We start from the raw sequence: 144179 nt of genomic DNA, 5'->3' as shown, positions 1-144179 counted from the left end.
CCATCTATCCAGAAAGTACCTGTACAAATATATTCATAGATGATTCGTTCATAATAGCCCCAAATCGAAACACATGTCCATCACTGGGTGGAAGAATAAGCGTGCGGTGATGCAGCCCTACAGTGGAACAGTTCTTGGAGATAAAGAGAAACAAATAATGCTGAATACAAAAATATGGAAGAACCTTGAAAAAATCAATGCTGACCAAAAGAAGCCATCCAAGAAAGAACACACTGCGTGTGGCTCCAATTGTGTCAAGTTCTAGAACAGGCAAAAGTAATCTAGAGTGGTAGAAATCAGGTTAGCGGCTCCCTGGGGCCAAAGTGGGTGTGATAGGCTTCAAAGGGGCACAAGGGATAGACGTATTCTCTATCCTGATTTCTCAAGGTTCACCAAATGATACACTTAAAATGTTATGGTACGTAGATTACACACCATAAAACTGACTCTTAGGATGGCCAGGGGTGATGGCACATGCCTGCAATCCCAGTGACTTGGGAGGCTGAAGCAAGAGGATCACAAGTTTGACGCCAGCCTTAGCAACTCAGAAAGACCCTCAACAACTTAGTGAAACCCTGTATCAAGATTAAAAAAAAATTTTTAAAGACAACTAGGATTCTATATTTTACTCACTAGAATAATTAAAATTAAAAAGACCTAAAAGGTCAAATGTTAGTAAGGATTTTGTTGGTATGAGTGTAAATTGGAAAAACCTATTTAGAAAACTATTTGGTTTCATATAAAGATAAATACAGCTACCACATGACTGAGCTTTTCACTCCTAGGTATTTGCCTGAGAGACATAAGAACATATTCCTGTATGAAAAGGCCTGTATAAACATTCACAGCAACTTTAATCATAATTGCCAAAACCTGGAAACAGCCCATGTTTCCAGCCCATGGACAGGAGAAAGTGTAAATAAACTTCAATGCAGTAGAACAGTGTGAGGGAGAAAGAGAAGGAGGAAGGAGAGGAAGAAGGAGGGAGGAAGGAGAGAAAGGAGAAAGCAAAAAAAAAAAAAAAAAGGAAGCAAAAGAGGAAGTTTTAAAGAGCTTTAATGAAGAGACGAAACTAAACAAAAAAAGAATACATGTGGGGCTGGGGATGTGGCTCAAGCAGTAACGCACTCGCCTGGCATGTGCGGGGCGCTGGGTTGGATCCTCAGTACCACATAAAAATAAAATAAAGATGTTGTGTCCACCAAAAACTGAAAAATAAATGTTAAAAAAAGTCCCCCCTCTCTCTCTCTCTCTCTCGCTCTCAATAATAAAAAAAAGAATACATGTAATATGATTTCAATTATTCTGAATTTTAGAAAAGGCAAAACTACTCAATGATGCTAAAATCAGAATAGTCCTCGCCTCAGGCTGAGCAGGGGAAGAACAAGGTTGATAGGGAAAAGCCAGGCAAGCTCCCACTGTCATGGAGATGGCCTCTGTGTTGATAGAGGTGAGTCACACGGGTGTAGGCCTTTGGTGGAATCAACGAGGCAGGATAATCTGTGCACCTCACTGGATGGGAATTAACTCTCATTTGCTTAAAAAGCCATCAAAATAGAAATTCACTTCCCAAACTCACAAATCAAAAAAAAAGTGGAGCACGCCTGTAATGCCAGTGGCTTGGGAGGCTGAGGCAGGAGGATCATGAGTTCAAAACCAACCTCAGCAATTTAGCAAGGTGCTAAGCAACTCAGGGAGACCCTGTCTCTAAATAAAATACAAAAAGGGCTTGAGGTGTGGCTCTGTAGTTAAGTGCCCCTGGGTTCAATCCCCAGGACCAAATAAATAAATAAACAAATAAAAGTAAAGAAATTATAATAGAAGAAGCATGATAGATTTTTAGAAGAAATCATAATAGGCTTATTAAATATAGGAAATATCTTCTAATCCTTTTATAATGAAAAGACCACATTTCAGAAGTTTAGGAGTGTGGCTGAGGCAAGACTTGGAAAGAAAATTAATAGCCTTAAATCTGTGTTAGACAAATAGAAAGGCAAAAATTTAACAAGCTGCGTGCCCAGCGAAGTGCACAGAACCCACAGGAAGAAAACAGAAAGAAGGATATAATAGAAGGTGGAGATTAAGAAAATGGGAAGAAGAAAGTTTGAAACAGGAGGATCCACAAAGTCAAAAGCTGGCTCTTTTGAAAGACTGAGAAAACAATTAACCTCAGGCAGTGTTGATCAGGAAAAGTGCAAGCAGGCCTAAACAGGGACTGTCAGGATGGAAAAGGTGACAGTAAGAGGAAATATTTTGAAAACTTGATGCCAATAACTTTGAAAACTTAGATGGAACAAACAAATTCATAGGAAAATATAACTCACCAAATTAACTCAAGAAATAAAAAACCTGAAGAGTCTGAAACTGTGAAAAGGAATTGAATCAGTGGTTTAAAATACTCCCCCAAGAAAAACAGCCGGCCCACACTGAAGGGACTTAACAGGAAAGTTCTACCAAAACACTCAAAGGCCAAGGTCCAGTCCAGCAGAAAGTCTTCTGAGGGTCAGAAAAAGTAAGGAGCACCCCCAGCTCATTCTCTGATGATTAAAAAAGAAAAGAAAAGAAAAAGAAAGAAAGGAAGGAAGGAAGGAAGGAAGGAAGAAAGAGTGAGTTAACAAAACCAGAAAATAGATAAATAGATGCAAACAGGGAATTTAGCAAATTAAGCATCCATCACAGTTTTTAAAAATTTTTATCAAACCAGGAATAAAAGGGAACTTTTAGACATAATATGTAATCTCTACCCTCAAAAGCCTACCACAAACCTCTCTCCTAAAGGTGAAGATTGAAAGTATTCACTTTAAGAGTACCAGACACTGTGTACCTCCCAAGAGGACCCAAGAGAAAATAAACCCCATGAGATATCGTCCTCAGGAAAGATAAAGAAAATTGACCCAAAATTTAATCAAGTGTCTGGATCTATCTAGATCTACCATCCAGTTCACAGGCAGCAGAGAGTACCCTTAAAAAACATCTTCATGAAGCTGAGATGTTGGCCAGTCGAATCCAGAATGACCTGGTTTCTTCAGCAAATAAAAGGAATGGGGGGAATAAAGTAGAAAGAATGTTGGATTTGCTTTAAAACACTCCATGGAGGAAGAAAGGAAAGATAAGATTGGCAAATTGCTAAACTGGGTGATGGCTACCTGGAGATTCATTGTCTAGTCCATTTATGTTTGGGTATGTTTGGAGTCTTCCATAATAAAACCTCTGAAGACAATAATAATAATAATAATAATAATAATAATAATAATAATAATGACAACAGTAAATGTTGTTTTGAAGAGAAACGAGGAGGAGGCATGGGGCTTCTCTCTCTGCTTGCTGTCATGGGGGCTCCCAGGAGCACCAGGCTGCTGGTCACACCATCTCTGGCCCACAACTTGTGCTTGTCCTGTTCCTTCCTCCCAAACACCACCCATCACAGACAGCGGGGGGGACTGGTTTACCAAGCGTACACTCCCTCTTCTTCAGGTGACTACAGCCCCATTTTCCTTTGGATAAACACCTTTAATCACATCATGTGGTTCAAATGGGGCTGGCCTCACCACCCACATCCCCCCAGAAGTGAGCAAGTGACTCAGGTCTGGCCAGTGACGGCAGGGACGGGCACGCTGCCTGGGGCAGACCCATTAGCCAAAAAACATCAGCTCCTCAACTTGCTGGAAGTATTAGAGAAGAGGCACTTTTTACTCTGAGCTAGTTGCTAATTCAGAAGTCTATGAGCCTGGAGTTCTTGTGGTCTTGTGCTTAAATGTGAGAGAAGATATGGCCCAAGAAAGAAACCACCATGGGAAAGCAAAGACACAAATCCTGGTGACAGTATTACCCTGAATGTAGCCACATGCCCCTTCACCAGCCTCCCTCCTCCATCTTCCAGTGCATTAGTTAATAAAAGAACCTTGTTTTAGGCGGCTTTTCATTACTGTGGCCAAAGTCCCTGGTAAGAATAACTTAGAGAAGGAAAGGTTTATTTGGAGGTCACAGTTTCAGAGGTTCAGTCCATGGTTGTCTGAGTCCACAGCTCTGACCTGAAGTGAGGCAGAAGGTCATGGTGAAGAAAGCTGCTCAGCTCCTAGAAGCCAAGAAGCAGAGAGGGAGCAGAGCCAGGGACAAGATACAGTCCCTAAGAGCACTCCTCAAGTGACCCCCTTCCTCCAGCCACACCGCATTACCTATAGTTACCACCTGGTAGTGCATTCAAATTACTAATCCATCAAATGGACTAAGCCACCCATGAGGTCACAGCTTTCATAACCCAATCTTTTCCCTCTGAACATTGCTGCATCGCTCAACACGTGAGCTCCTGGGAGACATTTTCAAATCCAAATTATACCATCCTTTGCTTAAGAGAAGACGTAGGCATAGGAGAAAAGGCAGAGTAAGAGAGAGAGAAGGAGAGAGAACGGAAAAGAGTGAGAAAGACAAGCAGGATAGAGAGAGAGAAAGAAATCATGATGATGATGATGATAGAGTGAGGAAGAAACAGACAGACAGTAGAAAGAGTCAGACAGAAGGAGGAAAGAAGGCTAAGATGCATTCTCCTTAGGAGCCAGAACAGGACAATAGGAGACCTGCCACCACTGCTGCATTCAGCATTGAACTGGAGGTTCTATGTATTTCAATAAAGACAAAAAAACAAAGAGAGAAGGCACAGAGGGGCCACCTGATGGGTGCTTTATTTTCCATCTCTTATTTCTATAATGATGTGTTAAATCAGTCAATATCCTTTGTCACTTGCCTTTTAAAGAAAAATTGGAACATGATAAGAAACATAATAGTGGGAATCATTGGGTCATATTTGTACATGCACATAAAATTTGATCACTCTCATCCCCTTATCTTCACTTTCCCTCTCCTCCTGCTCCTGGTATTATTATTTATTTATTTATTTATTTATTTAAATTAGGTATATAGGACAGCAGAATGTATGTTGATTCACAATTGCAGCACAACTTTTCATTTCTCTGGTTGTACCTGACATAGTGTCACACCATTTCTCTGGTTGTACATGACACAGTGTTACACCATAGGTGTAGTCATACATGTACTTGGGTAATGATGTCCACCTCATTTCACCATCTTTCCTGCCCCCAAGCCTCCTCTCCACCTGTTCTTCCCCTTTGCCCAGAGTTACTCCATTTTCCCCATGCCCCTCCCCAATATGGATCAGCACCCACTTATCCGAGAGAACATTCGGTCTTTGGTTTTTGGGGATTGGCTTACTTCACTTAGCATGATATTTTCCAACTTTGTCCATTTACCTGCAAATGCCATAATTTTATTCTCTTTTAATGCTGAATAATATTCCAAGGTGTATATATACCACAGTTTCTTTATCCATTCATCTACTGAAGGACATCTAGGTTGCTTCCACAGTTTAGCTATTATGAATTAAGCTGCTATAGAAACATTGATTTGGCTGCATCACTATAGTAGGCTGATTTTAAGTCCTTTGGGTATATAAACCAAAGAGTGGGATAGCTGGGTCAAATGGTGGTTCCATTCCAAGTTTTCTAAGGAATCTCCATACTGCTTTCCAGATTGGTTACACCAATTCGCAGTCCCACCAGCAGTGTATGAATGTGCCTTTTCCCCGACATCTTCACCAATACTTATTGTTGTTTGTGTTCTTGATAACTGCCATTCTGACGGCATGAAATGAAATCTTAGTTTTGATTTGCATTTCTCTAATTACTAGAGATATTGAACATTTTTTCATATATTTGTTGATCGAATGTATATCTTCTTCTGAGAAGTGTCTATTCAGCTCCTTAGCCCATTTATTGATTGGGTTATTTGGTTTTTTAGTGTTAAGTGTTTTAAGTTCTTTATATATCCTGGAGATTAGTGCTCTCTCTGATGTGTGTGTGGCAAAAATTTGCTCCCAAGATGTAGGCTCTCTCTTCACCTCATTGATAGTTTCTTTGGCTGAGAAGAAGCTTTTTAGTTGGAGTCCATCCCACTTATTCTTGATTTTATTTCTTGCACTTTAGGAGTCTTGTTCCCTGGTTCTGTTGTAATTAGTGCATTATAATTATATATAAGAGCTATGTCCATGGTGGTATTTTTGTTCATGGACATAGTATTTGTCAAATTCCATTTCCCAGGACTTCCCCATGCCCCCCTCTTCTCCCTATCTGTCCCCTTTTCTATTTTATTAGTCTCCCTTCTATTTTCATAAGATCCCATTTTTAAATTTTTTTTTCTCATATGACAGAACACATTTGACCCTTGACCTTTTGCCTTTCACTGGGAACTGAACCCACTTGGCCTCCATGTTTCTATGAACCTACTCTCAAGGGATTCTTCTCCCTGCTCTCTCAACCCACCAGCCTCCACCGTAACTCAGAGGAGAGTTCCTCTGCCCCCTTCTCTGCTGGAACCTAGAAGCAGAGCAAGGCAGAGCTGGAAAGGACACAGAGAAGGCACATCCATGGCTGGTGTCTAGATCTGAATCTCAGCCCTGACCGGCTGGACAGCTTTCGAAGTCTGGCTTTCCTCGTCTGGAACGTGAGGTAATGAGAGTCCCCCACAGGGCTGGGAGAGACTGAGTCCAAATGATGTGTGAGCCCACTTCCCAGCACCCTCTGGTCTTTGTGGTGCCTCTTGCTCCTGTTCTCCATCCAGCAGCCAGAATCTTTTGTTGGTTTGAAGCATAAATCCCATCCCTGCTTTTCTGTGCTAAAACCCTTCTGATCCTTTCCCTCATTCTTACACAGAAATCAAACTCTATTTTACAAGGCTCACGGACCCAGCTGCCTTCTCGGCCCTTTGGCCTATCACTTGCTCCCTTAGAGATGTCACCTTCCTAGGCTGGAGAATCTAGCTCAGTTGAGTGCTTGCCTCATATGTACAAGGCCCTGAGTTCAATCCCCAGTACCATCAAAAAGAAAAAAAAAAAAAAAGAAGTGTGGCTTTCCTGATCTCCCTCAAGCAGGCATGGCTGGTTCTGACTTTTCACGGCCTTCCACGGACTTCCCAGCCTTCAGATATATGAGCCATAGGCTGGGGAGGCCACTGTTTCACACTTACCCAGGGCAGCATGGTCGTCTGCATACGCGTGTGCTCTGCCACCAGGCTAAAGTCCCTGAGGGCAGGCACTGGCCTATGTATGTTGATCTCTGCTTTTCAGATGGTGCTGAGCCCATGTGGCCCTGGACAAGTGGTCGCAGGGGAGCCCATCCAGGATCACCCTTCTGAGCATCGGTGCAGTCATCAAGTTGCTGTCTCTCAGCCCCGGATTCTGTCCTCTGCTCCAGGCCTGCTTTATGAGGCAGGGCAGGGATTCCTCTCACCCCCAGGAGACTGCATTCCCAGAGGAGAAAGCTTCCCCCCATCTGCTTGCTGTGGGCTTGGGCTCCTGGGAGCATTCCAGCCGCTCCTCATTGTGTAATTGCAGCAGCAATTCCTTCCTGTGGTAGCAACTGAATCCCACTTAAAGTCTCTCAAATCAGGGTCGCGTTCTTGCACCCCTCCCCTGTTGGAGACTTCAGTACTGACTGGGGCTGGGGGCCCCTTCTCTAAGATCAGACACCAGCAGCTGCTGAACCTCCTCCCCAGGCATCTGAGCTTCAGCTCCATGGCCCACCCTCCGAGTCTCTGAGTTGGAGTATATGGGTCTCTTGCCTTGTGCCTGCGGCTCTGGGGGTGGTGGCTGCTTCCTGCAGTTACTACCTCCGTGACATCAGGTTTGCTTCTCTCCTTGCCTCTTCCCCAGTGGGACAATCCTGGGCCTGCCAACAATCCTTTGCATTAAATTCTCTCACTTGAATAGCTGGTGTGGTTTCTGCTCCTGACTAAACCCTGAATGGGACAGCAACCCAGAGGCAAAGGATGAGCTGTCAGACCACCCTGTCCAGACAGGCCACGCGGGCCAGAGGATCTCGCCTTAGACAGCAAGGAGAAGCATAGGAAAACTAGGAATCTGGTCGGCTTCTCTAGGGTCCAGGAGGATAGGTGTAGGTCCAAGCAGCTTTCATTTATTCAAAAGCACGCATTAAATACCTCCTATGTTTCAGGTATTCTAACAAAAATGATAGAGCTGGATTTCATAAGGGTCTTGGTAGCTGTAACCAGCAGCCTGTGTGACATTTGTACTCTATTCTTACATCATCCACAGGAGGGAATGTGTGGTTGTCAAGACTGACGGTCAGCTTTCAAAAAAAAATCATCTCTCCCTCATCTGCGTGTGTGTGTGTGTGTGTGTGTGTGTGTGCGCACATGTTGTTACCTCATCCTTCTTCCTGACTTGTTGTGTGTTAGGGACAGAAGCCAGAAGACCAGGGAGAGGAAAGTTCCAGAACTTCAGAGACCTGGAGAGAAGATAGGAATCGATATGGTTAGATGCGGTGGAAACAGCTATAGGGGAATTCAGGCAAGAATATACTTAACTCAGAGTTTTTCAGACTTCCCTAGGAAGGGAAATCTTACCTACAAATTCAACATATAACATAGATGAGGAGGCTAAACAAGGCTGCTAGGGACCTGCCATCTTCTATTTCTTGACCTGGGTAAAAGTCACACAGGCAGTGGCTGCTTGATGATGATGATGATGATGATGATGATGATGATGATGATGACAACGACGACAATTATTATTTGAAATCCTGGGGATTGAACCCAAGGGTGCTCTACCACTGAGCTACACCCCCAACCCTTGTTTTTTATTTCGAGACAGGGTCTCACTAAATTGCTGAGGCTTGCTTTGAACTTGCAAACCTCCTGAGTCTCTGGAATTACAGGCATGTGACACCAGGCCCAGTTTATAATTATTTTTTAAGTGTACAAATTTTAAAAATTTCTCCAACTATATACTTGCCAGGTTTTTCTTTTTTTTTTTTTTTTTCTTTAAAAAGAAGGGGTGAGGACCTCTTTGTTTAAAGAGGTTTTCTGTAGCAGACCCAAGCCACCCCCTTAGATGATGGAATTCCATGGAAAATAATCAGAAAAAAACGTGACCAGAAGCCTATAACTCAGAAGCAATCTTAAAGGTGCATGTCCAGACAGGCCCAAAAGTGTCCTGGGAAAAGAGACTGGGTATCAGTTCTGAAAGTGTCCAGGGGAAATGGAGCCACCCCGTGGGTCGTGGGTCTGTAGACCATGAGTTCTAGTCAAAGAGTGGATTTGGAGGGGACACAGTGGCAACCGCTCTAGTTCTCAGAACCTGGCATGCTAAGAGGAAGAGGGCGCTGTGCCAGGCTGGGGGTGGAAGCCCCTGAGGAACAAGGAAGTGAAACAGGAGCTGCTGATCAAAAGCCTGATTATTCTGTGACCCTTCCATGCTAAGCCAGTGACTCAGCGTAATGCTGATGTGATGCACGGAGTTCTGGCACATTTGTCCCTCATAATCTTCCCACACTACGAACAGGATCCATGTGAGAGAACAGGATTCCCAAGGCCCTGTCTTTGGAAACAAAGGTCCTATGTATGGATAGGAGATGGTAGGTGCTGAGAGATCGCCTCATCACAAATGAATCTGGGGAGTCCTGTGTTTGCGGGTTGGTCAGTCTGATCATCTCGGGGTTCCAGGGCCTCACAGAAGCTGGTGAGATGGGAGCTGGCAGACTCAGCAGAGAATCCTGGGCCCATGCCCAAGGCCAATTTGGATCAGAAACCTGGCTTTGGTATTTATCACAAGCAGCATATACTTCTAGAAACCAAATATCTGTACTTTTATCCAGAAAGACATTGAATTTCCTAGCATTAAAGTATCTAAGAGACTCATCCAAATGGCAATTCCTTCTAGAACTTTCTAAGCTTGACCTCTGTATATCACAGCATTGTAGGAAGAGCTGAGACGAACAGCAAATGCTGTCTTTTCCCATCAGTCACAGGTCACAGGCCAGTTCCACAGTCTACACATGAGCAGCCTGAAGCAATTAAAGATGAGAGAGAAATGGTCTTCATATTTTAAAATGCTCACGCCTTTCAACCCAGTACATCCATGCTGGTTATCTCATTCTCTTTCTGTCTCTATCACACACAGGGAATTATGTATGTTTAAGGATGTTTATTGCAATAGCAACTAATAGAAAAAGATTGTAAATTAACTTGAATACTCATTGGTAGGAGACTAGCCCAAATTATGATACACCTATACAATGGAAAATTATGTGGTTGTTGGAAAGTAATAAGGCAGCTCTCTCTGTTACTGGTAAGGAATCATTTCTATGAAAGTAAATAAACATATATATTTAATTTTTAAAAGAAAGCAGGGTACAAAAGGGCCTTACAAGGCTATCATTTGTGTGAAAAGTATGACTATATACATAGAAGCTTTTAAATGCTTAGACTCCCTGTGGAAGGCTCCTGGGAACCTGGGAACAGAAGCAGTAGCTTCTGGAAACGGGGCCAGGGGAGCAGATGTAGGAGGGAGGACGACTTTTCCCTGTATGCTCTTTTGCTCCTTTGGATGATGTCAATGTGTGAAGTAATGGTTTTTATTTTAAGATTATAAAAAAAAAAAAAAGTCAGGAAGGCAGGCTGCTTTTCCGAAACAGGAAGCAGTATTTGCATTTAATCCAGGTGGGGAGAGTTAGAGATCATCCCTCCAGACTCTCTGCCTCCTTCCCTTCTTACGCTTCATGACATCATGCTTCATTTCAGTGCCCTGTCACAGCCTGCTGACCTTCCCACCTGACCCCTTCTTTCACGCTGGTTCTGGCTCACGTGGGCAGCCCCCCTCTGAGACCTGGAAGGCTGGTTCTCTGACTGCATTGCCCTCTCCACAGTGAGCTGCTTCTGGGAAGGCCTTGGGTCTGCTGCACTAATCCTGCCCCGGGGCATTCCCGTAAATTACAGTGCACAAACGACCCTTTCATAACCTGAGGTTTCTGTTCTTCCTCTGACCTCATCCTCAGTCCCTGACCACGGACCCATTTCCTTGTGAGTCCTATGATTCCCTTTCTGTACTTTCAATTATTTAAATCTCTGACTCTTCCCCCGACTGAGCTCCCCATCCTTATCATTCTCCCGTGTCTGATCACAAATCCCCCCAGATCACTCTTTGAGAGGATCAAAGAGTACTCTTTCAGGTAAGAGGCTACAATAAAGGACCCCTAAGATCCTCCCAGTTCCAATAAGGCCATGCTGGACCATAACTTTGCTTCTTCTGTCCTTGGTTCCAACTTCATGGGTCTGGGAACTACATACCCTTTGATCACCTGCTGCAAAGAGTCCACATTAGGGGCACAGAGACATTGGTTTGAATCCTTGCTCCTTTGGTTACCAGCAGTGTGGTCCTGGGCAAGTTCCCTTCACCTCATTGAGCTTTAGCACTCTTTCTGAAAGATGAATGTAAGAATGCTTACTTCATAGGGTAGCAATGAGGATGAATTGAGATTTGTTATGTAAAGGGTATACCCAAGCCTTGCTCAGAGGTGGTGCTGAGTAAATGGTATTATCTCCCCCTGCACATTCTCCAACCTCACTCTACCAACTTCATTCCATGAAGAGTAGGCCACCTACTCTCAACTGGCACATGCAAGAAGACCTGCAGTGAGCTATCTATATACGAATTAGCTACACAGAGATGCACAGAAACACATCCATGAGACCCAGTGTTCCCAGGTGGAGTTTCATTGGTTTTTCTGGAAAGAAAGATTTCAGTTAAGAGACATGGACAGAAAACGCAGGAAGGGCTGGTTTCATGAAACGAAAGTGTGGCAGAAGAGACCCAGCAACAGAGCCCGAGCCAGGAAGCTGTGGAAGACCCTGCACCAGATTCTTGAGTTCTTGCTTAGAGGATTCCAGGCAAAGACATGAAATTTAGTAAAAGAATAGCAAAGTTTACTCAAAGGGATAGGAAAAGGGGACACTCTCAAGGGACCGAGTGAGACCTCTCAGAAAGCAGGACAATGGCCTTTACCAAGTCAGAGGTTTTGAAGAATTTCTGGGACCCATAGTTCTTGCTTCAATTTCTTATACCCCCTTAATCTGCTTATTACCTTTTGTATGGCCCTCGGCAAATTTTTGTCAGGTTCTGGGATGTCCTGGTCACACGGAGTGATTTATGCTTCTACGGTCCACATCTCTTGACTGAAATCTTTCTTTCTAGAAGAACTGAGGAAACTCCACCTGGGAGCATTGGGACACACGAATGTGATTCTGTGCCTCTCTGTGCAGCAAATTTATAAATAGATAGCTCACAGAAGGTGTTCCTGCATATGCTAGTAAAAGTATGTGGCCTAGTCTCCATATGGCATAATTTTAGTGATAAGGGTGGGTCCAGGCCACCTGGTAGGGTGTGACATGATCTTGAAGCAATCTTTTGTCTTAATGGAATATAATTAATCATGGCTGGGGGAGGTTTTGATGTACCAGAGCCCCACCCTCCAGGTGCTTGCCTGTCCAAAAAAGCCCTCTGGTTTTCATTCACTCTTTAGTGTCCTTTCCCTGCTCAGACGTTCACCGCCGACTAGAGAAAGTACATGTTTTCATTAGCTTTGCATTTCTGTGACCAAAATGTCCTACAAGAACAACTTAGAGGAGGGGAAGTGAATTGGGGGCTGACGGTTTCAGAGATCTCAATCCACAGACAGCCAACTCCATTGCTCTGGTCCCAAGGTGAGACAGAACATCATGGCAGAGGGGCCTGGCAGAGGAAATGCTCGGTTTATGACAACAAGGAAGTTGGAGGCACAGAAACGATGCACCCTTCCAGGGCACACCTGCAGCGACCACCTGCTCCAGCCATGCCCCAGCTGCCAATAGTCACAACCCAGTGACTCAAACCAGGATGGACTGATATGGTTTCAGCTATCATAACCTAATGATTATGGTAACCTAACTATGTTACCTCTGACTATATCTGCATTAATACAGGAGATTATGGGGGACACCTCATATCCAAACCATAACAGTACGCTCCTTGGAGAACATGGATTGGACTGTCCTAAGGGAGGAAGTGGCATTGTATGTTCTGTGTTTCACATTTTTATGGCCTCCTTGGGATCCTCCCATACTTTGAATTATTTATTTGGGGTGGTCACCATGGTTTCCTGCCATGGCTTAGTGCCTCAGTGCTCAGGCATATGTTTCAAAGTTAGAAAGTCCTTAGGCTGGTTACCCCCCCACACACACACTTTTTTAGTTTGAAGAAGATAGCATCTGACCTTGAAGAAGACAGTTTATGGGTGGGGTTTTGCATCACCGAAGTGGAGTCATCTTTTGTCACTGAAAGTGGAGCAAGGCCTATTCTCTCTCCCTCATCCCTCTGCTGAGTCTGTCAATCTACTCTAACACCAAGAAATAAGAATTTTTATTTTTTTTTTTACAAAATGGAAAGAAATTAATAAGAGGAAAAGCAAGTACAGAAAAAAGAGAGGAATGAGTAGGTAGTTGAGGAAATGGATAGCTGAGAAGTCAAAGTAGAAGGCAGAGGAGTTTACGGGCACGGTAAGCAATCAGAACTCTGATTGACAAGAAGCTTACTCCATGACAGTTTGGTAAGTACAAGTTATTTACAACCCAATTTGTGAACTTGTCCCATCCAGGATAACAGAAGATGCGGAGGATGAGTAGGAGTAGACCATAGAGAGAGAGGTTTGTGGCCCTGTATGGCCGACTAACCCTGAGCTAAAGGAGTTAAGCACATCCATGTCACCTCAGATTCTAGAAGGACAAATCACCAGAGGTAGAAATATATATGGGAAAAAGAAAAAATGGGGAGAATGTACAGATAAATAATGGAGTATAGTACGTAAGGAAACCCATTCACATCTCAGAATAGCTTAAGGCTTCCTAAATTGTCTCTCTAATGTTTTACCATTTGACAGACTGAAGTGATTTTTGAAATCCAAAATCATTACTTGAAATCCAATAGGTGACTCTCACTTCAAGTATTAACCTCCTTAGTAGGACCAGCCCAGCCTTCTTATCATAAGGAATCATACAACTGATCAAAACATATGACCCAACTCTTTTCAGAAAGTGGGCAACAGGCAGGGCAAGAGTAAAGTTCGAGAGAAAGAATTTTCATAGGTGCACCCTCAGGATCACTCTAGAGACAATTCTAGAATTGTTGGGCAGAAGGTTAAAGTCCACTCAAAATCCAGCAGTTTTTTTTTTTGTTTGTTTTTTTGTTTTTTTTTTTTGGTTTGTTTGTTTTGTTTGTTTTTAGCTGAGGAATCAGATTTTTGAGTTTGGGGCAGCTGAAGTTACTGAAATCTGAAGGGGCATTGGAGAAGAGAAAGATATGTATGGTAGGGACCCAAGAGTTGTGTTTGGGTCATCCTTAGGCTTTAGGCAGGAGCTGAGCTGCACAAACACAGGGAAAGACAGAGAGAGAGAGAGAGAGAGAGAGAGAGAGAGAGAGAGAGAGAGAGATTGATTGATAAGGGTTGAGAAATGAGCAGCATATATCAAGATGTCCTGGGGATATTTGAAATCCAAACCAAGGAGAATGGAGAAAATGTCATTAACACCATGTTAGGATTGTAGGCATCAGGCTGAAATATCAGGGAAACCAAAAACTGCACCCTAGAGTAAGGACTATCATCTACCCAAAACAAACAAACCAAGCTCTGAAAAAAAAAAAAGAAAGAAAGAAAAATCTAAGAGTTAGAATTAAAGTTTGTGGATTGAGTGCCATGAAGTTAGAGGACATGGAAAATTCCCTGACCTTTTCACAGACTTTCCATGGCATAAAATAAAGCCAACATAAATTCTAGAGGATCAGCTAGTTATTGAACACTATTCTAGAACAAAAATTAACATTCTTCAGGGAAAAAGAAGAGATCCCATCGTTTCTAAAATATATTATTGGCTATGTCCAATAGAGAATCAAAAATTACTAAACATGAAAAAACTCAGGAAAATGTGATCTATTGTCAAGAAGTTAAAAAAAAGCATTAAAAACCAATCCAGATGTGATCCAACTGTTAGCAGACTAAAACTATGATAATAAATACTTTCAAAGAACTAAAGGAAAAATTTGTTGATAATGCATGACAAATAGGGAATCTCAGTAGAGAAACAAGTTATAAAAACTCTATAAGAATTCTAAAACTCGGGTTGGGGTTGTGGCTCAGCAACAGAGCGCTCACCTAGCACATGAAAGGCCCTGGGTTTGAACCTCAGCACCTCGTAAAAATAAATAAATAAAATAAAGGCATTATGTTCAACCACAACTAAAAAATTATAAAAAAAAGAATTCTAAAACTCAAATTTACAATAATTGGATATTCACTATTTTCACTGGATGAATTTAACAGCACACTGGAAATGGAAAAAGAAAAATTTAGTAAGATTAAAAACAGATTAATAGAAATTAGCCAAATCAAAGAATTAAAAAAATAGAGCATCAAGATAAGCAGAATTTCAGAGACATATGGGAGAATATCAAATGCCCTTATATATGTGAAATGGAATACTCAGAAAAAAAAGTCTTGAGGATAAACAGAAAGAAAAATCAGACCTATTCACTTACTACGTAAGCTGCTCAAAACTAGGAATAAAAAGAAAATATTTTAAATAACCAGAAAATAAAAGACATATAACATACAGAAGAACAATGATATTAAAAACCACTGGCTTTTATCAGTACCAGTGGAGACCAGAAACAATGGAATGGGATATGTGAAACTTTAGAAGAAAAATGCTGTCAACATAGAATTAAAAAAAAAATTTATATATATGTATTTTAGTTGTTGATGGACTTTTATTTTACTCATTTATTTTTATGTGGGGCTGAGAATTGAACCCAGTGCCTTAGGTGAGCACTCTGCACTGAGCCACAACCACAGCCCTCAACATAAAATTTTATATCCAGTGAAAACCTCCCTCAAAAATGAGGGGGAAACAAAGACATTTCCAGAAAAATGAAAACTCATAAAATTTCTAGCCAGCACTCTGCACTGTAAAAATTGTAAAGGTTATTCTTCATGTTTACAAAAAATGTTAAAAACTTAGATGTACAGGAATGGAGAGCATCAGAAGTGATGAGTAAATATTAAAATGCATAGACTTTAGGACTGGGAATGTAGTTAAGAGGTAGATAGAGTGCACACATGAGGCTCTAGGTTCAACCCCCACCAAATAAATAAATAAAATGTATGGGTTCTTTTTTTTTTTTTTTTTGCGTTTTCTTAAAAGACAGCTGACTACTTAAGGCAAGATAATAAGATTATAGTTGGAGATATAATGTATACAAACGATAAGACAACAAGACTACCATGTGCAAGGGAAAGTCTATAACTAAAATTATGCTGTTCTAAGGTTATTCCACCATCAAGTGGGATATGTGAAGTGTGAAGGAGAAAGTGAGAAGTTGGGGTTCAAAGCTTATTCTAAATAGACTTTTGTGTGTGTGTGTGTGTGTGTGTGTGTGTGTGTGGTGCTGGGGATTGAACCCAAGGCCTTGTGCTTTCAAGACAAACACTCTACCAACTGAGCTATATCCCCAGCCCCTAAGCAGACTTCTATAAGGTACAAATACAGACCCTAAAGCAAGCCCTAAAACACAATAATAACTTGAATAGCTAAGAGGCCAATAGAAAAAAAAAAGTAAAGGGAAATATTTAAAACTACACAAATATTTTAAACTACACAATTAACCCATGAAAGGCAGAAAAGGAACAATAGAAGAAAATAGAAAAGAGAAGGAACAATGGAAAATAAATACAAGATGGTAGACTTAAGCCCTACTATATCAATAGTTGTATTAAATGGTGAAGGACTAAACTCTCTAAAATCCATAGATTATCAGATGCCAACTCTATATTTAAATGCCCAACTCTATACTATGTATAGTAAGTGCACTTCATATAATATAAAGATACCATGCAAATAGTATGCCTAAGAAAGCTGGCATGACTATATTAGTAACAGATAAAATAGATTTCAAATCAAGAAGCTTTTAAAGAGATAAAGGGGGGCTGTGCCAAAACTATGAAAAAAGGCAAATCACCAAAAGACTTAACAATGTTACCCAAGAATAAACTTAGTAACAGAGCTTCATAATTCATGAAGCAAAAATGATGAAACCAAATAAATAACCCCAAAGTCATAGTTGGGTATTTTTACCTGTCTCTCAGTAGTTGATAGAATACATAAATGAATAAGACCAGTAAGTACATGGAAGATCTGGACGAACTTGAACTAGTTGATACAAAAATTATATTGAACTAATATATACTAATTAATTGATTATGATAATTAATTATAATTATAGAACAATACACCAAAAATAGCCTAACAAATATTTGTTGCAAATATTGATCTTCATCAAGACAGAACACATCTTGGTTCATTAAATTGCCGATAAAATCAATAGTTTGGAATCTTATAAGTTTTGTAATTACAATGGAATTAACTTATAATTCCATAAAGGTATATAGAAAAACATATATAGAAAATCTCCAAAATGAAGAATTGAACCCAGTGCCTCACACATACTAGGTGAGCACTGTTAATTTGGTATCATACTACTATCACAACATCTGGGTCAAAGAAGTTATATAGGTTTAACATTCAAAAACCAATCAATGTAATTCACCACACTAATAGAATAATGGAGGAAATTTCTATAAGCATTTCAATAGAAAATCACTTGACAGAATTCAATAGCTTTTCATATCTTTAAAAAGCAACTCTCAAAAAAAAGTAACCCTCAACAAATTATAAACAGAAGGAGGCTTTTACAACTTAGCAAAGTGCAACAATCTACAGCTAATCACATATTTAAAGGTGAAAGATTAAACGTTTTTCCTCCAAAATAAAAAATGAAGAAATGCTGTCATCGCTCACCACCATATTCAATATTTTACTGGAAATTCTTACCAGTAAAATAAATAAATATTGGATAAGAAGATATAAAGCTGTCGTGTGTGTGTGTGTGTGTGTGTGTGTGTGTGTGTGTATGTGTGTGTTTATGTGGTGCTGGGGATTGAAACCAGGGCCTTGTGCATGCAAGTTAAGCACTCTACCAACTGAGCTATATCCCCAGCCCATAAAGCTATCTTTATTCACAGATAACATAGATATTTATATAGAAAATCAAAAAGAGTCTCCCAGAAAATTACTATCAATAAGTGAATTTACTGACATCACAATATAGGATAATATACAAAAATTCTTTGTTTTCTACATAATAAAAGAATAAATTGAAAATTTAAATTTAAATGACCATCTAGCAAACATAAAACATTCAGAAATTAATTTTATGAAGGATATGTATGATTTTTATATTACAAACTATATAAACATTGTTAAGAGAAATTTTTAAAATCTTAATAAATGGATGTATATATCATGTTCATGCATAAGAAGACAATATTTTTGACACATCTATTCTCCCTATATGCATCTATAGAGTTTACACATTCACAATTAAAATACAAGCAGGCAAATTTTTTTCATAGAAATCGACAAACCTGATTCTGAAAACTGAAGGACCTCAGAAAACCAACAGAATTTTGAAGAAAAGTTCAGTTAAAGAAAGATAGTGATATAAAATCAGACAAATACATCAATTGAACCAAACAGAGAATCCAGAAATTGATCTACACATATAAACTGTCAGTTGATTTTCCTCCAAGGTACCAAGAATTTCAATAAGGAAAGAAAAATCTTTTCAACCAGTGATTATTTTTCTATGTGAAAAAATAAACCTTGATATTACTACATGCCATATGTAAGATTTTATCTGATATGGATCACAGACCTAAATATAAGAACTGAATCTATAAAAGTTCTAAAAGGAAACATAGAAAAATCATTTTTATGATTTCATAGTAGGTAACGATTTCTTGTTATATGAAAGTTACAAACCATAAAATAAAAATCTCAATAAATTAGGGTTTACCAAAATTAAAACCCTCTTTTTTTCAAAATATTCCTTTAAGAAATTTTTTTTTTTAAATCATAGACTGGGATAAAAACAATTTATGTACCTCAGACTTGCATTTAGGATCTATAAAGGAATGTTAACTAAATAAAAAAAGACATGTAGTTCAATTCAATTTAGAAATCAGTAAAAGATCTGAAGAGATATTTTGCAGCAAAAGAAAGTATATGAATGATATGTAAACTCATGAAAAACTGTTCAACTTCATTAATCATCAAAGAAATGAAAATTAAAGTACCCTGAGCTAATTCTAGAGTGGCTAAATATTTTTAAACTGACAATATCAAATGTTGGTGAGGATGTGGAGAAACTGGAACTCTCACACATTGAGGGTGAGACTGTAAGATGGTACAACCAGTTTGGAAAATTCAGGCAATTTCCTATAAATTTGAATATATTCTTAACTTCTGATCCAGCAAATCTGCATATAGGTATTGACTTAAGAGAAATGAAAATATACCTACTCCAAGATTTATATTTAATATTCATAACAATATTATTCATAAGAACAAAAATCTGGAAACAAAATCAATGGTGAATGGGTAAACAAATTGTGGAAAATCCATATTCTCAGGGTTTTTTTAAAGGAAGAAATTATTGACACACCTGGGTGAGCCAAACCTCAAAAACATGTTGATCAAAGGAAGTCAGACTCAAGAGTACAGACTGTATGAGTCCATAAGATGAAGTTCTCAAAAAGGTAAAATGAATCTATAGTTTTAGAAACCAGATAAGTAGTTACCTGGGTTGGGAAAGTTAGGATGGGACAGACTATTAAAAAAGAACTAGGGAAGTTTCTGTAGTGATGAAAATATTTTGAATGGTGTATCAGTTGCATGGGTGTATACATATGTCAAAATTTATCAAATTGTAGATTGAAAGATGAACACTGTATTGTATAGAAATTATGCCTCAATACAGTTGTTATAGTGTTCCCAAAAGTTCATGATTAGAAGAGCTGTAACCTGATCAGTGGATTAATCCATTTGACAGATATATAATTTGAAAGAACTGTTATGGATGGTAATTTTGGTTTGATAGGGCATGACTGGAAGAGGTGGGTGACTAGGGGCATCCCCTTGGGGATTATATCTTGTTCCCTTGGCTCCTCCCTCTATGTCATGGCCACCACTATGCCCTTCCACCATGATGCTCTGCCTCATCTTGGGCCCAGAACAGTGGAGTTGGCCTATCATAAACTGAACCTCTGAAACCGTGAGCCAACTTTACCTCCTCTAAGTAGTTCTTGTCAGGTATTTTGGTCACAGTGATGAAAGCTGGCTAACACAACTGATTTTTTTTAAAATCCACGCCCATAGGCCCTCCAACAATTGACAATTGTTGTCACTAAGGTGATCTATTTCCAGGCTCGCCTTCCAAGAGCTGCATCTTATCTCTCCTCAGGTCTTGCCTGTTCACCCTCTCATACATGGCATCACACATCTGTGGTTTCTAGATCAGAAGCTGCTTGGCTCTGGGCCTGAGGTGATCAGCTGTCCAAGTTGGCCCAGAGCTGGGTGGTTTCCAGGGCTTCCTGACACACAGGAGGTGCAGTGCTAAATCTGGGAGAGCCCAGGGCAAACGGGGACCTTGTGCTACGTGTCTCCCAGGCTCAGCACTCTATCAGGCATGTGGTGTGGGCTCAATAAATGTTTGCTGAAAGCCTGGAATAAACATCACATTTCTTCTGTTTGGTGGCCCCATGCAAACCGGGGCCAAAGAGAGACAGCCAAAGGCAGTGGCTGACCGGAGCTCACTCAAGCCTGCCCGGGGCTCCATTCTCCCACTGCTTGGTGCTCTGGAGGGCAGATCAGCTGCTGGCATCAAGCCCTATTTAAGTTTGGGGGAGCAGCCAGTCTTCCAGAGCCCCATCTCCAGGAGGCCCCCTCCCACTGCCTGGCCTGCCACTTCCTGCTCTGGTGAAGTCATAGGACCCAAGTGACCCACAGCTTCCTTTCTCTCCCCACCTCCCAAGCCAGCTGCCCAGTGCCAGCAACGCCTGGGATGGGAGCTGACCTTTCAGGAGCAGTTTGCTCGGAAAGTGCCTTTAAGTAAACAAAAACAGCCTCAGCTCTGCCAGGTCCAGCTTGTTTTCTCCCTCCCTCCCTCCCTCAGGTCCCGGGTAGGAAAATAACCCATGGGAGGGAGGAGAGAGGCACAGAGGAGTGACCGTGCCTCCCTCAACCTTGGGCCTTTGTCCTCTCAGACCTGTCCCTCAGGGCCTCCTTTGTCAGAACTCAGTTTTCAGTGGGGAGAGGGGACAGGACGGGAAAGCGGGAAAGCGGTGGCTTCAAACAATGCCACTGTGTCTGGCAGCAGAGCTGCTTGCTTGACCTGATTAGGCTCAGTGAGGGGGCAGGGAGCCAGGCGGGCTGAGCTCTGTCCTCCGTGGTGCCGCCCAGCTGGCTGCTCCTCCTGGTATCTCTGCCAGCTCCTCCTCTTGGGTGAAAGGCTGTTTGGTCTCATTTCCACAGGGGCACGATGGCCTCTCCTCTCCGCCTGCAGGAGCACTGGGACTGCCCGTCTTCCTCTCCCTCTTGTCTTTTCTTCCCACCAACCGGCTCCCAAACAGAGTGTTTTTCACACTTGCAGCTCTCCCTCCTCAGGCCCTGCCAGGCACTGAGCTGGCCCAGGATCCAGCTGGCATCCACATGAAAGTCCTTCCTGCAGAGAGCCGGCCGCCCGGAGCTGAGAGCCTCAAGGTTGCCCACACCCACAGCCTGGCCCAGGGTCCCTCAACCCTGGGCCATGAAACCTGACCAGGAGGCTCCAAGAGAAAAACAGCCCTAAGCCACGTGGGAGGGGAGCCTCCCATTTCTGCCCCCCATGTCAGGCCCAGGGAGGGTGGAACTCTTCCGACAGGCGCCTGCACCTGTGCCTGGCAGAGGACCAGGGGATGTGGGGAAAATGCTGGGGGCAGCACTTTGGGTTTGTTGGTGCAGGTGGAGGGAGAGCATGCATTGCATTTTCCAAGGCTTTGACAGAAACTGTGAAAGCTGAGAAGCCAGGGGTGAGGCCCATGGGGACCGGAGGGGTGGCTGGGTGGGCCCAGAATCTAATTCTCAAAATGGTGGTGAAAGGCAACAGGCAAGGGCTTCCAGAAGAGAAAAATCTGGTCTCTCAGACCGAAATGGGCATGGTCACATAGTGGCCCAGGCAGGCCCTGCAGTCCTGGGAAACTGAGACCAGAGGGAGGGATTCACCAAGGTCACACGGCTAGGAGTCCTGACTTCCAAAGATGCCCCTAGATCTTGAAGACTCTTAGACAGAAATCTGGGCCACTATATACCAAATGTCAATGATATGATTATGAGTAACTTAAATTCCAAATTTTGTGTTTTGGTTTTTGCTTAACTGTGATTTCTATTTTTTTTTTTTTTTTTTTTTTACAAGGAGCAAGGATGACTTGTGTAAAAATAAATGTAAAAGGAAACAAGAGTTTTGATGAACCGGCACACACTACGGTGTTCAGCAGAGTGAGGGGCTGGACCTAAGTACTAGACAAATAAAGGCTCAGCCTTATTAGCTCAAGGTGAGAAGTAGGAAGAGGAAGCAGAAGAAAGGAAAAGGGAGAAAGGGGAATATCCAAAATGAGGAAGCAATCAAAGCTAAAGGAAAAGAAAGGAAAGAGGGAGGGAGAAAGAACAGAGATGAGAAGTGTGAACCATGATTCCTAGGGCTCAGTGCTGCCTCTCAACACAGAACAATGTGACCCAGCACTCCTCTCGGCACTGGTGGCTCTCCCTGGGGTCACTATTAAGGACCTGGGCTAGGGGACTAGAGGGGAGCTCCCCAACCAGTCGTGGTTCCAGCACCCACCGCTGCTGGGTTGTTTGTAGGCATGGCGTCTAGGTCTCTCCTCCCTCTGTCTCTCTCTCGCTGTCTCATCTCTGAGTTTCTTCCTCTCTGACACACACACACACACACACACACACACACAACCAGAAGACACTGGGCTACTGTGTTCAGAAGGATGTTCACTCCTATTCAGAAGTGTGTGCTTCCATTCACAGTAGCCAAACCACTGTCCATCAGTGGATGAATGGATAAAGAAACTGTGGTATAGGGCTGGGGCTGGGGCTCAGCGGTAGAGCGCTTGCCCAGCACATGGCCTAGCACATGGGAGGCCCTGGGTTTGATCCTCAGGATCACATAACAGTAAATAAATAAAATAAAGGTACTGTGTCCGACTGAAAAATAAATATTAAAAAAAAAAAAAAAGAAAATGTGGGATATACACACGTGGGATTTTATTCATTCATAAAGAAAAATTAAATAGTATCATTTGCAGGAAAATAATGGCTGAAACTTGAGCCACTATGTTAAGTGAAATAAGCCAAACTCAGAAGGTCAAGGGCCCTATCTTTTCTTTCATATGTGGAGAGAAAAAAGGAAAAGAAAGATGGGGCGGGGGTTTCTCATGAAAATCAAAAGGAGATCGGTACTAGAGGAAAGGGAGCAAGAGGTGGGAGGCGAGAGGGAAAGGGGAAATACTGGGGCAGGATACTGCCCAAACGTACGGTTATATTGTGTGCATGCACCAATAGGTAACAACGGAATCTTGCCCGTGTACAGCTATAAGGCACCAATGAAAAAATCATGGGGAAAAAAAGTGAATGCTCTTCTTTCCCCTTTCCTGAGGGAGGGAATCTTGCTGCCAGTGCCCCACAGATCCATCAAACCATCCTCAGGGCATCCTGTTTTCCAGGGGATGTTCACTTCCAAAGCTGCACAATGATCTAAACTTGCGGCTCTGACTTCTCCCCAGAGGGCAGTATCCTATGAATTTGGCCAGAACAGAACTCACTCCCCTGCTCATTAAGGGAGCAGCTAGTTAGGGTGCCAATTAGTGAGGGCTTCCTCACACTTTCCACCCCGCAGCCCCCATAAAACTCCTCACCATCTGGGTGCCAGAGGCAGAGAAAAGGAGAGCTCTGAGGAGGGAGGAGGAGGAGGAGGAGGAGGAGGAGGAGGAGGAGGGGCAGTCTAAGCAGCCTAATCCCTACTGGCCTCCCTCTGGGCTGGTGTCTTTTGTCACAGGGCATCTGGCTGCAAGGGGTGGGGAGGTCAGGGAGGGAGTGGTCCTCTGCAAGACCTTGGCAGACCCAGGTGGGACCAGCTGGATAATTTAAACCTCTCTGGTGAGGGGGCCAAGGTCAACCTCTCTGACTCAGAGGTCAGGGACTAGAAGAGTAAATGCAGCTTTAAAGATGAAGTGCCCATCGCCAAAGAGACCCGCAAACATGGGAGCCAGAGGAACCTTGGTTCAGATCACAGCTAGGTGACCTTGGATTATATGCTTGGCCTCTTCAAATCTCAAATTTTGCATGTGAACATGGGAATGTGTTCATGTATTTATATATACATTTGTTTAACAAACATTTATTGAGTGCTTACCCTGTGTCAGGCACTGTGCTAGGCACTGGGGACACACTAGTGATCAAACTATTGTCCCTGAAGAATAGGGAAAATAAGTCCACGGACATGTCCCCTAAGCTTTTGTCATTTAAAATCCCTCAGCCAGAGGAAGGAACACAGAAGGAACTGGTAACTGACGCCCCCCCTACCATGGGTCACCTGACCCAATACAATAAGCCCCAGGAAATTTCCTATTCACTTTCCTGTCCTACCCTAATGAATCAGTGGGACCCCAATACCATGAACTCCAGAAATTGCCTTCCAGTCCTACCCTAAACGAAGCCTATGTAACCCAGACCCCTTGCTGCAGCCCACCACCATTTTCTGACCCCAAAATAAGCCACACAAGGGTTCCACCAGTTAGCTCCGCTGCTAAATACTGAATAAAGAAAAGCTTGCTGATCCGGGGTTTGCTTCCCATCTCTCACCTTCCTTGTGTGTGTGTCATTTGTCCTAACAGTTGCTGCTGTGAAAGAGCTTGTAGCTCAGGACAAGTTGAAAGGCGATTCTAAAAGAGAATAAGAAGGGCCACCCTTAGAGTGCTCACTGGGCAGCATAGGAGCACCAACTACTCTTGGGGCCAGGAAAATATTTGCAGAAGAAGTGAAATCTACATGGAGATTTGCAGCATAGCCATCAGAAGTTCCTGAGAGGGCCAAGAAAAGGCAATACTGCATAGGGCTGGTGGTCAGCGAGAGCAAGGCTTGAGGGGAGTTCATTAGTTGGAGAAGGACCATGTGCTGTGGGGAGGAGAAGAGGGAAGTGGAGTCCTGAGCATGGAGGGCTCGCCAGCCAGGCAGGAGCTTAGGGTCTCCTCTTGAATGGAGATTTCCTGCAGTGGAATGAGATGGTGAGATTGTGTGGCTGTAGGGAGCACAACTGGTTGAGCAGAGAAGCTCACAGAGGGTGAGACACGGTAGGTTGCTGAAGTGAAGGAATTCAGAAGAGATGGAAGTGCAGAGGGGAAGTGAAGGCAGAGAAGCAGCTAGTGGATAAAATGTGAGAGGAGATGCGAGGCAACCATGGAACTTGGGGACAGCTGCAGGGGAGGAAGAGGAGGCTGAGAGACAGGAGTGGTAGCTTAGCACTGAGCAAGAGATGTAATAGTTGAGTGATACCTTTAGGGAGAGGGCCAGTCTACCCCCACAGAGCTCTGAGAGGCTTGAATGGGAAACACCAGGCCAAGGGGCAGGGGGCGGTGAGGTACGGGGAGAAACAGAGGACCAGGATGGAAGCCTGTCTGCCTTCAGAGTGCTGGCAGGGTGCCTGCTCCCCAGGCAGGAGGCAGAGTTTGTTTTTAGGACTTAGGGCTTCAAGAAACAGTGAGAGTGAGAGTCTGGGCTGGAAAGAAGTCATCCACTGAAAGTCTAGCCCTGGAGCAATCTGGCTTCCATCTCTTCCTCCTGACTATCCACTGGCGGCCTTTCCCCCAGGTGGGCAAACAGGATTCATTAGAGAAACTGAAGAATCTCCAAGTAATAAAACCTCCAGATACAACTGCGCTTTTCTTCATGATGAGGGTACATGCTGAGAAATGCATCGTTACTGAGAATCAGAGAAATGATTTCATTATTGTGCAAATAACATACTTACACAAACCTAGATGATACACCCTGCTATGCAACTAGGCGATACTGTGTGTGTGTGTGTGTGTGTGTGTGTGTGTGTGTGTACTACATACTATTGCTCCTAGGGCCATGATGAAAAGAATAACACCAGATTAAATCCCGCACAAGAAAAAGCAATGACATTGAGCAATGCCATAAGGGCTGGGGTAGAGCTTAGTTTTAGAGCACATTCTTAGCATGCATGAGGTCCTGAGTTCTATTTCCAGAATCAAACAAAAATTTTTTAAAGATATACATGAGCTGTATGAGGCTACTGCCAATGCAATATGCCAGTTTTATGGTCAACTTTTTTAAAAAAAATAATTTACATGGAGTATACTCTTTTTTTTTAACCATACGATTTTTATTTTTTTTAGTCATACATGACAGCAGAATGTGTTTTGACATATAATACATACATGGAATGTACATACAACAATCATGTTGTCTGTTCTATTCTGCTGCCCTTCCTGTCCTCCCTACTCCTCCCGTCCTCTCCCATCCTTTCTCTCTATCCAATCTAATGTGACACACTTTTTTTTTCTTTTTCTCATCACAACATCATATATGTATTCTGTATAACAATGAGGTTCTCCTTCCATCTTCCGTGCAACTCCCCTTCTCCCTCTTTTTCCCTCCCACCTCTCTTCCCTATTTAGTGGTAGTCTTCTTCTCATGCTCTTCCTCCCTATCCCATTTTGAGTCACCCCCCTTATATCAGAGAAGACATTTGGCATTTGTTTTTTAGGGATTGGCTAACTTCACTTAGCATAATCTGCTCTAATGCCATCCATTTGCCTGCAAATGCCATGATCTTGTTATTTTTTAGTGCTGAGTAATATTCCATTATGTATAGATGCCACGTTTTTTTAATCCATTCATCTATTGAAGGGCATCTAGGTTGGTTCCACATTCTAGCTATTGGGAATTGTGCTGCTAGAGTATACTCTTAAATAATGATAAAAGTATTATAAATAAATAAAATAAAGCCATTTATTATCATTATCAAGTATTATGTGTACACATTGTATGTGCTGTATTTTTTAAGCCCACAGCACAGTAGGTTTGTTTACACATATTTGTCACAAACACATGAGTAGTAACATATCACACTATGACGTTACAACAGTTGCAGGACCTCTAGGCAATGAACAGTTTTCAGCTCATTGTAACTTTGTGAGACCACCATTGTATATACAGTCCATTACTGGCTGAAACATTATTATGAGGCACATGACTGTCCTAATAAATCTTCCAAAGAAATGGCAGAGTCTCTCCTAGGTACCCCAAAGTGATAAGCAACACAGAACTTCCAACCAATTTTTGTAGTTTACTATTCTTAAATATAAACAGACAACGAATCTCATGGGATCAGAGAAATACCACAGGCCATAAAATAAGAAGAAGCTGCTATGAGAAAGGAACAATCTTTTCACAAGAGGCATCCTTAGAAATTGATAAACTAGGGGCTGGAGTTGTGGCTCAGAGGTAGAGTACTTGCCTAGCATGTGTGAGGCCCTGGATTCAATCCTCAGCACCACATAAAAATAAATAAAGATATTGGGTCCATCTACAACTAAAAAATAAATTAAAAAAAAAGAAATTTATAAACTAAAATATTCAATGGAAAAATTAAAAGGCATTATCAAGGACATCTTCCTGAAAGTAGAAAACAAATGAAAAATGAAAGAAAAAAGATAATAAAGTTAGGGGATCAACTCAAGCGGTTCAATAATTTATTAGCAGAAAATCCAGAAAGGAGAAAAAATGGAAAAGAAGAAATTACCAAACAAATAATGTGAGAAAAATTTTCCAGGGGCTGGGCTTAAAGCTCAGTGGTAGAGTAATCACTTAGCACGTGCAAGGTGCTGGGTTCGAGCCTCAGCACCATAAATAAATAAATAAATAAATAAATAAATAAATAAAGGTGTTGTATTCAACTACAACTAAAAAAATTAAAAATTAAAAAATAAAGATATTGTGTCCATCTATAGCTAAAAAAAATTTTTTTCTTAAATTTCTTTTCCAGAACTAAAGAATATGTATCACTGGACTAAAAGAATCAGTCAAGATCCTGGCATGAGACATTTTAAAAGGTTTATATGTAGGAGTTTGATCTTGAAATTCCAGAACACCAAGAATTTGACAGCTGCCAAAGACAGAACAAAGACAAAAAACATCTACACAAAGGAATAAGAATGGCATTGGACAGGTCCAGAGAAAATGCATCTTAAGTTTGTGAGAGTAAACTGTTTTCAAACTACATTTCTCTATCCAGTTAATTACCAGTCAAGTGTGAGAGCAGTTTGATGGACATTCAAAGGTTCAGAGAATGCACTTCCCATCTGCACTCCCCTAGGAAACTACGGGAGAATAGGTGCCACCAAAATACAAGAGTAAACTAAGGTTGAAAAAGTCATGTATCCCCAGAAATGAGTTGCACAATGCAGAGGCATGGTAAAGAGGAGTCTCAGAGGATGCTCCACAGCGGACCTAGGGAGTAACCAGTCCAGACTAGAGAATAATGGAGGGCTCTGAAAGGCAGATCTAAAGAGAAAACATAGTGTGATGGCATAAATGGTTCAGTAGAATATGTGATGAACCTTCTAAAAAGAAGTATAGAAAATTACACAGGTTAAAAAAAAAAAACAACAACCAATAACTCAAGGAAAATAAAAAAGCTACATGGGCAAGGAAATGGAGTCATAGCATACTACTTGACTGTGCCCAAACAATATTGACAAAAACCTTACCGGCGAAACCTTTTACTAATTTAAAGCAAAAAAATAGTGAATCAACTATATGGAGAGGCTGGAGAGATGACAGGTGGGAGAAGTGATAAGAAATCTAAACCTATATACTATTATATCAAAAAACCATATGTCTAAAACTTGACATATCAAGAAAAAAGGCAAAAAAAAAAGTTTGTTTTTTGTATTATATAGAGAACTACCAAAAGAAATGAGTGAAAATGGTTGTCTTGGTGGTGGATAGGTGGCAGTTTTGGAACACGAGAAGACAGATGCTTATTGGTTTTCATTAAAAACAACATATAAATGTGGTTTATATAATTTTTTAGTTTAAATGCAAATAAAACAGAAAAAAATTAAAAAAAAAATGAGTTCCATTCCCATTTTAGTGTGAGGAGGCCCTCAGCAGAGTAACCCTTTATTTCAGAGTCAGGAAAGGGAAAGAGAGAAGTCACTGGAATAAATCTATTACTGTCTGCTGGGAAGAGAGATGAAGTTGGCAAATGCCCAGCACAGATTACACCCTCAAAACGTCGACTGTGCCACCCTTGGCACTTCTCATAACTGTTTACTTAACTAAATGAACACTGTCTTCAGAGAAAGACACCAGACCAGACAGCAACAGGCTCCAAAAACCGAAGTTGGAAGGAATTTAGTGAACTTCAGGTTGAGTTCAGAGTTTCTGAAGTGGGATCATTTAATCACCTGAGGACATTTTATAAGAAAAGATCTGTAGACTACAAGCAAGACCGGAGGTCACGTGGGCCCCGAAAGAGGGGTAATAAGCAGGCCAGGAAGTAGCAGTCAGGGCCCTGCCTCTTGCCCACAGTGTCCTGACCTCCATGCACTCACCTGGGCTCCCATACCACTCTAGTTTTCTCTTCCAAAGAGCCCATTGGGTCCTGGAGCTCCAACCAGGCTCCTCCTTGGATAACAGTATTGAAATTCAACACTGGGGCAGGGGGAGAGCTCAAGTTCCAGGAAAGCCAGCTTGGATTCACCACCCACCCTCAAATTTCCCCAAACCCACAGGAGCGGTAGTGTACCCTCGCCAGGCAGTCAGCTGCTTGGCTCCCCAAGATGCCCTTCCATGACTAAACGCATGGGATGCTGGCCACGAGCTGGAGCCAGGAAATCCAGCTGCATCATGAGCCAGGCCCAGCCCACTGCCCGTGCAGGCTTCCAGCCAACTCTGATTCATATACACTTCATCACTCGGCCAAGTCCCACCCTCTCTCCCAAGTCCCACCCTCTCTCCCTTGTTCCATCCCTTCCTCCACAGTGCCCTCCCTGCAGGTGGCTGACAACTGGCTGTTTTGCCCTAGGAACCAGGTGTCAGCATCCCCAGGTCAGCAGATTGGACAGTATTTGATTACATAAAAACAGAGAGTTGTTTTTTTTTTAATGTTTGAACAAATCCCCCATGTTCCCTTTTCCCTATATTCTTCTAGCTTGGAGCCAAGAAAAATCCTCTTCAGGAGAAGGAATTGAAAATAAAAACAATATCGTTTTTATTTGTGTATCATTTTGTATCTACAGACTTTGCTGCTTATATTATTTCAGATCCGTGACCCACACAACCACTCCTTAAATTTGTTATTAAGACTTTAAGTCCCAGACCCTGCACTGCCACCTCATCAGTTCTTCTCTTGCTTCTTCTCCCTTATTGGTGGGGAATGAGGAAGGTTGTCTGCAAAGGACTATTAATGTTGCCGAAAGCTCAGGCCTTGTCCAATGCCAATCTAATAACAAGGACACAGTTTTGAGAAAAAGGAAAAAGAAATTTTATTGCTTTGCTAGCAAAGGAGAAACAGAGGGGACTCCTGTGCCAAAGGCTAATTGGGTCCATCAGCAGGAAGGAGGTGATTCAAAGGCTACATTCTATGTGTTCTCTGTTGCAGTTGTAATTCACTTGTTAATTTGGGAGATGCTCATTTCTGAGATCTTCTGGTACCATCCCCCAAATCTGGATTACTTCCTTCCTATGGTGGGTGTATACTCAGGGACAGATAAATCTGCCTAGTGGGGAAGAAATGTAATCCTGTTTCCCATGAGATTAGGGAAGGGGAGAAATTGGGAAGGAGCAGGGAGAGAAAGAAACGTGTCCAATTTAAAAATAAGGGTTATATTCAAGCAGAAAGTGGGCCACTGTTACATTAGCTCATCAACAAAGAGCTCTAGCTCCTCAGAGATGATGGGAACTAGGAAAGGTACCAGGCCTGGAGCAAGGAGGCAGAAATCAAGAGGCCACAGTGGTATCAGTGACATTTAAAAAGAACAAAAGTAAAGAGCAATGAGCCACTAAGTTCTGATTAGTTGGATAAAAGAAAATTATCAGGCCCTGGCCACACTTCTTTCAGCTACACCATCGCCTTCTCCTCTTCCCATCACCATAAATGGATGGTCTTGAAGAAGATCCACAAACAGTCAGGCTGTGCTAAAAATTTCCCAAATCTACCTATCACATTGAGTTTTCTCTGAAGTCTCTTTGAATATAGAGGTGCTGCTTCCTCTTTTTCTTTGGAAACATTATATGTTGAAAAAACCAACTTTTTTTTTTTTTTCATTTCTTTTCCTCTTTTTTCCTGAGCAGTCTTGCCATGTTGCCCAGGTTTCCCAGGCTGGTATGGAATTCCTGTGCTCAGGTGGTACTCCTGCCTCAGCCCCCTGAGCAGCCAGGGCAACAGCTGCACCACACAGCATCTGGATTCATTTTCCTACAACGTTCCACCTTCTGAATTTTTAAAACATGTTCCACTGTCCCAGCATTTTCCATAAACTGATAGAGCTATAGATCAAACAAAGGAGTGATTTTTTTTTTTTTTTCCTTGAGATACTAGAGATTGAATCCAGGGCCTCAATCAAACTCCACTGACCTACAGCCCCAGTTGTGATGTGATTTTGAGCAAAAATATTTCATCAAGTATATAACAGGTCTATAGGTCTCTCTTTTCATGATGTCAGTGGACATTGATGATCACTAAATCCATTAGCCCACAGGGGCTTTGCAAAATGGTGGCTGCAATGCTGCATCTTCATTCTCCAGGTGGGATTCCTCTAGAGAAGCCTTTCTATTCAGATAATTATTACCTTCAGGTATAGCTCCTATAGGAAAGGCAAATTGGATTATTGATCCTCTTCCCTTTTTTTTTCAGTTTTCACAATACTTTGGTTTCTTACTATATGATACAAAGATAATCTGTCAGCTAATTTTTATTGTTTTAAAAATAAATGCATGGGTTTTAACAATTTTGATGCATTTCAGTATGTTGCACTTGTGACTCGTGTCAAATAGTTCCATCTTGGGCTTTCTTCAGTTAACTCCTGAAATCTTCTAAGCCAAACTCAGTTGTCTTTGACATTTCCCTTACTTTTAAAAATGATTAAGAAAAAAAAATCTTGGATTATCTTGTATTTTTTCATATCCTGGGTCTGGACTCTGACAGTTTGTAAAGAACCCTGAGTGCTTTTGGTGGAGAATGGTGTTTAGGAACCAAGGTCTGAATATTGGCTGGGCTTCTGGTTCTGAAGGTTCTGTGTTCTCATGATCTCTCAGTGGACATAGCTAGGAGAATACACACACATACACATACCTATCTTTCTATTTATTTCTATTTATTTATCTGTATATGGGAAACTATGAGTTCAATTCCAGTCCATACTACAAGGCCCATGCTGTATGTACAATAGCCTTTTCCAGTGGTTAGAAATATGACTCCAATTATCCTGAGGACTAATTTGTTCAGTCCTCCCTAAATCTCTCAAAGCAGATGCCACTTCCTGTCCTTTGTGGACCTTAATGTCAACCTACTGGGGCTCTGACCTCTCATACAGGTGAAGCCCGAATTAGACAGGTAGTCAATATAGAAAGGTAAATCCAGTCAGGTCTGATCAAGGAGGCCAATTTTGAGTCTGGGAAGTTGGAGACTATCCCTGAGGGATTAAAATGTTAATTCCCTCAAGAGCCCTTCCTCCACCCTTATCAAGAACCTGCCCCTGCTCCAACCTGCTTCCAAGGTAACCTGTCCCAGGAATTTCCCCTCCCTACAGGGAGCTATAAGGTTGTTAAAGTGTTCTTGGCTACTCCATCCTGCCCTTCCCTTCAGCCCACCTGTTTCCCACCTTTTGGCCCTTCCACCGAGCATTCCTGGGCCTAGTCACCTACGCAGGAAGGAGAAGGTTAAGGGGGAAAAGGCAGGGGAACAAAGGAAGCCTAGGACATACAAAAAGGGCAGAACCCCCCCTCTTGGGATACCATGTAACCAGCTATGGCCCCCTTCTCCCTTGTGGGAGAAGTCTGTTTTCCCTGTTTAAATAAACCTGCTTCATATGCTTGCCTCGGCGTGCTTCTCTAATGTTTAAACTTCAACATGTGGGGAAGCAGGATTCATCATGGATAACTGGTGGTATCACTGGGTTGTCCCCACTGACACCTGTGGTGACTCCCTGTGGGCACCCTCCTTGTCCCACCCTCACTCCCATACCTAGTGTTAGTCTTGCCCACGCACGCAGGCTCTGAACCATGTGTTGGGCAGCCCAGCCCTCACAGGGACACCTTCTGAGCTCCAAGAACCCCGTGTCCCTGACCCCCAGCATGGGTAGCTCCTGACTCAGCTTCCACCACTGGCTTTAGGACTGAAGGGAAAGGAAAAAAGATGAGGAGGAAGAAGAAAAGCTACATTTTCTTTCTAACAAAGAGAAAATACTTCTTGGGTATTTAAAATATTTCTAATTCAAAGTTAGAAATACATGATTTTGGGGCTGGGGATGTGGCTCAAGCGGTAGCGCGCTCGCCTGGCATGCGTGTGGCCTGGGTTCGATCCTCAGCACCACATACAAACAAAGATGTTGTGTCTGCCAAATACTAAAAAATAAATATTAAAATTCTCTCTCTCTCTCTCTCTTAAAAAAAAAAAAAAGAAATACATGATTTTGCAAATTTTGTAGCAGGTACTGGGGGGAGTTACTGGGATTTGAACTCAGGGGCTCTCCACCACTGAGTTACATTTTCAGCCCATTTTACTTTTTATTTTGAGACAGGGTCCCTCTAAGTTGCTGAAGGTGGTCTTGAATTTGTGATCCTCCTGCCTCATCCTTCCAAGTTGCTGGAATTACAGGCACATGCCACCCAAACTGGCTGTTTATCTTTGATTTGTGTTTTATCTTTTCTCTTAACCTACAAATCTTATCTGCTAACTATAAGGTCCTTGCTTAGCATCTGGAGGGCCATCTTAAGTGACAGCTGCCAGTTTCAGGAAAAAGTTTTGCCTTCTCGCCCAAGGGCCTTTTTGAGAAAGGCTCACCACTCCCTCATACCAACCCAACCCTTCGCCACCCACATTAGGACCCTCCTGGATCTGATTTCCTGAACCTCCCCCATAAAAGTCCCAGAACTCAAGCCTGTTTTGCCTCTCTCTCCTATAGAGAGATGGCCTTTATTTGTCACCACTAACAAATAAACTCTTGTGTGTATCTCTGCCTGGTCTCTGTCTTTCATTTCTCGCTTATCCATCTCTCCTTCCTTACTTTCCCTTCACTACAACATGAAGATTATTACTTATTTGCTTTATTTCACTGTAATATTAGTAGTTTCAGAAAAGCAAAATGAATACTATTACAAACAATATAATTCATGAAAACAGTTCAAGATCTTTTTAAATTTTTTAATCCTTAAAGTATAACCCACTAAAGATGTACAAGTTATTGTATTTTTAGGTCATTTAAAGTAATCACTCTCAGAATGATTAAGCCACCAATTCAAATTGTATTATGTTTGTTAGCTTCATTTTGATTTTGAATGTTAGGATGATTGGTAAAAGGAATAGGAGATGAGTATAGTATAGTGGAAACAGTATTCCAGAGGCTAGTTCAGGGTGCATGGTATGAAAGTTCCTGAAGGATAGAGGGGGGCTCCAGGAAGTTAGAAGAGGGCCATTGAAGAGGACTCAAACCGTAAAACCCACAGAGCCCCTTTAGAAACAAACTTGGTCACACCTAACAGTGCACATATAGACTTATCCTTTGACCCAGCAAGCCAGCTTCTAGGAATCTATTCCAAAACCCAGTATAAATATGAAAAGATAGCTGTTCAAGGCAGTTTGATGTAGTACTATCTGTAATAGCAAAAGATTAGGGAAAATCCAAGTCCATCATGATGCAGGGAGAATCAAGAGGACCAAGGGGTCAGTATAAACCAAAGCTTGAGGAAGCAGAAACTAGGGGAAAACACACACACACACACACACACACACACACACACACAGAAAGGTGTGGGGGGGAGAGAGAGAGGGAGAGAGAGAGAGAGAGAGAGAGAGAGAGAGAGAGAGAGATAAATCCAATGGAGTCACGAGGCTAGATAGGAGGCCAGGCAGAAACCTTTGTCCATTTTAGTCACTAAAGTATCACAAACACCCAAAGTGGAGCTTATCAAGAGCAGGTTCTTGATAAGTACTTACCTAAAATAAATAAATTGACTAGGTGAGAATGAAAAGATGGCGCTGATAGACACAGCAACAAGCATTAACAACAGAAACCCCATGTCACTGAAAGGGAACAAAGAAAAGACCAGGCCTTGCTTTCCTAAGATGCTTAGTTGCAAGTCCCCTGAGACCCACAGATTTAAGCCAGGTGGACTTTTGTAAACTCTCCCTTGTCTTCCTGCCTCCTGGAATTATCAAAATCAGAGTATGTGGCCCAACTTCTAGCTTTTCTCTGTCCAATAGGTGAGAAATGATATGTGGGTGTAGGTTAAATTTGCATATCCTTATCCTGAGCAAAGTCGGTCATCTTTTTATACATTTAATGGTATAGAAGTTCATCGTTGCCAAGTACTGTAAGGTAAATGGTAAATCAGTTTCCCCCAGAGTCCCATCCAGGGTTCTATTACACCCTCTTCTGCCCTCAAGTTTAGCTCAAACCTTGGGAAACGATGGGAGAACCTTTAGAAAGGAACTTGGTCACACCTACCAGTGCACATATGGACTTATCCTTTGGCCCAGCAAGCCAACTTCTAGGAATCTATTCCAAAACCCAGTCTGGCCTAAAGTCTCAGTTATTCTCACCTCCTCCCTCCCCCACCCCCCAACTTGTCACCAAACAGGTGACAATTATACCCTTCTTCTCTCCATTCCCAGCAACGTCCTACTTGGTCTCCCTGCCTCCAGTATGGCCTTGCTCTGGTCCATTCCCACACGTGGGGAAGCTTTCTAATAGTTACAACTTAGAGGCCATGAAAGGAAAGAATATTCAACTATATAAAAATTTAAATTTTCTGCACAGAAAATACACTATATGCAAAGTTCAAAGACAAACAGCAAACTGGGAAATACTTGTAACTTAAATCACAAAGAAGTTAATCTCCTCACACAGAGTTCCTACAAAGCAAGAAGGCGAGAAGGGTATGAACAAAGAGAAAATGAAATACAAATGGCCAATAAGGCGATGATCATCTTAACTCTTAATAAAGAGGGGTGTTCAAAAGAGGACAATTTAACAAGTTTACGAAATATACAGTTAACACCCACCCCTTTAAGCCAGCCATCCCTCTTCTAAGACTCTATCCTATTGATTTATCTGTACATGTACAAAATGACTCTTATACATCTCAGCATTTCAACAGATTGGAGTCAATCCAGATGGGACTATTAAACTGTGGCACAACTATAAAATGTAATACTCTACAGATGTTTTGTTTTGTTTTTTAAGGAATAAGGAAGCTCTTTATGTACTTCTAAGAAAGATCTCCAGGGCACATTACTCACATTAATGAGTAATTGCAGCATTTAACAGTGTCTATGAATAGCAGACCCTGGCTAGCTATTTTTCACAATGTTTCTTGTTTTCTCCTGGGAACAGCTGAGCAACAATCCTCAGTTCCCCTTGTAAAAGTTCTCAAAACTCCCTTGGGTTGAGTTTTGGCCCAGAGATGGTAAATAAATGGAATATTACTCAGCAATAAAAGAGAATAAAATCAAGGCATTTGCAAGTAAGTAAATGGTGTTGGAGAAGATACTGCTAAGTGAAGTTAGGCAATCCCCCCAAAACAAATGCCAAATGTTTTCTCTGATATAAGGAGGCTGATTCATAGTGGGGTAGGGATGGGGAGCATGGGAGGAATAGACAAACTCTAGATAGGGCAGAGGGGTGGGAGGGGAGGGGAGGGGGCAGGAGGTTAGCAAGGATGGTGGAATGTGATGAACATCATTATCCAAAGTACATGTATGAAGACACAAATTGGTGTGAACATACTTTATATACAACCAGAGATATGAAAAATTGTGCTGTATACATGTAATAGGAATTGTAATGCATTCCGCTATCATTTATTTTTATAAAATTAACTTAAAATTTTTTTTTTAAAAAAAGTGGTTAAATGGCACTGGTCAGAGATGGCCAGATATGGTAAGTGATACAAAACTGGCAACAGAGGGCCGGGGTTGTGGCTCACTAATCAAAGATGCCCGTTAATGGTAAGTAGTACAAAAATGGCACCAGAGGCCTGGGGTTGTGGCTTAGTGGTAGAGCACTTGCCTAGCATGTGTGAGGCACTGGGTTCGTTCCCTGGCACCATATATAAATTAAAAAATAAAATAAAGGTATTGTGTCCATCTACCAAAAAAATGGCACCAGAGCAAGTGACAGAAAAAGTGACTGGTTATGTGCCTAAGATTGAGTAAGTAAATGCACTGAAGATAACAGCAATAGGTTTCTTGCTGACAGAGAAAACGGGTGTAATATGAAAAGAGAAAGAAAAAGTGAACCCTATAGTATGAAAGACCCTATGTTTTAAGAGACAGACAGCAGAAGATAGAAGAATAAATAGAGATGCAAAGATGATACTAGGTGCATATCTCCACTGAGAAGGCCTGAGGGCAGCAATGCTCCAGTGGAAATCAGCATACCTGATCCTGATGGGCAGTAGGTAAATATCACTCTCTACTAAAAGGAACCAAGAGTCTATGGAGAAATAATTGATACCAGGGCTGGAGCAGAGGACATAAAAATAAGCCTGAAACTTTTTTTTTTTTTTACCATAAAGTAAAGAAATGTTCAAAGAATAATGGGGATATGTCAAATGGACATAGAAGCTAGATTGAAAGGACTCCTACTGGTCAAATATGTAACAATTTGAACATCAAAAAAAGGACATTAGTAGACTTTATAATCCATTGATTAAAATAAGAAGTCCCCATCGATAACATAAAAATAGCTACCTCTGAAGAAAATGCCCAACTAATAAATATAGAAGGAATGATAAAATTAGAAAAATCAATTTATAGCCATGATAATAAAAATAAATTCAATGGATGCTAAAACTAGTGGATGAAAGTAAGAAATAGAATAATTACATAATTTCAAAGTATCATTATGTCAAATACATTTTCAAAACAAAGTGAGAATCAAGTAAACATACAGTGGGGAACCTGAGGACACCGTCTTAGTTAAGTGATTAAAACTAACACCACCAGAAATGTGACAAATCCGTATCAGGTGCAGGAGCCATCACTGCTGTGACATTCTTGCCAAAGAAATGCACAATCAGGGTCTGATAACAAGGAAATAGTACAGGACCTTCCACAAAGATTGGCCTGTATATCCTAACAACAACAAAATATCAAAGGCCTGAAATTCAAGGAAATGCTGAGGACCTGTTTTAGATTATAAAAGCTGGATATGACATTAACATGGAATCCTGGACAGACTCTCATTAGGGCAACTGGTGAAATGTAAATAGGGTGTTTGTGGAAGTTCTTTGTAGGGTTGAAATTGCTCCAAAATAAAACTGTATATATAGCCAGACATGCAGATATAGATGCAGGTCTAGATGGAGATGTGGATAAAGGTATAAATAAATGCAAGAATGATTTCAGAGGAAAAACCTAAACAAACCCTCTAGTTTCACTTGATATTAATTGACTTACAAAATCACTAAGTTTGGAGGTCACACAGCCAGGTATTACATTACTAGTCCCCCATTAGCGTGGCTGTACATCACACCTCTGCTGTGCAGGTTATGATAATGATTACTATGTTACTTTTCAGGTATGTGAAGGCTGCTTTTGCTGAAAACTCTAGCTCTTCATTTGGGCCTGCTAATGTCTGATGGGTGACAAGAATAAGATGAAAAAGCTTGACACTTCGGCCTTCAGGTTGTCTCTCTCTCCTTCGTAACCTTGGGGCTTATAACCCAGCTGCCAGGAAGGGAAATACCAGACCGTAAAAGGAATGAAAAGAGGTGGTACCCGGGGTTCTGGAAGATCACTATCATTCCCAGAAAGGACATGAATATTTCTCCCCTTTATTAGCCCCTCCCCTCTCATTATTCCAATCCTTTTTCTGCACCCCTCAATTCCAGAGAGTTGAGAAGCTGTTTTAAACAAAGTTCCTGCTTTTTCCATCCTTTGGCCCATGTGGCAGCAGAATCAGACCTTTCCTCTGTTACAATGAGAGCCAAAAGATAACCTAATAGAACAGACATATGTAGGATAGAGTCAGGGCTGGGAACCAGACTTCTCGATGTACACCTTTTAACATAATTTTTATTTTGAACTGTATAATTGTATTAACTATTCAAGAAAACAGTTGTGACATGTAAAACACATCTCTGGCTACGTCCCTCCTCTGCCTCCTGTGGCATTCAGTCCTGTTTCAAACCTTCCTTGCTGTTCTCACCCTCACACACATATGCCCTTGTACCTAGGTCTCACACTTTCAGGTGCTGTCACTTCTACAAACACTCAGGGGTACTGACTACACACTTGAGGGTGTGCTAAGCATCCACCACATGCAGCATTATCTCATCTCATATTCTGCCTCCCTGTGGCCTCAGTCCCCTGCCAGACCCTGTTCAAAAAGCTATTCCATCACCTGGTAAGCTCTGAGCCACCCCTTCAAGATCCAGATCACAAACTGCCTTCCCCATGGAAACCTCCCTGAAACAGACCTGGGAATTGCCCCTCCCCTGTGTTTTCAGGGCCCTCTGTCATCTAGTCACTGGGCAGCTGTGATGCATCATCCTGTAGCAGCCTCAGGAGTCTCTCAGGAAAAGTTCTCTGCCTCACCAGATGCTTAGGCCAGGCTTGCCGCAGTCTGGCTGGGCACAAAAATCACGAGCCACTCAAGCAGGAACAAACTTTATTTCCAAAACTCCCGCGAACGCCGCACATGGCCTTCTCCCGGGACATACCACACCAACCGCAAATCCCTCCTCCGGAAATCCCTCCTATCCCACTTCCCCAACCAATGGGAACTTTCCGGGAATCCCTGAGAGAGCTCCAAAGTAGCAGGCCTCTCGCTCCAAAGTAGCTGGCCGAGGCGGACAGCAGGGGTCTAATATCTAATTGAATACACATCTTAACATAACCATTATCTTCTCAATGGCTTGCTGGCATCACCTTTCAACCAAAAATGCCATGCTTCATTCCTACTATGGCTCTCAGCACAGGCCCAATAGGCAGATGCCTCAGGAATGTTTGCCTAATTCATTTGGATTGAGAAAATGCTCCCAAAACATTAGACCTCCATTGAAGGCCAGTTCCTGAGCACATGAGGGACTCGAAAATAAATTTGAGAGTCCTGGGCCACAATCTTTATAGCACCCTACAGCTCAGAAGCATGTGGATTTCTCCCTCCCAGATCCACTGCTTTCAAAACAAGCTGCCCCCAGACACAGCCCTCTGCCCTTGGGGAACAGGGAAGTGTTTCTTGGGAAAAGCATGCAGTAGAGTGGAATCAAGTCGGGCCATACAAGATGATATTCCAGGTGGGTAAAAGTAGCTCTTCACCTGCTGAAGACACAACAGATACATGATCTGCCTCTCCAGAATCAGAATACCAAAAGCCCAGATGACTGCATAAAAGCAAAAGTTTATGCTTTATCTGTCCCCTTCTTTGAGGCCAGGGCTCTGTATTCTTGTAACTAACTTCAGAAACACAAAAAATTATTCCTCTGTGATTCTTCTGAAAGTGAACGACAATCTCTTCCCTCCCTCTACATCACCTAAGCTCAGGGATACTGGGCAATCTCAGGAGGGAAGGTGGGGGGGATCATCATGTTTGGAGTGTTAGATGGTACAGCAGTATCCTGTGTCCATGATTTTGCTTTTCATGGTTTCAATTACTCATGGTCAACCACAGTCCAAAAATACTAATGTAAAATCCAGAAATAAACAATTCAGAAATTTTAAATAACATTTATCACAGGATATTTTAAAAACTATTCTATTTTATTAGTTATTGATATTAATATTTTACTGTGAATGCTAAATCTAAACCTTGGATTCTGAATTGCACTATTACTGCTAATTTACAAATTAAACTTCACTATAGGTATGGATTTATAGGAAAAAGCACAGTATATCACATACAAAGTATGAGGTTCCTGCCAGCCAAACTGAGGACTCCAGAGCTCACCCTGACTCCAGAATTCTGGTGTTGTCTTCGACTCATTCAATTGCTAAAAAGATGATTGATTTCTCGCTGTACACTAATAACCTCAGTTTGAAATGGAATGAAATATTTATGAATGCTAAATCTAAACCTACAGGTAACATGCTAGCATTCCATTTGTAGATAGCTATTAAATATATACAAGATTGTGATTTCTATTTTAATTTGGAAGTCAGGGCCTGCTTTCAAAGGTCTCACACATCTGTTCTCTGCCCTTGAAAAGGCACATGTTGTGCAGAATGGATAAGCTCCCAGGAATGAGCTCCCATGACCAGGGCCCCTGGATATGAAGATGAATAAAGAGAAAGAGAGTTCCTGGCTTATGTTCCTGGATAGCTACTCTGGGCTTCTGCATCTATCATCAAGGGGTCTTATTTACACCACAGAGGGGTCCTGAGCCTTCAGCAGGAACCCTAGCTCATCCAAACCTCCCAATCCTTGGCCCTTCATCCAGAGTGCCTTCAGCCTCTCTTCCTGAACCCCTTGGCCCATCCTTAGGATCCCTACTATTCACCCCACTTGCCAGGTGGCCTCAGCTCCATTCCTAAAAGTGGGGCTTCCGGAGCTGCTATGGCAAAGCCCACCATTCCCACATTTCTCCCTGTGGATTTCCATTCATCCTCATCCCTTCTCTCCTTAGCCAAATGGCCTTCCCTTGGCCATCTCCTGCTGCCCTCACATTCTATGGCCAGACAGTGCCTTCCTTTTGTAGTGTCCTGGGCCTTGTTTCCTACTGGTGCCACAGACCACTGTCCACCACTAAGGGCTGGGCCATCTGCTTCTCTTTTTCCAGTAGGCCTTCCTGTTTATATCTTGTGACTGGGCAGTTGGGACATGTGGCCCCACCTGCAGGGATACCTCACTGGGTCTGCTCACTCTCCTGTTTTCTGGGCTCCCTCTCAGGCATGCTATGCCACTTCACCAGACCACATGGACGCCCTACTCTGCGTGTCTATTTGCTCAGCCTCATACCTGGTGTTCTCTTTCCTACCACAACCCACTTACCTTCATCAGACCCTCAATCATGTAACCTTTCCCACTTGTCACTGTCTGCACCCCTTCCTTTCATCTGATTTCCTTCCTGTGGGGACTGCAGCCCTGCAGCCCCGTGACACTGCCTTCAACAGTGGCCTAACCTCATTTAGGTTTCCCCCTCAGCTGGTGCATCTGCAGCCCTGGACTATCCTGTCTTCTTTCTTCTCTTCTGTTTCAGGTGGGGAAAGTTATCACTCCATGCTAAATGGACCGAGTACAAAATTGTTCTAACTCCACCACCTCCTTTTGGTGATTGTCTGATTCATTTCTCCTAAGAGCATGCTTTTTACCACACCACAACTATCTCAACTTTTCCACTTCATCCTCAGATTCTTAATTGCACTATTACTGCTGATTTCTAACAAACGACTTCATCTACCATTTTTTGCAAGTCAATTATTAAGAGCTTTGTCCCAATCCCTTCCTCATTAAAAATGGCTCTTGTCCTTGCTGAGTCCTACTTTGCTGACCCACGTGGGGAACACCTCAGGTACTAAACACTTCTGAATTTAAGATCTCTCAAGTGCTTATTTATGCACTTTGAGAAATCATGGAAAGCAAGACTAGAATTGGAAAATGTGGTTTTGCTTCTCCAAAGGCCTAAGTAAATTCTCCTAAGCCTAGGCTTGGATAGTTAACTGTCAATCTTAGGCAACATCATGGAGACCAAAGGCTTGCCACATGTTGAGTAGTGTCCATACACATTCTCTAAGCCTCATTTCCTTTCTTTGACAAGGTTGCTGGACTGGTAGATCACAAAGATGTCATAAATACATTTTATCTGGATTTCAAGTGAAGCATATTTTGATAACCGTGTGAGCAAGTAGGAAAACTCTGCCCAGATTAAGATGAAATCAGGAGGGTTCATAACTGGTTGAGTGACTCTCAAAAGTGTGAAATAACACGCTGAGCTCAGTCAAAAGGATGTTTGCTGAAGGCACCTATCCCATTCAATGTTTCCCCAAATTTCCATGGTGACAATATAGGAGGAATGTTTATAAATATGGACATAATATTTATACCAGGGGTTATGTCAGAGGAACATTTACAATGCCAAATAATCCAAAGGGCAGATTCTAATTGGGTTATCTTTAATAGGGAAATTCATCAAAACAAAATATTGAGTGAAAAAGTCAAAGAAAAACCATGATAGTAAGATTCCATATAGATAAAGTTCAAATTAGGTAGACCCAAATAGCATGTTTGGGAGGCTATGAAAAAGCAAGGAAATGATTATCACAAAAGTCAGCAGAGGTGAGGGAAGAAGGTTGTGATAAGCCTCAGGTGAAAAAGGGGCTTTGAGGAGGTGGCTACTGTTCTATTTCTTGACCTGGACAATAGAAAACAGGAATTTATATCATTATAATTCTTACATAATTATAATTTATATAGTTATAATTATTATCCTTTAAATGAACATATATTTTCATACACTCTTTTATGTGTTGGCTACAAAAAAAAAATTAAAGGAACAAATTTGAAGTCCTATAGTCCAGGAAACACCAAGATAACCCAATCAATGTGATGTGTGGAAAAGACACGACATTTAATCAGCAATGTTAAATCAAGGAGTCAGGTGTTCTAGGCTACATTTGGAGAAAAGCACTCTTTACCCTGCTCCTGTGCTGTTGCTGTGGTCCTGGCTAGAGACTGGAAGCTCTGGGGGCTGCTTTCTCCCTGGAAGGGAGACAAATAGGAGGGTTTGGGGGCCTCACTCCACATGACATGAGGAGCCTGCTCATCCTGTTGGGTCACAATGGATGGATCATAGTGAATGGGGTGTTCAGAAGCAGCCACAGGGAGCAGCTGCTACTATCTTCACACCTTGCAAGCTGTTAACTGAGAGGCTCTAGTGGACAGAACAAAGAACAGAAGCTACTATGAGGCTGATTTTAGCTCAATAAAGTAACTTCCTCATAAGCAAAAAGTTTCTGTCTCTGGACAGGTTCATGACAAGCTAAAGCCTCATGGTTAGGGTGTTATAAAGGGTATAGGAGAGTAAGATGAGTTCTAAGGTCCCTTCCAACCTCCATCCAAGAACTATTGAGTCTACAAAACCTGTGCATTATGTATGTGAAGGAAAGACAGAAGCTGATTCCAAAACAAGATTCATTTTTAAATATGCACAGTCTTGATAGCAATTTTTAAAATTCAATACATGTTATTGGTTCAGACACCTTCCATCCCACATATCTATAATTTCAACAGCAGAGAACTTTGAGACACCACGCCCCATTCCCAAGAGCACAGCTTTTCCAATAGGTGGCAAGGTCCTGTGTCCTAGTCTTAGCCCTCAGCAGAAGCACAATTGGGATGCATGAGACCTGGGCTTACTCTCTTGTGCCACCTGCTGGCCCTTTCCTCCATCTCTAGTTTCTCCAGGACTCCAGTGGTTTCTGAAAACCTGTATTCAGTAGCTTTTACTAGGTCCCAGAAAATCATAAATCATAAATCATAAATCATAAATTCCCAGATGATGAAGGTTGGAAGTGAGCTCAGAGCTCATTCTAACCAGAATGCTCAAACACTGAGATTGTGAGCAGGTACAGCCCAGACAGGCCTTGTATTCGGCTCATGTAATGGAGAAGTTTTGAGCCAACGTAAACAATTTGGAAATTTTACCTAAAATTCCAGATGTGTAATGTAACAAGTTATTGGACATTCACAAAGTCTCAAATCAGAGCAAGAAGTGATGAGTACATCTATATTCCAGTTGCAAGATACCCCAATGCATGTCTTGCCCAGAGATAGCAAAACCAGTCATCTGGCAGCTGTACAAGGAATTTCAACTCAAAAGAGCTACATGGCAGCAAATCCACAGGCTTGGGGGTCGGGGAGAAGAGCTTCAGTTCTTCTCTTCCCAGGCCTCAAGCCAAATGAGAGGCTTTCAAGAGCTTGTGGGTGGCATGGGGTGTGTGAGGGGTACAAGTCAGGAGGAAAAACAGGTATCTCACCTCCTTGCTGAAAGTATGCGTGGTCAATGGCCCATTTTGGCCTGTCTTCCCATAGAGACTGAAACTGCTTCTCACCTGGGGAAGTCTAAACACAGAAAGTTGGCTACAGCTGTCCATGATTGCAGGATGAAGTGACAATGGTAGCAGTCTATCAAACTGGATTGACCTCATTTGGCAAGTGAAGTTTCCCTCTGGTCAAATGAAAGCAGAGGGAGAAAGCTGGGTTCCAGGTTCCTAATTGACACTTTGCTGAAGAGGGCAGCCCTCCAGGGCAAATGGACTTCTGGGAAAGACTGCAAAGACATGGCTAGGAAGCATATTCCTGGGTCAGGGAACTATGGCACTGATGATGCTGTTAGTAAATCAGAGGAACCCACGAAAGAATCTTGGGAAGAACCAGCACGCAGGCTGGAGTGTGGCTCAGTGCTAGAGTAATTTCTAGTGTGCTTGAGTCTCTGGGTTCCATCCCAGTGCCACAAAACAAACTAGCATTGTGGCATCAGCTGCTTTGGAGCCAGATCACAACAGAGCCTATCACTTAAAGACTTTGCTCCTTTTCTTTAACCCTGTCTTCTACCCGTGTCCTCGAGCACCTAGCAGACAACCCTCCTTAAATCTACTTTCTCTAACTTCTGTTCCAATCCAAGGGAGCTGGTTGCTGGGGACAAGCAGAGTAAAGACTCAGACCTGAACAAGAAAGCCAGCTGAAGTCTGGATTTGAATGAGGTGAGTTTTTCAAATCTACAAGGAAGTCACTATTTTTAAATGGAACTCTTTGGGGATCAAAAAGTGACAGAATCTGCACATGCCTGTAAACCCAACAGCTTGGGAGGCTGAGGCAGGAGGATCATGAGTTCAAACTCAGCAATAAATAGCAAGGTGCTAAGTAACTTGGTGAGACCCTCTCTAAATAAATGTGGCTAAGGATGTGGCTCAGTGGCTGCATGCCCCTGAGGTCCATCCCCGGTGCCAAAAAAAAAAAAAAAAAAGCTAACAGAATCTGACTAGTTCTTCCAAGATGTCATCAAAGGATGGGAAAAAGAAATCAGAGCCTTGGGCTGGGGTTGTAGCTCAGTGGTAGAGCACCTGCCTAGCATGTGTGAGTCACTGGGTTCAATTCTCAGCACTGCATATAAATAAATGAATAAAATAAAGGTTCATCAACATCTAAAAAATATTAAAAAAGAAAGAAATCAGAGCCTTGTTGAAGAATGGGATTAGAGGAAAAGCCATTTCCCTTTTTCTGTACTATCAAGTTGAGCTTCTTCAATGTACCACTTAATCGTTGGCTTCTCTTCTGAAACTTGACTTCCCTGTGGAGATGCATGGCCCAGCTGTAGCAGCAGCCTCTTTAGCAGAGCTCTGTACTGCTCTGCTCCTTTGTCACTGTCCCCACTGCTCACACAGTGTGAGCCCTCAGCCTCACCTTCCTCCTGTGTCCTTCAGCACTGGGATTCACAGTGCCCTCTCTGGTTCTCTTCCTCATATTCCAGTGGGCAAACAGAGGGGACAAGTGACTAATTCTGAGGCACACTGAAAAGTAGCAGAGCTATATCCTAAAGCCCATGTCCCACATAGGGAAGTCTATAGGTGAAAATGCTGTGTGGCTCCTTTCCTTCAATCTACCTTTCACAGATTGTCACCCACACTTGCGCTTTTCTCCCATCCTTTCTCTTGGGGTAAGAAGCAGCACCAAGTCCCTGGCTAAGACAGTAGGCTGGATGTGGGGAGAGAACTGAAGAAGTTGGGCACCAAGGTCTGGAGTTGCCTGAGCCAGTCCTGTCCCCTTCCCTCCCACTACACACACACACACTCTCTCTCTCTCTCCCCTTCCAAATTCTCAAGCACAAAATGAGTAAGTAGCTGTCTCTCTGGTTCATTTTTCACTGAGCTCAGATTTCAATGGACATGGCTTACTAAGAGACAATCCTTCCTGTAACTGGGTGTCCAAGCAGAGGTTGGTTCATGGGTAGGGATGCCAAAGGACGCCTAATCCTCTTGTTCCTGTCCCTTTATGAATTCATCATCTGCCCCTAAGGCCCAGCTACCATGTGTTATGCCTGGGAAGGCTTAGGGCATTTTCTCCTGGATTAGATGCAAGAGGCCAGGGGTTAGAGAATCCCACCAAGGCAAGATTGTTTCCAGGCAAAAAGCAGGCAGAACTGTGGGATCAGCTAGTCCAGATCAAGGGGCTTCTGCCTCTAATTTAAAAAACAAAACAAAAACCAAAAAATTATGAAGCACTAGTCATCCCAAGAAGGGGAACTGAGAGCACTGTTCACATTTACCCTATACCTTTATGCCGCAGTCTGGCTGGGCACAATTCAGGAGCCACTTGTCAAAAGAAACGAACTTTATTTTTAGAACCACACACGCCAAACAAAACAGCTCCTCAGGAAAAACCTTGAGAGCCCAACTGCCACCACGGGCTTCCCACAAGCCTCTCAACCTCCCCCACTCCTCCTGCTCTTAAGGCTGATTGGCTGGGTCACGTGGACAGAGCCAAAAAAAGTCCCCCAGTGAGCAGCTCCGTAGTCTGAAAGGGCAGGGAAACAGCCCAATGAGCATCACCGCAGAGAAGCCAATCAGCTAGAAGTTGCTGGGGCCACTGTGAGCCAATCATCAGCTGGCAGCTGGAAGTTTGCTGGGGCCCCTTCGGCTGTGGCTCTCAACATCTCCCCCTCTCTGTTTGAACAACAAGCCTGTGGCTTAGGGACCGTGCCTGCCTTAGGTTGTCCAATAGTACATTTGGTCCTTACCCGTTATCAGATGAGCTGACCTCAAGGTGTCAGCCTCCTATCTTAGGTTGGTACCATTGCAATTGGATCTTACCCGTCACTGACTACCGGTCCAGTATATAGCCACACCTGTGAATAGGTCTTTGTACCAGCGGGGGGGGGGGGGGGGGTGTGTGAGGTTCTTTGCCTCATCTAAAACAGTAGAGGAAGGGGAAATCCTACCAGCATCTTCAAGGGATACTATAGCATTAACTATATACTGACTATTGGGAAATAAATTAAATACAGAATCTTTAAATATCACAAAAGCTTGTAATACTGCATTAAGCTCTACCTTTTGAGCTGATTGTTTGGGTACTAAAAATGTAAAAGTTTGATCAGGTGTAACTATTGCTGCTGTACCATTATTTGACCCATCAGTGAATATATTTGGAGCATTCATGATAGGTGTTTTTCTTGTCATTTTTGGAAAAATTACAGGATGCAATGACCAAAAAGACAATAAAGGATTAGATGGTAAGTGGTTATCAAATGAAACATTAGATTTGCACATGATTATTGCCCAAGTATTTAACTCATTAGCTAACTCATCAATTTGATTCATAGTATATAGAGTAATAATTTTATTGGATGAAATTCCAAACACTCCCTTTACTGCTTTTATTCCTTTGAGTATTAATTGTCCTACAGCCTCAGGATACCTAGTAAGAATAGTGTTAGGAGAATAAGATAAATCTATCCATAATAATGGACCTTCTTGCCAAAATAGTCCTGTAGGAATATTTTTTGTTGGTAGTACAATAAATAATAAAGGCAAACTTATATCAATTCTATCTAAATGCATATTTTCCATATATGTTTCAATGATTTTTAATGCCTTTCTTGCTTCAGGCGTTCCCATTCGGGGTGAATTTGGATCTGATGGATCTTTTAGGATATCAAATAAAGGTCCCAACTCTCCTGTTAGTATACCTAGATAAGGCCTTATCCAATTTATGTCTCCTAATAACCTTTGAAAGTCGTTAAGTGATTTTGCCCCAGCAAACTTCCAGCTGCCAGCTGATGATTGGCTCACAGTGGCCCCAGCAACTTCTAGCTGATTGGCTCCTCTCGGTGATGTTCATTGGGCTGTTTCCCCACCCTTTCAGACTCGGAGCTGCTCATTGGGGGACTTTTTTTGGCTCTCAACACCTTTAGAGTACAGATTCATGTAAATTGGATAAGTTTAACAATTCTAACTAGCCCTGAACCCCAGGAGGCTCTCTACGGAGTTAACAGAGGGCCTGAGGGGAGCAGGCAGCTGAAATGAGGGGCAGCCAGGTTGCCTCTCCCTTCAGTCCTGACAAGGGAGCTCCAGCCTCAGTTGTCTTGTTTTGATGCAAGTGAGGAAGAAAAACAGTCTGGGTAACTATGGTTTTGCAGTTTCACAAAGCACCAATCATGGGCACCACAAAACTTCTATCATGGCAGGAAAGGGACAAGACAGGGAGCAAATCTCCTTGGGATAGGAACAGGAACATGGACCTCTTTCTCCTTCTTGTGCAAAACAGGCTATATTTTCTAGTCATAGAAACCAAGAAAATTCCTTTGTGGATCAAATTTTAGTTTTGTTTATTTCCCACTGTTTCAGTCAATATTATGTTGATGTAACAAAATACCAAGACTGATTCCTTTATGGAGAAAATGGTTCATTTAGCTTACAGTTCTGAAGGTCCCAGATCATGATACCAGTTTCTGCTCAGCTCTGGTGAGGGCTGGCTAAATCACAAGGTGATGGCATCATAGCAGAGTGTATGGGAGAGAAAGAGATTACAAGGTGAGACTGGAAGCAAGAACCAACCAGGACCCATGAGAACTGCAGTAATCCTCTCTGAGCCAACAATCGAACCAGCTTTCACTGGGCCACACCTCTCCACATGGCCACATTGGAGACCAAGCTTCCAGCACAAAAGGTTTTTGGGTTAAAACTCAAACCACAGCACAGTCCTTCTATCCCTTTCCAGACTGCTCTAAAAGCAATTCTATTACACAGGAGAAATAGGTTCCAGTGCCCCACAGCACAGCAGGGTAACCACAGTTTACAATCACCTATGAGGAACTGGAAGAGAGGAGCTCAGAGGCTCTAAACATAAAGAAATGATACAGAAATGGAAATGCTAATTACTCTGATTCGATTAGTGCACATTTATAGTACACAGCATCCTAGAAGTAATACTACTGTGTTAATTTCAAAAAATTAAAAGAATAAAAGTAATTTTGTTTTTGAAATAAGCTATGTAAGCCTCATCAATGTTGAGTATATTAACCATAAAATAAAATTTTCAGGGTTTTGATGGATGCCACACTGTGAAAGCTAAGGACTTCACAACTGAAGGTAGTCTGGCAAGACTGGGCTGGTGAAAGGGCACTGCACAGTGCTCCCAATAGTATTTTATCTTTTTTAAGTCTGTAGCTTCAATCCATTGACCTTGGACTGTCTTCACCATGGGTCAAGAAGGTTCTGTCTCTGCCACCTAGGAGATCCCAGTTCTCTTAACTCATAAGCAAATGTGAACTTTCTCCATGTAAAGCAAACTGCTGAGTAGAAACCAAAACACTAGCAGGAGCCTGGGCAGTGAGGCCTCTGGGCAGGATGTGAAATGTCAGGCCATTTCTCTGTTTTTACTGCAGTGGTTACTAGTTGGGGCTGATGTGAGGGGGAAACACAATACTGCCTTTGGAGAATTTCCTTTTTTCCAGCCTTAAATATTGACTCCCACGCACCTGGTTTGAGAACTAGAGAAATCTACATGGATTTCTAAAATAAGCATTCACTTCCCCAGTTGCCATTTCTCAGCTGTCCACAAATGCAGAAAATGCTGAGTCAGTGCCAATCAGGGCATGCCAGCACAGGGACCAGTTCTTCTTTCATGTGGTTCTAGTGCAGACCTACAGTCACCACCACTAAGGTGGAGAGCTTGGAGTTCCTGCACAGCCATGAAATCAGAGACTAAATTACATGATCAGTGTGAGACAGAGGTATGGATAGCCATAAGCTGGGCTAGATGGCATTAGACAGGTATTGTATTTGTAGTAGACTGGCAAGTCCAACCAGTTTATACCCAGATCTCTACATTGTTCTGTATGAAAAATTCTGATTTTAATCTACATTTGCCTTATATTTTACTCACTCAAGTCCCAGAATTCTAGTAGCTAAGGCAGCTAAAACAAAAGAGTCTAGGAGTTGGTCCTGCCTAGAAAGAAATAACTCAAGTCCTTCATCAATTAAATTCTTAACAGAATTTAAATACAGGGCTGGGGCTGCAGCAGAGAGCTACAGTACTTGTCTGGTCATGGGCTTAAATATGCTTTTATTGGTGGGGGGAAAAAAAGAAATCTCAATACCTCCCAACAAACACCAAGTAACATTAGAGTGAGCTTGGTAAAAAAGGGGGAAATCTAATACACAGAACACTGTCCAGAGTCCTATATTCCAGGGAATCCATTCCAGTGAGTCTTCACACCTGCACCCTCATCCGGCTGCTATATTTTTAGCTATTTGTCCCCTAAAGGTTCGTCTGCTAGATGCTTGGTTTTGCTAATGAGGTGGTAGAACTTTTGTGGTGGGGCCTAATGGAAGGTAATTAGGTCACAGGGACTCTACCCTCATGAATGCATTAGTGCCTCTCAAGGGAGTTGGTTATGAGAACAGGTTGTGGTAAGACCAACCACTTGCTTGGCCTCTCCAGCACCCCCAGGTGTTTCCCAAGCTGTGATGCAGGGGGGCACTCACCAAGACACCAGCACCATGCTGTTGAGACCCCCCCCACCAGGCACCAGAACTCAAATAAACCTCTTTAACATATGAAGTACCCAGCCTCAAGTATTTTGCTAGAGAAACAGGAAATGGACTGATAAACCAGACAAAATTTCAGACAGACCCCTAAAAATTTTGGGAGGGGGAAATGGGCAAATTTAAGCTCCAAAAATATGTTTTAAACAAATACCATCACCTTTTAGTTCTAGCTTCTTCCTGGAATTTATGGGTGATCTTCCCCTATCTCTGCTTTGGACCTCTCCTCCTGCTAAGGAACAAGTGACTGTCTGAAAGGCATCCTTCATTACACACAGCACAAAAACCTCCTTTTCCCTACGCGCCTAAAATCAGTATGCACATCCTATTAGCAAGATGAGTACTGGAGGACAAGCGCAATGGGAAATCCCAAACACACATGGTTCTACTCAAACTACAAGCTTTTATGTTTTAGGCATCACTTATCCATGCCACACTGTCTGTGGTTGGCACCGTATCATTTTAAAATGACAGAATGCACAGAAAACTCTCCTGCCCATGCTGGCCTCCCTTATGACTAGCAGAACAGAGCTCTCTGTGGAGCTGGAATGGGAACTTGCTCAGGCCACAGCCAAACTGTTCTCTTTCCTGAGTTACTGCAGACTCACTGGAGCAATGTGGATCCAGATTGACATTGAGCCTGGAATGTAAGTTTCTGACTTTATACTTTTGATTATAGTTTGATCTGTTTTTATAGACCACTTTAAAATCAAAAGTTCACCCACTCATATGATCATTCTGAAATAGGAACTTGTTATTCACATGCTGTACTTGAAACCAAAGAAAAAGCAGGCTTCAATATGATGACTCCAGGAGAAATTGGAAAGTTGTTCCATGTCTCTGCTTTGCTACCCAGCTCAGTTTTCCATAAACTAACTGCTCCAGCTCAGAAAACAAGAACTTCCCCACTCAGACAGTTGTAAAGTGGGACAGCTTTGGTCTTAAATTGGAGGCAGGAACTGAGTTCTTTCTAATTTTGCTTATGTGTGGCTCATGCCATCCTTCCTAAATGGGTGGAACTACTGGCACTGAACAATTACAAGACTCACTAGAATGAGTTTTTAGAAAGAGTTAAAATACAACAAAACACAAAAAGACACTGAAGGGGTTCAACTAAAGCCAATCCCCTATTCTGCCAATGTCAAAATCCTTGATATTTTGATAAACTTTCCAGTATCTGTTCCAACTGTGATCAACTTCGCTTGCCCAAGGACAAAGATGGGTAAGAAACATCAAGTCTAAAGCTATCCAAATACAACAACAGAGCAGTTTGTGAAGTTAATTAAACCACAATACAACCTTCACCTGCATGAAGCTCAGACTGGTGAAACTGCAGACGGAGTTGGCAAAGGGACTCAGACCCACAGAGAACCTCTAGGATGCATGGATTTCATCAAGGGCACAGTTCATAAAAACAGCAACAATTTGGAATTTTCCCATCGAATGTTCAAGAAATATGCCAACAGCAAGAACTGAGATGACTTCAGGGCCAAAAGTCTGACCTATTAGCAGCAAACATATGTCCTCAAGGGAAAGGTCCTTAGCCAGGCAAGGAAGCGTAACCCTTTTCCTGGCTATTTCAGAAGCTGAGGCAAAAGGATTACAAGTTAGAGTTCAGACTGTGCAATTTAGGGTGACCCTGTCTCAAAATAAAGGGGTTGGGGATACAGCTCAGTGCATTCAATCCCCAGGATTCCCACATCCATCCCCCCACCCATCCCCCGCCCACAAAGCCAGATGCAGGCGCATGTGCCTGTAATTCCAGCAACTTAAGAAGCTGAGGCAGGAGGAATTTAAGTACGAGGTTAGCATCACCAGCTTAGTGAGGCCCTAAGAACTTGGTAAGACCCTGTCTCAAAATAAAAAGGGCTGGGGATGTGGCACAGTGGTTAAGAACCCATTGGTTCAATCACTAAGAAAGAAAAGAATACTTGCTTTTCCCTGGGACCAAGACAATGGGGAGAAAAAAAGGCAGAGACAGAGGGAAAGGGGAATCAGCAGGTAACAGCTAAAGAGGTAAGGACCAGAAATTCAACTCAGAATTCAGAAGAGGCCCTATAAGCCAAGAGTCCCACTGTTGAAAAATTGGACTCCAACACCTCTATTAAAGAGAACTCCTCAGAGGCTCCACCTGCATATGTTGTAGTGTGAGGCAGAGGGGCACTGCAGAGGCATAGGGCTGACAGCAACACTGGAGGCACAGTCTTATCTGAGGTGCTTGAGGCCATGTTCAGAGTGCTGTTGTGACCAGCCAGAGGCCTAAGGATGGTGGAGCATAGCCACCAGTGCACTCAAACCAGAGTGTCTGAGAAAGGCCATCTCTTCTGACCCACCAGCAGCTGGGAGCCACAAACATTTACCCATGGAGGAGGATACCCTTACAGAACTTGCCAGAATCAGCCTGACGAGCCAGGGCTTCAGCTTAAGTGGTAGAGTTCTTGCCTGAAACACTTAATAAATGGTTTTTTGTTTTGTTTTTACAGAAAATCAACCTCAAAATCAACATGCTGATTTTATAACAAGCAAGTCCTTCCAGATTAAAAAAAAAAATACTTTATTATAATTTTTTAATCACAGAACTCCAGTCTAAAACATTAGACACACATGCCCACACACTGACCTCTGGTATTTTCATACCCCTCAAAATCTGGCCAATGAGTTATGCCTCAGGAATTTTCCAGATCAAGCCCATACACCAACTTAGAATAAAAGAAAATGTCTTCTGGTTTTACCCACACTTCCAAAGTGCTAGGCAGCTACAAGGTTTGCTGAAAGTCACTTTTGACGAATTAGAATAACAGCACCAGGCAGGGTTCTGGGTGTTACAATCTTCAAGCGGGGGTCTTGCAGGCTCTTTCGCTGTTTTGTCTTGTCACTCCCTTCAGGGATTGCCTTACACGTGGCAATAAAAATGTATCTTCTGGTCAGAATCACAATGGGTAGCAAGTGCTTCAGCTGAGTAGTAATGTTACCTAAGTTAGGAGCCTGTAACTGAGAGATCCAATCTCAAGGGTTAAAACTCAAAAATAATTATTATTTCAAGGTAAGGACATAAATTACTTGGCTGGCTAGGAAAATGCTTGATAATTCAATGTGTACTTTTGCTTCATCTTGAATTTCAAGACAAAAATCAGGTAACCTGTATCTCCCACTCAGTTCACAGAGCACCCTCTGGTCCCCCTCAGCGCGGAGAAATGGAGCCTAGAGGTTGTTGCACCTGAAGCTTGGATTACTTGGTGCTCAGGCAAGGTGCACGAGGCAAAACCTGATTTAGACCAACTATTTCTTTCAATATGATGCGACGAAGATGAAGGCCCTCACTTAGGAGCCGGGACAAGCTGAGAACCACTACACTAACAGACAACATGCAGGAATGAAAATGTTGAAGCCAGCAATCTTTTGAAATATCATTATCACTTTCAAAACTCTGCTTTTCTAATCAGGAAATTGGGAGTGGGAGAATCTTGGCCTGAATTGCCCACCAACACATTCTTCTTAACAGAAGTGAAGGTATTTTAGGCTATGAAAAGCATTTCAAGACATCTGTTTTCAGGGATGAACCACAGCCACAAAAATACTCTTCAGAGTTGGTTTACTCTAAAGTCTATCTCAAGAACAAGGGCAGTCAGCTCTCACAAGGTACTGAGACGTGTTCTGGCAAAAATATTTTTGTTTTCCTAAAGTTATATATGCTGTCTTCAAGTTCAACTATAATATATATATATATATATATATCTCTGTTCTTTTTTTGTCAGCAAAAAAAGGGATTTTTAAAACTCCAAAATTAATAATATTTGTGTAGAATGAAGGCAGAATTTTGGTTGTTGTTTATAATTTAGAACATAGATGAAATCACAAGGTCCGCAAAGTTCTCTGCATTCACAGCTTTCAGAATCCTTTTCTCCTTTCACATGAACTCATCTGAATCATTGCCATCCTACAAGAAACAAAAAAGTGAAACCATAAAATCCTCAAAAATAAACAACTCAACATTTAAAATTTACAATTAATTTTAATCCATTTAAATTTAAATAATATATGACATTAGAGGCTACTGCATTGGATGACACAGATCTAAAGCATGTTTTTTTTTTTAAAAAATTATATTATAATACTCAGAATATCCAAAATACAACTAGTTGGTTTCATTTTCTGCAAAGACTGTTCAGTAACTGTTCAGACAGCATAAGTTATGCTATCTCTCTGGACACTTTAACCCAAATTTTGAGGAATGCAGTCCTCAAGAACAAGGTCTGATGAAGTTCCAATAAAATAATTAGATGTGGATGTTAAGAGAATCCTTTTAGTATTATGCTATCATCACTTTTTGTAACTTGGGCTACAATGAAAGATCTGAGGGTCAGTACTTTTATTTTTAATTAAGATGATAATTTTATTTACTCAATTACACTATAAAATCTATAATCATATTAATTGAAAACATTAATAAATAAAGGCACTTTTGCAGTCCTGCAAATAGAAAAAAGAGGAAAGAAAAAAAAAGATATGCCCCCCCAAAACCCATGTGTTATGCTGCTGAGAAGTAGTAGAATATTTAAGAGGTAGCACCTCATGAGAGGAAGCTAGAACACCAAGGGTGTGTCCCTGAAAGGGATGTTGGAATCCTAGGCCCCTTTGCTTGCTCCACCACTCACTCTACCATTAAGTACTTGTTGCCCCACCACAGGCCCAAAAGCAATGGTGCCAACCAATCATGAACTGAAACTTCCAAAAACATATGGATCAAAATAAACCTTTTTACTGTTTAGGTTGATTATCTCAAATATTTTGTTATAGTACTAGACAGCTGATTAATAATCCTATAATCTAGTAGACCTATACTTCACAGTAGGTAAGGTATAACAATCTCTTTTAATGAGGTAACCTATTTAAAAACAAAACATGAGAAGGTCTATAGGGAAGGAGGGGAAATGATTAATAGAATCCAACTCAAGTGAGCATACTAGTTGTCACTCACAGTGAGAAATTTGCAACACTAAAAAAATACTTACAACACCTTATTACAAACCCATAGTGAATTATTTTAAGACACATATAAGTGGAAATAACTTCAACATACCTGATTTGAAGACATGTTCTCAACCTTCATTAGTGATGAATAGCTCCTAGAAGAAAACATTAAAATAAGGTTATTGAGCTGATGAGATTTTACGAACACTTACCACATAACCAAGCACTGCCAAAGGGCTTCAGGCGAAACAAAACAGTTATTAGATATAATTCTTGTCCTCAACAAGAGTGCAACATTAAAAGATAAGTGTATGAACAATAAATAAGATGGAACAGTACTTCAGTTTACCAAGAGCTTTCTCACTTGTTTCATGTTTTCACTTCCACACTCTGAAGTAGATAGCATTACTCCTATCCCTTAGAGGGGGAGATTCTTCTATGGCCAAGATCATTTGTGATTCACTGCCAAAGTCCAGACTGTAAATGCTACAAGAATACAAAGGAGAGAACACACAGTGTGGGAAGGAACTGTCAGGGTACCCTTCACAGCTGAGGCAAGTCTGACAAGTAGGTAGGTTGAATGAGAGGGCATTTCAGATCCAGAGACTGGGATGAGCCAAGGCAAAGAGGTGCTATTTATAATGACGTGTCGAAGCTGAAATTGACTTGAGTGGAATCTGGAAATAAAGCAGTGGCAAATCAGGCCAGACAGAGGGGCCCAATTATGTTGACCTAGTTGTGTGAGTAAACATGACGTGATTAGCAAGAGGACATATATGAAATTGAGCATAGGATCGACATAAAAAGATTCAACAAGTATTTAAGGAGAAATAAACTATCACAAAAAGGTCACCAGGGAAAGTGTTAATATATAATACCAGTTTTTAAAAAAGGAATCTATAGGAAACAGAGTGGCTGGAGGGGAGGTTAAGGCAAGAAGACCAATTAACAATATAAGTATCTGTCATTTACTAAATATCCTTTTTTCGTAGGAAATTAGTTAAATTTCATTAGGAAATAAAGTTAAGTGCTTCATAAATCAGCGCTAAACCCACAACCACATTATAAGGCAGCAGTATTATACGGAATCAGAGGCAGGAAAGATGAAGATGGGCTTTGAGCCCAGGTCTGCCTCCTAAACTTCCACTCCTACCATCACATCCAGCCTACTGCTACCTGAAACTGATGGCATGATCTACTGTGGTAACAGCTACAGCAGCAAGAGAGAGAAACAGGAGAGGAATGAATGATTTGAAAAAAGGGTGATTTGAAAAAAGGATGCTGCAAATGAGAGCAATGAGAAGATGTGCTTGATCTGAGACAGGCTGCACCTCATCTGAAGTGATGGTGTTGACACAAGTCAACACAACTTGCAGACAGTGAAAACTGAAAATCTGAAGGAAGGACGGGTTAAAAACATGGTTAAAGAGAACAAGCTGGGAGGCATCCAGAGAGATTAGTTGATGCTGTAGAATTCAATGGCTTCCATATGAATAATCAAAACAGGCAAGATCAACAAGTGCATAAAGACAAAGAGAAAGATACACAATTAAAAGAAAACATGGTTGGAGCAGAGCAGCTCAATCCTGGCTGCATTTAAATCACTGTGAAGATCAGAACATACTCAGTGAAAGGAAAGCAAGGAACCAGGAGACGGGCAAGTGGGAGATGAAAGATGGAGACCAGGCAGAGATACGCACAAGAGTTTGGTTTGTCAGAGCTGACAAATAAAGGCACATCTCTCCACAGATGGAGAAGAGGCCCTGAGATGTTTGGGTGTTCAACTTTTGTGGGGTAGGGGTTTGGAGTTGTAGTTGTGACACTATGGGATAGGCTCAGGGATGGTTGCATCAGAGCTGGGCAGGTGGGAATAGCATGGGATTGGCTTAGGTCGATGGCACCATGGGCTTTCCAAAGTCAAGGGGTTGTGTTCTTCTGGGATTGGCTTAGGGTTATGGTACCATGGGGTAGGTCAATAATGGGGTTGGGGAGAGTTTCGGTAAGAGTAAGCACAGGAAAGCAAACATTTAAGATGGCTGCTCGAATGTTAAATCAATACCCTATACCCAGGTGCTCAGCTGTGGGAATCTACAACCCAGCTGAAGAATCGCTGGTTAGATTTCACATCTATCTTAAAGTAACACACAAAGTCATTTTTCTAGGCCACACATTTACTCTGAGCTCCATCGCATTAATCCAAATGCCCCTCTGACATCTTTCTGGATGTCTCAAAGGTATCTTCAGATTCTTAAGTCTGTATCTAATTCATGGTCTGCATACCTACCCAAACAATTCTTGCCCATTGGTTCCTAACTCCAAGAATGACATTATTTTCTACTCCACTTCAAACCAAAAACGTAGGAGCCATTCTTAGCCCCTTCCCTCAACCCAACCTATAATCCAATCGTATCATTTTACCATTGCTCCTCTCCACTTCCTATCACCACCACAGTCCAAGATACCATCACCTGTGATTCCAACATCTGCCAGTGGCTTATGTCTGGCCTATCCACACCCACTCTGTTTCCTTTTATAATCAGATCAGTAAAGTGACCTTACCAAAAATTACTGTACTACCTATTATGGTTTGGATGTGAGGTGTCCCCCAAAAGCTCAAGGGTGAGCAATGCAAGGTTTAGAGGAGAAGTGATTGGATCATGAGATTCTTGACCCACTCAATGAATTAATCCTCTGATGGGATTAACCGGGTGGCCAGGTAGAGTGTGCCTGGAGAAGGTGGGCATTGGGGGTTATGCCTTTGGGATGTATATTTTGTCTGTGATATGTGGAGTCTCTCTCTGCTTCCTCTTCCCCCATGATGTTCTGCCTCACTTAAATCCCTGAAGAATGGAGCTGGCTGTCTATGGACCAAGACCTCTGAAACTCTGAGCCCTCAAATAAAATTTTCCTTCTCTACAATTGTTCTGATCAGGTCTTTTAGTCACAGTACAGAAAAGCCGACTAAAATACTATGCTTGCTTAAAATCTTTCAATGGTGTCACATGGCCAACAAGGCCCTCTGTGGAATGGTCCCTTGCTCCAAACCCCCTTTTACTCCTGCTACTCCAGAGATTTGGGACTTTGGTCCTGGGTTTTGCTTTGCTGCCTCCCACGGAGGATCTCTGCACTCAGACATGAGTTCCCTGGGTCTTGAGCACTCCTCCCAGCCCTTCTTAACTAGCTAACAGAGTTCTGATCTCAGCTTTAAGATCACTGTTTTAGGGACACTCATCTAGGTTATTTGTTCCTTCACAACATACTGACTCACTGTATATGCAAAGCACTGTTCCACACCAGGGGATGCAGCGATGCACATCACTTCTTGGATGGAGCTTATGATTCACAGGAAGAAGCAGCACACACAGTGTTGTTCACAGAAGGCAGCAGTAGTGCACACGAGACTCACAAAACGAAGCAAAAGCAGAGCAGTTGTGTCTTCATGATGCTAAATCACTCTTAATCAACAGCCTCAATGTTACCTCTTCTGCAAGTTGTCACTGATCTCATTCCACAAATCTATTTCTTCCCCATATCCTAGAAGCCTATAAAGGCTCCTTATCACCTACAACATATTTCTATCAAATGAAATCTTTTAAGTTACCCTACAATGTACTTAATTCTTCATTCTTTTACTTGACCCTGACTCCGGCTTTGCCAATCTGTTCATCCTTGCCTCAAAGGCAACATGGTATAGAATGGACTTCAGAATTACAGACTAGAGTTTGAATCCCTACTTTGTCACATATTATCCGAGACCCCTTGTTATGGTTTGGATAGAAAGTGTCCCCCGAAAAGCTCCTGTAGCAGTGCAGGAATGTTCAGAAGAGAAATGATTAAATCCTGAGAGCTGTAACCTGTTGGGTTAATTCATTTGATTGGATTAATAATCTGGATGGATTACTGGGTGGTAACTGTAGGTAGACAGGGGATGGCTAGAGTAAGAAACAGATCACTGGGGATGTGCCCGAGGGATATTTTGTCCTTGGCTTCTTGGGCAGACTCTTTCCCAGTTGCCATCAGCTAAGCAGCTCTTCTCCACACACTTCCACCAAGAAGTTCTGCTTCTTCTTGAGCCCAGATCAATGGAGTTGTCTGACCTTGGACTGAACCTCCAAAACCGTGAGCCCAAAATAATCTTTTGTTCCTTTAAGTTGTCCTTATCAGCTATTTTAGTCATAGTGACAAAGGGCTAACACTCTATTCACACATTAATCTCCTTGCTGAAGTAATCTGCCTGAAAACCAAGTTCTTGTCAATGTTCAAATTGATGTATTTACCAGTGATTTATCATTCAAATGGGTCCTGTATGTATTTCTCTCACGTCAATCTCTGGAGGCTTGAGTTCCAAATATGATCTCCCAGACTCCCAACTGTTAAACATGCCTATCTCAGGTGGCCACAATTCCCACCCTTTGACTGCTTCAAACTTTGATCTATTATTCACTCTCCAGTAATTAAGTTCCCCTGTCATTTCTTTCTTCTGGTCATGAGATGTACATGATAGGCTTGATTTTCAGGTTAAAAAATATCTGGTACAATAACACAAAAAAACATGTAAGCAAATACAAGATTAAAATAAAACAAGTAATAGACATGGAATTTGATCTCTTGGTTGGAAGATTCAAAAACAGAAATTCAAGTGATATTAGCACTACAAATGTATTAAACCGGAAAGGCAGAGGCTTAGAGGCTGTTGCCGGAACTCCCCAAAGCTGCAGAATAAAGCCTGCAAGCTGCAGCTCTGTACATGCCCAGCAGCGGTCCCCATGTTGTCACTTCCCATTCCTCCCAGCACTGCAGCACTCCTGCTCCCCACCATGTGCGGCACGTTACTGAGGCTGTTGGTGTGGTGTGTGTTTAACAGAAGTAAATACACCAATTATTTTTGGTTTTCTGAAGCCCATAAAGACTACCAAAAAATACAAGTGATTAGTGATTAAGTAAAAATGGGACTGATGAAATTTTAAGCAAGAATTTTACTCAATATGACTAAGAATCTACCTCCTCAAATTCATATACATATTTTAGATGTTGTTGATACCATGAAAGAAAGCCCAGAAGAGACAAAGACTGTTTTTAGTTGATGTATTCTTCCGTTTAATTTTCTGCCACTACTGAAACTAGTAAAATCATTAAATGCCCTAAATTTTAGGAGCATATACCTTAATTCAAAGAAGAAGAAGAAAAAAAGGAGTATATTTTTAGGCAAATTATAACATCTATAAATTAACTGATTTACATTGAATAAATACTACTTTAAAACTGAGTTAGATAGAGAGCACAAGAATATAAGAACGAGCCTGGCGTGGTGGTGCATGCCTGCAATACCAGTGGCTTGGGAGGCTGAGGCAGGAGGATCATGAGTTCAAAGCCAACTTCAACAAAAGCAAGGCGCTAAGCAACTCAGTGAGACCTTGTCTCTAAATACAAAATAGGGCTAGGGATGTGGCTCAGTGGTGGAATGTTCCTGAGTTCAATCCCCAGTTCCAAAAAGAAAAAAAAGACTATAACAACTTTTGAGGGTTAGAAAAATCAGACTGAGACCAACTCACTATGCGACCTTGAGCGAGTTACTCAATTGCTTCATAAACTGTTTCCTCTTCTATAAAATGCAGATTAACAAAAATATCTACCTGATAAATGGCACAATGCAATGAAGCATTTTTAGGACAACATTTGGCAGATGGTAAATTTTAAAGAATGTTTGCAATTCTTTCTTACTAAATGCTATAAATAAACTGACATCACATTTCTTTTTTTTAATTTTTATAGATGGACCTTTATTCATTTATGTGTTTATATGTGGTGCTGAGACTCGAACCCAGTGCCTCACACATGCTAGGCAAGCGTGCTACCACTGAGCCACAATCTCAGCCCACATCCATGTCTCTAAACACAATGATGGTAGACCTTAAAGGGCACAAAAAGTCATGTTTTCAATTTTCCCTATTCCAAACAAAGAACAAAAAGAATTAACTACTATAAATCCTGCATCACTCAGAATTCAAATGTTCTCTGCACTGATGGTGTTGATAATTTTTCTTTTACTCACAACACAAAGAAGACTCACAATTTTAAGCCATATAATACATTTAAATTTATTCATTAGTTTGATTCATGTTAGCAAATTATAACTCAGGATAACATTTCCAGAACTCTCCATTTTAAAATTCTATTTTAAATGAACCTCATCACCCTTTCTTAGCAGAACCCCCAACAGGAACACATGCAACTAATGAATAATGGCACATGATGGTAATACTACACTCTGATCCAATAACCTTTGTACGATTGCATGACACTCCAACTAACTAGGTAATGACATGGCAAGACAACTGATTTCTTATTTATACCATTCCCAAAGGCAACATATGTTCTCAATATCTTTTTATTTCTTTTTTTGGTATACCTATCACAAATAATACCTATGAAAAATCTACCAGTTCTATGACTAGATGTCACAAGATTGATGTCCCTTAACTAAGAAAAATGAGAGGACTATTTAGGAATAGAAGTATATATTTATATAGATTCAGTGTGATAGGCAGGATGACACCTCCCAGAAGGGCGAGGAGGCTGAGGCAGAGGATAGAAAGTTAGAGTCCAGCCTGAGCAACTTAGTGGGTCCTTACACAACTTAGTGAGACCCTGTGTCAAAATAACAAATATAAAGGACTGGTAATGTAACTCAGTGGTAGGGCACCCTGGGTTCAGTGCCCCTACTCCCTTCTCAATCCCTGTCTTACAATGTCCACATCCTAATCTCTAAAACCTTGTATGGCAATAGACTTTGTAAGTGTGACTAACAACCTTAAAGGGAGATTATCATGGATTATATGGGTGGTCCAATCTAGTTGCATCACTCCTTCAAACCAGAGAAAGCACTGATCAGAGAGGAAAAAGTGACATTGGCTTTGAAAATGGAAGAAGGGGCCATAAGCCATGGAATATGAGCAGCCTCTAGAAGGCAGAAGAGGAAGGAGATTTTCCTCTAGAGCCTCCGGAAAGGAATATAGCCCTTCACACCTTGACTTTGGCCCAGTGACAACTTCACTGGACTTCTGACCTATGCGATTATAAAGTAGTAAATGTAATTATGTGGCACCTTGCTACAGAACCAACAGAAAACTGATGTAGTCAGTATTCTCATGGCCTTGGTACTTCAAGAGCCAAAGTGTATTTTAACTGTTGTTTTAAAATGCAGACCATTGGAGCAGTCTCATCACTTTAGTTACTTTAAACTTTAAAAACATAGAAAAAAGTTTTAAAAAACAGTTTTCAGAGTTTCTAGAGCTGGCCTTTTGAGCCAAGACAACTTTATCTGAAATGCACAGAATCAATATTAAGTACTTCTTTTAGGGCTGGGGATGTAGCTCAGTGGTAAGAGTACTTGCTGACATGTGTGAAGCCCTGGGTTCAATCCCAGCACCAGCCCCCACCACCAAAAAAACCCCCAAACTTATAGCATCTTTTCCTCTTTGAAAAACTTACAAACTAAACTCTATAAAGAAAACCTATGATTGATTACTTAGTAAAATGTTATTTTATTTCATATACTCTCATATCCTACCTACCTCCATAAAATGACAATTCATTTGACCAACAAGTAAATTCATATGCTTTCACTCATTTAAAGTTCTGAGCTATACATCTTTCATCTACCAATTTTTCTTTCTTTTTTTGGATAATGAGATTGAACCCAGGGCCTTGTGCATTCGAGGCAAGTACTCAACCAACTGAGCTATATCCTCAGTCCTAATTTATCATTCTTAACCATTACTCCATGGTCAAAATCACAACAAACAATCTTTGAGGTCAGCATCAATGAGACATCTCTAACATACCTAAGTTCATCCATCTCCCTCTTCTTCTTCATTTCTTCTTTTTCTCTCCTTTTCATTTCCTGAATTTGGGCTTTTTTCTCATTTCTCTCTTCCCGGTCTCTGCTTTCCTTCTCTGCAGCTAGGTCTGGAAACCGCTCCAATTTGGTCTTTTCTAATCGGTTCAGTATCTCATTCACTTTTTTCTCCACCGTCATAACTTTTACCTGAGAGAGAGATAGGGGAAAGTACTGACTCTTTATTATTGTTCTTTTCTCCCAGAAGAGGGGTAAGGCTTTCCAGGGGTTTGGCAACCCAGTTTAACTCCCTTAGGAAACATGTATCATGCTCGGCCCTCAACAACAGTAGAGTCACGCAGAACAGGTGGGTATCCACTCCGTGTCAGGATGCGCCTCCTGCAGTGGTGCCAAACACTTACATCCTTCTGCCTGTGAAAGCCTATCTGCCCCACATCCATGTCAGCTGTTTTCTTCAGGTTAGACCACGGCGTATATACCACATTAACGTTGTTCATCTTGCAGCCTGCCAAGAGAGACTGTCTTCAACACGCAGGCAGGATGAGACTGAGCAAGGTACCCCCTCACCCACTGCAAACTGCCATTATCCAACCCAGGAAATGGCTTAGGATCAACAAGCCTCCCACTGTTTCAAACCACAAAATGCTTTAAAAAAATCACCCATAAAAGGCAAATGGTATTAAACAAAACACAACCATAAGTATTACCATGGTATACCATATATTTTATATACATACATTATATATACAAATAAAATGAGGTAATGACTATTTCAGTTTTTATTTCAGTCACTGAAAATCTAAGAAAATTATATATATATTACATACATACATACACACACTCCCTTCCCAATCCCTATCCCAGGATGTCCACATGCTAATCTCTAAAACCTTGTATGGTGATAGACTTTATTATATGATTAACAACCTTAAATAGGGAGATTATCATGGATTATATGGGTGGTCCAATCTAGTTGCATCATTCCTTCAAATCAAAGAAAGCAGTGATCAGAGAGGGAAAAGTGATATTGGCTTGGAATATTAGCAGCCTTGCTGCAGTCTGGCTGGGCACAAATCACGAGCCACTCAAGCAGGAACAAACTTTATTTCTGAACTCCACCAGAACACTCCATACATGCTCCCGGGAACTCTCCTGAACGCCACGCAGCTCCTCCAGGAACCAGCAACCGGAAATAATCCCTCCTCCAGCACATCCCCAACCAATGGGAACTCTCCGGGAATCCCTGCGAGAGCTCAAGCGGAACTGAAGGGAACTCCGCCAGAACTCAAAAGTCATCATCTTAATGGCTCGCTAGCATCACCTCTCAACCACTACTTCTGGCAAAAATGCCATGCATCATCCCGACTCGGCTGTGGCCCTCAACACAGCCTCTAGAAGGTAGAAAAGGAAAGAGATTCCTTTTACTAAACAAGGGTCCATGGATTAGATTCAAGGACTTGGGAAAACTTCCTAAAATAGGCAGTAAAATTTATCATGTGTATTTTTTTTTTTTTTTAAGAGAAGAAGACCCAAGTAAGTTTCCTCAGATTCTCAAAGGAGTCCTTGAGTCAGTAAAGGTTAGGAAGCAATACAAAGACATGGCCTGGGATTCCAGAGACCTGGACTCTATCCTGACAGTACCACAAACTAATTGTGCCACTTTGAGAAAGTCCCCATAGCTTTCTGAACCTCATCTGAAAATAACACCACCACCTCCACCACAGGGTGCCCTCTACCCCAGCAGCTCTGAGAATCACAGGGGATTCGCTGGTTTGCTGCTTTCCACCATCCTTCTACATCAGATAGCTGTAGACTTTACTGTTTAAATCCCTGTATTCATTGGAGAAAGCTAATGAACAGCACCTTACCAAGTGGTCAAAGTTAACATCACTGAAAATGGGGCAAAATGAAATCATGTTCTGCTTCACTGAAATGTGCAAAACTCTAACTGTTCAAAAATGCACACTGTAATTCTAATCAAGAGGGTACATCAGACAAATCCAAACTCTGGGAAACTATAGAACATTTCTACTCATTAAAAGTCAAAGTATTGATAGAAAAAGAGGTACCTCCAGATTCAGGAATTTTTAAGAGGCTAGATAAAAGAACAGTAGTAGAACCACTGACAAAACTTATATATGAACTATATATCAGAAAACAGTGGTTTGTTTTCAGTACTGGGATTGAATTCAGGGCCTTGCACATGCTAGGCAACTGTCCTACCACTTAGCTATACCCCCAGCCCTTTTTTATTTTGAAGGGTCTCATTAAGTTGCCCAATCAGCCTTGAACTTGCAACCCTCCTGCCTCAGCCTTCTGAGTAACTGGGATTACAGGTGTACAACACACCACACCCTGCCAGATAACAGTATGCTATCCATGTTAAATTCCCTGAATTTGATCACTGTAATGCAGTTACTTAAGATGATGTCCTTGGCCTGGCTTTCTTTCTCTCTTTCCCTCTCTCTCTCCCTCTTTCTTTTTGGTACCAGGATCGAAGCTGGGTGTTTAACCACTGAGCCACATCCCTAGCCCTTTTAAATATATTAGTAGAGACAGGGTCTCCCTGAGTTGCTTAGGGCCTTGCTATTTGCTGAGGCTGGCTTTTGAATCCATGACCCTACAGCCTCAGCCTCCTGAGTCGTTGGGATTATAGGAGTGCACCATCACAGGTGGTAATGTCCTTGGTCTTAAGAGTTACATGTTGAAGGGTCATAATGTCTGTAATTTTCCTTCAGATGGCCCAGCTATAAAGTTAATGATGAGCTGAGTGCAGTTGCACACACATGTAATCCCAGCAACTTGAGAGGCTGAGGCAAAAGAAACACAAGTGTGAGGCCAGCCTCAGCAACTTAGCAAGACTCCATTGTAAAATACAATTAAAAGAGTTGGGAATATAGGTCAGTAATAGCATGCCTCTGACTTCAACCCACAGTACCACCAAAATTAAAAAAAAAAAAATAGTTGATGATAAGAATGATATACATAAAAAGCAAATAAATATGCAAAATTTAAAAACTGGTGAATCTAGGTGAAGAGCATATGGGCTAGATATGTTTTCTGGTTGTATTTTTCTTGCAACTTTTCTGTAGTTTTGAAGATTTCTTTCAAAATAAAAAGTTAAAAAAAAAAAAGAATCTCCATGTGCAAGGCATATGATACAAACAGGGGTCAGACAACAGACCTGACTTCTGAGACCCTAAAAAGGGGGAGATAAGTACATAAATAACTCCAAGGCTACCCAGAGCTGAAGAGGGGATAGGTATCACCACAAAGGTACCCAGAGCTCCAGGCTGACAAAAGACTCAAGTCAGTCAGCCTCACAACAGAGCAGAACTCTGAGATCTTTGACAAATTTCTTATTACTCTGTAAGGTCAGCTCTCTCACCTGCAACATAAAAGTGATATCATCAAGCTCAATAAGGTTGATAAATAATTTGTCAAGTTTCAGCACAGGGTCAGTCCTGTAACTAATACTCCATCAATGATTATATTATTTACTACACCTACAGGGGGCGGGTCTTAAACCTTAACTGGGATCTGCTGGTGTGATACTGAGGAAGACAGATGTCTAAGGAGTACAGAGGAAACAACAAAAGCAAAGGCAGGAGGGTGGAAAATAGCAACTAGGCTGGATGCCATCTTGAGCCTGCACTGAATTGTATAGGCAAGGGGAGTCACAAAAACTTTCTAACTTTTGGGAAGTTTCATCTGGTAAGATTTGCAAGGTGATACAGAATGAGCTGACCTATGGTTCTAGACCTAGAACTCAGAACGGGTTAATTCTATAGTAACAAACAAGTTTAAACCCCACTCCCGTGGCAATTATCCAGGGAGGAAATATTGTAACTACACAGTGTCACAAGTGGAGTATCCTCAGCAGATCTTATAGCAAAGACCATTTCTTCATTCCTTAGCAGAACTGAATTATGAAAGGGGCTTAGGTTCTTTCTCTGCTAGGTGAACTATCACCATGGAAGACTGAGGAGGAGACAGAAGAGTAATTCAGTGTCATGACCCTACCTTCCTTTGTTTTCTCTATAACTAGTGAACTATAAAGATTCTAAGAAAAAAGAGGATGAGCCAAGAATACGGAGTCCACAGAACGTTTTTGAACAAAGGTGCATCTGCTAGCCAGGGGCATGGGAGGGACAAGAATTTGTGAAGAAGGTTAGAATAGAGGGAAAAGGTAATGCCTGTTTCAATTTTTATTTCAGTCACTAAAAATCTAAGAAAATTCCATTCTCATAAAAAATAGAATGTCCTCAAACTCATTATAATTTGTTGATTTATGGAGTTGAAATCAGTGGCTCCACAAGGAAGAAATTCTACCCTCTTTGACCAAGTAGCTAATTTGTTATTAGGGTTGTCCAAGTTAAGATTCAAGAAACATAGACTCAGTGATGGGGAAGGGAGATGGTTGCACAGCTCTTGTCCTATAATCGCCATCCCCTGGTCCCTTTACCAGCTATACAACTGCCCCATGTTTATCTTTTACCCAAACTGTATTTCTGTCCACATCGCTCAATTTCATATCAAACCGAAGTTACCTCTACCCTATCCCCTATCTAGGTATATGTCCCACACCTAAAATCTTATTAACTAGCTTAAACATTCTCAGCAATCCACCCTCTCCCAGCTCCCCCTCCTAACTGCAACCCTTACCCCAATAATCTTTTTTTTTTTTTTTTGGGGGGGGGGTGGCGAGAGGTCTTTACTATTACATTAAATGTTATATGGTAGAAATAAAACAAGTACCAAGCACAGTACTCCAGGCCATTCCTAAAACATTTAGGATAACTGTCCCCAACAAATGCTACAAAAAGCTTTGTAAAAATAGTGATATTCAGGGATCATTCCAGAACAACTAAGATTCTTGCAACTGACTTGGAGAAAGGAAAAAAATATGTAAGAGGAGGAGGAAAAAAAGAAAAAGTAGGAAAATATCATTTAGAGATTCTAGTTTCAGAATCTAATAACAAATGATTAAAACAAATATCCACCTTAAAAATAAAGCCAAAAGACACATCTCTCTTGCTTAGCTATCAACATTACCAAATTTCCAAGTCTTTTTACAAATAATCTTAGGCGTAGGCAGGTCCAAACGTCCTACTTTCTATTTAAGGTAAGGAAAAGAGCTGACTTGAAACAGTGAAAATTTGAAGGGCAGGGAGATAAACTTTTAGTTCTTTGACAGAGAGCAAAACTGCCACCCACTATGAAGATATAATCTGCTAGTCCTCTGATGCAAACCAAAGTCAACTGCATGTTCTTTAAGATGTAATCTATTTCAGACACAGAAAGTCAATGCCAATTCAAAAAATACCTTAGGAAAACTGACCTTGAATGCTATTGGCCTTCACAAGGTGGGCACAGTCCATCAGCACTTCCTTTGGAATGTCTTCTATTTTTTCTCCCTGAAACACAAAAGTAATCAAATGGTCCATTCCCTTGCTTCTGACAGATACTATAGCACTTAAACAGTATTTCTGCCTTGCTTGCTAAGCTTGAGTTTATTACAAGTAGGGGCTCTTCAATTACATTACAGAACACTGAAAAGCAAAGTAAATTTTCTATGTCCATCATGGGAATATTTATTTAAATTAAGAGAAAGCAGTAATATGGAAAAAAATAAATCACAGTTATATCAAAACATTAACTGTAATTATTTCTGAGTAATATCTGCTCTCTTCTTATTCTTCTGGAAACCGTGTGGAAAAGGTGCCTATTTTTTAAAATTATTATTATTTTTATTGGTTCTACTTAGTTGTACATGACAGCTGAATGCATTTCAATTCATTGTACACAAATGGAGCACAACATTTCAATTCTCTGGTGGTACATGGTATAGAGGTGCACCATTCGTGCAATCATACATGTACCTAGGGTAATGATCTCCATCTCATTCCACCATCTTTCCTACCCCTATAACTCCTCCCCACCCTTGCCTTTGCCCAATCCAAAGTTCCTCCGTTCTTCCCATGCCCCACCCCTATCACAAATCAGCATCTACTAACCAGAAAAAATATTTGGCCTTTAGTTTTTTGGGATTGGCTTACTTCACTTAGCATAATATTCTCCAACTCCATCCATTTACCTGCAAATGCCATAATTTTACTCTCCTTCAATGCTGAGTAATAATCCATTGTGTATATATACTACAGTTTGCTATAAACATTGGTGTGGCTATGTCACTATAGTATGCTGATTTTAAGCCCTTACGTATAGACCAAGGAGAGGGATAGCTGGGTTAAATGGTGGTTCCATTCCAAGTTTTCTGAGGAATCTCCACACTGCTTTCCAAAAGGGTTGCACCAATTTGCAGTCCCACCAGCAATGTATGAGTGTACCTTTTCCCCCAAATCCTCTCCAACACTTATTATTGCTTGTATTCTTGATTAACTGCCATTCTGACTGGAGTGAGATGAAATCTCTTCACCTCAATGATTGTTTCCTTTGCTGAGGAGAGGCTTTTCAGTTTGAATCCATCTCATTTATTGATTCTTAATTTTATTTCTTGCACTTTTGGAGTCTTTTTAAGGAAGTTAGGACCTCATTTCATTTGCATTTCTCTAATTACTAATGATGTTGAACACTTTTTAATATATTTGTTGATCACTTGTATATCTTCTTCAGAGAAGTGTCTGTTCGGTTCCTTAGCCTATTTATTGATTGGATTGTCTTTTTTTTTTTTTTTTTTTTGGGCATTAAGTCTTTTGAGTTCTTTATATCCTGGAGATTAGTGCTCTACTGATGTGCGTGTGGTAAAAATTTGCTCCAAAATGTAAGCTCTCTCTTCACCTCATAGATTGTTTCCTTTGCTGAGGAGAGTTTTTTTTTAGTTTGAATCCATCCCATTTATTGATTCTTGATTTTATTTCTTGCACTTTTGGAATCTTTTTAAGGAAGTTAGGACCTAATCTGACATGATGGAGATTTGGGCCTACTTTTTCTTCTACTAGGCACAGGGTCTCTGGTTAATTCCTATGTCCTTAATCCATTTTGAGTTTTGTGCATGGTGAGAAATAGAGGTTTAATTTCATTTTGCTACATATGGATTTCCAGTTTTCCTAGCACCATTTGTTGAAGGGGCTATCCTTTCTCCAATGTATGTTTTTGGCACCTTTGTCTAGTATGAGATAACTGTATTTATGTGGATTTGACTCTGTGTACCATTCTGTACACAGAGAAGACATTCCAAAGGAAGTTTGTACCATTTAAGGGCTGTAGTATCTGTCAGCAGCAAGGGAATTGACCATTTGATTACTTTTGTGTTTCAGGAAGAGAAAATAGAAGACATTCCAAAGGAAGTCTGTACCATTCTATTCTGTATCATTGGTCTACATGTCTATTTTGGTACCAACACCGTGTTGTTTTTGTTACTATTGCTCTGTAGTACAGTTTAAGGTCTGGTATTGTGATGCCTTCTGCTTCAGTTTTTTTTTTTTTTTTTGCTAAGAATTGCTTTGGCTATTCTGGGTCTCTTATTTTTCCAAATATATTTCATGATTTTTTTTCCTAGTTCTATGAAGAATGTCATTGGATTTTTTTTTAACATTTATTCTTTAGTTGTAGATGCACACAATATCTTTATTTAATTACCCAGTGCCTCACGCATGCCAGGAGAGTGCTTTCCTCTGAGCCATAACCCCAGCCCCGTCATTGGAATTTTAATAGGAATTGCAGTAAATCTGTATAACAGTTTTAGTAGTATGGCCATTTTGACAATATAAATTCTGCCTATCGAAGAGCATGGAAGATCTTTCCATCTTCTAAGGTCTTCCTCAATTTCCTTCTTTAGTGTTCTGTAGTTTTAATTGTAGAGGTCTTCCACCTCTTTTGTTAGATTGATTCCCAAGCATTTTATATTTTTTGAGGCTATTTTCAATGAGGTAGTTTTCCTAATTTCTCTTTCAGTAGATTCTTCACTTATGTATAGAAATGCATTTGATTTACGGGTATTGATTTCATATCCTGCTACTTTGCTGAATTCATTTATTAGTTCTAGAAGTTTACTGGTGGAATTTCTTGGATATTCTAAATATAGAAGCATGTCATCGGCAAATAGTGATAGTTTCAGTTTTTCTTTTTTTATGTGTTTTTCTTTTTTTATGCATATCCCTTTAATTTCTGTTGTCTGATTGCTCTGGTGATGGTGCCTATTTTTGACAACCCAAACTCTTGCTGGTTGAATGAAGTCCCTACAATTCCTCTGAAAAAGATAACTCAAGAGTTCTTGTGGGTTTTCTAACCCCAAACATAATTAGGAACAAAACGTCTGTGCTAGAACTTAGCCACTCACTGTGAAGGAGAAGTAACACAGATAAGATCAATCCTTTTTCTCTACAAAACCTATATTAAATTAAAGAGCAATTCAAGATAGCAAAAATATGTCCAAGGTAAGAGTAAGTGGATATCAGTTCAGTACTGGCTCCTATTTGGTATGAGATTACAGAAACATCTGTTTGAGAATGAATGTTCCACCTAACTAAATATCGAGATAAATTAAACTCCTTCCATTATGTTACTCAACTTTCATTTTTTTTTTTTTTTGGCCCTAGGGATAGAACTAGGGGTGCTTTACCATGAAGTTACACCCCCCAGTCCTTTTTACTTTTTAAGATAGGGTCTCACTAAGTTGTCCAGGCTGGCCTAGAACTTGCAACCTTCCTGAGTTGCTAGGATTACACGTGTGAGCCATCAAACTTGGCAAAATTTTTTTCATTTTAATTGTTTTAAATGGGAACTTCTTAAACATATAAATTTTGGCCCAGAGTAAGTAATCTAATTTTGTCACTACTTTCAAGCACATCTCATTCCATTACAAGACCATTTAAATACAGGATTTTGCAATTATATCTTAGTAACTCAATATCTTCATCATTAATATTGACCATTATACTGGGTTATAATAACATTAATTAAATACACAGACATTTACTCCATGATTTTTTTTTAAAGCTGCCATTTCGAGTGCCCACTATGTTCCAGGTACAGTAAATAGTCCTGTGAAATATCCTCACCCTGCCAATGAAGAGAATGAATCTTAGTGAAGTTAAGTAGCAAGGCCAAGGTCCATTATGTCTGGTAGGTGATGGAGCTGAGAGATGATACTGTTTTAAAGCTACACTCTAAAACCAAACCCCAGGCTTGGGTTGCTTGTAGAGTTCTAGCAGCACCATACAATTCCTTGGTCCTTGATGTCAAGCTATGACCCAATATGTCTCCTTACTATCTGTGGCTGTCGCTATTCCTAAAAAGTCATCTCCTATCCTTATTTTGCTACTTCCAATATTATATGAACAAAAAAGGGCTGAGGTTGTGGCTCAGTGGTAGAGCGTTCGCCTAGCATGTGCAAGGCCCTGGATTTGATCCTCAGCACCTCATAAAAAATAAATAAGTAAAATAAAGGTACTAACTACTACTAAAAAGTAAATATTAAATAATAATAATATGAACAAAAAGAAAAAAATCATCCAATTTAGCACTCTGCATAAAGTCAGAGGAAGTGAGCTCAAAGTGTCCAAGCACTTTCAATATGTGAAGGCCAGAATTTTGATGGTAGGTTTTGTGCCATCAGTTAATGGAGAAACCTCTAGGTAGGTGAGCTTTTTCTGTGTGAGACTATAAAAGAGCATTGCTGAATATCCATGATTCAAGGTATGGGTTGAATCCAATTAAATTTACCAACAACAAAAACAAAAACAACAATGAATGCATATAGTGCTTCGCATATGACATGAGACATTCTAAGTGCTTTAAGACAGACTGGGCCATTTAGTCCTCACAGTGATTAAACAAGTTGGCCCCTCCCACAATGGAGGAAATAGGCAGTCAAGTAATGTGCTCAAAGTCACAAGGTTAGTAAGCTGTAGAGCCAGTATTCAAATACAGCATTTCGGCTCTGGCTGGGTTGCAACCACTTAGCCTTGTACATCTCCAATACATATTTGGTATCTACCAAGTACCAGGGACTAATCAGTCCTCAAAAAATCAACAATGCTACCCATAATCCAGTGATTCAGGAGGCTGAGATAGAGAATCGAGGCCAGCCTCAGCAATTCAGTGAGACCCTAAGCAACTTAGAGAAACCCTGTCTTGAAATAAAAGAGGCTAGAATGTGGCTCAGTGGTTAAGCACCCCTGGATTCAATCTCTGGTACCAATAAAAACAAAACAAAAATCAACAGTACAAGTAAAAATTGGGCACAAGTTTAACCCTGCTGTAAATTCAGAAGTTAATATTTTAGCCATCATGTACTTACTAAAATAGGATTTATATATACATATTTTGTTGTTGTTGTTATAAAACCTAAAAAGTTTTTGGAAAAAAACTATGGCTAGCAAACAGCATTTTAAACTAGCACAATACTCTGAGGGCCATTCAGCAAAAAGGAGTTTACTGAAATATATATATCTTTTGACCCAATATTTCCATTTCTAAAAATTAATCTAAGAAACTAATTCAGAAGAAGAACAGAAAGTAGCTCATATAAAGGTAGTTCTTATTAGGAATTCATAATGCTGACAAATTGTAAATATATGTTCTGATAAAGATTTCATATTAATTGTGGCCTATGATCAATGCCATGTAGCCAGTCAGAATAATAAATATGAAAAATAATACAGAAACATGAAAAAGTCCATAAGCTGTCACTTAAAAAGTAATACAATCAGCCAGGACAAGCCAGGATAGATTCAGATTGAGGAAAAAAGAGAAGGACATCACATTACTGGAAGGGTGGCAGAAAAAAAGCAATTTATATGTAACTTAGGAAAGCGATGTTTTGATGAAAACCACTGGACAAAAGACAAAACTATTTGCACAACAAATACTCTAGCAGATAGTGTTGTTTCTCACGTGGATGGATATAGGTTAGCAATTCTGAAACCAGCTATGCATATACTGAAGTCAAATGAATAAGTGGAAGGCAGATGGTGACAGCCAGGCTTCTCACTGCTGCACATAAGCATGTGGGGAAGGCTAGAATGAGCCCAGATTAGTCACAGGAAGCAATATGTGTTCAGGTTTACCTTAACATGGACATGATGAAGGGATAGAAAAACGATGATAGCAGATACGAGTACATACATGGATTCATGGACAGACATTTCCTAGTTCTGTCAGTTGGGAGGAGGTAGACCAACAACACTCTAGAAGCAACAGGCACACCCAGAGCCCATATCTTCATTTTGAAATATCATTCACCAAGAAAAGGAACCAAGGTTCCTTGTAGAAATGGCTGATTGTACATCCGGGACAGGAATAATACAAGATGTGCCTGCAGCATCTCATAGGGACAAAAGGTAAGGAAGCACTCAAAATGGGGAGCTAAGCAGGCACATCATGGGCAACAGTAACACAGCACCAAAACATAACCCAATGTATAAAAGAAACAAGAGTCCACACTGATGCAAATAAATGGGGTAAAAGACAAATCTTCCTTTCAGAACTCCAAATAAAATATGTAGATGCTCTGTATTCTAGAAAGTGAAGCTTAATTCTTTCCCTTGCCCCATTGAGTAGGAGTTGGGTTTAGTGCATTGCTAGAAATGGGGAGAAAAGCAGCTTCACAGTGGAGCAATCTGGCATACACTACCCTGGCAGGTAACTGAGACTCACAGGATCAGTGATGAATCATGTCAGTGAGTGCACCCCCTGATGTAATTAATGAGCAGAGCAACTCCCTCTGTGGTTCTCTTACCCCAAACCCATAACCTCAGTCTAGTCATGAGAAAAACATCAGAAAAACTCAGACCAAGTGAGATTCTACAGAATCCCTGATCAAACTGTCAAGGTCATGAAAAATAGGTAAAGAGTGAGAAAATATCACAAACCAGGAGACAGAGCAGATGTGACTACTAAATGCAATGTAGTACCCTAGACTGGATCCTGGAACATGAAAACAACATTAACAGAAAAACTGATGAAGTTCAAATAGAGTCCAGAGTTGAGCTAGTAGTAATATATCAAGGTTGGCTTCTTAGTTTTGACAAATGTACCTTGGTAATACAAGATGGAAATGATAAGGAAAACTATATGGGAACTCTCTATTCTATGTTCACAACTGTTCTATAAATCTAAAATTACTCCAAAGCGAAAAGTTGGGAAATATACATATATACATATGTGGATGTATATACCCTGTGATTCAACTATTTGAAATATGTGAATATTTGGAATATTCATATATCCATTTCCATGAATGAGTGGAAAAATAGTGTACTATATTGCTAGGGAACATTAAATCTCTTTTTCTTTATATTATAAGGCAAAAGAATCACATGAGCCTGAGAAAAAGGAACCACTGGAGTAGACAGAAAGTCTGGTGGTATCCAACTAACAGAAAGAGCTTGCAAAGTGGACACTCAACACACCTGAACCATCAGGACAAGGCAATGCTTATACGTGGGAAATATGTAGAATGGCCCCTTCACAGTCTCAGAAATCACCTAGAATTTTCCAGCAATTTTCTGAGTCATGGGGAAGGCCTAGATTTTGAAACATTTATTATTTCAAGTAACTTAACAGCAGAAAAAGAATAAGGAATAAGATATGATGCTTAACACTGAAGAAAAATTAATGAATCCATGTTTAAATTCAGTTACCTTATGTAATCGAAGGTATACGTGAGCTGAAGAGAGTTTGTCCACATGAAACCTACAAAGAATGAAAATCACTTTTAGCAAGAGATATGAGATAACCATCTCCTTGGTCACTTGCATTTAAAGCATTCCATTCCCAAACTGTATTCACTCAGGGCCTACCACAGGCCATGGGAGTTATGCCACCGTGTGTGGTTAAGTGCCAAGATGAGTAAGATAATAAATATTAAACGCCCTGAGAAAAGTGATTCTTCAAGTGATAAAAAGAGCTTTCTGTGATCAAAGTGTTCATGGAAGAAATAAGATTTGGCTGGCCCCTGAATGAAGCACACACAGGACTAAAAGGAAAAACAGAAAAAGAAATTACAGATGAGAAGAGAAGGGAATGACAGAAGTTGCTGAGACTCCAATGCTGCCAGGCTGGGAGACCTGCAGGACCACAGACTGGAGTAGCCTGGAGCATTCTGAGTTTCAAACAATGACAAAACAGCCACAAGTGAATGTCAAGTAGAGATTTGGGAAAATTAGGTAAGGTCTAAAGTCAGTAAGCTCAGATTAACAAATTCCATCCAGCCCTATACTCTGACAATGACACTAACATGTGTCCTCAGGATGAACACTGTCTTTATGGCATTGTCTAAAAAACATTCAGGATATTTCTAATCCCAGTGTCATAAATCAATCTTTCATTAAGGCTCTAAAATCCATCAATTTAATTAAATTCTTTAAAACTGATGTGACATTTTGGGATATTGTATTTTTCAAGTTCACAAGTCAACAAAGTCAACTCTTTACAACACCCAGAGAAGCCTCCAAAGTCCTAATATCAGACAATAAACAAGGTAATGCATGATTACATTTTGTGATTCTGTTAACTTTTGTCCTTACTTTTCCAGAGTAAGTGTTCAATAAAACCTATAATTAAATTAAATCCCATTTTATATTTTGCTAGAAATTTTCTTAGCATCAATTTTTTTTTGGGGGGGAGGAAAGGTACCAGGGATTGAACTCTGGGACACTCGACCAACTAAGCCACATCTCCAGCCCTATTTTGTATATTGTTTAGGGACAGGGTCTCAATGAGTTGCTTAGCGCCTCGTCATTGCTGAGGCTGGCTTTGAACTCGTGATCCTCCTGCCTCAACCTCCTGAGCTACTGGGATTATAGGCGTGGGCCACCGCACCTGGTTACCTCCTCATATTCTTTCAGAATCCTAGGAAAATCTGCACTACTAACCAAGTCCAACTGAGAAACACCTTCTCCCATTCTAACAGTCAATAGCTTTTAAGCCAGTTCTCTATTTACAATTCCTTCCTATATACTCAAAATAGCTAGGTTGTTTTCTGATTTTTCTTCTTTTTTTTTTCTTCTTCTTCTTCTTCTTTTTTTTTTTTTTTTTTTTTTTTGTGGTGCTGGGGATTGAACCCAGGCCTTGTGCATTCAAGGGAAGCACTGTACCAACTGAGCTATATCCCCAGCCCTTGTTTTCTGATTTTTCTTTAAGGTCTCTGATGTGAAATTTTACCAAAAGAAATACCCAAACAATTCAATATATAGTTATTAAGTTCACACATAATAGTCAAAGTACCAAAAAACACAGAGGAGTATCATAGCCAATATATACTAATTTCAGGTTTGTACCTAGCAAGTGCACTGCTACAAAGGGTAGGGGAGTAGACAGAACTCTGGGGCTTTGATGAAATGTTGGGAGGGGGATTATTTTAAGCAAGTTTTCTTTAAAATTCCTTCCCAAATGCTCACTTAAAGTTTAAATTATGCCCACTAGTTCCTCTTCATATCTTCCTGTTCCTGATTAATTCCTGCTGCCCTTTACCAAATACAGACTAGAAATTTCACTAAGAGAGTATCAATAACTTAAGGGAACATAGATGCAAAGCCCCACAGGTGAGGACACTAAATTCCTTAGTGAGGTCTGTGAAAACCATGCTCATTAGGCATTCTGGAGGGAGTAAATGCACACTGTTTCTGTTTTTCTCATTTAAAATATAATCTAGTTCCATTCTCACTTAATCCTAGGAAAATTCTTTGCTTAAAGGAATCTCAGGAAGTTTTCTGGAATAGATTCAGATATTGACAGCCACAGAGGTAAAGTCGCCAATATTTCATCAAAGTGAACCAGTGTTAAAATCTACCCTGGAAAGTAGAGCAACACAGAGTAACTCTTGGCACTCCCTAGAAGACTGCCAGGCTGACATGAACCGGAATGGGTCTTGAGTTTTGGGCCTATTTCAACTCACATCAGTTCTCAAATAACTTATGAAAATAAAAGTCAATCATGTCTAACCATAGTCACTAACCTCTAGACTATTAAAGAGGGTCAAAACAGGACTCTAGGAATCTACAGACACCAATTTGACACACACAAACCTTGATGAAATTAAAAATTCAAGTCATAATTTACTGAGTGTCAGCTGTAAATTAGAAATTTCTCTTCCACTTGAAATGACTTTTATGCTGCAACTGAACCTGTACAGCAGGTAAGCTATCTAACAGGCATAGTCATTCTAATTTCCTTGAGAGAGTCTGGAGATCTTGGAGCTTTAAGGACAACAGAAACTATTCCAGCTGGGGGTGACAGGGCAGAGGTGCTCAGAGCAGAGATAAGAAGAAACTGGTTATTGGGCAGAAACATCTGGGGGGAACCACTTCTAGAAGGGCAGAGACCTAGTCAATTAGGAAGTCAACAAATACCTATCAAACATCTACTACATGTTAGAACCTATGCTCTGTACCGGGGACACAGCAGTTAACAAAGCAGGTAGATTGCTGTCTTCATGGAGCTCAGTCTAGGGTCCTTGGAAGGTAGGCAATACTCAACCTACAAGTTCTCAGCAGAGTTAACCACCCACCTGAGGTAAGGGGGCACTAAGCAGAGTCTAACTTGATGACACATCTAAGTTCAGATAACAGGACATCGTGCTGGGATAGATTTTCCTTTTAAGTCTTTAAAATTTCTCATGTTCCTTGGACTTCTTGGATCCTTGGTATGGATTTTATATAATAGATAGAAGGACATGTCCACTGGGGATATGAACTGGCTTCTTCATGAAGCCAGAGAGAAAACCCTCCAGGGAGTCCCTACACACAGGCAGGGGAGTGAGCATAGCCACATCTGGGGGTGGCTTTAGTTAGACTCTAAGCAATATTTCTGTTGTAAAATATTCAATGCTATATACCTTATTAAAAATTCAGCCAGGCATGGTGGTGTTGTAATCCCAGAGGCTTGGGAGGCTGAGACAGGAGGATTATAGTCTCAGCAATTTAACAAGGGCCTAAGTAACTTAGCAAGACTATCTCAAAATAAAACATAAAAAGGGCTAGGAATGTGGCTCAGTAGTTAAGTGTCCCTAAATTTAACTCCAGGTACCAAATAAATAAATAAATAAACTCTTCTAAAACATTGGAACTTAAATGCTATCACTCTAAGGAATTAAATGAAGAGTCTAAGCTCACATTTATAAAAAAGAGGTCTAGAGAGAGCTGTAGGAATGGCCTGGGGGAAGAAAAAATAACCAGAAGCCAAAAGAGTGGCACCATGAGGGAAAACAGATCTGTTCAGTTCATCTTAACTTTGATTTCCTCATTTGAAAAATGAGTATAATAGCAATACTTATCTCACAGTATCACTGAGAAATAAAGTATTAACAGAAGTAAACACGTCACAGTATTTAGCATATAGATAAGTGCTTGAAAAATATCTATTAATACTATCATATCAAAGTAAACAGGATATGAGAAACAGATCTTTAGGACCAACATTTGGTACCAGATGTTACAAGCTGGGGATACCCCACTAAACAGGCATGAGTAGGCTCTGAGAGAGAGAGATTATGAGGGTCAAAGTGAGTGGTGGAAGCTGGAGATGGAAAAGGAAAGCAACTGAGTGAGAGAACGGTAAGAGAGAGACAGAGAGAGCGAGCGCGCGCGCACCGAAAGCCTGTGTACTTTTCAAAAGGACTAGGTCTGTGTGGAAGAAAAGTACTCACAGGATTCTAACAGAGAAAGAGAAAATTCAGCTAAAATGAAAAAGTCCTAGGGGAGGGGGGATAGCAGAGGATAGGAAAGGTAGCAGAATACAACAGTTATTAATATGGCATTATGTAAAAATGTGGATGTGTAACCGATGTGATTCTGCAATCTGTATTTGGGGTAAAAATGGGAGTTCATAACCCACTTGAATCTAATGTATGAAATATGATATGTCAAGAGCTTTGTAATGTTTTGAACAACTAATAAAAAAAATAAAATAAAATGAAGGAGTCCTTTTGTTCATTTTTTTGATCATTGTTTTCTTTTAGGACTGGGTTTAATGAGCAGCAAAATGAATGATCTTGGAGAGAAGCTAAGAAAGTATATATTATTTAAACAGTTTCCACAAATAATATTGGAAAGAAGGGACAGGGGTAGATCAAAACAGGGGTAAGATCATCAGGGAGGACAAAAGGAGCCCATCTGTTTCCTTTAATGCTGGACCAGGTCAGACGCAGCTTGCAGTCCACTGACATAGATGACTCTGTTTCTTTCACTGCGTCTTGGGAAAGTCTTATCCCTCTACTCAATGGGTCTGAACAAGTGTGGTGTCTTAGTAACTTGCCACAAGGTGACCAACAGGCAGTAAAAGGAAGCCTATGTCCTGAAGGCCTTTGCTCTCAGGCCTGAGATCAAACTCCAAGGCATTATAGTCAGTTCACATGGTCATTATAAACGAAGGAACCAGCCTTGTCACAGAACACACATAAACAAAAATTCTAGTGATAGGAGCAGGGTGGCAGGCCACACCTAAGAAAATAAACAATCCATAAAGCAGAATCAAAACTGTTACTTACCAAATATCTTCAGGCCAGCCATACTTTATCAGATCTTCATCTATAGTAAGATAAAAGAGAACACAGAAAAGTTAAAATAGAAAGTTTTTACAATTGGACAATATAAACTGCATAATTTTTAATACTTCTTTTCGGTATTAGGTTTTAAACTCATGGGCACTTGACCACTGGGCCACATCCCCAACCATGTTTTGTATTTTATTTAAAGACAGGGTCTCACTGAGTTGCTTGGTGCCTTGCCATTGCTAAAACTGACTTTGAACTTGCGATCCTCCTGCCTCAGCCTCCCAAGCTGCTGGGATTACAACCATGTGCCACTGTGCCCAGCTAATTTTAATACTTTTAATCTGATGCCCAAAGATATTTCTATTAGAAGATAACAAAAGTAACACTGGTAAATCAGAGTAACTAAGAATTTAGATGGCACTCTGGAAAACTGATTCACTGTAAAAATACAGCTTCGCTAAAACTTCAAAGAACTGATTGCATTTTAATTAAGAAAAAATAACTCAATCATATAAATATAGAAAAATCAGTAATAAAACATCAGAAGTATAAAAAGAAATTAAAAATCATCTAAGTTATGTCACATGGTGGAAATAAAATACCATGGAAAAAGGTGAAAGGGTGAAAAGTATTTGTTTTGGGTAGAGTTTGGAACATGGCTTTTGGACGTGCAGGGCAGGGAGCTGATGTTTTGCTTTTTGCTGTTTGATTAGAAGCAACAATAAAAATTTATTATTTTAGTTCATTTTTTTCTGCAATGCATAAAAATACAGATAAGTGAAGAGAATAATGACTATAAAAAGAAACTGAAACATGTAATACAAATAAAGAAATAGAAGCCGATATTTTTATCATTACACTAACATTCTATTACTATTTGACCTTTTTTTTTTTTTTTTTGGTACTGGGGACTGAACTCAGGGGCACTCAACCACTGAGCCACATCCCCAGCCCTATTTTGTATTTTATTTAGAGACAAGGTCTCACTGAGTTGCTTAGTGCCTCGTTTTTGCTGAGACTGGCTTTGGACTCCTGATCCTCCTGTCTCAGCCTTCCAAGTCACTAGGATTACAGGCCTGTGCCACCACGCCGGGCATTATTTGACTTTTAAAATTAAATATGTGGTAGATAAAAATAAGATTCTAAGAACTTTTTAGAAAACAACCACTACAGAAAGGTTGTGTTAGTATACACTTCTAATAGCTATATTAATAATTAGGAATAATTGTGTTTTTATACAATGGTATTTAAATATTAAATAACAACTTAAAAATTATAAGGTAAACATAATGATTCATGTGATGATTTAAAATATAATCAAGAAAGTAGAGGACACATAACTTAAGTTGGGGGCAAATCTTGGATAAAGGCACTCTAGTGACTGCTAACACCATGAGCAGACATCATAAGTTCTCCAGGGGCTTTCTATCACCTTAAGTGGAAAGTTGAGCAAATAGCCAACAGGCAATAGAAAATGCAAAGGGAAGTGTGCAACCCAGTGTTCCTCAGTATGCAGCTGCAGCATGTGGCTCCCTCATGACACCTGCTGGCTGTGAAAAGGAACAGACCTAGAGCTGTTCATGGAAGTACATCTTTTCATTTACACTTTCTTTATGCTTGCTCTAGTCCTTCAGCCTGAAATCCTCAGGAATATTAGAAATTATGTACCAACAGGAGGCTTTGAAATTGCTCCACCCTCTTTCACAAGGCAAACTGGGACAGGCTGACTCTCCCAAATGACTCAAAGATTCCTTAGGAGGAAATGTTCTATACGTACACAATAATGATGGCAAAATGCCATTCTAAAGGGCTCTAGATATCCAGATTTACATGTGTTGACACAAATTCTACATCTACCTGTATTTCTACTGCAGCCACTACAAGGATTCTGCAATCGCAACTCCTCCTCCACAAAGCTTTCTCGGCTCCCAGGGCCTCTAACCACACTTAACATCTCTCATCTCTCTACTTGTACAGCACTTGCTATTCGTAGGACTTCATTTTGTCCACACTTCTTTGGGGTGATTATTATGAATATTTACTGAGCAGCTACCAAGCTTTAAATTCTATTTATTCTAGTTTTTTTTTTTTTTTTTTTTTAAGGTACGAGAACGATATCTGGGGAATTCTCTCACTGAGCTACACCCTCAGCCCATCTTATTTACCTTTATGTATTTATTTATTTTGTCCAAACTTTTAAAAATTGATTTTATTTTTTAGATAAGTTTAGGTTAACAACAAAATTGACATATACATTTCACACAGGGTAGAATGTGGCCCCACAAAGAGAAGCCCCCAGTGAACAGTAAACTAACAAAGAAGGAAGAGACAGGGTAGGGACATCTCCAGCACAGCTGCCTGAGGTCAGCTCACCTGTGTGAACCAGAAACAGGGCAGCACTTCACTATAAGAAATGTGCAAAGCCACACTCAGCAGAGTTGCACAGTGCAAAACTTGCACAATCTATGTAGCTGCTTGGCTATAGGTGTTTCTTAGTAACCCAATTCTCAGGTTCTCTGATGATAGAAATAAAAGCAAATTTGGTCAGTAGATCTGCATTCTTATCTATTATATTAACCATGACTCTTGATACTGTGTTAACTCTTGTTATTGTGTTAATGTAACACAGGGAGGTAACATCCTCCTCCATACATTAGGAAGATGCTAGAAGAACAAGTCGAAGTTACCTATGACAAATTTATGAGTTACTAGGTTATACTGTGAACTACTTCACCATTACATCATACCCAAAGTCAATATCCTAAATTCATTACAAGTGAAAATTGTTTCAAAACACGTTATTTTATTTTGCTGGGTTTGATTTTCTCTTCTTCAAGATGTGATAGTCTTGCTTGCATTGATTTTGCCTCAAGGTAACCATTTTTGGTCTTGTTTATTTTACTACTGTCAAATGCCTCATACAGAAGAATGGACATGAGCCTCTCTAGAGCTGGGGATATAGCTTAGTTGGTAGAGTGCTTGCCTCGCATGCACAAGGCCCTGGGTTCAATCCCCAATACCACACGCACACACACACAAACACACACACAAAGAAGTTTCATCAAGCTACACCTAGAACAGACACTGGTATGGATTACAAAGGGAAAGGGAAAGGAAAATAAAATAAGCAAGCAGCACATGAAGATTAAAGGCAGGAACTTTAGTCAAGCTTGCTCTTGACTACTGAAGCAGAGTCATCCAGCCCAGGAGGGCAGTGTCTGCAGTAGGCTGAAGGAGGATCTACAGAAGCTCCAGTGGTACTAACTGCCAATTCCTGAGTGCCCCGTGTGGCCATAACTCAGGACTACACATGGTCCTCACAGTGGCCAGTCTTTGCAACTATGCAAGTTAGTTATCAAACCACGAGCTTCTTCTTACATCTAAGAAATCTGAGGTTCAAGGAGGTTAAGTAATGATAAAGCTAGTTTGTTAAAGGGCTGAGATGTTACCCTAGATTGGCCTGACTGCAAAACTGTCTCTTCCAAAACATCCCAGCACCCCAGAAGGAAAGCAACTGTGCTTTCCAAGCTTAAGGCACACTGATGCTGTTTCCTCCAGTTCTTTGCTGTGGTCTTACCTCCTTCACCTTGATGTTCCACACACTGAGGATCAGTGCTGTAAACTCACTAATCAAGAAAGCTCGGGGCTGGGGTTGTGGCTCAGTGGTAGAGTCTCACCTTGTAGCATGCACAAGGCACTGGGTTCGATCCTCAGCACCACATAAAAATAAAAAAAATAAACAAATTGTGTCCATCTAAAATAAAAAGATAAAAAAAAAAAAAAAGAAAGAAAGAAAGCTCAACTCAGCCAAGCACAGTGATGCACACCTGTAATCCCAGGAGCTCAGATGGCTAAGGCAGGAGGATCGAAAGTTCAAAGCCAGCCTCAGCAACTTAGTAAGTCCCCAAGCAACTCAGTAAGACCTTGTCTCTAAAAAAAAAAAAAAAAAAAAAAAAAAAGGCTGGGGATATGGCTAAGTGGTTCAATCTGATAAAGAAAGAAAGAAAGCTCAACTTAGTGCTGGGGGCTTAGCTCAGTGGTAGCATGTGCTTGTGTGCTGGGTTTCATGCCCAGCACAACCAAAACAACAACAACAAAAAAAAACAAAGAAAACCACCAAAACCAAACTCAGCTTCTCTTTGTTTTCTTCCTTTACTTGTGAAGCCAAAAAGGCTAACTCCTAAAGCAATGTTTTTCTTTTTAAACTTTAGTTTCAATTCATTAGTGGGCCACAAAATGTTGAGACAACTTTTTTTAATAAACGAAATAAAACAGAAATAGAGGGCTAGACTTGGTTTGCAGATCAATGGCAGAACACCTACCTAGCACATAGGAGGACCTGGGTTCCATCCCCCCCGCCCCCCCCCCCAAAAAAAGAAAGAACGAATGTACAGGGCATAGCAAATAGTAAATAGTACAGGTATTTTCTGTAAAATTTTGTTCTAGTTAAAGGAATATGTACAGCAAGATATAATTTTTTATGTAATTCATACTGAGGAAAGTAGTCAACAAGTTTTAAAAAATTGTTAACATTTCATGACTTAGAAAGAACATTTTCAACCAACAGATAAATTTCCATGAATCGTTAAGTTGTTAAAAAAAAAAACACAGAAAATGCTTTCTTCAAAGTCCAAATCACATGCCAGGTGTGATGGCAGTGGCTCAGGAGGCTGAGGAAGGAGGATCACAAGTTCAAAGCCAGCTCAACAACAGTGAGGCGCTAAGCAACTCAGTGAGACCCTGTCTCTAAATAAAATACAAAATAAGGCTGGGGATGTGACTCAGTGCCCCTGAATTCAATACCTGGTTCTCCCCGCAAAAAGTCCAAATCACTATTTTTTATGTGATCTAAATTAGTACATGCTAACATGATTCATGTTACTCTAAGGCCAAATGATACCACAAGACTCTTAAGTTTCTAATCAGCTATATAGTCAAAGTAATTCTAATATTATCATATTGATATGATTAAATTCTAGGAGGAGTTCCTTAAAATGGGTGTGATAAATTCTCAAAAGCTGACTTATCAAAGTAGTTGAAAACTCATACCCTGTGCAATCTAAAGAAAACTGATCTCATAGAAGGAAGCATAGGTCACCAGAGACTGGGGAAGATAGGAGAGATTGGTCAACAGATGCAATGGATAAGCTATGTAACCCCTATTTGATCATTATACAATGTATACATGTATTAAAATATAACACTGTGCCCCATAAATATGCACAATTATTATCTGTCAATTAAAAATTTAAAAATTAATTAAAATTTTAAAAGAAAACTCATCCAATAAATGGGGGTCCAGGGACAACAACACTTACCTGCTGGAAATTTCAAAATCAAATGCTTTTGAAAACTTACTTTCATATTTATCCTTTCCCATGTAAATAGTGTAAGCAGATGAATTAACTATGACAAAACAAACATAAAAAAATTAGATACTTTTATCATCAAAAACCTGTTTCATGGGGAAAAGAAGTGATAAATGCTCAGATTGGGGGTTGGCAAATCATGGCCCATGGGTCAAATCTGGCCCACCACCCATTTTTGGATAGTCCTCTAGCTAAGAAAGACTTACATTTTTAAAGGGTTGACAAAAAGGAAAACAAAGATTAAGCTCTAGAGATTGTGTATAGCTCAAAGAACCTAAAATATTTACTATCTAGCCCCAAAATGAAAAGATTATCAATCATTATTAAACGATCACTTTCCCACTTTCTAAGGAACATAGTTCAATGGCAATTTCCCATACCTTTCCTTGCCTTCCTTAAAAGTTAAAAAAATAAAATAAAACAAACTACACCACAATCATGTAAAGACAGTTTCCTATACTTGGCCAACTTTTATTTAACATAATAATATGCCCCAGCTATGCCTCAGACAAACCAATTCCCACTACCAGGGCATAGTGGTGAGCATCTGTGTTTTTGAAAGACTTCCAAGTGGATCCTAATATGAAGTCAGGGTTAAAAAACATTATCCTAAATCAAACAGAATACTCTGGGTATGTTTAAGAATGACATTTTTCTTACTGAGGTAATGTGTTTTAATACAGGCATCCTTGATCAGGAACAAAACAAGTTTTCTGTTGAAACTGCAACCAATACTGGGTTTCTAAACTTGTTTGATCCCACTGGATCTAAACTTATAAAGTAATATTCAGTCTACAAAGCCTGAGAGGGTTTGTGGGTGCAGGGTTGGTTGGGTTGGAGAATTTAGAGAACAGAACACACACATATATGTAAGCTTGAAAGGCCAGGAAGCAATACTCTTTCTTATAAATCCTTATATCAGAGATTGCTTGTTCTTCTTAAATTATCAATACTAGTTGCTTTTCTTGGGGAGGGAAAACTCCCAATTCCACCGGTTAGCATTTGTAATGACTATAGTCCATAGCAGTTGAAAGACAACTTAAAAGAGGGAATGTTTGCATTGACTAGTTGACAGGAACACCTACTTGTCTGATGGAGCATTATATTAGTGCAATAAGGCCTCAGCATGTCACGTAACAAATGAAGACTAGGAATAAAACTAAATTGTTTCTCAGGTTCCCTCTACACAGCCTGGCAATATTTAATGTGTATACTCTTGTATTTCCATAATGTTACTGCTAGGAGTACATTCTTCTGAAATACTCCACCAGGCAACGATGTTCATGTTATAACCTAAGAATAGCAGAAACTGGTTAAATATACTATAGAATGTCCTTAAAATACCATGGCCCATTAAAGAAGAAATTAAGTGGCAGAATAGTATTTCTGTGAATCTAGATGTAAGATTCAAATTTGTAAAAAATAAATGAATATATCATGGTGTCCACATACTGATGTTTACAAATATATATTTATATATACATTTTGTTTATGTGTATGAATATATATAAGTTAATAGTTACCTTGGGTAGCTTGCTTATAAAGTATACACAAGGCCTTTGTAACTGGAACAAAAATAATTTTTAAAATAACTGAAATACAAGTTACAACTCAGGCCAAGCTAAGTTAGAAACAAAAAAATGAGGGGAATGTCTTGATGGTTCATCTATTGGAGGTGATTAGGAATATGACTGCATCAAATTCACACTACAAAGCATTCTGCAAAATAATTCTTCAATTCAAAATTCAAGACTATCTGATTTATGGGCCCACAGACTACCTATACTTGCTAGAAATACAGTAAGATAAATATTTCATTGTTCCATTATAAAAGAGTATATAAAGAATAAAAATCACGCAGACTCTAGCCAAAGATACCACTGTTGGAAAGGGAAAAACAACAACAACAATAAAAACCTTCTACAGATTTCCCATTTTTATGCAGTTAATCTTTAGCTGGTTGAAATAACCTTTAGCTTATGCATACCAACTCATTTCTGACTATTCTGTATGTTCAACTTTTTTTCTATATTGGCAATATGTAAAGTTTTACCATAATTTTCCTGGAAAAGTTATTTTCACATTAACTTGACAATTTTTAATGATCTGCTGCCAACTTTAATTTTATTAGAATTAGCCCAAATATTTTTCCAACAGGAAGCAGTTCTGACCTTAAAATGGAAGTCATTGACATAACAGGATCCACAAATCTGCCAAAGTATGCTGTTCTACTGAGGGCTCTTGTGCATACACAATTAGCACTTAAAAGGAGTTTAGAATATTTTAAAGGAAATAAAGCAGCTAGTGTGAAACATATTTAGCAACCTTTATTCCCTGACTGTATTGTTTATTCCGCTGTGGGTCTAGAATGGATGTCTATTGTGTTGGGGAGTCTCATGAGTAAAGAAGCCATAAAGAGTATGAACTTCTAATACCTCAAGAAGGATGAAAATGCTCAGCAGCTTACAATACTAGTATTGTAAGTTTTTATTTAAATAATAATAAGATTCAAAAGATCAAATCTACAGAGGCAGAGAAATAGCTTATGGCAGGCAAGGAAGTCTAAACTGTGAGAAAAGTAACAATGTGACAATATGATGGAATGGGACAAGCAGAGGGCTGGAAGTTGTAACTTCCCTGGGCTTCAATTTTCCTATCTCTAAAAGCAAAGTACACCCTATCAAAACCCACGCAAACAATATAGTGCTAACTTAAAGCTCACTTTTTAATTCACATAGGAGAGAAGCCTTTATATGTAAGCAATAAATGTATGTTCCACTTACTATCAAAGGCATGCATGAATTCACACTGGAGAATATGTAAGTAATGAGGGAAAGTCTTCACTCAATCCAGTCCTTTCACATGCTCAAAAGAATTCACACTGGAGAGGAACCCTGAATAAAGAATGTGGGATGCTTCACTATGGCAAGACTCCTGAGAATGCCAAGGGGAGAGAACTTATATTAACACAAAGCATGTGGGAATGACTATAGTCAGGTCTATTCAATTCACAGATGTAAAGGAATGCACTACTTTCACAGAAGAGATATGCAGAAGTCTTCAGTGATTACTTGTAAAAATGCACACTACATTGAAAATCTGAGAATGTGAAAAATACAAGACAGCTGTCAGTTGTAACAAGTAGTTTCAATATCTCTTGAAACTTCCTAATGTAAGGAAGTCATATTGAATCTAAGTGGTAGGAAGAGCCTGATACAAAGTAATTCGTAGGGGCTGGGGTTTGGCTCAGCAGTAGAGCACTTGCCTAGCATGTGTGAGGCATTGGGTTCGATTCTCAGCACCCCATATAAATAAATGAAATAAAGGCCAATTGACAACAAAGTAATTCGTATAGAAAAAAATGACAGAAGTTTTATATATGTATGTATAGGTATACACACACACACACATATAGTGTGTGTGTGTGTTTAGCAGTGGTTCATTCTTGAAGTACATCTCTGGAGAATACATTTCCTCATTTTTACTTGTGAAAAGAAACATGACAGCGGCATCATTCCATAAGTATTGTTTAAACAAGAGTGGATGACTTTTATAGGTCATGTTTATTTTACTCAAAGCAGGTAATAAAATTGGGATTAACCCAGAAAATAAAATAGAAGGTCCCCTTTTACAAGTAAGCACGGGGTAGCAACAGAGTGCTATGAGTAAGACATAAAATGCCATTATCTGACTCAACATTTATTGAGAACAATTATGAGTCAGGCACTATGCGAAGTCAGGCCCCTGTCCTCCAGGGGCTTACACTCTACCTCAAACTGATAGCATTTAACGCCATGAGACAAATGCGGTGTAAAAGGAATTCGTGGGATGTTAAGGGGGTCCCAGAAGAGATAAACAATTCCGGTGTGGACGCTAGGTTAGGAAAGGCATCTTGGGAAAGATATTCAGAGCTATCTTAATAGAATAAGAATTAACTAGGGGTTCATTCTAGACAAAAGGAACAACATGTGCAGAGAAACTAAATGGAGCTATACCACTTTGGCAAGCACCTTTTCCTTGCCTGCCAAAACCAAATCAGGAGCATGGTGTCATTTTTCAAAAACCGGAACATCGACTCTTGCCCAGTGAGTGGCTGCTATCGACATTCCGGTCTACTGCTCCGCGCTGCGACCCAGACCCTTCCTGGAAGAGTAAGGTGCATTTCCTGTAATGATCGCTGACCGACGTCTCCTTCTCAATGGGAAGCACTGCCAGACTGCAGCCAGGATGAAGGCCACAGGAGCAGGAGAGGCTCGGCGTGCGGGGACGTGAGGATGCCCACGAACTCTGCCCAACTCCAAGGAGCACCGGGAGGTCTCAGACTAAGGGACGCGGACGATTCCCGGCGGTAAAGACCGCAAGGGCACAGCCCCTCCGCGCCCTCCCAGCCCTGACCTGGGGACACCCGGGGACGCCAGGGTAGCCGAAGGGACCAATGCGCAGGGGGACCGAAGGGGCGCCGTCGCCGAGGAGGCGCCACAGGACCACGTCCAAGGAAGCGGCAGCCTCCACAGCCAGCTGCCGGCAGGGACCCGCGAAGGCGCGGCGCCCACTCACCGCTGCTGCTAGTGAAGTAGAACACCATGATCCCGACGGCCGTGCGACTACCCCAGAACCCAGCAGCAGGAGTCAAATCGCGAAGCTCAGGACACCAGAAGCGCGGCGCCCGTCTGCTCCCCGGAACTCCCGCGCGCACTTCCGGCGGACGTAAGGTCGCGTCATAACGCCGTCCCGTGGGCGCCATCTTTAATCCTGGCGCGGCGGCGTGGCATTAGCCGGACGCCAGTCACCTGAGGGTTGAGGTGGGGAGAGGGAGGCAGAACAACTTGTGGTTAGAAAACTCGACGTTTTCTTTAAAGTCTAAAAGGAAAAATGCTATCAGCAGATCTTTCCAGAGCCTACGTCCAGTGCGCATTCGTATCTAGAAGGATATTTATAGATTTTATCCGCCTCCCCTCAACCTTTCCTGGGCTTCAGGAAAGCAAAAACTGCTTTTTCAAGCAAGGGATATGCTGATCACACAATGTGGTGCCTAATAGGAGTTTACACTCCATTTTAAGTGGACTCAAAGTCCTTCGCCAAACTTTAAATTTCAGATTTTTCTACTAGGCCCATCGTGCACTCCCTTGTAAAATCCAGTTTTAGCAAAGACCTCTGTTGCGTCAGTTTATCTGGAACCTCCTGGCACCTACCCTCCGTCACCTCCCGGGTAGTCTCTGATCACCTAGGACTGTCTAGAGCAAGAATCCTGTAGGGCAGTTTAGCCGCAACCCTCCCTACCCCTGATCCTGAGGTGTCCCGTTCACCAGCGTTCTACCCACTGACCTCCAGCCTGCATATGGGCTGTCGTCTCGCTTGCCCACCCCATATTTGAGTTGATCTCCATCTCTCTGCCACAGTGCATAGCCTCTGAATTCTCACATACTTTAACAAGTATAATAACTATATTGAACATAATCTCGTTCTAGCTCTGTTAGGACAAATCATGCACACGTGGCAAAGGTGGGAGACTGGAAGCAAACCTGGGATCAGCAGTTTCTAGTGGCGGGGCCTATTGGTGGCAAAAGGCCTGGCTTGGCTCATTTTAGGGGCAGAAAATGGCGCAGGCTGAAAAAAGGGTCTGGGCTTCCTTTAGGGTGGAACTGGAAGGTGGATAGGAAATCCCCTGGGGCTTATTGAATCGAGTCAGGTGGCAGTGTGGTAAGAGTTCCTTTTGTGTTCCTTTGCTCTGGCTAGGGCCTGGAATTTTAAATGACAAAAGCTTAGGGAAAATGTCCTTGAACTTATCTGTATCCTTCAAGCTCCGTTGCTTGTAAGGTAAATGTTGGCCATATTAGACTCTGTGCTTCACTTTCTTTGAATCTCCCCAATACAAGTGATAATAGAGAAATTAATTCCGGATATTTTGCTAGGGTTAAGTCAGTTAATAGGCATCAAGGGTTTAGAATGTAGGGATCACTCAAATTAATTGTTATTGATATTCATATTGCTTCTTGGGGTTTGGACTATTCTGACTTTAAATCTAAGGTCTGTCATCTATTACCTATGAGATCAAGCAAATGCCAAACCTCTAAACCTCAGAGGTCCTCTTGCTGTAAGTGGGAATAATCATTTCATGTGAATCTCTCACAGCACTTAGGTTTTTTTTTTGTTTGTTTGTTTTTTGTTTTTTGAGGGGTGGGGTGGGGGCACTCTGCTACTGAGCCACATTCCTAGCCCTATTTTGTATTTTATTAGAGACAAGGTGTCACTGAGTTGCTTAGCCTCTCGCTAAGCTGCTGAGGCTGGCTTTGGACTTGCCATCCTCCTGCCCCTGCTTCCTGAGCCATTGGGATTACAGGCATGCACCACCAAGGCAGCCCGGGACTTAGTTTTGATTTAATTAATTTTCTTCTCATAAACAAAAATTCTGAAAGATCATTGTTTTGTTTTGGTCTGGTCTGTTGGGGCTTAGTGAAGAAGCAGAGTCCAAAACAGACATTGAAGCTTTAAGGAAGCAGATAGATCCCCAAACACAGCAGTCTTTCCTGAAAACAGGAGACCCTAGTCTATGGGATCCTGCCTAAGAACTCTTCCTTCCACATTAACCCTTACAACAAGACCTTGAGGTAACCTTGTGTTCACCAGTATTTTCCTCTTGTTCGACATTCTTGTTTCTACCTTTCAAAATCCAATATTCTGCTACTTCCCAGTGAGAGTTTTCATTCTGTTTTGTAAGCTGGAGGCTGCCCAATTCATGAATCACGAATCAAAGTCAATAAAATCCATAGTTAAATTTCTGTTAATTTTGGTTTTTGACAATTCTTCTCATCACTTATCTAAGTTTATTTAGAACTGAAAATGTGCCAGAGAATACCATGAACTAGTGACACAAATCTAATAGAGCTTTAGGAACCTTCCTGTTTCCCAAAGCAAGAACCTACCATGTTCCATAAATAGTAATTTATTCTTTGTAAAATGGGAATGATAATACATACCTCATAGACTGCGGTGAGGAGTAAGCGAAACAAAACATAAAACAATTGAGAATGCTTGCGAAGTAGATATTTGTACCCTAATTGGACTTCATAAATTTAACTTGAAGAATAAAAAAGTGAAATAGGAACCTAAAATTTTATTAACTTTAAAAAAGGTGAAAGTAATGATCAAATTTCAAATGCGAAAAAATATGTGCCTGGAAAATCTTGGAGCGATTACAAAAGCTACTTCCACTAAGTGACTCCACAATTTTATTTTTTTTTAACCTCCTTTTAGACCAAAAAGGGTCTAAAACTACAATTCCCACAATGCATCTCGAAGAGTCCCGAAAATGGAACTCCTGGTAGTCGCAGGAGATTGAGGGAGGCGTGGTTTCCCGGAGGGGAGAGCTCTTTGGCTCCCAAGGGCGGGAGAATCTTGGAGACAGCCTCCTTGGCGGGCGGGGCAAGGGCTAGTGAGCGACCAATCATCGAGCCCATCCTGGAAGCGCTGAGCGGCGACGAATCGGAACGCAGCAGAGACCGCCTGGTCTGGCGCGCGTTAATTTGAATGCGCTCCAGGGACCACTGCAGGACTGAGGAGAGGTCTCGGGACCTGGGCGCGGGCCACCACTGCGAGGGTAGAGGCTGGAGGAGAGCCGGGCGCTCTGTGGAACACCGGGGTGAATGTCGAACAGCTTTTGCTCTGGGCCGGGCGGGTTGGCGGGCTGGAGACCGCGCTCGCGGGCACCAGTTTCCATCTTCCGACGCCAGCGTTGTGGGCATCGCTGCCCGGGCAAGACGCGGAGAGGGCTCTTTTTGACCTTCCCTCTCTCGGCGCGTCCCCGGAGCGCATCTGGACTTGCGTTCCACGGACCCGGGTCCTTCTCTCTGTCCAGCTCTGAAGTTTTGCTGGTGTAATTTGGGGGGTAGGCTATGCATGAGGCAAAGGGAGAGGAGGGAGGGAGGGAGCCTCGCTGAGCAGCGTGCTGTCTGTGCCGAGTTCACCGCAGGAGTTCACCGCAGGACCTGCGGGGGTCCCCTCAGCTGGCAGCCTGGGGGAGGGTTAGGCTTCACCACCCCTCCCCCCTCCCTGGGTAGTGGGCATTGAACCCAGGGGCGCTTTACCACGGAGCCACACCTCCAGCCCTTGTTAAATTTTAAAAAATTTGAGACGGGGGTCTCAATAAGTTGTGCTGAGGACCTTGCTAATTTGCCCAGGCTGGCCTTCAATCTGAGGCTTCAGCTTCCCGAATTCTTGGGCCGGCCTCACTCATTTTCCTGCTGGGCTCTGATGAAAAATGACAGTCGGTCTCTGCCTTCATTGAACGCTTAGGCTGTTGAGATGGTTAATAGGAAAATGGACTAAATGGAATATTAAAGGAGTATACTGTGCAAGGGAAGCAGAGAACTAGATAAACAGTGGAGGGGGTGGAGTGAGAGCAATGTCAGGGAAGGTCACCTAATTATGTGAATTAAGGGGGAAAGTGCCATGATTTAGAGGAAAGTCTTTTCTATTTGGTAGGATCATTTTCCAGCTGAAAAATATTTCTTACTGTGGTGTAATATACTCTTTTTTTAAATTTATGGTTTAAACCTTTATTAAAGCAATTTATCTTTTTAAATTCATGGTTTAAACGTAATTTGCCCTGGAAAAAAATCTTTTTCTTGGATTTTCTAGACCATTACTTACCTCTTTTTTTTTTTTGTTCTGGGGTTTGAACTCGGGGACACTTAACCACTGAGCCACATCCCCAGTCCTATTTTTGTATTTTATTTAGAGACAGGGTCTCACTGAATTGCTTAGTGCCTCCATAAGTTTCTGAGGCTGACTTTGAACTCACGGTCTTCCTGCCTCAGCCTCTCCAGCCACTGGGATTACAGGCATCACCTCTGACAGCCCTATTTCAGCCTTTTAAAATTTAATTTTGACGTGATTGTTATACCCATTTGATGAATTTGGTTACTAGCATTGACTTAATTGCTTTTAGGAATTCAATTAAGATGGCAAATATTACTCCAAGGAAGAGGAAGCGGCCTTCTGTGAACTGTGACAGGTGAGTCTCATCCTATGCATAGAAATTCTGAAAAAAGAAAACTTGACCTTGTGTTGTTCTCCTATTTCCTAAATTTTTAATTCTGTTATTAAAATGCCTCTTTGGTTACAGTAGTATTTTATATTCTAATTCTAGTTTGAAAATACAGTAAACTTTTAAAGTGAATTATTTAGTTCTTTTGGAGAGAATAGAAGAGTGCTGTTTTCTGTGGCTAAGAGGTATGGTAAATCTCTTATTTCATTGTTCCCTTCTATTCAGTTCTTTTTTTTTTTTTTGAGTACAGGGGATTGGACTTAGGGGCCCTCAACCACTAAGCCACATCCCCAGCCCTATTTTGTATTTTACTTAGAGACAGGGTCTCACTGAGTTGCTTAGGGCAACCTCCCAGTTGCTGAGGTTGGCTTTGAACCCGCCATCCCTAGCTGCTGGGATTACAGGCCTGGGCCACTGCAACTGGCCTCCTTTCTATTCACTTGGAACATAATGTTTTGCATAGAGTAGAGAGGCTCATCTGTAAACTGTGCCAGAAGGTCTGTATATAGTGATCCACCCACCCTGCTGTGTCTAGTTTTGCTTTTCAAGATTTTAGTTATCTGTAATCATGTGTTGTCTGAAAATATTAAATGCAAAAGATAAGTACAGTGCAGTAAGATATTTTGAGGAAAAGACCACATTCACATAACTTTTATTACAGTATATTGTTATAATTGTCCATTTTTATTGTTAATCTCTTATTGTGTCTAATTTATACAATAAATTTTTATAGGTGTGTGTGTATACCAAAAACCATGGTATATACAGAATTTAGTTATGTGTATTCTCAGGCATCCACTAGGCAACTTGGGATGCATCTCCCTGATATAAGAGGGGAATACTGTAGTTGGTACTCAACTACATGCCATACCAGAGATACAAATTACTCCCCACAGAAAATGCCAGGGATTGCTTATTACAGAGAAATAATCATTTGGGGAGTCTTTGATCACCAATTAAGTAAAATATATGGGCTATAATTTATATGATCTAAACATAGAAATTGATTTTGGAACATATCAAAGCTTTTTTGGAAACATTTGTTTTCATGAACATTATTAGTACCTTTGGGAAGTTACTTGAATACTTGATAAACACAGAATTTAAGACTCCTACTGTTAAACTAATAGTCTTTATGAGTGGCTTAGAGAGATGTATTATTTTTGATATGACCTATACATAGAAATATTACTTATCAGTAAATTTATATAAGTTTTGAAGCAAAATAATGAACTTACAAATGGACTTTGTTTCTTTTCATAGCTTATTATCTTCATCAAAGAAGTTAATTATGGACTTTACTGAAAATCTGTTGCTATCACCTAGTAAAAAGTACACTTGTCAAAACAGTGATGAAAGTGAAGAAAAGCTATATTTTTCTCAAAAAGGCCATTTCATTTCAAGTCCACTCAAGACAATTAAAAAAAACAGATTGCCATCTGCAAGTCATAGCTCACCATTTAAATCTGCTGTACCCACTGTATCTTTTTACAATAAAGATAATAAAGATAAGTGGTATCTTAATCCACTGGAGAGAAAGCTGGTAAGAGAGAGTAGATCCACTTACCTAAAAACTAATAATGAAGATAAATCTTTTCCCAGAATGACAGAAAAAATACAGGGAAAACCAATCTGCACCAAGAAGAAGAATAAAAAAACACAGAAGAGTTTAACTGCTAAGTATCAACCAAGTTATAAGCACATCAAGCCTATATCAAGAAATGCTAAGCATTCCAAGCAAAATCGGATGTCCTATAAGCCAGTTGTGGAAAAAGAGAATGATTGTTATTTAGCTGAAAATAATCCAAATACTCCTAGGGTTCTAAGCCAAAAAATAAAACCACAAGTTACACTCCAGGGTGGAGCAGCATTTTTTGTTAGTAGAAAAAAACTTTCTCTTAGGAAATTGCCTCTAGAAAATAAGCCATCACTGGAACTCTCCCCAAAAAATAAACCAGAAGTGATTAAAAAGTCTGAGATAGAGACTGTATGTGAAAGAAAAACTTTTGTGAAAAGTCAAGTGCCAAAGTGCTTGTTAATAGAAAAGAAATTGAATATGGAGCTGAGTGCAAAAGGTAAAGATGAAGAGGAATTAATAAAGGTAAAGAAAGCTAAATATATCACTTTAAAAAAAGCTGGCTTTTAAACAGAATTTCATTATAAATAACGACATCATTAAACCAAATTTTATTTTATTTTTTTTTTGAGACAGGGTCTCACTTAAGTAGCTTGGATCCTTGCTAAGTTGCTGAGGCTGGCCTTGTACTTGAGATCTTCCTGCCTTGGCCTCCTTAGTTGCTGGGTGTAAAGCTGCTTTTATGAAGCAAGATAGAATAAAGAATTTAAAGGCAGGGTGGGAAAGATGAGATATCCTTTATTCTGCTTCAGGAATGTTTTTCTAAAGTGTAAGCATGTTGGTTTTGTTTATTCCTTTTAGCTCATTATTGATTAAGTAGGTTACTCTAGAAATTTTAAAGTACAGAAAGTATATTTTTAAAAAGCCTTCAATAGTCCTACTACCTAGAAATAATCACTGTTGATCTATAGATGGATTTTGGTTTATCTATTTATTTGGGGTGGATATGGGGATTGAACTCGGCAGCACTCAATTGCTGAGTTGCTTAGTGCCTTGCCTTTGCTGAGGCTGGCTTTAAACTCAGGATCCTCCCGTGCCTCCTGAGCTGCTGAGATTAAAGGTGTGGGCCACCATGCCCAGCCAGTTTTTGTTTATTTTATGTATACTATGTTTTCACAGTTGCCATTCTGTGCCTTTTTGTTTGGTCTTTCTCATATTAACACCGGTAGTATAGATTTGTGCTATCTAATAGGAATATAATGAGCCAAAACCAAAACTTATAGGCAGTAGGTTTCAGAAAGGCTGTCTCCCAGTTCAGGGCTTCCATGTCTGCCTTGTCATTTATACTTATCTCAACCCTTGTAGCTGAAGAAATGATAGGCTTGTATAACGTCCATGCGGTGTGAGGATCATATGTCTTACCAGCAATTCAAACTCAGTCATTTCCTCCCTAACCCATGTCTTATCATTGTCATCTTCACTGCCTCCTCTCAAGTTCAACCTCAATTTTTATCTCTTGTAGTATTCTATAGTTCAAAACTCAACTGGTAGACTGTGGATCAAATCTAGCCCATGGATGTTTTGCTTGGACTACGTAATTAAGAAAATTTCATTCAAATTTTTTTTAAATGCAAGAAAACATTTCTGATTTCTCATTTCTACATGGCAATAATCTCTCAGAGCTGAGTTTCATCCTCTTTGACAGATAGTGTTTTTCATTTCCCTTCACTGTCAGTGTATGTATTATATATTTAAATCAGTCCAGTTTTCCAGTTGTGTTTTTCTTTTTTTGGTACTTGGGATTGAACTCGGGGCCACTTGACTGCTGAGCCCAAGACCTATTTTGTATTTTATTGAGTGGCTTAGCCCCTTGCTTTTTGCTGACGTTGGCTTTGAACTCATGATCCTCCTGCCTCAGCCTCCTGAGCTCCTGGATTACAGGTGTGCACCATGATGCCTGGCCAGTCAATACAGTTTTGATATCAGTTTCACTTACCTACTGCCCTTATAGGCATTTAAATTTGTAGTCCCTACTGTAAATGTTTTTTCTTGTCAATCTTAAGTGTTGTTAAGTTTATTGTTAAGTGAGATGATATTGTTGGCTAAGCCATGGCAATCTAATTCCATTAATTCTTCATGTTCTATTTCTACAACAAAATATCCCTGTGTAGATTTTGGTTATATAGATCTGTAAGTTTATCAATATTCGTTGAACTGTACACTTTATACCTATACATTTCACTATATATAAGTTTGCCTTCATTTTTTAAAAACTCTGGTTACAAGTAATAAGGTCTCAATATAACAAAACAAGTAGAGTGCAGTTTCCTTACCCATCTCCCACTTATTGCTATCTAATTATTGTGAAGATTTGACCGCTTTCCTATGATGAACTGATAAAATTCATTTTCTTTCTGAGCTTCACTGTAAGGGACTGGGTATTCAGTTTTCAGAAGTCTGAGAAGCTGGAATATTGTTTATCTTTAATTTCTACAACTGGGCTCTATTGCTCTTAAGATTTTTTTTCAAATTTTATTTCACAGACTGAATTAGTAGCTACTTAAAGTACCAATGACTTTTTTTTTTTTTTAAAGAGAGAGAGAGAATTTTAATATTTATTTTTTTAGTTTTCGGTGGACACAACATCTTTGTTTGTATGTGATGCCAGGCGAGCGCACTACTGCTTGAGCCACATCCCCAGCCCAAAAACAGTTATTAAGATTTCATTAAATAGCCACTGCTAGGATTCAAATCTGAAAGGGTATAAAGATCTCCTTTCCCCCATCTCATTATGGAGCCTGAAGAAATGGCAAACTAATAGATTTTCTACCTCTGCTGAGATACTATGGTTTTGAGTAAGAGTTCTGCTCTAATCAAGAATTTTTCTTCCCTCCACAAGTTTTATGTTCCCTAAGTCTCTCCAGATTAGTATTAGTAAAATTTGTCAGGCTTTTTTCTACTTTACCATATTTGTGCTACTATTCAAAAAGTGGGAACCTTTGTGGGAGAAACCTCTCCAGTGACTCCACAATGTTATTTTCTTTCCTTGGCTATTCATTTTAAAGTCAATAACAAAAAGTTGTACCTTTTCCGTTTAGTGGCCTCTGGAGAAATTTTTGCCATTTTACTAATTCTTTTCACTTTATTATTATGGAAGTGTGGTTTATAATTTTCATTCTGCCATCTTTATCTGGGTGGCCAGGAGTAGTGGCACAGCTGTAATCCCAGTGGCTCAGATGGCTAAGGCAGGAGGATTGCAAGTTCAAGGCCAGCCTTAGTAACTCAGCAAGGCCCTAAGCAGCTCCGTGAGACCCTGTCTCTAAATAAAATATTTAAAAAGGCTGGGGATATGGCTTAGTGGTTAAGGGTTCCTGGGTTCAATTCCCTGTACCAAAAAGACATCCATCTTTATCTGGGAGAATATTACATTTTTGACAAGGATAACAAATTACAATATGTGTACTCTGACTTTTAGTTATTTGTTTTTTGTGTGTGTGTGATGTTGGGAATTGATGTTGGACCTTGCATATATTAGGAAAGGGCTCTACTGGTGAGCTACATCCTTAGCCCTGTACTCTGACTTTTAAAAAGGTGATATGTAGACTGAAAATTGAAGACTTAAAAATCACTTTATGCAATGCAATTCATAATGCACTAATTTTTTTTTTTTAACAAACATTTGTTAGGATCCATTCACTAAATAGAAAACAACTAAGAATTATAGATTTTCTTTACTTTTTTACTTGTTTATTATTTTCAGGATTCATTAGGTGAAGTAGTTTCTTCAAAGGAATATAAACTTGATGAAAATAAGCATTTTTCACCAGAAGATTCTCTTGTTGAGAACAAGACAGGTAAGTAAGAAAATTTTTCAGATGAGTTAGATACTTGTATTAACTCTTCATTATATGTGTCAATGTGAAATTCATATAGAAATATTTTCTGGATTTTTTTTTTTTTTCTCCTAATTTGCCTCCTATTAGTATCTTTTTATTTTTTCTCTTTGGCTCTATTTTCTGTGGTCTAGTAGTACAGTGTTTCTGTGGTCTAGTAGTACAGTGTGTTTTGAAAAGCAGAAGACAGGAGATTTTAAGTCAAAACTATAGATTAAAAAAAAAAATGAATACTAAACAACTGTGGCCAAATTACTTGCCCTCTGCAGGGTGGGATAATAAAATCATACCCTGTCTTCTACCCAAAATAGTAGAAAGGAGTAAAACAGTTTGTGGTTTTTTTATTGGGATCAAAGCCTAGTTGTGAGCAGAACTTGCTAAGCCATAGAAATGACCCTACAATCCTGGGCTCTTGTCTAGGTCTAGTGCTTGTTAGCTATGTGATCTGGGAAGGGATCCTTAAAGTAAGACATTTTAAATTCCTCTTAGTTTTGAAACCCTCTCATTAACTTACAGTGACATTGCTAAACAGTATTTACTAAACTATGAGAATATAAATAAATTAATTAGCCCAGCGTGGTGGTACACACCTGTAATCCCCTGAGGTTTTATTTATTTACTTACAAGCTTTAATTACTTGTCCCTGAGTTCAATCCCCAGTACCCCCCCCCTCCAAAAAAAAAAGGAAAAGAAAGAAAGAGAAATTAATTAGCATTTTTGGTAATTTCATCTCATTGGTTATATCTATAGATTTGAAAGTGAATGAAAATACTAAAAGTAGACATGTTGGATGAGTGAGAAAATGTCTCATAAAAAGAAAGAAAATAAAGGTATAATCTGTAACAACATCCCTTAGAGGATCTAATATATATAGAATAATTGTTCATTATAATTCTGAGACATAAAGTTAAAAACTAGTTTTTACTGAGTGCTGAATATGTACTAGACAGTATTTAGTAAAAGTTCTGTGTTCCCCCCTGCCCCGAATTAATAGACGATATAACAGAAAAATAATGTCTTCTATTTGTCTTCTATTTATAATATTCATACATTCTTCTTTTAAAATAAACTACTTGCTGGGCATCCTGGCGCATGCCTGTAATCCCAGCAGTTCAGGAGGCTGAGGCAGAAAGATTGCAAGTTCAAAGCCAGCTTCAGCAAAAGTGAGTTCTAAGCAGCTCAGTGAGACCCTGCCTCTAAGAAAGATACAAAATAGGGCTGGGAATGTAGCTCAGTGGTCAAGTGCTCCTGAGTTCAATCCCTGGTACTCAAAAAATAAATAACTAAATAAATAAATTACTTGTGGTATATTATCTAAGTCAATTTGAAGAAAAATTTTTAGTGAATAAAGATCTTATAGATAGAAAAGGATATGGCAAAAGTCATAGAAGTATTACACAAATAACTACAGTTTATTACTTAGTCACTAGAGTGTAATATTGTATTCTCTTACAAACCTAGGATATGGATTCTGTTATGCTCATTTTATAAGTGAGGAAATGGACTTAGGTTAAGTAAGTTACCAGAGTAGATCAGACTTGCCTATCTTAGCCTTATTTGTAGAGCATGAGTGAGCACTGTTTTTCAGTGCAAGGTTAAAGTTTGCTTTTTACCAGCATATCAGGGGTACATGATAGCCACTGACATCACTGGTGCCATTAGTCTTTATCACCAGGTTCAGGTCATGTTTGCCAGGTTTCGTCTCTATAACATTTTTCTTTTTCATGCTCTAGTCTTTGAAAGCTAGTCACTAAGTCTAGGCTCCCCTTTCAGGAAGCAGTGGGGATTAAAATAACTGTATACTATTTGAAATTCTACTGTAAGGAAGATTTGTTCTTTCTTTATTTGTATATTCAATCACTTAAGTAAACTTGTGGATATATGTCATTATTTATGAATATTTTACATTTGGGGTTTAAATCCACTACATTATTTATTTTAGGGCTCAAATTATTCATCTTTGGCCATTGGGATCTTTTCAGCATGGTTCTCTTTGGCATGTCTTATATTTTTGTCTTTTGAGCATTTCCTTTTTCTAAACATTACAGGATACTAGGCTCTTATATTTTCCCTGCCCACCCCAGCACTAGAATCATCAAGTTCTCACACAGAACCCTGGTTGCTTTTATTGGAGAATGGTATTTAGAAACCAAGATAGGAGGGCTAGGGATGCAGCACAGTGGTACAAACCAAGATCTGGACTCTCGGTGTGCTTGTTGCTATTTGTTGTTTCTAGGCCAGCTGAGCAGACAGAACTAGAAAAGATACATACCCATGATTCCATCATCTCCATCTGTACATATTATCATAAGTTCATATTGCTATGTCCAATTTTAATCCAGTGCCATAGGGTTTAGTCCACCCTTTTGTATTTTACATTGAGATCTGTGATCCATTTTAAGTTAATTTTTATATAAGATGTGAGTATGTGTGATTTTTTTTTTTTTTTTTTTGCACGCAGACATCCAATTCCAGCACTATTTGTTGAAGACTATCCTTTCTCTATTAAATTACCTTTGCCTCCTTGTCAAAAATCAGTTGAATTTATTTGTGGGTCTATTTCTGGTCTCTCTGTTTTGTCCAGTCTATTTGTCTCCTTTTGCCAGTACATACTATCTTTATTATGGTTAAGTTTTGAGGTCAAGTAACATGAATATTTTGGTTTTATTAACCTTTAAAATTTTAGAGTTTAATGCTTTGATTTTTATTTGGTAATACAAATTTTTGCCCTTTTTTTTTCCTTGCCAGTTTCTCTGGAGTCCAATGTTTATCCCATCTTCAGTGTGTCTTCAGTCAATACAAAAAGGTAGAAATTGTTCTTATTTTGATCCAAGTTTTATTAGTTGTACAAGTCTTTTTTTCTTATGCTACTTAATTTGGAGAGTACTTTTTCTTCACTGTTAAGGGAATAGGAGAATAATAGTAAGAACAGAAAATGAAATCAGCTTCTCAGAAGTTTCATAAGATTTTAGAGTTTAGAGATGGAAAAGGTCTTTATAGATTTGAATAATAATAATTGTTAATATTATTATATAATATGGGGCCCATAATAAGTTGTTTATATCTATTATCTTCAGAACAAACTAAAAGGTAAATACTGTTATTAATTCCATTTTTTAGCTGAGGAAATTTTAGTACTTAAACCACAAATTTTAGTACTTAAGCCACAAATTTTAGTGAATAGCACAGTTATTCAGTGCTAGAGCTAGGACTAGAAGACATATCTGAATCAAAATCCTATTAGCCTATATTGCCTGCCCTAGATAACAATAGATTTAATAGTCGCTAAAATTTTAATGTGCATTTACAACCTCATAATATAGGAACCATTATTGTCCCATTTTATAGATGACTAGCCAGAGGAGTAAGTAACTTGACACCTTACTGCTATTGTAAATCCTAGCTGAAACTTTTACTGTCCTGTTCAGATCTAAAGACTGCAATGAGGAAAGGCATGCGTGGGTATAGAGGGTGATAGGGCAAGAGCTCTGAATAAAGAAGTTTCTTATAGTCTGGACATCCTCTTCCTAAGCAGCTTTGATTCTTCTCTCTCGTTTTGATGATGAATAACTAGATGTTAAGGAAGGAAATTCCTAGCTAAGTTCTCCTATCCTTAGAGCACCTTACCTTAAATTGCCTCGGATTTCTGTGGGTGAGCAACTTTCCCCCATCAAAGGTCATGTTCTTAGTTTTTCTCACATTTTTCTTTTCTTACGTTGTCTTCTTTCATGACTCATTGAAGATGGAAGCTTTATCATAATCAGCTGATAAAAGTAATTTAATCTAGCAAGAAGAGTTACTGGGATACTCTTGGTTGAATCATGTGAAATTACTTTTTTGGTAGGCTCCAAAATGTCAGATTTCAGCAATTACTTATAGATTAATCTATTTTACTTCAGGTAGATTATAGATTCTCCAGGTACATAATTCACATTATTGTCTTTTTATTTTTGTTTTATTTGTTCATTTAACAAACACTTAGAAAGATTCTACTATGTGACATTGAACTTATTCTGAGTTCTGGAGATGTAAAGATAAATACGGTCCTGCTATCAAGGAAATTATGGTTGTAAGAGAAAAAGCGTTGAAACAAATAAATATAATAAGGTCAATAAATACATACAATAGATATAATACAGTTCCTAAGACAGAAGTGAAGAGATTGCAATCATGCATGAAGGGCCAAGGAGAACTACATAGCAAAGGTTTTATAAGGCACAAGGGCCACTAACCTCGTTGACCTAGCAAATGTTTTTCATACTGTGGGTAGCAACCAATTTAGTCTTTTGTCACACCCTCTTAAGAGTGTCATATCCAGCATTTTTTAACTGGAATGTTGTATCTCTATAGCAAGTGTATTTAGTGAAACTCTTTTAGCTGTGTCTGTACTGAGTGAAATGTAAAATTAATTTGTTAGTATAGGTTTGTCACAATCAGTTTGAAAACCTTACCTTTTTTTTTTTTCTTTTTTAATTTTGGGGATTGAACGTAGGAATGCTTTACCACTAAGCTATATCCCCAACCCTTTTTGTTTTATTGAAATAGGGTCACCCCAAGTTATTGAGAGCCTCGCTCAATTGCTGAGATTGACTTTGAAATTGCTGCAGTCTGGCTGGGCACAAAATAACCAAGCCACCGCAAGGCACTTGTAGGTTCAAAACAGGAACTCCTTTATTGCCTGAACACCTGCAAACGCCCCCACGCGCCCCTTCCAGCAACCACCAACTGGAAAATCCCTCCTCCTGCACTTCCCCAACCAATGGGAACTCTCCTGGAATCCCCAGGAGAACTCCAAAGTAGCAGGCCAAGGAGGACAGCAGGGGTCTAATATATAATTGAATACACAGCTTAACATTACCATCATCATCTCAATGGCTCCCTCAGCTTCTTGAGTCACAGGGATTCCAGGCAAGAACCACCACATGAAGCCTAGTATATTCTTTAAAAGAATAGAGAACTAGTGATCTTTTAGTACCTCTTAAATATTGGGAATATACATTTTAAGTGAATTTTCTAGATTTTAAAATACTGGTGGCTAATCCAAAGCTTTGAATACCATATGAAACAACCAAAATGTATCTTTCTGGTTGTGTGATTTAGTCTGAGGGCCTTATGAGCGAAATCCCAACATTCTTCCCTAGTGCTTAAAAAATAGCTTCATTACATTTATCTAAAAATAAAATTTCTTTTTCTTCAAAATTTCCAAGTACTGGGATACTGCTCTCGGCATGAGGAAGAGTACCCAAGTAAAAAGTTGTTGGATCCTAATACATTGGTGATTCTGGTTTCTTGTTGGTCCATGAGATTCAGTTTTAGTATCCACTTATTTGCTATGGTACCCCAAGGATTTCTTTATTCTTACATGGGTAAGTATTAGGGTTTGATAAAGCAAGGTGAAGTTAATTTCCAAAGTGATTCTCCAATGGTATCTGATACTGGTGAGAAAAGTTCCTTGGGCTTGAAGTTAGAAACCAAGATTTAAGTCTTAAAACTTCCACTTCTTGTTCTGTTCCCTGGAGTGCATTACTGACCCTCATATTTCTCATCTTTATGTAATATTTATCAACCTACCATTTGAAGATCTCTCGCTGAAGAACAGTCTTCTGTGGGATCCATCAGCTGTACTGATTTCTTGAAACAGACCAACACACAGAAAAATCTGAATACCAGAGATACAAATAAAGAAACAAATGCCCAGCTCATCATTGTGAGTAAATTTGAAACAAAGCTTCTCACATGTGGCTTTTGCATGTATAACATAAAGTTATACTTTTGTCTTAGCATAGTTAAATTGGGTTATAGATATTCTGAATTTTGTAAATGTCAATTTTGTGCTTGTCAATAAACTTCAACTAATAGTGTTGGGCAATGCTAGTATTTTAGTAGAAGGCTGATGAATGAGTTGTTTCCAATTAAGAAAAATTATTGATCAACAAAAAATTTAATTGGAATAGGTACGTTGAGTTAGATCTTGGCTTGGCTGTTAGTCCAGGATGCAAGAAAAGACCATTGACTCCAATTAAAATCAAATTAAAGCAAGCTTATTTTTTCGACCGGCTGGGCTGCTTCTCCCTCCCAAAACGGTGGAACAAGACAGCAACTCCAGCTTTCCTGCAGCCCAGCTTTATAGCCCAGAAAGTTACACAAAGGGGGGTTACAGATAACAGAACTCTGACGAGCATAACACTGATGGTAGTTTACATTTTTTGCTGGCCCCAACATCAGAATTTATGAGGACCATTAGAGCCTCAGAGAGGGTCGTTGTCTGGCCAGGGAAGGCCAAGATTTGTGAGGCGTCACTAAAGTTTCAGAGAGGGCTGCTATCTGGTCAGAGCGCCAGGCATGGATGAGTTCAAGGCACGGCAGGCTTTCCAAGCAGGTTCAGAATTTGCAGTAATTTATAGTAAAGCCCAAATTATCTTTTCATGGCTTTGTGGCAAGATGGCTCCCAATTTTAAGAAAAGATCAGGTTGGGTCTATCATTGGCAAACTGGTCACAGGCCATGACCTGTGAACTAAAAGTAGTTGTTCCATTTTTATAGGTTTGGAAAAAGAGTATGTAATAAACCATGTGTGTCCTGAAAGATCTAAAATATTTACATCTGATGTTGTCATAGAGAAAGTTTGCCAAGAGTGCCCCTATATTTAATCCCCAGTATCAAAAAAAGAAAAAAATATCATTGTTTATTTTAGCTATGTTCTGTAACTTAATGTTACTCCTTAGAACTATTGAGTCTAGTAAAGAATCATGTGTTTTTTACACTGTCCACTCAAAGAGAAAATTTTGTTACTTTGATGAGATTATTGTGTTTTTAGGTCTCTTCATTCTATTTTGCTTTCTTCCCCTGCTTCTATTGCAGGATGCAGGTCAGAAACATTTTGGTGCTACTATTTGTAAATCTTGTGGCATGATCTATACTGCTTCCAACCCTGAAGATGAAATGCAGCATGTCCAGTATCACCACAGATTTCTGGAGGGAATCAAATATACAGTGAGTCAAAGATACTCTTTTTTCAGTTTGTTCTGAAAGTAAACTGGTTTGAAAGAGACATTTCTGTTCATTAAATATTGAAAGGCCTATATGTCAATAAATATTTCATTGTCTACAGTTTTCTTATCTGTAAAATTCGAGAGACTGACACTATTAAAAAGTTAGGTTTTTGGTTTTTTTTTTTCCCCAGTGCTAGGAATTGAATCTAGGGCTTTATGAATGGTAGATAGACGTGCTATCACTGAGCTACATCCCACTCTTAAAGCTAGTTTTTAATAGTACAGTTTCAAATTTATAATACCAGTCTAAGGTGAGCATTGTCCTAGGTAGAAAAAGCACTTTATATCCTTATCCCTTAACTTGAGGAGAGCCCCTCTCCCTCTTTATGTAGCAATTTCTTCTTTATAGAAAACCTTGGTAAAACAGCCTTCCACAACTTCTCCAGGCTTTTTTCCCTCTTTTTTTTTTTAAAGAGAGAGAGAATTTTTTAATATTCATTTTTTAGTTTTCGGCGGACACAACATCTTTGTTTGTATGTGGTGCTAAGGATCAAACCCGGGCCGCACGCATGTCAGGCAAGTGTGCTACCGCTTGAGCCACATCCCCAGCCCGTTTTTTCCCTCTTGAGGGCAATTTCACCTCTTTATGAAGCATCTTTGAGTTCAAACACATCCTATCTTTGGCTTCATCTTTGTGATTGTACCCACTACTAGTCAAATGCGAGTGCCCCCACCACCCCTACACACAATAGTTCATGGTTTTATAATATTTTTAGGTTATTTGTTGTCATTGGGAATTTGGGCAGGAGGAACTCTGGGGGAGCTGGATTTATTGAAACAGCTTCCTCCCTGAGATTCCATAGTTCTCCTACTGCTCTGTTGCCTTTTTTCCTTTACCTCCAGAAACCCAGGGTTGCTCTACCACTGAGCAACATCCCTTGCCCTTTTTGTTTTTTTGAGATAGTCCTGATAAGTTGCAGAGTTTGGCCTCAAACTTGTGATTCTCCTTCCTTGGTTCCTTGGCTTCCCACGTTGCTGGGTGTACAGGTGTGCACCACCACGCTGGCCCAGAATAATTTAATGCATAGATTTATATGATTCTTCATACTTTTAGAAAAAGAAAATTCCCATCAGCAGTTAGGTGCTCCTTAACCTGGCTTCAGCTTTTCCTATACATGTGTATATAATATGTAACAGAGAATGTGTGTAGGTGTGCATGTATATATCTTTCTCTATGTATGTTTAAATTCTTGCCCTCTATAGTCTGCTTTCTATACATTAGCCGGAGGATTCTTTTCTAAAAATAAGTTAAAGTCCATCTTTTTCTACTTCAAATTTGATAACCTCCCCTTATGCTAGGAATAAAACTGAAATTCTTTACCATGGTCGCCAAAACCCTTCATAATCTGCCCACCCCCACCCCCGCAACCTCATTGCACAGAATATTTTCCCTTGAGCTCTAAGCTCCATTTTCTGAACAAATTAAATTCTTTTGATGAGGACTAAGTACTTTCTATATCAGGTTGCTTTCTTTAATTTATCAGAGCATACTAGGTATGTTAATCCTTATTTATTTTGTGAGTTATTTCTGTGTTACAAATTTCCCTGTTTCTTTAATATTATGGGTTTTTTTTTTTTTTTTGGTAGGGGTTGGATACCAGGGATTGAACTCAGGGGCACTTGACCACTGAGCCACATCCCCAGCCCTATTTTGTATTTTATTTAGAGACAGGGTCTCACTGAGTTGCTTAGCACCTTGCTTTTGCTGAGGCTAGCTTTGAATTTTGCAATCCTCCTGCCTCAGCCTCCCAAGCCACTGGGATTACAGGTGTGTGCCACCATGACTAGCTCAACTATGTTTTTGATATAGTAATAATTTCACGAGTTTCAAAATTTACAAGATAAAAAGTCTATTTATTGAACAGTATTTCTTCCTACTCCTTCTAGGTACACTAGTTCCCCTATCTGCAGGGGTCCAACATTGACAATTTCATCTGTATATCTTCCAGAGGTAATTTTTGCATATATAAGAAAATATTATTACTTGATTTTATTTGTGACCTGCATTTCTTAAGTCAGAAATGTCTTAAGCTGGGTGCAGTGGCACATGCCTGTAATCCCAGTGGTTTGGAAGGCTGAGGCAGGAGGATTCGGAATTCAAAGCTAGCCTCAGCAAAAGCAAGGTGCTAAGCAACTCAGTGAGACCCTGTCTCTAAATAAAATATAAAATAGGGCTGGGGATATGGCCCAGTAGCTGAGTGCCCCTGAGTTCAATCTCCAGTGACCAAAAAAATAAGGAATGCCATTGTCAGATCCAAGATTCATAAAAAGATTTTCCTATATTTTCTTAAAATACTTATATAGCTATAAATTCTATATTCAGATTTTTAATCCATTGGGAATGTTTAAGACATTGCATTAAAGATGAATCCTAACTTACCTTTGTTTCTTAGGATTGCTAAGTGTGCCAACATTATTGTTAGGTTAGTTCATGTTTCCCACTAATTGCCAATGCCACCTTTAATCTATACTAAAAATGGTCTGTTAGTAGTGTTCTTGTACTAGTCCTATACTCTTTTAAATGCAGTTTCATACCGTGGATGTCTGGCCAGGTAAGTGTTTTTTTATTCTTTTAAAATGTCATCTTTTCCTACACATTTCCTCTTCCAAATTATAAAATGGGCCTATTATCAGGTTATCCCCAAATAAAAAGCCTTTTGAGATTTTGATTGAAATTGGTAAACTAATGCTGTTTTCTTGTGGTTAGTCCTCCACTTTAGGAACTTAGTATCCCTTTCTATTGATTCATGTCTTTTATATCTTTCAGGAAGGTTTTGTAGTTTTCTGCATGTGGATCTTTAATTAAATTTATCCTAAATATTCTACTCTCAGTCACAACACTGCTGTTTTCTGTTTTACATCCGATGTTGTCATAAAGAAAGTTTGCCAATCACTATTAGACAATTCAGAGCCTTGGATTTTCAATGACATTAAACAGTACCTTTGTTTATTTGGCTAGTGATCTTACCTTGAAATGGCCACCCTCCCCCTTATGCTTACTGAAATCTTAATTAAGGTTCAAAAAAAAAAAAACACAACAAAAACATGTCAAGTGCCTCATAGCTTTAATAACACTGTTGAGATAATCGCTGGGTCCACATGCTAAAGCACTGCTGGAGATTAAGACTGAAGTGTGTAAGCCTCTGGTCTTGTCAAGCAAAAGGGCAGAAAAAGACATTGTTGTACATATGTGAGAAAGGAAGATAGGATTCACTGAGGGAATATGTGTAAGACATATGACTAGCACTATGTACCCTGTAATGTTCTACATACTTACAGGAATGGGGGCAGAACCACTTAGGTGGAAATGTAAGGAGGGAAATTCCTGATCTAAAAAGTGGCCTCTGCAGCTCAGTGAAGTGCTGGTGTCCCTTTCTACAAAGCTAACTAAGATGCATTGGGTGAGATCTGTGCTGAGCTGCTGATAAGAGAAAGCACTTGAACTTGAGCCTCTATTGTCTAGATTTGTCTTTCCTCGGTCCAGTAGACTCTTATTAAACCTTCCCTTAGAAGTCAGCTTAGCCTACTGCCCATGTGCCCACCCTGAGTGATTGGGCATTTCTTTCTCTGTGATCCCATCAAGAGCTCTCATTTGGCTTTGCTTTTAGTTCTAACAAATAATATTCATATCTCCCAACAGAGTATCAGCCCATTGAGGTCACTTGTTGTAAGCATCTTTCATTAGAATATGTTACTTTTAATTAGATTTAATCTTTTTTTATATCATTTGGTATTTGGCATTCTGTCCTCTGGGTCAAACTATTTAATATCTTTTGTTTTCACAAATTAACATTTTTTTTTTCTCCCTTTGACAGGGCTGGAAAAAAGAACGTGTAGTAGCAGAGTTTTGGGATGGGAAGATTGTATTGGTCCTGCCACATGATCCAGCTTATGCTCTCAGAAAGGTGTGGAACATTCTCTTTTTAATCCTTATTCTTCCCTCACTTCCCACACAGTTAATCTCTGTTGAAGTGTGAATCACTTTGTTGGTGGGTAAGCCTCTTTGGAACATGCTTTCCCATTATGTTCCGTTGTCCCACTTATGGAACTCCTAAAAAACCTGAGTTGAGTGCAAATATACACCTATGGTAACTCTGAAATAAATTTATGTTTTTAGAGTTCTATTCCTTTGAGAAAAGTAATAGGTGTATGATTAGTGATAATATTCATTAGTTTTACTGATACTAATATTATTGTTAATAAATTATATAATAAACTCTAGATTATGATATCCAATCTATTTTAATGCATCTGTATCATTTTCGTTGAAATGGTCACAGAATGAAAACTTGGGACTTCATAGGTTAAAAATGAGTTTAGTAGGGGTTTATACAAGATAAATAAAGGAATGTCAGTTGGAATTAAAGAAACCACATGAGGTTCTACAACTTATCTCTTATCTTCATCATCTACTTGTGAAAAATTAACTAAGCTTTTCACTGTTGAAATTAATGGCCCCAAGTCTGTTTCTTATGTTGTTATTACCAGTTTTTCTTGGGTTGGTGTTGGCCAATACAAAAAATGAATAAAGCTAAAATAAATCTGTTTGGGTGCTTCCTACTCCCTTATTTCCCCCAGAATTCTGAACTTTCTGCTGAAAGTGTTTTTTAAATAGGTTCTTAAAGCCCTATTGCTGAAGTACCAGACATATGAATTGATAGTAAAGTTTTGAGAGGGTATAAATTTTGGAGAGAAAGATAAAATTTAGGAAATAGAGATTTAAAAAGGCTAAAATTATAGTAAACATACATTTTATATAGATAAGCATATGTAGTTTATTGTACTTTTTAAAACAAATTCGCCTTTTTGATTGTTAACACCATTAGGTAGAAGATGTCCAAGAACTTGTTGATCATGAATTGGGCTTCCAGCAAGTTGTTCCCAAATGTCCCAACAAAACCAAAACTTTCCTCTTTGTATCTGATGAAAAGAGAGTCGTTGGGTGTTTAGTTGCAGAGCCCATCAAACAGGTATGGTATATCTTAAATTACTGGCATAATTTTTGAGCAAAATAAAGTAGTTGGAAGAAGTCTAAGCATTTCAACTGCTACCTGATTTTTCCTATTAAAAATTTCCTTGACCATGGGGATAAATGAAGTTATTTACATTATATTTGTCATTTGCCTTATATAAGCAGGGTAAGTATATCCATGTAGTCATTACCATAATAGATAAAGTATAGTGGTTTTAAATAAGCAAATATGTAGACCCAAGTTATTACCTGTCCCTTAATTAGAATATATATATATATATATATATATATATATATATATATTGTAGTTTATTCTTTTTTCTGTGGTGCTTAGGATCAAACCTAGTGCCTTACTCGTGCTACCAACTGCTCTACCATTGAGTGACAACCCCAACCCCTTAATTAGAATCTTTAGAAACTGAGTAGCAGTGTTCCAGAAAACATATAGTCTCTCTTTGTGTTAGATATTTTTAGAAAAATGGCTGGTTTATATTCTTTCTTTCCCTCCATCAGCTTTATTAAGATATATCTAACAAATGAAAAATGTATATATTTTCAACATATAATTTGATGTTTTGAGAGATGAACAGTTTAAGAAATTGCTAAATCAAGGCAATTAACTTCATCACCTCACTTATGTTTTCATGAGAGCATTCAGTATCTGCTTACTTTGCTATTTTCAGGTGTACATTAACTACATGCAACATGATATACCATAGATCTTCAGAACTTACTCATCTTGTCTAAATCAAACTTTGTGCCCTTTGACTACATTTCCCATCCCCTACCACTTATCCCCTGGCAACCACCATTCTACTCTGCTTCTGTGAACTTTTTTAGATTCTACATTAAATTAGATCATACATATCTGTCTTTCTGTGCTTGACTGATTTTACTCAGCATAATATCTTCTGGATTCATCCATGTTGTCACAAATGACAGGATTTCATTTTGGTTTATGGCTGAGTAGTATTCCAATGTGTGTGTGCGTGCCACATTTTCTTTCCTTATTCGTTCATTAATGGACACATAGGTTGATTCTATGTCTTGGCCTGGTATGCGTAAAGCTGTGGTTCAGAAATCTCAGAATACAGATATCTCTTGACGTATGGTTTTTATTTCATTTAGGTATGTACCCAGAAATGGGATCACTGTCATGGTAGTCCTTTTTTTTTCCTTTTTGAGATCTGTATACTCTTTTCTGTAGTGGCTATAATAGTTTACATTCTCTCCAGCAGTGAACATGTTTTCTTTTCTCCAAATCTTTATCAGCACGTATTATCTTTTGTCTTGTATATATACGTGGCTGTGTGGTACTGAGAATCAAATTGATGGGTGTTCTATTAGTAAGCTACATTTGTAGTCCTTTTTTTTTTGAAACGGTCTCACTAACTTGATGAGGCCAGCCTTTAACTTGCAATCCTCCTGCTTCAGCTTCCCAAGTAAATGGAGTTACAGGTGTGGGCCACCATGACCAGCATCTTTTTGTCTATTTTATAATCATTCTAACAGGTATGAATATGGTTTTAGTTTGCATTGCCCTGATGATTAGTGATGTTGAATATTTCTTCATATATCTGCTGGCTATTTGTATGTCTTTTCAGAAATATCTGTTTAGTTCTTGTCCCATTTTATAATCAGTTTATTATCTTGCTATTGAGTTCCTCATATTAGATATTAACACCTTATCAGATATGTGGTTTGCAAATGTTTTCTTCCAACTGTATGTTTTCTCTTTACTCTGTTTCTTTGCATTGCATAAGCTTTTTAGTTTGAAGTAATCGTCTATACCCAGTTTTACTTTAATTATTTGTGCTTTTGCAGTCATATCCAAAAAATCATTGCCTAGACCAGTGTCAGATTTTTTAAGTTTTTAATCCATTTTGAGTTGACTCATACTGTGTAAGGTAAGAGTCTGGTTTCATTCTACTGCATGTTTGTATCCAGTTTTCCCAGCATCATCTATTGAAGAGACTGTCATTTCTCCATTGTATGTTCTTGGCACTTTTGTTGAGATCATTTGACTGTGAATGCCTGGATTTATTTTTGGGTACGTTGTTGTGTTCCATTAGTTTGGGTGCCTTTTTTTTTTTGGTATATATTTTAATTGTCAATGGATCTTTTATTTTATTTATGTGCGGTGCTGAGGATCGAACCCAGGGCCTCAAACAGGCTAGGCAAGTGCTCTACCACTGAGCCACAATTCCAGCCAGTCCTGGGTGCCTTTTTTTTTATGCCAGTGTATTATTCTGTTTTGATTACTATAATTTTGTAGTAGTATATATCAAGATCTGGTAGTATGATACCTCTCACTGCCCTTTTTACTCAAAGATTGCTTTGGCTATTCAGGGTCTTTTTTGGTTCATTGTGAATCTTAGGGTTGCTTTCTCTGTGAAAAATGCTATTGGAAATTTTGATAGGGGTTGCATTGATTCTGGATTGCTTTCAGCAATATAGATATTTTAATAATTTTCAAATTCATAAACACGAGATATCTTTCCACTTATGTGCGTCCTCTAATTTTTTTCATTAGTGTTTTGTAGTTTCTGGTATATAGTTCTTTTACTCCCATGTTTAAATTTATTCCTAAGTATTATAGTTTTATTGATATCATTGTATATGGAATTGTTTATTCTTTTTTTTAAAATAGTTATTGTAAAGAGATGCTACTGATTTTAGCATGTTGATTTTGTGTGTAGTAATTTCACACAGAAATTATTTTTTTTTTTTTTAAGGGAGAGAGGTGAGAGAGAGAGAGAGAGAAAATTTTTTAATATTTATTTATTTTAGTTCTCGGCGGACACAACATCTTTGTTTGTATGTGGTGCTGAGGATCGAACTCGGGCCGCACACATGCCAGGCGAGCGTGCTACAGCTTGAGCCACATCCCCAGCCCCGACACAGAAATTATTTATCAGTGTTTTGGAGAAGTCTTTAAGGTTTTTCTATATATAAGATCATGTTGTCTGCAAACAGAAATAACTTCTTTTGATTTGGATGTCTTTATTTTTTCTGCCTAATTGTTCTGCCTAAAACTTCCAGTACTAAGTAGAAAAGAAGTCGCAAGGGCTGGGGATGTGTGTCAAGTGGTAGCGTGCTCACCTGGCATGCTCAGGGCGCTGGGTTCGAACCTCAGCACCACATAAAAATAAAATAAAGATGTTGTGTCCGTGAAAAAAACTGAAAAATAAATATTAAAAAATTCTCTCTCTCTTAAAAAAAAAAACAAACCTGTGGTACATCCATACAATGGAATGTTCCTTAGCAATTAAAAAGAGTACACTATTGACATGTGTAACCATGGTTTGGGTCTCAAAGGTATTAGGCTGAGTTAAAAAAGCCAATCTCAAAAGGTCACATGCTGTATGATTTCACTTACATGGCATTCTCAAAATAACAGTTATAGAGATGGAGAACAGATTAGTGGATGCTAGGAATGAGTGAGGCATGTGGAAGGGAAAAGTAGGGTACAATTCTACAGAGTTACAAAGAGGAACACTTGTGGCGATGCAGTGGTTCTGTGTATTGATTGTGGTGGTGGCTAAATGAATATAATATCCTTGAAATGGAATAGATATTCACACATTGGGATTAGCAAGGATGGTGGAATGTGATACACATCATCATCCAAAGTACATGTATGAAGACAGGAATTATTGTCAACATACTTTACACAACCAGAGATATGAAAAATTGTGCTGTATATATGTAATAAGAATTGTAATGCATTCTGTCATTTATTTTTTAAACTCAATTAAAAAAGATACACACATTGTATCACTGTTAATTTCTTGGTTATGGAAGATGTAACCATTGGGGGAAATAGGGTGAAGGATACATAAGTCCTCTTTATACGGCTGTTTCATCTTCTTGTGGATCTCTATTTTCAAATAAAAAGTTTTAAAAAATTTAAATAGTAACCAAATTTCAGAGTTAACACGTGAAAATCTTCAATTCTTTAGGCTATCATATATACATTTTAGCATGGAAAGGATTGGGAAAATTTATGTGCTTCAGAAATTTGAATTTTACAGAGCTTTTAATCAAAAAGAAGGAATTTTCATGCAAGTATTGTGACTTAAATGGAGAGGAATATAACACATTCAAATGATTTAAATATTTTTGATGGAGACATGATTAACTTCATATCATTAGGTTTGTTTTGGTATACTTAGGAATTTTTTTATTTTAGTTTTATAAAAATGTTTTTGGAACTGATGATTGAATTCGGGAGTGCTTAACCACTGAGCCACATCCTCGGCCCTTTTTTATATTTTATTTAGAGATGGTCTCACTGAATTGCTAAGTGCCTCACCAAGTTGCTGAGGCTGGCTTTGAACTCACAATCTTCCTGCCTCAGTCTCCTAAGATGCTGGGATTACAGTCATGCACCACCATGCCTGGGAGGAGGTTTTTCTTTTTCTTTTTTTTTTTAAAGAAATGTAAACTCACCTATTTTTAGTTATAGATGCTTTTGTATATCATTGTAGGCCTTCCGTCTCTTGTCTGAACCAAGTGGCCCAGAATCCTCAAACTCTAAAGAATGTCCCAGAGCTTGGCAATGTTCAAATGTGCCTGAACCTGCAGTCTGTGGGATAAGTAGAATCTGGGTTTTCAGACTGCAGAGAAGAAAGCGCATTGCAAGACGACTGGTGGATACTGTCAGGTAAGAAAAACATAAACTGAATCTTAACTTTGAACCTTGGATTCTTAGCTTTCCTAGAACTAGGAAATACTGGCTCTAGTTTGATATATCACAGACCCAAGACTATATAAAATAAAATAAAAATCAATTGCTAGAAAAATGAAATGGAAAAACAAAATTAGAAAATATGGGCTGGGGTGTAGTTTAGTGTTGAAGAGTACTTGCCTAGCATGCACAGGCCCTGGGTTTAGTCCCTGGTACTGACTGAATAAAGGAAGAAAATACAAGATCAAATTTTTATTAGATTCAATTGATAGAAAATCATATTTCAATAAATATAGTTGATATAAACAAAATGTAAATTTTAAAACGTACAGAAGTTGCATATGTTTATTGACTACATGTGTCTAGGTAATTAATAACTATAACTAAACTAATTTATAACTATAATTAATAACTATTACTAAAGTTATAACTAAAAAGGGAATTAGCAAGACAACCCACAAAATGAGAGGAAAAAAGTTGCAACTCTTTTCTCTACTAAGGATGTATTATCCAGCATATAAAAAGAATTCTTACCATGCAACAATGAAAAGGCAGTTTAAAAATGGGTCAAAGATTCCAATAGACATTTCTTCAAAGAAGAAATACGAATAGTTGATAAGAATGTAGAAAGATACTTAACATCTGAGAAGTCGCAAAACCAAGAGCACTGAAATACCACTGCACACCCTCTAGGAAGGCTCTCTTAAAAAGGAAAATAAGTGTTGGTGACAATGTGGAGGAAGTTGGAACCCTGGTGCATTGCTGGTAGGAATGTAAGGTAATGCAGCTGCTGTGGAATACAGTGGCAGGTTCTCAAAAAGTTCAATTATTATGACCAAGCAATTCTTCTGGGTATATGCTCAAGAGAAATGAAAGCATATGTCCACACAAAACCATGTATGGGAAGGTTTATAACAGCATTATTCATAATAGCCAAATAAGTATAAACACCGAAATCAGTGGGGAACGAAGCATATCCCATACAATAACAATGCAGTATTTATTAGTCAGCCATGGAAAGGAGTGAAGTAACTGGTTCATGGTACAACGTGGGTGAACCTTGAAAACATCCTGTTGATTGTTTTCTGAACGTTATATTATAGGTACACAAAAGGGCCAGAATAGGCAAATCGACAGAGACATCAAATATTCTTGGTTTATAGGGACTACGGGAAGAGTGAATGGAGAATGTATACAAATAGATATAGGGGGATAAAAAATGACCTGGAATTATATAGTGGTGATAAATAATTTTGTGACTACAGAAAACCCGAGTTGTCTTTTTGTACCGGGGAATAAACTTCTGAGCCACATCCTCAGCCCTATTCTGTATTTTCTTTTTAATTTAGCAACAGAGTCTCACTGAATTGCTTTGTGCCTAACTGTTGCTGAGGCTGGCTTTGAACTTTCAATTCTTCTGTCTCAGCCTCCCAAGCTGCTGGGATTACAGGCATGCGCCACTAATGCCCGGCTCATAGTTATATATTTTTTAAGTATGAGACTTAATGGTATATGAATTATACCTCAATAAAAGATTAAATTAGTGATTCTCCATTCTGAATTGTGTAAACCCTTTAAAACTGCAAATTGATATTTAAGGTTTTAACATGACAGACTAGGTTTATTGTTAATTTACCTAATCTGGATAAGAAGGATGAATTTCAAAACATTTTCTTCTACATATATCTCATGCATAGATAGCAGATTAAAAACCAACAACCACACTTTGAAGAGCTTTATTCAAACCTTTTGAGTTTTATTCTGCTTTTTAAATTTAAATTTTTAAATTTTTGGTATCAGGGATTGAACCCAGGTCCTTTTTATTTTCAGACAGGGTCTTTCTAAGTTGTTGAGCCTTTTCTCAAACTTGCAATCCTCCTGCCTCAGCCTTCCACATTGCTGGGATTACAGGTGTGGGCCAGTGTGCCTGGTCTGAGTACTATGCCACTTTTAAGGAATGAAAAGCAAACCACTATGATGATTCCATCATGGGCCATAATCCTAGTCAATCACACATATTTATAGAAGGATCAGTTAGAAAATTGGGTGTCTATAATAATTTTGATAGTTGCAAACCAATGATTTTCCTATACAGGTTAAGGAAACCTAATCTAAAATCTGAAACTTTTTACAGTAAAAAGTAATATCTGAAAAGTTTTAGATTTGGGAGCATTTTAGATTTCAGGTTTTTGGATTAGGGTTGCTCAACAATATCTCTGCAAATATTCTATAATCCAGAAACATGAAATCTGAACTACCTCTGGTCCCAAGCACTTCAGATAAGGGATATTCAACCTGTATTTTATATTAAGTGATAGATAAATTGGATATGAGGAATACCAAAATCAAACCTGCCTCCACTGCACAATAGTCTAATGCTTTTTTACTTTCAACATCCATATGAATTGCCTGGGAATGTTAAAATGCAGACTATAATTCAGTAGGTATGGAGTGGGGCCTGAGATTCTGCATTCTTAGTAAGACTTTGGGTGATGCTAAATGTTGCTGGTCTGCAGATCATACTTTGAGTAACAAGGCAATGTTGTCTATAAGGAATACTGAATAAAAATGAAATGCCCTCATAGGAGCTAGAAAACATTCATTTGGAAAAATATCTTTTCTCATATCTGAATTGAAGGTATAAATAACACATTTGATAGTTTTGCATGTAAAAAAGCCTTAGACTGAATTCTCTCATCTTTACAGGTGACAATGTTTGAGTCCTCACAGAAGTTTAGCAATAAATTTTGTGTTCAATTATAGTTAGTGTACTAAATGCTTACATATTCTAATTGAATCTAATTCTTTAATTTTTTTTCATTCTGAAATAAAAGTATCAAGAATAGTGAAAAGAACCCTTGTATATTTTTAATTTTTTTTTTCATTTTGGTACTGAGGATTGAACCCAGGGACACTATACCATTGAGCTACACCCCCAACCCAACCCTGTTTAGTTTTTTAAATTTTTTAGCTTTGAGACAGGGTCTCCCTAAATTGCTAAGACTGGTCTAGAACTTGGAATCCCCTGACTTCAACCTCCTGAGTTGCTGGTATAGGCATCTCCCACCACATCTGTTCCCCCTCATATACCTTTGCTCAGATTCATCAAGTTATTATTTTACCACATTTGCTTTTCCAAATGTATCTGGTTGTTTTGTTTTGGCAGTGGGAATCAAACCCAGAGCCTGATACATGTTTGATCAGCATTCTACCACTGAACTGCTTTCCCAGCTCTATTTATTTTTAGACAATGTCTTGCTAAATAACTTGCCTATACTCCTGCACCTGGCTAGAAGATGTAATGTTGATAGTCCATATTTCAGTTTCATTGGTTGTTTCAAATGTCCTTCATGGGGCATATACTTCTTGTCTGGGGTCACATTGCATTTGGTTATCATGTTTCTTTAATCATCATCTTTCTTAACCTGGAAGTTTCTCAGCCCTCCTTTGTCTTTTATGACATTGAAGAATTGAAAAGTATAGGCCAGTTATTTTATAGAACATTCCTTAATGTGGTTGAACTCTTTAATCATTTTTACTTTTAATCTTAGTTGAGCAGGATCCGAAAGAGTTCTACTCAACGTGCAGATTTGTTTTTGCTTTCTCAAAGCTCTCTATTGTACATTTTAGTTGAGAAAAATAGTAACTGTTAAAATTGGTTATGGTTATTTTTATTTTTTATTTTAATTATATGTGGCTTTTAATTAGCACTAGCAATCTCACATTAGTTGTTCATTGTTAGGGACAGCCAAAAGTCAGCTCTGTTTTTATGTGGTTCCCTTTGCTTCTCAGAATTTTTTCTGGACCTATTTTCTCATCTTTGAAATACTATTAGATTTCCATCTCTGAAATCTAAGGCATTTTCTCGCTTAGCAGAAATAAGGTTGATTTGATCAAGAGTATTTACTCAAATTGTACTAGTGTTTAATCAGAATACTAAGTTGCTTCCATTGTTAAATTATCTTTTTCTCTTTTTTAGGAATTGCTTCATGTTTGGCTGTTTTCTCAGCACCAATGAAATAGCATTTTCTGACCCAACACCAGATGGCAAGTTATTTGCAACCAAGTACTGCAACACCCCTAATTTCCTTGTGTACAATTTTAATAGTTAAGGCCAACTATAAAAGCAGTTACTACATGGATAAATTCACATAGCTTCTTATCGTACAATATAAATTAATATCAAAGTAAGAAATGCCCAGACATACACACACACACACACACACACACACACACACACACACCTCATAGTTTTGTTTCTTGTGTGTTGAAATCCAGGGATAAACTTGGTGAATATTGGTGAATATTATCTGGGAATTTAAAGAAAGGAAAAATCTTTGGATAATATACTTAGCACTCTGAGACTTTAATTATGAAACTTTATAACTGGCCTCCATAAGAATATTGACAACCTTATTTTGGTGGTTTTCTGCAGATGTGGGGCCAGTAATCTTTTATAAAGCAGTACTCTTTTAGTCCAGGATTATATCATACTACATCAGAAGGAAGGAGGCAAATCTAAATCCATGCAAATAATTTACATACCCAATTTTTAAAGGTGGAATTTCTGACTTCTCAAAATTCTCACTTTACAAGCATTTATCTGTAGCAACTCAGCTAAATAGAACATTTTTAATTTCTTGTTAGAAAAGATGGTAAGGAATGAGTAAGATATCCTGTACTCATTTATATAGAACATAATTCCATATCTTACTGTTTTAATCTTTTTGAAAATCAAATGCACATTTTTCATCACACTGAATCAAAGTTATACTAAATGACTACACTATTGTAATTTTTGTTGAATAAAAATGCAGGTACTGCCATACTGCCAGGCGTGGTTCGTACAAGCTCAGCAGCTTGGGAGGCTGAGCCAGAGGATTGCAAGTTCGAGACCAGGCTCAACAATTTAGTGAGTCCCTAAGCAACTTAGTGAGACCCTGTCTCAAATAAAAAAAGGTTGGGGATGTTGTTCATTGGTTAAGCACCTCTGGGTTCAATCCCTGGTACCAAAAGAAAGAAAATTCGGGTACTGCTACTTAACGTTAGGGAACTTGTTTCTGGTAATTGAAGTTATTAACATAATGGATCCTAGTTGGATTAGATGATTATTTTGGTTTCACTTTTTTTTGTTTATTTTTTGTTTATTTCACTTGTCCTCACTCAGATATCTGGCAAAAGCCTCTTCAAAATTTGTGGTAACAGAATCAAGGTTTATGAATATATCTGAGCTGGTGGACCAGGGAACATGTCAACGTTATGAAAATATCGCACACTTTTTTTTTCTTTTTTGGTGGGGGAGGGGTTATTGACCACTGAGCCACATCCTCAGATCTATTTTGTATCTTATTCAGAGACAGGGTCTCACTTTTGCTGAGACTGGCTTTGAATTTGCCATCCTCCTGCCTCAACCTCCAGAGCTGCTGGAGATTGCAGGTGTGTGCCACTGTACCCAGCATGTGCACACATTTTTGTAGTATTATTCTTGAATACCTAAGTGAAAAGCAAAAAACTAATCAGATTGTTTTGATTCTTAAAAATCACTGAACTGGTATCTGACCATAAGAATTTGAGGAAGTACTTTTCCAATTTGTGTAAAATCTGTTAGTCTACAATTTTTATTTGCTTGTAAGTTAACACAGTTCCAAATTCTAAAACCTGGGTTCCAAAAGGAATGTGAAAGTGTTAAAATGTGTGTAATTACAAAAACATTTTAATGCTATTTTCTGCACTGCTGATTTTTTAAAATTCTTTTAAAATATTTTATTTAAAAATTTTTATTAACATTATTTTATTTGCTCAATGCTTTTTTTCCTCCCCTTCCTTTTGCTGGTGCTGGGGATTGAACCCAGGGCTTTGTGCATGCTAGGCACTATCAACTTAGCTATATCCCCAGCCCTGCTGCTTGTGTGATGAATCAGATAAAATTCTTAACATCCCATTTGTTCTATTATTCATTTGAATGCTCTGATAAATTGTTTATTATTATAAGAACAATAGAAGCTCTTTGGGGAAAAAAATGATTAGATGATATGGAAATAGATATAACCCTAAAAAGCAGCTTCTCTATAATTCTTTGGGTATGAGTAAAGATATTACTTCAGATTAATTAAATACATACCCAGTTCTTTTGCAACTCGATTCACTTGTATTTCAAGGATTCATTTCTACTTTTAATGCATGTCATAATTTTCTGTTGATAATTTTTGCTGGTTTTGTAGTTTTTTAAAAAATATTCTTAAAGTATTACTAGGAGAAGCAAGTACAAAGTACACTGAAAGGGCCTCATAGCAATGAGACCCCAACAGCAGTGAGCACTTCTAGCATCCAGATCTTGGTTTCTCTATAAAGAAAAACAAGAGGTCCTTGGAGAAATGGTTCATTCTAGAGCTGGGGCAACGAATGTACAAGATAAGCCTAGAATGTACAAGATGAGGTATGCTATAGAATACCTGACTAGTGTGCCTTAAAACTGTCAAAGTGATTAAGAACAGTGAAAGTCTGAGAAACTATCATAGCCAGGGGGTCATGACTCCTAAATGTAATGGGGTATCCCAAATGGGATGCTGAAATGGAAAAAGTTCAATAAGTGAAAATAAATAAATCTTAATAACAATGTGGATTTTAGTACTGATTCATTGATTATTGCAAAAATACCGTAGTGATGTAAAATGTTATTATGGGAAGTGTGGTATGAGGCATGTGGGAACTCTTTTTTGCAATTTTTCTGCAAATCAGAGTATTTTTTAAAATTTATTTTGAAATGTACAACTCAACAGTGAGCTTCTTACAAAGCAAATACCTTCAATTCCCCAGGTTAAAAAATAAAAAACATTGCCAGCATCTTAGAAGTCATTTTTTTATGCTCTTAATTCTTTAGTTTCCTCAAATTGCAGTTAGCTTTTCACATGACACTTTTTGTATATTTTGAATTTTCTATAAATTGATGCATCCACATTGTGGCATGTAGCTGTAATTCATTTTTAGTGCCATATATTTCATCATGAGAACATAAAATTTTTCCATATTGTTGATGTGCAATTTTAGGTTGTGACTATTCAAGCCCTTTTATCTCTTTTATGTCTTTAACTTATTGATGTTTAGTTGTTTACATATTTAAGATATATATTGTCAGTTTGATGTGTTGGAAATATTTTTTTCTATTTTGTGGCTTGATCTCAGGGGCACTTATCACTGAACTGCATCTCCATTCCTTTTTAATTAATTAATTTATTTAACATTTATATTGAGACAGAGTTTTGCTAAATTGCTGAGGCTGGCCTCAAACTTCTGATGCTTCTGCCTCATTCTCCTGAGTTGCTGGAATTACAGTCATGTGCCACAATGCACAGCTATATTTTTAAATTTTCTGTTACTAATCTTGAAATTCTTTAGTGTCATTCAATTTATCAGTTTTTTTTTTTTTTTTCCTGACAATTGATGCTTTCTTAAGAAATCTTCCCCCAAGATGATGAGGTTGTTTATATTAACTGTCTTTCTTTTTCCCCTGTGTTCAGGGCCTTACTCTATTTTCCCACCCAGGATTAGCAAATTACTACAGATAAACAATTCTTTACTCTCAGTGCTGGCCAGCTAATCCAGAGCCCACTCTACCAACCAACTTTATCATTGGCCTGTCAAATTCAGGACCATTAACTACCTGACTTAATCACCCCAGGGCCCAGTATCACAGCTTGCTGAAATTATTTACACAAGCCAATCCTGAGACAAAGCTTTGTTGCCCTGGCTGGCTTCATGGTTCTCCTGCCATAGCCTTCCAAGTAGCTGGGATTACAAGTGTGTTCCCCCACATCCAGCATGTACATTTTCATATTAAACTTGTCCCCAAAAAAGGTGAATTTTTTTTTACTCTTGCCTGCATTCACTTCTATATTTAGTTTCACAATCATTTTATAGTTTTGTCATACATCACTTAGATTTGATATTTTTAATAGTATATTTTTAAAGTTTCATACTTGCTAATATGACTGGCTTCTCTACATTGACTTTGTAATCTTCAAAATCTAAATTTAATTATTTGTATATACAACTCACCATCTATGAATTAATTATTTCTTCTTTTTAGAATCTTCTTGTTCTTAAAATATTGTCTAAGATCTCCAGTCCATTACAGGGTTTCATGAAAGATGGTAGTGGGTATCTTTGTTTCATCTCACAGGAAAATCTTTCAAAACTTCTATTAAATATTTTTACAATAGGTAGCATCTTTGTAGATATGGATACCCTTGCGAGAAAGAAATTTTTAAAAATTTTTTAGAAATTTTGATCTTGATGTTTTTGTTGCTGGATTTCACTAGTGTTTTGTTTAGGATTTTCATGTGTTCATAAATGAGAATCTTTGTGGGCTCTGCAGTTTCCTTTTTCTCATTCATTATATGTGGTTTTTTTCCTTTCTAGATAAGTCATGCTATAGGTTATCAATTTTATTAGTATTTTTAAACACTCAACTTGGTATTGCTTCTGTTAGGCTTGTTTTAAGTTTTCTACGTATGATAGATTGTTTTATACATTTTGGTTAATTTCTTTTCCTAATGGGAGGGAGATAGTAGATGCTGAATGTGCCCTCTGAAAATTCACATGTTGAAATTGTAATCCCCAAGGTGATAGATATTAAGATGTGGGGCTTGGCAGGGGTGTGATTAGCTCATTAGGATGAAGACCTGAGTGGGATTAGTGCCTTTACAAAGGAAGCTTTAGGGAGTTGCCTTGCCCATTTCTACTATTTGAGGACCAGAGGTGCCATCTATAAGGAAATGGATCCTCACTAAGACACCACCTTGATATTGGGACTTTCTAGTTTCCAGAACTGAAATTTGTTTTGCAGTATCAGGAACCTAACCCAGGGTCTCAAGCACACTAAATAAGTGCTATACTAGTGAGCTCTATCCAAAGTCCAAGAAGTTTGTAAGCCACCTAGCTTATGATAGCTTGTTACAGCAATCTAAAATAGGAGCTGTTTTGTTTATCCTATGTACTTGGCTCACTGAATTTCTAGCCTTTTTAATATAGCATTTAAGGCTATAAGCACTTTTTTTTCCCTGAACTCAAGTTTTTACATATAGTATCTTCAATTAAAGATCCTTTGTTATTTTTATTCTGATAAACAAATTATAGGTCAAATAGGAACCAGGAGACATGAAAGAAAAATTAACATTTTCTAGGCAGCTGCTAATTATCTCCATTTTACAGATGCAAACAGACTTCCAGAGGCCTTATACTGGTAGTAAAGGCAAAGGTTCTCTAGGAGGTGAGAAAGCCACCTGTTTTAATTTGCTAAGTTATTCAGCAAAAAGTCCTGCTGTGTCAACCCAGTCACAGATTGCTCTTGAAAATGAGGGCACATAAACAAAATAAGTTTACATCTGAGACATAGTTCTAGAATAAGAATAAAAACCATTTTCTTGAAGTTGGTAGCAAATTGTTATAATCCTGTGTTGACTTACTCAGACTAAAGGGGGGAAGCATGCTGGATTATTTTGTTCCAACTATAGGAACTAGAACTTTTCAATGAAAAGTATCAGTTTGTTTTTTCTTTTTAATCCACTTTATGCTTTATGGCTTATAAACAGGAACTGCTAGTCCTCCTATTGAGAATGGGCACTTTGTTAATTTAGCAAAGAATGACACAATATACAAGTCAGAATGAGGATGGTAACACTATTGAGTGTTATACATTAGATTTCTTAATTAACTTTTCAATTTGCTTTCTTGGCACTTTAATTTTTAACATTATAGCCAAGTGTGAGTACAACAACTAGATTCACAATTACAATTCAGTAATTTTGAAAATTCCAAGGCTGTGGCAGATAGAAACTACTCATAAAAATCAACTTTGTTTTACAGATTAACAAAATAAGGTCAAGAAAGGGAAAGAAATATACTTGCATTCACTCAAGAATCAAATCAATTAGAGTAGAAAGTAAGATAATGCTGAGACTATTCAGTATGAAAATTATCTTTTATTTTGTATCATCTTACTTGAGTTCTATTATTTTTACACAACCTTGAAATGCAGTATAGATTAATAAATAAAAACTAAAAAAAAAGGGATCAGTACAGAAAATACAAGCCAAAGAATCAAATTACCCAAGGAGCTATTCTATTGAGTCATTTTTTTCTTCAAGTTCTAGTGACCATTTATAAGTACATCAGCCAAAAAACAGAAGCAAATGCAGGCTTTTGCACTGTATAAAGTGCTAATTTTAATAGATCCATAAAAAGAAAATATGTAAGAACGATCATTAGTAAATGTTATGGTCAGTCAATTCAAATTAATATTAGACATTTACAACATTTATAGTTAGTGTTTTAACTCTGTATGAGCAACATACAGAGGGCCTGCAGAGCTAGTTTTTTAAACTTCACAGAAAATCTAGTATAATACTGAGTGCTTATCATGCAAATATAAAATATAGCCTTAAGAAGTAATTCAAATGTTAACAATACTATGGTCCTACAATAGGCCTCTTTCAGAGACTAGTAACTGTAGATCATCATAGTAACTATATAAATGTATCCAAATAAACAGAACAGTTACACAAACCATACATGGTGAGGTGATCATGAACATGATCACTGGCCATCTAGTTCTAAAGCTTCAACAATGTGTGCAGCAGAGGGACGATCTTTAGGATCTTCATTAGTGCATACAGAGAAGAGTTCAATTACTTTCTGGTAGGATTCATCCAGTTCTTCCATATTAATAGGTGGCCTGGTTCCCAAAGCTGCATAATATGCCTCATCATTGAAGTCATCTTCATCAAAAGTTTTATCTGCTCACAAAGGAATTAGAGATTGAAATAAGCTAAACCATTTGAGGTCATGGAATAGCTTAACTTCTTGAAGTAAGAACTTATCATCCAATATAGTTTCCATTATACCACAGGCAATCTCTTCAGTCAACATGCCATTGAGTACATTACTATTGTCTTAGATTTTTAGGCTACCAACCCATACTCCTCCTATGACAACTTTTCAGTATTTTTTTTTTCAAGCAAGGGGAGTTTTTAAGGTAACTTTGTTCCTCTAGATTTAACTCAGGGGCTCTCAACCTCTGAGTGAGTCCTATTTTGTGTTTTATTTAGAGACATTGATGAGGCTGGCTTTGAACTTACAATTCTCCTGTCTCAGACTCCAGAGCTGTTGGGATTATAGGTGTGAGCCATTTTGCCCTTCCTAGACCTAAATTTATTTCCCTATTTTCGATCAATCTAAATCTCAATTATGTGACATTAAACATAACCAAATTAATCACTAGTATTAATGTACTATATACGTTACAAACTATCTAAGTCAAACATCTTGCTTTTTAAGAATTTTATCTTAATGTAAATATATAAACATATAAGCTAATCTTCAATGTGAAGCAAAGACATTGATTTATATTCTATTCATACCACTGGTCTGGGGGTGTAGTTCAGTGGTAGAGCATTTACCAAGCATGTGCAAGGCCTTAGGTTAGATTCCTAGAACTGAAAACAACACAATAATAATAATAATAAAACAAAACTGTACCTTCATCATCATCATCATCATCAAAATTAAAGTGTGGAATAGATAAAGTCATCATTTCCCACAGAGTAAGGCCATATGCAAATATGTCTGCCTTATCAGTAATAATGCCATTTTCCTCCAAAGCTTCCTTGGGCTTCCACGGCTCAGTACCAATGTAACAGGCCTCAGGATCAGTCACTGAAATAAGTAAAATGCAAATGAAAGTTTTGAGGGCAGGCATTAGAAATCCCTAAGAAGAAAAGCTACACAATAAAAATGGGCAAATGGTTCACAGGCTAATCATATCCAGCAGACATGAAAACACATTCAACTTCATTGATAAGGTACTTTCCCTGTATCAGAATGTTAAATTTCAAAAAGCGATCAGTTGTCAAGACATAGGGAAACAATTCTCTTAGAAAATGGTAGGAATATAAATAGATTGTGGATAACAAGATTTCATACTCTAGAGCAAGACTGCCTCATCAGAATTCAAATACATGCAAGCTGTCAGCCTTGGGCAGATACCTAATGGGCCTCAGGTTCTTCATTTTGTGAACTTGCTGTCATAGAACGGAGGATGAGATTTCATTTCAATGCTTTCATGATTGCTAAGTCAGAAAATAGGGAAAGGGTCAAATCATACACTGGCTCTGCTTAGGAATGACACAGGTCCACTCACATTTCTATTTAAAATTTAGAGTCAATTCATCAATTTCATCTATAATTCTGACTGGGAATAGACTGAATCGCTATGTCAATTTGGGAAGAATTAACATCTCAACAGTATTGAGTTTTCCAGTCTATAATCACAATATTTCTCCACTTCGTTTATATATATTACTTAATTCTCTCAGTGATGCTTTATGGTTTTCAATATAGAGACCTTAGACTTGTTATATTAATTCTTGAATATTTTTTGAGTTTTGAAACTTAAAAATGGAATTTTTATTATTTATTGATAATATACAGAAATATAATAGCTAACTTTACTTTTTCTAATGGTTTTATAGATTTCTCTAATGTTCAAAAGAAATCAACAGTAGAAACATTTAGCTATTGAGTTTTCCTGTGGAAATGTTTCTTATATGTATAGAATCTATAGCTGTATTTCTTTTGCATTCCTGACATTGTTTTCTCTTTTTTTCCTGATCAGTCTATAGGGACTTATAACTTTTATTATCTTTATTATGAGCCAGCTTTAGGCTTTACTAAGATTTTCTAGTGTTTATTTTTTTCTTCTGTTCATATATTTATTATTCCCTTTTCTGGTCTCCTTTGGATCTGTCTTGCTCTTTTCTAGCTTGCAAGTGAATACAGGTGATTCATTTAGAACTTTTTTTTTTAACTATTTACAGATTTCCCTCTAGGCCCTGCTTTAGCTTTCCCTCACATATTTTAATGTTGTATTTCCTTATTATTTAATTCAAAATGCTCTCTAATTTCCCTTATTGTTTTCTTTGGCCCATAGGTTAAATTTTTGTTGTTAAACTTCCAAATACATCTTAGTGGTTTCTGAATTTTTATTTTTATATGAATTGTAATGCATTCTGTCATATTACACATATAGAGCAAAATTTTTCATATCTCTGGTTGTATACATAGTATATTCACACCAATTCATGTCTTCATAAATGTACTTTGGATAATGATGTCCATCACATTCCACCATCATTTCTAACCCCCTGTCCCTTCCCTTCCCTTCCCACCCCTCTGTCCTACCTAGGGTTCATCTTTTCCTCCCATGTTCTCTCTCCCAACTATGAATCAGCCTCCTTATATAAGAGAAAACATTCGGCATTTGGTTTTTTGGAATTGAGTGGTTTCTAAATTAATTTTGTAGAATTTATAAATTTTCTATTCATTGCTGTTTTCTGCTTTTCTTAGGGTTTCATTTTTTGTTTGTTTATTTTTATGTGGTGCCGAGATCGAACCCAATGCCTCACACTTTCGAGGCAAGTGCTCTACCACTGAGCCATAACCCAGCCCCTCTTAGGGTTTCATTTTTTTAAAATATTTTTTTAGTTGTAGATGGACACAATATCTTTTTTTTATGTGTCTCTGAGGATCGAACCCAGTGCCTCACACATGAGCTATAGCACTTTTTTGAGTATAACTCAATTTCATAAAAGTCAAATAATGAAAAAATTTTCTTTTGAATAGTTTTAACTATATTAACTAGGTTTTGATTTGTTGAAATTTGTATTTTTTGAATATTTTCTAACTGGAATTTGATTTTTCCTTTCAGCCAAAAATTATTTACAAGTGTTTTGAATTTATAAAAAAAAATATTAGAAGTTTTTATTTCCAATTTTGCTACATATTTCTAGATTTACAGCACTGACATCAACACATGCCAAATACTACACTACTTTTATAATCTGAAATTTTCTTTTGTGACCTATTAATACATAGCCAATTTTAATGTTAATTTCCCCCTACCCCTGCAGTGAGGACTGAACCTAGGTGTGGGTGCTCTTTCACTGAGCTCCACCCCCAGCCCTTACTATGTGTTGAGACAGTGTCTCACCAAGTTGCTGAGGCTGCCCTACAACTTGCCTCATTCTCCTGAATTGCTGGGATTAGAGGCATTGCTAGGATCATAGGTGTGCGCCGTCTGGCATTTTTAATAAATATATACTAATACAAAGGGTTTAATCATATTATTCAAATTCCTTACTTAGTTTTGTCTACTTGATTATTAAGTTTTGAGAAAAATGACATTAAAAAAAAATCTCATTTTTATTATCTTTCAAGAATTTCTTTTTTTTCCCAAAGTTTTGACTTTGTTGTAGTTATTTAGCATAAGGATACAGGACAATTCTACTTTTATTAATTATAGATATCATTATAGTCACTATTCTGACTTTTGCCCTCAATTCAGTTTGTAAACTTGTTTTATTCTAATTACTTATACATGATAGCAGATGCATTTTGATTCATTGTACACAAATGGAGCATAACTTTTCATTTCACTGGTTGTAAACAATGTAGAGTTGCACCACATGTGCAGTCATACATGTACCTAGGATAATGATGTTCATCTCATTCCACCATCATTCCTACCCATCCCCGCCCATAAACTTTTATTTCTGCTAAAAGTTAAGGTTTACATATGACCCATAAAAGCAGTCATGGGCCATCCTTTTAACTTATATTCATATATATATATATATATATATATATATATATATATATATATAAAAGGCCCTTTCTTAAGGCTCACCAAGAACATATCTTAAATTTCTGAGAATGATCAGTATTTATAATGCAGAGGGAAGAATGGGTTGGGCTGGGCCAAAAAGTAAAAAGCAGAAGACTGATTTTTACTAACATTCCTCTTTCCTAGTTCCACTCCAGTTTCTTCGAGCAGTTTCCCAAATTTCATCACATTATTGAAACTCAGTGAGTCCCTTTCAAAAATCTTGTTAAAAATTTTTATTTTCCATTCCAAGATGTTTTATATCTTAAAAATCTCAATCCATATTAGAAATCTTTCCCAAACCTATCTTCAGTTAAAACATAAGCTAATAGTAAAGCTAATAACATATGTGGCAAAGGAGGGCCTGGAGGCTAAGTCAAAGTGAGATAGAAAAGTAGGGATACTTTTTATTATATATTTTTCAAAATTTGTTTTAAATCTTTGAAGCATATGAATTTACTATGTATTTTTACATATAAAAATCAGGAATTTTAAAGTTGTATAAAAACAAAAATTTAAAACAGTATTACTTACCAGTCATATTTTCATCCAATGGTAGAGAGACTCCTACATCACAGATTTTAATTGTTTCAAAATCACCTTTAATTACAACATTTGAAGACTTTATATCTCCATGAAGCAGTTTCTTTTCTTGGTGTAAATACTAAAATTGTAAAAAATCAATACCCATGAGCAGAAGTACAACTTAATCGACATATGTAACCTTCAGGACTGGAGATGTAGCTCAGTGGTAGAACACTTGCCTAGCATTCACAAGGTCATAGGTTCAATCCTCAGCAGGACAAGAAAACAAGTTTTTTTAAAAAAAACCCTTCAAATAAAACTGAAATTCAGTGACTTGAACTCCCTTCCTAAACTATAAACTTATTCAACCATAATTTCAAATTATTTGAAGCCAGAGAAGGGAAAATCTCTCAGATAAATCTGAAAGATTTCTTAAAGATAGATGTCTAAGTATATGTTAACTTCTTTGTATTTTCAAACCCATCCTATGTATTTACATATCAGAAGGCGCTACTGAAGTTTTCCAACTTCAATTTTACTTGAGGCTAATATTTTGGAAATAATTTTGGAATCTTCCTCAAATTGTTTTTTGTTTGTTTTTTCAGTACTGGGGATTAATTTAGGAGTGCTTTACCACCAAACTAAATCCCCAGCCCTTTTTTAAAATATTTTAATTTTGAGATGAGACAGGGTCTAAGTTGCTGAGGCTGTCTTAGCTTCCTGATTAGCCAAGACTACAGGCATGCATGCACTACTGTGACCCCCTCAAATTACTGAGTTAATGAAGAAGTGACTCAGGGCCACATAATTCAGAAGCAGAAGTGGAAGCAAATGCACTACATTTTTGTTTTATTAACTCTTTTTTGTACTTGACAAGTAATAATAGTACATTGTAAAATAACCTGCAAAATGGCTCTTTGTTCATTCATCAGTATTTGAACATTTCTCTATGAGCCCAGCTTAGAAATGAGACTGTTTCTTGCCCACGTCCCACAGGGGTGGTGGAATTTGGGTTTCTTCTGTGTGTAATCAGCTGGCTGCGAAATAAAGCTAAGAAATAAACAGCAAAGAAACCACAGGACACAGGAAGTAATTTTAGAAAGGTGGGGTAGCAGGTGGCTCTCCCATCCTAGTGATCAAGCTTCCACACTGGAAAGAGTGAGAGAGTCCATATGTGCTTTATTTATACAGGGGGAAGCATCAAAGGTTTTCTATGGGATGTTCTTTGCCAAATAAGGTAGGAGGTGGGCTGTCCAGTTTCCAACAGGTTACACCCTACTCTGGAGCCACAAAAGCAGTCTCCCATAGTGGAGGAAAATAGAGGTCATGTCCATTGTGCAATCCACAAAATAGTTTGCAAAGTAAAACCTAATGGCTAAAGGCCAAGTGAAGACCTCAAATAATTAATTCATGGACGGTGTCCCACAACTGTTCTTGGTGTAGATCTGCTCTTTACACAGGTACATTTACATACTTAATTTAAATGCAATCCATCATAGAGTGAATAGGCCCAAGTATTTTGCACTATTAATTTCATTATTCATACACATCAAAAATATTACTAAATAATTCAGATTTTTAAATGTATTCTGTTTGAAATTAGTTTCTTTATAAAGGTATTAGAATATTTAGGAACATTGCTTTTTTTTCCTAATCTGTTTTATCAATTTCATTTGAACTTTTAACATGCAACTTTGGCATCAGTATCATTACCTGATCCAATTTTGAGTCACCCAATAGTTTTTTGGAGCCAATGTTACTTCTGTATAAATGATTTATCCAAAATTACAATAATTTCTTTGCATAACACTGAGAGTTTTCTTCACTGAACCTATATGTGTATACCCATGATACCCAAAACTTAACATCACACAAAGTAATCCATAGGGGGTTTGCTTATATCAACAGAGGTTTAGGCTATGTCCTCAGGAATAATTACTAAATTTGTGTTAACTAAGTCTAACATGTAATCGCTATTGCAAAACTACCTGGTCTTCGATTATTTCAGGCATATGTGGGGGCCCTAAACAATACTTTCCTAATCAAAATAAAGAAATGGTACATTCTGCAATATGAGCCTATACAGACTTAAGGATTAACTCCCTCCTTTGAAGAAAAAAAAACTGTAATTATGTATATAAGAAATAGTTAGTATTTTCATAGTCCACAAAAGTTATTTAAAATACAACGGTATAGTTACCTTTAGCCCTCTTGCCATGTTCAAAGCAACTTTTAAAATTACAGCTGCTGGAAAGGCATCCTGGCTGTCTTTATTTCGCTCCTCTATTAAATCATTTAGAGACTTTTCACCTCCATACTCCATAGCAAGGCACAGACTGCCATCACTGGCTTCAGTAAAAGCACGATAACCTCAAGAAACAGAACATGTCTTTTTTACAGCACTGTGATTGAAAGCATGAATCTGGACAAATACTAACAAATATACGATGAAAGAGCTATTATTTACAAAACTAATTCAGTAGACCAAATTTTAAATGCCTTCAGTGGTCGCCACTACTAACACAAATTAAAATATTTTTTTATACTCTGCCTCCCTGAATAAAATGATTTTACCATTAAATGAAGATCATTTTAAAAGGACAGCACCATAATGACTACATCCCCATGAAGTTTAAATATATACTTAAAAGATTTTTATGAGATTTTTTTTCCCCTTCAATCCAGGGTTTCTCTACCACTAAGTTACATCTCCAGCCCTTTTTATTTTAAGACAAGATCTCCCTAAGTTACCAAGGCTGGCCTTGAATATACAATCCTCCTGCCTCAGCCTCCAGAGTTCCACAGGCATGTGCCGCTGCACTAGGGTAGAATTTTTTTTTTTAGACTGTCCACATTAATTTGATTCCTGACAACCTTCAGCCCCATTCTCTTCATTTTGATTAGTGAAACCAGTTAAAGTATTTATCTATTTCTGGATATAAAGAAGAATAATATTCCACGTACTGGTAACAAATTTAAAACTTACCTACAATGTTTGGATGATGAAGGCTTTTCAAAATCTTAGCCTCATCAATTAGTCTCTTTTGATATATACTCCGATAATCATCACTACAGATGGGATTGATCTTTTTTACAGCCCAAGGAGAATGAGACAAACCTCTTGGAGATCTAAAATAAGTAAGTAAATATATATGTATGTATATATTAATAAAAAATAGTGTTAGAATGAATAAAGACCCACAATACATTTTCAAATATTAAATTTTGAAAGACTTGACAGTAATTGTTTTTAAAAAATATTTAAGGGACTGGGACTGTAGCTCAGAGGGAGAGTGTTTGCCTCCCATGTGTGAGGCACTGGGTTCAATCCTCAGCATCACATAAAAATAAAATAAAGATATTGTGTCCACTATAACTAAAAAAATAAATATTCAAAAAAATATTTAAAATATTTTAGACTATCAACGCCTCTGCTATATTTCTCTTGCAACTAGAACATATGAGAAGATGAGAGAAATCTGTTGAAGGAACAACAGAGATGGAATTTAAAAAGGACAAGGATAGACTGTTATAAACTATCTAAAATCATAAATTTTTAAGATGGACATAAGTATATAACCCAGCAATCTGGAAGGATCCTTGGGAGGACCACAAGTTCAAGGCCAGCTTCAGCAATTTAGCAAGGGCCAAAGCAACTTAGTGAGACCCTGTCTCAAATAAAAACTAGAAAGGGCTGGGGATGTGGCTCAGTGGTAGAGTGCCCCTAGGTTCATTCCTAGTACCAATAATAATAATAACAACAAAATATATGTATACACACACACATTTTAAAATTGGGAACTACTATTTTCTATTTTTTCTCTTCTAGCATGTCATATAACCAAATGCTTATTAAACATATGAAATCAGAGATGAGTTACAGAATGATAACATAATAAATATTAAACCTTAAGAAATTTAACTTAAAGAAGAGAAGTTAAACAAAAACACTTGGGGGGCTGGGGTTGTGGCTCAGTGGTAGAGTGCTCACCTAGCATGTGTGAGGCCCTGGGTTCGATCCTCAGCAAAGGGGAGGGTATGTAGCCAAACATGGAAGTTTGTGAATAGGCCCAAGTATATTTACACTATTACACCTGTAATCACAGTTTATAAGGAGGCTGAAACAGGTGATGCCCAAGCTCCAGGCCAGCCTGTGCAACTTACCAAGACCCTGTCTCAAACAATAAAAAGGGCCTGGGAAATAGCACAGGTAGAAGGGCCCTGGTTCCATCCCCAATACTGAAAAAAGATGTAGACTGAACTAAAGATACAGTTAGCTTTGTACTCTCTCACAGGCATAGCACTGCATTGCAGAACTTTGTTCAATGGAAAATCCTGTACTCAAAACAATCATAATATTTCTTAGTTCATATATATTTATTATCCATAAGTTTATCTAAATTGTTTTTAAACTTCCAGGTTTGGGGAGTTTTTGTTTGTTTGTTTTTGTTTTGTTTTGTTTTGTTGGTAACAGGGAGTGAACCCAGGGACCCTTTGCCACTGAGCCACATTCCCAGCCCTTTTATATTTTATTTAGAGACAAGGTCTCACTGAGTTGCTTAGGGCCTTGTTAAGTTGCTAAGGCTGGCTTTGAACTTGCAATCCTCCTGCCTTGGCCTCCCAAGCCACTAGGAATGCAGGGATGTGCCACCATGCTCAGCTAAACTTAGTTTTAAATAACAGCAGCATTTGAGGGGAAACCTCTTCCATATCATTTTATGGTAAAAAAAAAAAAAAAGCTATTTCTCAAGTTTCAGTGTTACCCTCATAGCTCTTGAATGTTTAGACTCTAGAGAGAAAGTCCATCCTCTCCTTTTCCATACCTACTCTGATCTACAGAATAACGAGAACAGATTTATAAAATCTGAATAAATACTTGGCTAAGCTAAAAGTTGATTCATTAAGAATAATAAAACTGACAAATTTCTGATGAGATTATGCAAGGAAAAACAAAAGGTAGCATAAAAAATATTTCAAATAAAAATGGGGACATGACTACAGGTATAGTAGAAAATTATTAAAATAAATACTAAAACTTTTGGCCAATAACTTAAGACAAAATGGATGTTACTAGAAAAATCTAAGAAAACTGATTAAAGAAAAAAATTAGTAGCTTAAAATCTTCCTACGAGAAATATGAAGCACAGATGATTCTATAAGTGATTTTACTAAACTCAAGAAATCTGCTGTTCAATCTCATACAAACTATTCCCCAGAAAATGAAAAGTAAAGGGACTCTAAGTCTAATATAACTTTCCCTTTTAAAAAAATCAAAAAGAGCAGAAAAAGGAAAATCACAACCAACTTCACTTATATATACTTATAGAACAAAAATTCCTAGCAAATATTAACAATCTATCAATTTTTTTAATAATAATCAAAATACATTGGGAGTTTAGGAATTCAAACTTGATTTAACATTTAAAAATATAAACTTCTTGATTAAAATAATAGCTTACACACATATGTATATGCCAGGGATGGTACCACATGCTACCATGTGGTGAAAAAGTGACTCTGTAATCCCAGTAACTCTGGAGGCTGAAGCAGGAGGATCACAAGTTTAAGGCCAGTCTCAGCAATATAGTGAGGCCCTAAGCAAGACCCTTTCTCAAAATAAAAAGGGCTGGGGATGAGGCTCAGTGGTCAAGCATCTCTGGGTTTAATCCCCAGTACCAACAAATAAATATATGGCAAATAGCTGTTTTAAGACATATCCACTTACAAGAATAGAAATAACAGAAGAGGAAACCTGAGCAACTCAATTTCAGAAGCTAGAAAGCAGATGAAAGTAACTGACTTAAAAGACCTAGTGATTAGCTTGAAACATGATGTACAAAGCAGGGGGATTCCTATACACCAGTCCCAATTTCGTCCCACTGGGCAGTCCCCAGCCCCTACTTCTAGAGACCTGCTTTGGGAGGAGGTAAAACAGAGGGTCTTTAGCCTTTGATTTACTAGCAGTTGAAAACATGAGACTCAGGAACAGAGTAATAACTAATAACATAGGCATACTAAATGCTCAGTGAGTTTTTACATGTGTATACATCTGTTATCGATATCCAAGATACAGAACACATCTACAACCTCAAAATACTTGGATGTTATTTTTAAGAAAGATAATTAAAATCAAGATTTAAATAATGAAAAACTCAACTGAAACCTTGGAAGATAAAGTTGGGGAAATATCCCAGAAAACAGCAAAAAGACAGGATAACCAGATTTAAAAAAAAAAAAAAGAAGAAGTAGGTTAGAAATCAGTCCAGTAAGTTCAATATCCAAATAATAGGATTTGAGGTAGAGAAGAGTGAAAAACAAGTTGGAAACCATCAACAAAGTAATTTTTTAAATTTAAAATATTTAAGAACAGTAACTATCAGATTCCAAGCAGGGCACATCCAGACATGTAATTTGTCAAATTTCAGAACACTGGCAACCATCAGATCATACAAAGATCTGGAGAGTGGGGGCTGGGGTTGTGGGTCAGTGGTAGAGTGCTTGTCTAGCATGTATGAGGCACTGGGTTCGGTTCTCAGCACCGCATAAAAATAAGTGAATAAAATAAAGGTCCATCAACATCTAAAAAAAAATTTTTAAAAAGATCTGGAGAGTGGGAGAGACAGATAACATAAAACAGATTACATGAAAAGGAACGAGCAATCAGAAAGGCTTCACAATTCTCAACAATAACACTGTAAACTAGAATACAATGGTGGTGATAGATATTCTCACAATTCTGGAGGAAAATTATTTCCAAACAAGAAATGCTTCAGGAATACTCCACTGTACATAATTGCTAGAATATTCTTAATTCATTAGCTTCTTATTTTAGAAAGCATTTCTGTTTGGAAACAATACAAATCTAGGTAAATGAAGCTAAGATATCCTAAGAAAGATTGGACTAATCAGGCTGATTCCAAGAATTCATTAAGGAATACATATTAACTGAGTATTCTGCTACTTAACAGACATGAAACTAAGTAAAGAGTAATGATTAAAAGAAATAATTTTAGAAAACAAACCATCACCAGTGCCTGTAATCCCAGCAAATGAGGAGGCTGAGGCAGGAGGATCACAAGTTCAATATCTGCCTAGGCAACTTAGTGAGATCCTGCCTCAAAATTAAAAAAAAAAAAAAAAAGAAAAGAAAAAAATGCTGGGGATATATGTGGTACAGCACCCTGTGGGTTTCAATCCCAGTAACACACATACACACAAAACTGTTGACATCTATATTACTGATAATTAGCACCATACTTATTCAATTACTTCGTTTCTAACACAATTTCCTACTTTAAAATCATGTATTTCCTCCTCTTAATAATAACACCATAAGAAAGAAAGCCCTTTTGACTTCTTTTAGAAGGAAAGATCCTGAGAAGGCAACTCACCAGATAGAGGAAGTTATCAGTCACTATCATTTTCAAGCAATGGCTTCCTCTTTGAAGTTTACTTATTGAAAATCTTAAGTTAATACTACAAAGGAAACCTTTCCTCTGTCACTTCCCCTTCTTATAGAAGCCAAAAGGTAAACTACTTCCTCTTAAATAATTCATCAGGAGTAAGCTACAAGAAAAGTATACCAGGCAAGAGCTGGAAGTTATTGCATTCTAGGGACTGGGATACAGCAGTCAGGCAAGACAAGAAACATAACCTAAAGCCACATATTGAATTTTCATAGTCCTTTTTTGTTTCTGAGTTCCATATAAAACGGTTAACCTGAAATTTTATACTCACCTCTTCATTAGGTAAACATTTACCCCAGTCCCAAAGCCAAGCTTCTGCATAAATGGAGAGGCAGGAATAGTTACATATGGAGTTGAACATAACACTAAATGTTGGGAAAAGAAACAAAAGTAGAATTAGTTTGTGAAAAAGCTAATAAAAGCATCCTAATATTCTAAAAATATTGTCATTAAGACTATTAATTGGCATAATCTTTTTGGAGAGCAATTATAGTTATCTATCCTAATCTTAAATGGATACCCTTTGACCATGCCTACCTTAACCCTGAAGCAGACGTCAGTAAATTGTCTTGTGTTTCTATGGCCCACAGACTAAGAATTTTTTCCAAATTTTTAAAGGGTTGTTAAAAAATAAAAAATATACAACAGAGTTCATATGTGGCCCTCCAAGTTTAAACTATGTACTAACTGCCCTCTGAGAGAAGAGAAATAAATAAAATGTAAATATATATATTTGAATATTGGTTTTGCTGCTGCCTTTTTTTTTTTTGGTACTGAGGATTAAACCCAAGGATGCTCCACCACTGAGCTATATCCCTAGCCCTTTTTATGTTTTATTTTGACATGGAGTCTCATGAGTTGTTAAGGCTGGCCTTGAACTCAGCAAAAAAAAAAAAAAAAAAAAACACAACCCTCAGTGATCACCATCAGAAGCCTAATTATAATATACATTCCAGAGCATTATTGTCTTTAAAAAGATGTGATAAAGGAGTTCTACTTCTGCTCATGAACAATTACTGCTCTAGAAATGACCATCTCATCATGAACACAGAACACCTAACACAATACAATGGATTTTACACATGATGACAGGCAGAGTAGGTCTGCTGTTAAGAGTCTAAACAAATCTGGATGGCGCCTGGCAAAATGCCAGAGGGAGTGGTTTGTGAAGTAACAAAAGCGAGCCATTAAGTGTGGAGATTCCTATTGGTTGACCACTGTATCTAGTTTATGCTAATTAAGATAGGCTGTGTGGAATGTATATATACCGCTCCTGTCCTACAATAAACGGCTCCTACTCCTGCTGTATCAATCTACACAAGTTGTTTGTCACCCCCCCACCCCCACCCCCACCCCACCCCGGTTATTTTGCTGCAGCAGTCTGCGTTCTCTGAGAGAAGAGAAAGAAATGAAGGGAGCCCTATATAACTGCCCTGATTTTATGCATAAAGGCAGTTTCCAGGCTGCAAAATAAAGGAAACACAGCCTGGCAGTCAGAGACCTAGGTGACTAGAATTTGTAGAGCAGAGAACCAAAATGGAAGGAGCTAGAAAAAGAGTGCTCTGAAGATCTGGCAAGGTCTCCCAGTGAGTACTTGGCTAAGTGCTCATCTGCAAATGAAGCCAGATTTAAAATTAGGTAGTCAGTGTAGTTGGGTAAATCAGGTCTAATATCGAGTGAAATCTAAAATGGAGGCCATGCTGGCAATGATTCCGGGAAACACAGGACAACTCTTAGAATGTTAATGAAGTCCCGGAAAGGCCCTAGGCCAAAGTCCACCACAAAGAAATGTTAATGGAGCCCAGGAAACAACCCCCAACAGATTTGGAGATAGCCCATCCCCAAAAAGTGATCCCCAAAAAGTCCTTCCTTCCCAGATTACTTGTTTGGCCCACCTGTGTCCTAACCCTTCCCCCTTGCATTCCATCACCAAACCTATAAAAAGGGGAACACATTTGCCCGCCAATGGATTCCACCTCTTGGGTCCCCTTCTTCCTCTGGGAGAAGTCTTTTCTGCTGTCCTTTAATAAACTTCTAATTTCTACTCTGACCTTGCCTCGGCATGCTTTTCTGGTGTTATTCTTCAACATCGGGGAAGCAAGGACTCGTCACAGGCCAACAGCGGTACCACAAACACAATGGGTAGTTACATATGGAAAGCCAGGAAAGAATTGACTAATTACTAGAAATCCCACAAGTCTAGGAATGAATTCACTTTACCATAAGTCAGAATGTAGTAACTCTATTCACAACTTGGTAGCACAGCTACCTTTTAGCCCAACAAGAAAAATCTATTAAAAAACTTAAAAGCAAGTCTCAAAAGGAACAGACTAACATGCAGGTGAGTTAACTTTAGGCCTTAATGAAATCAAACAGTCTAAAAGAATAACAAAGTCCAGCACAAAAAGATGTGAAACATAAAAAATTACCAGCCATGAAAGAAGCAGGAAAATATGTCCCCAAAATATGTCCCATACCAGGGGAAAAATAAACCAATAAAAACATACTATCAAATGACAGGGATGGTGGAATTAATGACAAGAAATCTGAAACATATGTTAAAAATGCACTTGATGATGTAAGGAAAACTCAAAAGAATGAAAAATGTAAGAGATAAGAATAACCACCTTAGAGTCTAAGAAAGGTGAACAGAAACTCAAGATACAGCAACAAACACTACTAAAAATGAAGCAGAGGAGAGCAAAAAAAATCAGTGAGCTATGGAGCAATAGCAAAATAGATTTAAGTTCCATAATTTATTAAGTGTAAATGGTCTAAACAGTATTATCCAATAAACCCTGCCACAAGAAAAATATTCTGTATTTATGCTGTTCAGTACAGAAGTCGCTACCCAAATGTGGTTACTTAGCACTAAAGAGTGTGGCTAATATAAATGAGAAACTAAATTGGTGATTTTATTTAATTATGATTAATCTGAATCCAAATTTTAAATAGCCCCA

The 144179-nt window shown here is 39.0% G+C and overlaps 3 protein-coding genes across 6 annotated transcripts in view; 1 reads left to right on the top strand and 2 right to left on the bottom strand.

Annotated features, from left to right (window-relative positions):
* Positions 1–54158: 54158 nt before the first annotated feature.
* On the bottom strand, positions 54159–91967 carry Ccdc25 (coiled-coil domain containing 25). 4 transcript variants are annotated; one of them, XM_076853530.1, is made up of 9 exons: positions 91842–91967; positions 87274–87321; positions 81910–81949; positions 77066–77117; positions 69799–69874; positions 64859–64962; positions 64444–64646; positions 56709–56754; positions 54159–55565 (listed from the first exon to the last, which is right to left on the bottom strand). In XM_076853530.1, exons 1-9 carry the CDS (start codon positions 91867–91869, stop codon positions 55536–55538), a joined length of 627 nt encoding a protein of 208 aa, XP_076709645.1. In that variant the 5' UTR covers positions 91870–91967; the 3' UTR covers positions 54159–55535. The 4 variants fall into 4 exon arrangements, with proteins under 4 accessions (XP_076709645.1, XP_076709647.1, XP_076709646.1 ...); XM_076853532.1 differs by lacking the exon at positions 87274–87321; XM_076853531.2 differs by lacking the exon at positions 91842–91967 and having other exon boundaries at positions 87234–87287.
* A 4277-nt stretch (positions 91968–96244) lies between these two features.
* On the top strand, positions 96245–122624 carry Esco2 (establishment of sister chromatid cohesion N-acetyltransferase 2). Its single transcript, XM_076852275.1, has 10 exons — positions 96245–96297; positions 97594–98431; positions 101667–101760; positions 104548–104605; positions 107380–107506; positions 108660–108791; positions 112666–112755; positions 113677–113820; positions 118313–118488; positions 122492–122624. The coding sequence occupies exons 1-10, from the start codon at positions 96245–96247 to the stop codon at positions 122622–122624; spliced, it is 1845 nt and encodes a 614-aa protein (XP_076708390.1).
* Positions 122625–129105: 6481 nt separating this feature from the next.
* Positions 129106–144179, bottom strand: part of Pbk (PDZ binding kinase) — a 19408-nt gene continuing 4334 nt past the window's right edge. The window contains exons 3-8 of the mRNA XM_076852274.1: positions 141491–141584; positions 136740–136882; positions 135954–136123; positions 133763–133892; positions 130048–130224; positions 129106–129305 (exon numbers count right to left, since the gene is read on the bottom strand). Of these exons, the coding sequence (XP_076708389.1) occupies positions 129106–129305; positions 130048–130224; positions 133763–133892; positions 135954–136123; positions 136740–136882; positions 141491–141584 (914 nt within the window). The remainder of the gene's footprint in view (positions 129306–130047; positions 130225–133762; positions 133893–135953; positions 136124–136739; positions 136883–141490; positions 141585–144179) is intronic.

Source organism: Callospermophilus lateralis, chromosome 4 (genome assembly GCF_048772815.1).
Source record: "Callospermophilus lateralis isolate mCalLat2 chromosome 4, mCalLat2.hap1, whole genome shotgun sequence".
In the NCBI taxonomy this organism is placed as follows: domain Eukaryota; kingdom Metazoa; phylum Chordata; class Mammalia; order Rodentia; family Sciuridae; genus Callospermophilus; species Callospermophilus lateralis.
Note: the sequence above shows the minus strand (reverse complement) of the source record. Positions and strands in the feature narration are given on the sequence as shown.

Coding starts and splice junctions, on each gene's coding strand:
- Ccdc25 (XM_076853530.1), bottom strand. CDS start 91,869: ATGGTGTTCTACTTCACTAGCAGCAGCG. Junction 87,322..91,841: donor CTACTTCACTAGCAGCAGCG/GTGAGTGGGCGC, acceptor GTTTTGTCATAG/TTAATTCATCTGCTTACACT. Junction 81,950..87,273: donor GGGAAAGGATAAATATGAAA/GTAAGTTTTCAA, acceptor ATCTTACTATAG/ATGAAGATCTGATAAAGTAT.
- Esco2 (XM_076852275.1), top strand. CDS start 96,245: ATGGCAAATATTACTCCAAGGAAGAGGAAGCGGCCTTCTGTGAACTGT. Junction 101,761..104,547: donor TCTTGTTGAGAACAAGACAG/GTAAGTAAGAAA, acceptor TTTCCTTGCCAG/TTTCTCTGGAGTCCAATGTT. Junction 112,756..113,676: donor CAGCTTATGCTCTCAGAAAG/GTGTGGAACATT, acceptor TAACACCATTAG/GTAGAAGATGTCCAAGAACT.